The sequence below is a fragment of the Pholcus phalangioides genome, unplaced genomic scaffold, assembly GCF_987345545.1.
Source record: "Pholcus phalangioides strain wild (caught in Gottingen) unplaced genomic scaffold, Ppha-v1.0 ptg000017l_1, whole genome shotgun sequence".
Lineage (NCBI taxonomy): Eukaryota > Metazoa > Arthropoda > Arachnida > Araneae > Pholcidae > Pholcus > Pholcus phalangioides.
In genome coordinates this window covers 58,631,692-58,736,532 of record NW_028301610.1, presented here as the reverse complement: position 1 = coordinate 58,736,532, position 104,841 = coordinate 58,631,692, and the positions used below count along the sequence as shown (strand labels likewise).

The 104,841-nt window shown below is 35.1% G+C and overlaps 1 protein-coding gene and 1 non-coding gene across 4 annotated transcripts; one reads left to right on the top strand and one right to left on the bottom strand.

The window, feature by feature from the left end:
• Positions 1 to 17,547: 17,547 nt before the first annotated feature.
• On the bottom strand, positions 17,548 to 92,993 carry RhoGAP71E (Rho GTPase activating protein at 71E). Of its 3 annotated transcripts, none has more exons than XM_089246709.1 (11): positions 92,560 to 92,993; positions 83,874 to 84,004; positions 83,680 to 83,740; positions 80,744 to 80,905; positions 80,485 to 80,594; positions 66,163 to 66,364; positions 61,541 to 61,703; positions 41,946 to 42,023; positions 31,444 to 31,604; positions 21,603 to 21,824; positions 17,548 to 21,037 (listed from the first exon to the last, which is right to left on the bottom strand). In XM_089246709.1, the coding sequence occupies exons 2-11, from the start codon at positions 83,978 to 83,980 to the stop codon at positions 20,612 to 20,614; spliced, it is 1,692 nt and encodes a 563-aa protein (XP_089102835.1). In that variant the 5' UTR covers positions 83,981 to 84,004; positions 92,560 to 92,993; the 3' UTR covers positions 17,548 to 20,611. The 3 variants fall into 3 exon arrangements, with proteins under 3 accessions (XP_089102835.1, XP_089102834.1, XP_089102836.1); XM_089246708.1 differs by having other exon boundaries at positions 92,585 to 92,980; XM_089246710.1 differs by lacking the exon at positions 41,946 to 42,023 and having other exon boundaries at positions 92,560 to 92,980.
• On the top strand, positions 28,940 to 29,013 carry TRNAS-GGA (transfer RNA serine (anticodon GGA)). Its single transcript has one exon. It is a non-coding gene; the product is annotated as a tRNA-Ser (tRNA).
• Positions 92,994 to 104,841: the final 11,848 nt, after the last annotated feature.

Sequence of the window (104,841 nt, the reverse complement as noted above, 5' to 3'; positions counted from 1 at the left end):
CAAAGAAAATTGCAGTGAAAATAGAAGGTATATAGTTCAAGATATCCGTCCATAGGAGTACAAATTGATATGACTGATGTTAAAGAGTCCCGTCTATTTCCCTATGGGACAAATCTGAAAGGAAAAAAATCGAAATCGAAAAAACCTTCCCACGGGCCCCCATGTGGGGCTATGGATGCCGCCATCTATCCCTTAAAGTAGAATATGGTATTGAAAGAAAAGTATAAATTTTCACCATTTTCAATAAACGATTGCTGGTGACAACTGCTGAACCTTAGTTTCAACGTTGAAAAATATGTTGGGCTCACTGTGCAAATTATTCACGTCAATATTGCGCGTTTTGATAGAGAATTTTTATTTTCGTATGGCATAGATGTAACGATAATGTAAAACTAATTTGATTAACAAAAATTACCGGCATTCTAATGAAATGTAAAATGATTTTGTACTACCACAATATATTCTGCGACGAGCCGCCACTGTAGCATACCGGCCGTCCTTCATAGCAGTAAACACGTTAGATCAGTGGTTCTCAAAGTGTGCATCGTGAAGAGTTGGAGTATTGAAGTGTGTGCCCCTGTTCAGTGCTTTAAAATGATTCTTTTGAGCCCATTCTGGGGAACCACAGGAGAGAAAAGTTCGAGAACCACTACGTTAGATGGTATCAACTGCTTTCCTGACTAGGGGAGGACAGGAAAGTGGTGCCCCGGGCGCTGTATAAGGAAGGGCGCCGAGTTAACTGTTTTCCCTTTGAAAACTATGGAGAGGGGAGGCATCAAAATGGAACCCCGGGCAACAGAGCAAATTTTATAGTTGCGGCCCTCTTCCTGACAAGGGCGAGTTAAATCATAGTGAAAAGTCTGTTTGGAAGGATTGCATATAAACTTTCGTTGTTAGGAACCAATTTCTCAATCTGTTTCACAAGGCAATCGCTGATCATTTTAGAGTACCTTTGGTTTTTAGTCTTTTCACCATCCCCCTCCATTCCAGTGGATGTAGCAGCTTTTGTAACGACAAAACTTAGTTTCTGCGTCTACATTAAATACTCAGCGATTGTTCATTTCCCGTCTTATCGTTGTCCAATAGCTTAAACCGTTAGTTTTAGAGGAAACTTCCGATTACAAAAAATGTTTGCTTCGTTGTCACCCATCATCCTGAAAGCTGTTCAAAGTCAGGAATATTATTTCCGAGAAAGTTGAGAAATTTTATTTTGTATTACGGTCCCGGGTCCTATTAAAGTCATGCTTAGTGAAAAAATTATACATGCACTGACATATCAAACAAAAAACCTGTTCTACGACCCAAAAGCTGGGCAAGTTATAAAAATTTTAAGCATCTTTTTTGCTGAAAAATAGGGGTCGTACAAAAAAATTTCAGAGGAAAATAATTTAGCACTTTATTTATCATGAGCATACTATATCAACTCCCAATGTTATTCCATTAAATGGAATTTTCTAAGAAAGAAAATTATATTTGTCCTACTATATCTCCCATAAAAAAATAAAGTTGTAAACATCTCAGTGTTGCAAATGGTCCCCCTTATCTCAAGCATTTGAAGTAAGATGTAGTTCTAAAAAAACGAAACAGACACCCCTCCAAACTGATCACTCTGTAGGTCTGCATTTGAAGCCTTGGCCAATTAATTCAGTCGAATCCCGTTATAACGAACTCCAAGAGACCGGAGAAATCACTTCGTTATAACGCAATTTCGTTATAAAGGAATTCCAGGTTTTTGCATTGTACCTATGTAAACTAATCTGGGGGGATTAGAAAAGTGTTCGCTAAAACGAGATTTTCGCTATAACGAGATTCGACTGTATTTTCGTTTGGCAATTATCAAGTACATTTTCAAAATTTTCAATGTGTTTAGGATTGGCAGGATTTTAAACTCATAAGAATCTTCATAAAAAATAAAGAGAAAAATTCATCAATTACGATTTTATAAAAAAAACTCATATTTATCTTTTGGGTAACCCTAAAAATTATTAGTGTCACCTAGAGCTGCAATAACATAATCAGTCACGACCACAGCATTGTCTCAAGATGAGATTATAAGGACATAAACTCGCAAGGTTGGGCTATGCTGAAGGATCTGCAATAGAGATTTACAAACAACAAGTGGTAACATCTCCAACAATTAGGAAAAAGTTGAAGGATAAACGTGCTGTCTTTTACCCCCTCTCAACACTATGTATGGCCTAATTTGAAGATAACCAGCTACAGTATGAATTGCCATATGTGGCTAACATTTTGCAGAGCTATATCAAGAATTCTCTCTGTGCAAATATTTTTGAAAACATGTTGAACGCTGAAAATAACTGAAAAAGTTTTAATATGTTAGTCATTTTTATACATTTCGATTCCTCCTGCCACAATTTTTATGAAAAACTATTGAATTATGCAGAGTAGTTCACTATTTAAAGCAGAATTCTTCGAAATAAAATAAAGCAACCAATATGCAACTACAATTTTCAGTCACTTTACTAGCATTTCATTCCAAAAGATGTGTACACTCACAATAATTTATAACCAGATAGATTAAATAATTAACCCTGCAAAGGGATGAGTTTTAAAATCAGGTGGGATTGAGAGATCTAGAAGCAAACTTTTTACATTAATATACCATACACACAAAAAATATGCACATTACGAAATAAAGAATTTTGACTTGATGGAAAACTGGAAATGAAAGCCGCAGGTAAAGAAAAATTACACAAAATATTACACTTCATTGTGAAATATACAGGGTGCATAGCAAACAGGGGCAAAGCATTTCACTGGTGAACCGTTGATCCCACAGCATACTTCCAATTAGGAAAAGTTCCCAAATAACCTGTAGTACTCAGATATGTCATTTTATTGCAAGGGGTTGTATAGCTCTCCTATTAGAATAAAAAAATTAATTTTTTATACAGTCCCCCTGTATGCCTCAAAACTCAACTAGAAAGTTGTTCCCCTGTCTCTCCTGGCGCCACCAAAAAAATGCCATGTTTCTAGATGCAATATTCGCTAAGATATTCAAATTCAAAACATGGAGAAAATTTTTTGGGAAAGAACAGCATTAAATGCGAGGGAAAAATGGCTCTAAATGCGAAAAAGCCGATTTACCCAAATGAATCGGCTTTTTCGCATTTAGAGATATTTTTTTCCCAACTTTTCTCCATTTCTAGAATTCAAATATCTCAGTGAATATTGCACCTAGAAAGATGGAATTTTTTTAGTGGTGTCAAGAGAGACAGGGCAACCACTTTCTAATTGTGTTTTGGGGCACATGGGGGGGGGGAATACATAAAAAGTTAATTTTTTTTATTTTATTTACAACACCTTGCAACATGAATGACATATCTGAGTACATGTTATTTGGAAACTTTTTCTAATTGACAGTATACCTCTAGGATGACTGGTTCACCAGTGAAATGCCATTCCCCCTGTTTGTTATGCACCCTGTATATATATGTACAGTAGAAATAAAATACCTTTTGTGTGTGGGTTTGATAATACAATTGAATAATCGACGTTTTGCGTGTACCCAAAATTCCATACACGCAAAACGTCGATTATTCAATCGTATTAATATGTACAGTAATTCATTTTCTTTACATAAAAATACAATAAAGTATAAGTACAATTTTTAAGCTCTTCTACGAAATTAGCATAATTCAAAAATAAATAAACCTGGACACACACACATATATATATATAAGTAGTCTAGCATAAAAAATAACTAGAAACTTTGGCAGCTGGCTTGTTTATGCCAGTTTTAAGAATGACTGCAGAATTTGTGTAAAAAAATTGATAAAAATAATTAAAAAGCTGACACTGAAAACACATATGAATTCAAATAAAAATCAGATGAAGTGATATGAAAGATGAGTTGCAATGCTAAAAATCTTTTTGAAATAGACTCACCAACTTAGTTCACAGTAAAGTGATTTAAAGTACATTTACAGAAACTAGTGTCTCAATCTATTGACACTAGAACATATTCAATAAAGCTTTACACCCCAATAACATTCAGAACATTTAAGAATCTTCATGACACATCATTAAACTAAAATTAACCAATGTGACAAAAACATATTTCACAGGAGGGGGAGAAAAGACGTATGTAGAAATATTTTTATACACGTTGAGAGACTTGGAACTTTCTACAGATAAAACTTTATAAACTGAAAAAAAAGTATAACCTGAAAACACAATGTAATTACTTGATGACAAAATTAATAGCTATTGGGATTGAAATGTCTGGTAGGAACAAAATGAATGAACAAATACATGTTAAAAAACAGTATTGCATAGAATAACTCTATTTTAAGCATCTCTAACACATACTAGTGATTCAGCATGCCAGAACAGACTCAAAAAGCATTGCATTAAAATTGAACCATTTTTCTCCATCATACAAGCTGAGGAAAAGCAGCACAAACAACATCCAATTTCAAAACTAGTTTCGGGCTTGTAATAATTCACATATACACAGTAAGATTAAAAATAATTCTTACCATTATATAATTCACAGAATATCAGCTACCATGCAGTCTATCGATTAATCGTGAAAAAACAAGCAATTTATTTCTTTAAAACTGTCAATTTAAATTTAAGTTTCAATGCTAGAAGGTTAGACATTCACCACAACACTGAGTTGAATAACAGAGATCCAAAGTAATTTTCTCAATATCAAGAAACAAAACTGGAATGTTTATATGGCTGGCACATAGTTCCTGAGAAAAACTTCAAATATGGAATTTTTTGCTTTCAAATTCAAACACAATATTTTATATTTAAGGCAATTGAAATAAAGTGAAATGCTAGGCTTCAGCGAATTTATTATCATTTTTTCCATTTTAAAAATGGGTATTTATGGGGGGAGTTTAAAAAATCCAAAGTTACTAACCCTTCATGTTGGTATTTAAATGGCCCATGTACTAGCCTAAAAATGGTAATTCAAATACCCAAACTGAAAATTTGGGAGATTGCAATGGAAGTTCCTTGAAAGTGTAAATTACAAAAAGGTTGTGGCATTTTGATCTAGTGTCAAAAAAGTTTCTACACAGACACAGTTTACTCGCATTACCAGCTTGAAAGGCTAACATTAGTTTTCACTTCATCTTTCATCTTTAATCCTCCATCAGGCAGAATAGACCTGGTAGGTCCATCACATAGCAAGTTTTCATATATTGAGAAGCTTTAACTTCAAACCAGAGACTCAGTGTGTTCGTGTATCTTCTCCCCATAACCATTAACTATCATCTGTCATGTTTTTAGATTATTAGTATGAACAGGATTTTTTTCATAACAGCTAAATTTCTCTTCACAAAGTCATTGTACCCATTAGAGATATTTTTTGTGTTTCCCCAAGTAATTTTCAAAAATTAAATTATTTTCAAAATAATAAAGGTTTACCAAACACTTGAGTAAACTTCACAAAAAAATTGTGTGCTTGATTTAGACAAGTAACAATAAATCGTGAAAAACACTTGAACTCAAAACTTGATAGTATTGAAGCTGACATAGATCAATGTGATTAGTTTCTTATGGTGAATTTCATTTCTAGGTTTTCGCCTACATATATATGTTTTTTCATTAGTGACTGAATAAAGATATATTTTGAAGTAATAATAAGAATGTTTACACATAGTTTTCATTCATTTTTCTATCTAAACAGAAAGTTTTCATACATACACCTGGCACAGCATCCATTCTTATCATTTTTGTTTGTGCTCGACGGAGGGCTAAATAACTTTAATTGATCTGTCATGCGACAATGTGGATAGAGATTTACAGAATTGAGAAATTTTTACAGAGACTTGGTGATATTATAGAAAAAAAATTGAAATGGAAGACAAAAATAAACTTCTATTATGAATGCAAATGTTATATTAAGAACTGAATCTGGCAGCAACAATAAAATACAGCGAAACCTCCCTGTTAGTGGAAAGCTCCTGTTAACAGAAATCTTTTTGAATCCAGTAGAATACAACAGGGCTTGACAAAAAATCTAGATGTAAGAAATTTTTTAGGAACAATGCAAACATTTTTTTCCCAGAGAAAAACAGATCCAAAAATGTTATTTCTTTCAACTTTTCCAGGACATAGGACCCTTTCCATGTTAATAGATAAGCTGATATGAATTCCAAAAGTGTTGGCCTGAGACTAATTTAGCAACCACATATAGAGAATTTTAGGTGCAATTCCAAATTTTTAGTTGCCATGGTGACCAGGAATTTGTCAAGCCGTGGAATAGAGCTTCAATTTATTTACTATAAAATTACCTTCTACTTATTAATTTACATTCCCCTTTAGTGAAAATTTTTTAAGTTCCATGGATATCCATTACCAAGAGGTTTTACTACTGTAGAATCTATTCTAATATATATGGTGACAACCTATTTCTTTCAAAATTTCATGGAAGACCAAGTGGAAGATCAGTTTGGATGATGACTAAATGAATTGTATGCACTTAACATGCAACTCAACATATTAGGAAAAAGAAAGATGATTGATGTTATGATGTTCAAAATTAAAAAATTGACGAATGATGTTCAAAAAAGCAAACAGAATGCTAGGTTTCATTCTTAAGAATGTGTTTTTGCATTCTCCTAAAGTGATTGTTCCACTTTTCCAGGGCTTAGTTCATTCTGGACTGGAGTATGCCAAAAGTGTTTGGAGACCTTACCTGCAGAGGGATATAGACTTGGTTGAGGTGGTTGCACAGAAGAGCTACACATGCTCTCGTCGGTACACAAGGCTTGAGCTATGAAGAGAGACTTGATTTCTTGAATATGTTTACATTGGAAGAACACAGGTATTGGGGGGGGGGGCACATGATTGAAGTGTTTAAAATTTGCAATGGGATGTTTAGGATGGACCATGAATTGAAATCATTACTATGCTGTCAATCAACTGCTTATGACAAGGGTATCCAGTATTGATTGTGTGGTAAGAGACAATTCTAAATTGTGGTGTCACTGGGAATTTTTCTCTAATAGGGTTGTAAATAAATGGAGTAGCTTACTTCTTGGAGTAGTGAATTGAACTAACACAATTGAAACCTTTAAAAAAGAAATATTATAAACATATAAAGAAGCTATCCATTCTTAGATAAGATAACCATAAATATTTTTATGGGGTAGTGTATTACCTTTTATCATGCATTTATAGTTTTTATAATTGTACTTTCTTTGGGGGTTGCTGTATTTTAGAAATATATGACATCCATATTTGTTATGGACATTTTTTTTTTCAGCCACCTTGTAGGGCATTTTGCCTGTTGTGACTTTGTATTATAAGTAATACAGATTTGTGCATGGAATACTCCCTATTATTAAAAGTTTTTTCAGTGATATGGCTCTGACATCAATAAGTCTGAGAGTAAAATGTAAATATATTTGAAAAAATTATAGGCTGATAAAGCTGTGCATAATTTATAATAATTCTGCAGAAAACAATAGACTGTGAAAAAATTGTATTAAATTTTAAACATATTCTACATTTAAAATAATTGACGTTCTACAAAAGTGAAAACTGATGAAAATACAACTTGAACCAGATGGATTTAATAAGCTGTTTTCAAAAATTCATGGAATAGCATGCCTAGCTCTCACTGGAAATGCAAAAACCTGAAGTTCATAATATCAATATATACATATTCAAACATGAAAGAACTATTAGCATTCCTAAAGAAGACTAGGTATGCGAGTTCATTCTTCATGTGATGACTTTCTGAATTAAACAGCAATAATAAAAACTGCAAGGTCATCAAAATTATAAACTCCCCAATGCAGAGGATTGCAAATGAGGTTCTATTAGTCCAAATGACACCAAATTCAAATAGCAGGCACTTTAGATGATAAACACTTCATTTGTCAAATAAAAATTTGCTTAAAAGTTTGCCAATAGATGGCGCTAGCACTTATCAAGTAACTTTAAAGATGTTCTTTGTTTCTCTAGGTTTTCACAATGTTTTTCATTTGCAGGTCTACTGCAAACAACCAGTAGCTTGGTCACATCTAAAAGACGAGCATTTATTGGTATGTTCTAGGGATTGATATAAAAAATTGCTGCATTCAACTGTGAAAAAAATAGCTTACCAAGAGGAGCATATTAAACATTTGCAGAAGGATCTTTTGAGCAGCAATGCCACCTGCAAAAAATTTTTTGTATATTTTTGAATTGAATAAATTGTGAGCAGGGAATCTAGAGTGGCTGTTATCCAAATTTGGTATAATTTATACTAGAAGAATGCCCTCCACAATCCTATGAGTCGAGGAAGTTTGATAACTTTGTATTGTGATGAATATTTCTACAAGTGTTGAATAAATCTCTTTAACTTAAGAATACCATCGTGAGTATGGCATCACGTGTGTACTTAAGAACAATTGAAAAAAATGTTACATTATTCCCCATACTCGCCGGCATGCCCTAAAAATTTGAGGGACACCAACTTTTTTAATGTTGGAGTCTGGTCCATTCCCGAGATGCTGGGAAAAGTGAGGTTCAATATGGATCACATGATAAATTCAGAAGACTGATATAAATGTACTACTATTGAATAAATATGTGAGTCAGAATAAAATAATAATTTTCACTGTGGCAAACATATTTTGCCCAGGAATTTGGTAACAATAATAAGAAATGTTTACTTATAAAACTAATCTAATTATCTTCAGCCTTATAAAAGATACAGATACTGTATTTTGCATGTGTTTCTGCATGTTCAGAAATTAAAGAATTATGCTGTCACTTTTGAATTGTAATATTATGCTTTGCAGTGCAGTTCTTCAATTATTTGCTATGCTTATTAAAATCTTAAACACAATACAAAAAGAAACTTCACAGTCTATTTATTTTTCTGTTCAAATCATCTAATCTGCAAGAACAAATGTGCTTAGTATCCAGCATTTGCAACAAACCAAGATTTATGATAGCAAAAGCAAACATGAAATTCAAACTACTATAACAGTGTCTGCAAAACACAGGACTATAAACTGCAGAGAACAGACAAACTTCAAATCAGCCAATTAAATTGATTCCCAGAGTTTGGATATTTAGGAATTTTCTGGAATCTATAAAATTTCCTGGCATGCCAGAAAATATCGGCATTCTTGCCACGATGATGATCTCCCTTGACATTTCCCAGAAAGCCAGTTAATGCAGAGGAATACGGTAATTGGTAGTATAACCAACAACACCAAAATATATAAAACATGAGAACTTTGATTTTTTTCCCTCAAAATTTACTACAGGCTAGAAAATGCTCTTAAATATTTCAAACAACCTGTAAAGCTGAATGACCTCAAACACAATGTGTAATAAAAATAGTGAAATAGAACCTAGTTAATAAAACATAAGCACAATTAAACATTTAATTGCTATAACCATGATTTCATTTAACTGGGTGAGTATATAATATTTTATTTATTTGTATTATATAGTAATTTGTATTTGTATAAAAAAAAAATACTGGTTTAGCAAAGTCTAATTCTAGGCAAATACGACAAGGTTCTAATTTTAATTTTTAAATTCAGATTTCGAATTCCTTATTAAGGTCGCAGAGTTAGAATGAGGTATTCTGTTATTTGTGAGAAGAAAAGACAAAATGTGTAACCAAAGAGTATATAATTTGAATAAAAGATTTTTTTTTTTTGCATTTCACTTAGCTGCAAGGTGATATAAGTTTGATGTTTCATTAAGTCTTGTTTAATTTTGAAAATTCCTTGTCAAACGCCTGCGCAAAAGCAAAAGAACTATCGAAAAACTTAAACGTAAAGAGTAATCCATAATGCCCTCACTCTAAAAACTTTGCCGAGAATTTAAAAGAGGACATATGCGAACATAGAGATTAGCTGAAGGTGAGTATGTGGAGCACAACTATGAAGGCTAGAGCTTTGACATTGATTAGGGATATGAAATTAACTGTTTTGAATATTTCAAATGAGTTCAGTCATTTGGCAGTTTGGGACAAGAAGCAGGGGCAGTACTATCTGCTCATGCTTATTCTCATCCCATCCGAATTACAGCTCCAATTCAAAACATTAGAATAACGTGAAAAATTCATTACACGATTTATAAATTGATTTTATTTCACCGGAATGAAAATGTCCACAATTTCCAAACTATGACGACTGATTCTACATACTTTGCAGAAAAATGTAACATATACACACTTGTCAACTGCCACTGATTGTCCGTAAATACTATGGACAGCTGCAATGAACTACGGAGTTATGGGAGACACTCTCAATACTACAGAAATTAGTTTAAAAAAAATTAGGTCTTTGAGTTTCTTGTGGTGTTTTACTTATTTTTTTTAAATTCCACTGATCTTTACCATAACAATGAATGTGAGAGAGTTTGAGAGAAGACAAACTCGGATCTGATCTGTTTTGCCTGTGCGCGGAAGGCAATTTGTAAAGTCGCATCTAAACCCGCCACTCTACTTCAGCCCAAACATGCAAAAGGCTGTTTTCCGTCAAAACTGCCCACGTTATGGGCTAAAAACAGGTTATTGAATGGTTCAGCGTGGCCGGTCTGGACCCAGCTTCATTTGCATAGTGCATGGTTGAGCTCGTGCAACTTACGTCAGAAAGAATGCTTTGTCGTATGTGCCGTAGGAGCTCTGATACGAAGAAAACGAGGATGGGGAGGGGTCTAGGGTTGCTAGACGTTCCGTATATACGGCACACAAGGGCATATGCAAGTTGGGATTGTATTGAATATTCATGAATTACTAAAGGATTCTGCGACCTTGGAAAGTTGCTTCGGGGTGGGGGGGGGGGCTCATGTGGCCTGAGCTTTCTAGGTTCCAGTGCCAATGAGATGCAGTATTTAATGAACTTCCAATTAAAATTTTAAAAAAATTAAATTTTTGAGTGATTATTTTTTATTGTACAATGATTGTTGTCCTGGGGGGCCATGGCAAAGCTGAACATTCCTCACTACTGGCAAGCTTTAAGCCAATGTTGCCATGTCTGCATATAAACAAAAACTGAAACTTAACAAATTTAGAAAAAATCAGTATTTCGGAAAAATTAAAAAACAACAATATTTTTTAACTTCCTTCATTCCAAAATTATGATAATGTTACAAAACTTATGCGAAATCACTCAAAATGAATTCAAGTAATGTTGAATATTTTATGGCATCTCCCTAGCTTTAATAACCTCTTACAAACGATTTTGCAAAAAAAACCGATTGCGAAAATCTAGTGGATTTTTTTTGGAATAATTTTTACTGATACTTGACCACGTGGTCTTCAAACTCGTTAAATGTTCATTTTTGTCTTTTGGAGCAAACTTTTTAAAACGTTTCTTCATGACATCTTATAAATTCTCCATGGGACTCAAATCTGGTGAATTCGATGGCCAAGGAAGTAATTTAATTTGTTTTTTCTTGATCGATTTCAAAGTGTGAGAAAATGCAGTCTTGCTGGAAGATGAAATCAACATCCAGTAAATCTTCAGCCGATGGTATCATGCAGTATTCTAAAATTTCTCAATATACATTGGAATTTACTTTTCTGCTAAAAATACAAAGCCTCACTTTGGGCCCTCAGCGCTCATACAATCCCATATCATAACAGAAGTAGCAAATTTCACAGACCGCTTCATGCACTGCTCAGTGAATGTTTCATGGTTGAGACGCCAAACACGGATACCTTGATTACTGTGGGACACACAAAATGATGATTCATCACTGAAAAGAACCATATTCTAGTCACCCCCATAACTTTCTTTGTTTGCACCATTGTCATTTGTTTGCATGTAAAGAATAGATTCTCTTGGGCACATTGCATTTATATCCATAATGACCGAGTGATCTCAGTGTGGTAGAGGATGACAAATTGACACCAAGTACTTTCCACTTTTTATGTATGAACCTGACGTTAAAAAGGTGGTGAAATCACACTGTGTTTTTTAATCATTCGATCATTTTTATCGCACCACCGTCATTTGCTGCACACGAGGGCTAATTAGACCAGGACCTACAATTTAGTGCAGATTCCGAACCGCAGCCTTTTTTATATTCATCAAGAGGTTGGTAACCCCTTGATGTGGGACTCCCTGCGGTAGCAATCATTTTTCGTGGTCATCTCATGGTTTTTGTTGTACCCCTGTGTCGGGAAAGTTTTCTGACAAGGACAAACCGGGCATCAAACTCGCGACACCTCTGAACATCCTTTGGTACTTTAGGCGAGTATCTTATTGCCCCAATGTGTTTTACAAGAGTCTCTCCTGCCTCACAGTAGTAATTGGCTTACAGCCACTATTTGCATGTTTTCTCTGAAAAGTGCTATCATTTGAATGATGTCTGAAAAGTTTACTCACACTTGCTTGAGGGCACTTTGCTTTAGGCGATCATCTGCTGAGTAAATCCTTCTTTGCGGAGATTCACTACCACAGATTTTAGACCTGTTAAATCTTTCTTTCGACTCATTTTGAACACACAACTGAATAAAACCAGTTTGCAAGTCTGCCTCTTTATATGTCTAACGGCATGGCAATAGCATGATTTATGCAAATTCTGGCACTGATGCTTATCCAATCAGAAATTTCCCCCATTATTCTAATATTTTGAACCATCTCTTCTGATTATTCCAATTTTTTTAATATCTTAAATATTTTAAAAATATATATATGTTATTGGAAAATTTTGAACATGTAACAAACTTTACAGGTAAGTTCAATATATTCTAAATGACTTTTTAATTTTCTTCTCTCATTCACTTCCATTGTATATTTTTTCGGTGATCCTATGTTGAAGAAAATAAAAAAAAACTTTTTGCATTATTCTAATGTTTTGTATCAGAGTTGTATAAGCATGGGTTCATAAGCATGACTTTAAGAATAATCCAAAAAATGCTACCAAAGAATGATTCTTAAGCTCACTTCTTAAGGTCATGTGATGTGAAAGAGGGAAAAATAAAAGGAATCACTTTTCACTTGGGGAAAAGGTGATTTTTCCCTCCTGCCATACTACTACACATCTTCTAAATTTTTTTTTCAGTGAGGGTGGCAATGCAAATTCATTTTTTATGCACATGCAGAAAATTTGTTTTTTTCCCATTCTTTAATGTTAAAAATGGAAGCAGTTAGCAGGGTTATTCGCTACATTTTTTCCCCTTTTTTAATGGGAAGATGGAATACAGGGAGTACATGAAGAGTCATTTCAATAATTAAAGATATATTTCAGCATGTAAATTATTCAGGAGAATATTTAAGCAAATATAATTAATTTATCGAAGCTCTTTAAACTGCATTTCAGTTTGTAAGGAACTGACAAAATATCATTGTAATAAAAAATGTATTGTTTTCTCCCATTGACTCCGAGTATTTTAATGGGCTTGGGTGATTATTATTTTGCTTCATTTATTTTTTTATATATAACAAAATTTTAGGATAATATAATTATATCGAGTAATATACAGTGAAATCTCAATATAATGATACTCTGCGGATCAAGAAAAAAATGTAGTTGTAAAGGGATTTATCATTATATCGAGTATTGTTATAGCGAGGTTTCACTGTATACTACACGTGGTAATCAGTAGATTTCAAACTGAATCTAATCAATTGTAAAAGGCTGACGAAAATGCATAATTTTCTTTCAAGGAAAAACACTATTTAATTCACCGTAATAAATTTTCAAGTCAAATAAATAAAATTTTCACTAAACCGATGCCATCATGAGTAGAAAATACTATCATCCAATGCTGAAGGAGTGGGTCTCCCATAACTGTGTATCTTCCTCAGAATATTCAGAGAAAATTATGCTTGTTTTTGGAGGGGGAATGCTGATAGCACCAAAATTCCCCTTTTATCATTATATTGTGATAATCGGAGCAGATACCGATCAGATTCCTGATAAGCATGAGTCCCAGAATAAGCATACTGCCCCAGAATTCTTGTACTGCATGAACAAAAACTTAATTTTAAGTCTATGATCAGAAAATAATGGTTGGAGTTAGTAACTTAAAATATAAATAAAAATACAGGGTGATCAGTGAATAAGCCATTATTTCAAAATTAAATATCTCAACAACAAAGATCAATAGAATTATGCGGTAAACGGTACGTTTATTAGCAAAACTGTAAGAATGTTGCACAGAAATTTCGAAAATTTAGTTTTTTTTTTAATTTTTTAAAATTTAAAAAAAAAAAAAACTGGAGAGTTTGGGGTTCCGAAAATCCTAATTTGTGTGAAGAGAAACCACTGCATTCGCCTAAAGTTACTGCATGGGCTGCGGTATGCGCCAGAGGCATTATCGGCCCCTTCTTCGTGCGAGAAACGATTACTACTGAACGTTATGTTACAATTTTGGAACAATTTGTCAGCACACATGGCGCATACCGCAGCCCATGCAGTAACTTTAGGCGAATGCAGTGGTTTCTCTTCACACAAATGAGGATTTTCGGAACCCCAAAATCTCCAGTTTTTTTTTGGTTTTTTTTTTAAATTTTAAAAAATTAAAAAAAAACTAAATTTTCGAAATTTCTGTACAACATTCGTACAGTTTTGCTAATAAACGTACCGTTTACCGCATAATTCTATTGATCTTTGTTGTTGATATATTTAATTTTGAAATAAGGGCTTATTCGCTGATCACCCTGTACATATATGCATTAGGTATATGCAATAAATATTTCAAAATAAGTTATTTCCTTATTTGAATCAATATTAATGCAAACACAAATAAAAAAGTTTGTATATTATAATCTGAACGATAAAAAAATTGCTGAACCTAATCTAATAGAAGTTTTGTATGAAAATATATATATGTCAAAATTACATATGAATACCGATAGAAAATGTTGGTAAAGAAAAGTGAATTTAATGAACTATTAGGTTGGATTTTAGATGCATGTTTATCAATAGCTTCAACACATTAGACCACAAAATATACAAGTATGTTTTGAATCAATCATGAAAATTAGATGCAAAATTGAAATTTTACACCAAAAGCAGCATCAATTAAGATATTAAATTTGACTATTCAAAACTTGAGATATTGTTAAAAAGTTAAACATGTCCAAAAATATGCATAAATGAAAAAACTTAAAAATTCTTGATCTTCAGTCAATAAGTTCCTCTATGTTTGACTTTCAAATCAATAAGTAAAACTCATTTTGACAGATGTGGTAAATAAATCACTTCTCTTTTTTTATTTACATATTTGTTTTACTAATACTTTTTCAAAAACTTCTTAAAAAAGAATCTCATATGAACTCCTTTACACTTTTTGTGACTACTATAAAAACTTCAAAGTTGTAAGCAATAAATGTAGCCATGTACTGTACATCCATACACAGATGGGAATAAAATATTTTATATAAAAGATATGTAAATATATGCCAATACAATATATAGTATACAAATGAAATTTTAAAATATCAATTTTTTTCATGACATTTCAAAATCATCAATACCCATTTCATTTGGGCGAAAGTCAGATATTATAATTAATCATTTATGATACTTATATGATATTGGCTAAAGCTATCAATTATTTTGGCACAGAATTAAAAGGGAAAAACACCCACAAAAATTACACATTTTAAAATAGTTACCATTTTAACTAGAGTAACAATATTGGAAAAAGAGCTGCCTTTCCTGTTTAAACACAGTGAAATAGGTGCACATATGAAAAAAAAAGTTCATAGTGATAACAAGTGAAACTTGGCAGTAGTTACTCTGAAAACTCTAATGTAGTTATAATACTGATATTTTTTTCACAAAAAAAGAAAGAAAAACAGAATAACAAACAGAATTTTAAAGACACACATACATGAAAACATGAATGAAGCATTTGAAATCTGATGAAAAATATAAAGATCAAAATGTGATGAAAAGCATATAAGATTAATAACCTTTTTTTGCGGATATACCAATTGTTTTGTTAAATTTTGGACATTTTCTGCCTTAATTTTGATATTAATATATATATATATATATATATATATATATATATATATATATATATATTATTCTTATTATCATCTCCTTGTAGTACCAATGTAAAGTTACACAAATAAATGAATTCTCAAAATTCCAACTTGAAGTAGCAACCATACTAAGACACTAGAAATTGAGCTACAAACAAACCTGTATGAAATGGAATGTCAAGAAATAAAAAAAAAATTATCTTTTAGACAGATTTTCATTTTAAGGGTGCACATCAAAGCACTAATCATCAATGAGCAGTAATCATCTTTTGATTCCATTCAAAACAGGTTTCACTGTATATGATTAACCTGACTGCACACATGCACTTATTGAATGAAGTTATTCTTCCAAACCATGTGGCTTCAGGCTTAATTCTTCCAAGCTGAGAAAAGATTGCTACCTTTTTAGTGCAGTTGGAAAAAAATTATTTTACATTTGTGTATTTTTTCAAGATGGAAAATAATTTGAAATCTAGTAAAATCCATGCATATTTTCACATGATTTTCAAAATGTCTCACAAGTTTGCTTCAGAACCAATAATTGGTCCCTATGAGGACGAAATGCAAAGTTAGAGGTTATTTTTGCTGAAATAAATTGTTTAGATGTAGAAATTATCAAAGATGACAATGAAGGTATGAAATGAAACAATTTTCAGTGACCATGACACACTCAGTTTTATGGTTACAAAATCAGTGAAGAAAGTGATAAAAGAAGTTCAAATAAAGAAAATTCTGTATACAGTTATGTAGGTAAATAAGTTATGCAGGTTGGTTTTAAACGGGGGAGGGAATCATTTTCCCCTGTATTTCAATGTTATAATTAAACTGAATATTGGGATCTTACAAACCTCACACACATATTCCTTGAATCTGAATTTTAATGTGAGCAAACTGCTGGGTTAATAGCAATCAGATAATTTTAAAACATTGTTAAAAACACGAGTGTGTTTGAACAATGTACCAAATGGAAGTGTAAAGAAAATTTAAAAATTCTAGTGTACATTCCAACACACTATGGATATTGACCTGAGGCAAGTGAGATCATGTGGTTGATTTTTGAGTAACCATTCCTTTCTTTTAAAATGCACCCATTGTGTGTTAAAACATGAATCAAATCAGAATTATTTTATTTGCTCCTTCTATTGGGTTTATTATTGAAAAACTAAGTCTGGAGAAAATCTGGCATATCTTCAAATATTAAAATAATATTTGAAAGATCTTATAAAATCTGGCGTAGGATGGCTAGAGTTGTTATGTACAGTCAAACTTTGATATCTGGAATGTCTTCCAGCAACTGATACCATTTAGAGCTATCAAACTCTGATTTGTAGAAAATATGTTACACATGTAGGAGATTAAAATTACTTCAAGTTATCACAAAATGGAGTTATAGAAATTCAACAAGTATTATAGAAGAAAAGAAATTAATTGTGGTTTTCAATGTTTATAACATTTATCTATTGAAATTATCTACACAATTTAATGAAGAAAATTAAGTTCATAAGTGCCAGGAGTTGATATCACATGATTTAAATTCCGTCAATTGAAAATCTTAATCTAGTTGTTAAAAAGCAGAATAACAAAGATTTTTAGGTTTTAAATAATACTGAAATAAGTCAGAATGTAAAAGAATACTGTAGCAGCAATACACATATAAATCCTTAAGATTGAACCAAACTATCAAGTTGATGAAATAGTTTGCTTTATAAAACCTCTTTTATATACTTAAGGATCTGTTATATACCTATACACATTTTTATTTATGAAATCCAGAACTTTGAATAGTATATAATAAATAACAAGGTGGCACAATACATTTTTGAAAGTTCATTTAAATATTTTTATTAACTGACTTGTGGTCCTGCATGTGTATGAATATACAGCTTCAGCCGTCTTCTTCCTAATGGTTGTGTGTGTGTATATGGCCAAGTTTTGATTCCACATGGTCCTGAATAAAAATGCCTCAGCATTTTTATTTTCGGCAAATGAACTTCCTCAGAGTAACTTTTGTAACTTTAGCTGTTTTGTTTTGGTGCGCAAGCCTGCCATTTGAACATATGGTGATGCTGTTATCAAGCTATTTTGTTGAAGGTAGCCATAGAAATCATCTGTTCCTCTCTCTCAAACTTTCAAGTTAACCGAAATTAGCGACAAGTAAACGAGGGTTTAATAACATTGAAAGCCTAGACAGGTCCAAAGAAAAATTGACTTAACTGGAGTGACGACTTACAGAGGCTTTACTATATTTGTAGCTCTATTTTGATTTTTTTTAATATTTTTTTCATTTATTTGCAAAAATTTGATGACTTGTTTAAAGTTTTGTCTTAAGGATTAAGTATGGCTTTGTCTTTTGGAACTACAATCTTTTGCAATTTGAGACCTTATTCTGCTATACAGGGTAGAAAGATGTAAAAAAAATTTTTAGAAAATTTCAATAGACCAATCAAGTACTCTTTTATATTCTATACAGGGTGAATTTCACCTAATCTGCCAAATGAAATGGGAGGGAGAAGGGTTAATAGATGAGCTCAAGTGAAACATAAAACACTGCAGAAACTCTATCCTATCTCTTACCGTTTCCGAGTTAGAATGAATAAAAGGAAAATGCATCTAATGTGAAAAAACCTGAATTTGTGAAATTCTTGAAAGACCTACACACAAACTAACTACAAGAACAGACAAGAACAGAAACAATCTAATAAGGTGACATCATTTCCATAAGAATGTTTGGATTTACTGGTGAGCTGCAAGCACTGGGAGATTGGCAAAGTGCAAATTCGAATCGTTGCCAAAATCTGTTATCACCAATTCCTGAAACACCGATTAATAGCTACAATCAGTCAAAGTACCAGCTTTCGAAAGAGCCTATAATAAACCATATCAATGCTTTAGGTCAGGAGAAATTTAGCCTTTTGTTTGTAACACATCACTGATATCGACATTCAGTGTGAATAGCAGCCAAAAAATTATCATAGGCAAGTAAAAATGCCAATTACAGCCAAAAACATTGTGAAAGGCCAGAAAAGATGTAAATTACAGCCAAGGAAATTGTCAAAGGCAAGTAAAATTTGCCAATTACAGCAAATAGTTTGTGGCAAGTAAAAATGTCAGTTTTAGCACAAAAAAATGTCAAAGGCAAGTAAAGTTGCTGAAAGGCTAAATTTGCTCAAAAATCTCCAATGTCAGGAATAGAAGACTGCAGGTCACAGTGGGTAAAAATATAATTCACCCAAAAAATGAGTGTTTGACAAATACAGTATGTGAGATGAGCCGCTATGGTGGTCAAGTGGTCATAGTGAGGACTCTCATCATGAGGACCCGGGTTTGAACCCCACCATCACCACAGTGGTGGTCAGCTGAAAGGAATTTTGGAATTATGTCACAGGAATTTTTTTAAGACAGGAAAAAAAACTCATAAAACTGCCAATAGGTGGTGCTGATGTACACAAGTCAAAGAAAAGATATGCAAATAACGAACAGAATGCCTCCAAATCGTTTATTACAGCAGCATGTGTTCCACATGACCATCACCACAGGGGATAACACATTGCAGGCGAGTCACAAATCCAGCAACGGCAGAGTGCAGCAGGTCCACATATACGATTTACAATGATGAACTGATTGTGGATTAGGAGCACAAGTTCTTATGACCGTCTCATTTGCATATTTCCACTGAAGTCGCTCGTACCAGCACCACCTATCAGCTTTTTTTGAGTTATTTTTCCCATCCTAAAAAAATTCCTATGACCTAGCAATGCTAATCCTGCAAACCGTTTTTTATTTCAGTTATTTTTCTGGTTTTTATTAATTTTTAAAGTTTCTACGGACTTTTGCCCACCTTGTATATATTTGCTGAAATAGTTTTATTAGAAGATTATTCAGCTCTATTCAGTGATTTGTTTATGTGATCAAACTGAAAATTTAGATTGATTAATGTTGAATTAATCAACCTGAAGTTTTGGAGTATTTCCCCTAAAAATATTTTTACCTGTTATTTTTCTTATAAGTGCAGTTAATTTCCAGAATTTATGGTACATGTAAAAGAAAGTAAAATTGAATATTAAAATTTGAATTGAATATTAAAACATTTTAATTTAAATATTAAAACATTTTAATTCAAATATTAAAACATTTTAATTTAAATACTAAAACATTTTAATTTAAATATTAAAACAGTAATCTGATGAGCACATATATTTAAAACTAACATGAGATAGAATTATTTTATGAACAGGGCCTTTCAGAGATTTGAAGAAAAATATAAGCAACCTCACAGAATAATTTTTTTACAACTTCCACTACTTGTATTTACAAAAATAAAATATAAAATTTTTGGTTTAAACAGCTTTTGAAGGCAGGAATGAAACCATTTTATGCAGCAATTTATGCATGTAAATGACTATATTGCAATACATATGTAGGAAACTGCTGAACACATATACACCCACAAAATTTATACAAAAAAAAACTTTTTACTTTTTGTTAGAATTTGTATCAACAATAATCAATGCTTGTAGCATCTGCAAATGACATTAAATCTTGACTGAAAAATATCTAACCTATAAGACAAAAATTTCATAGGAAGATTTTATGGGACACATACAGATGTTACGTAATTCATTTTCACATATTCACAAATGGAAATGATACACAATAATTATCAAAGTTTATTATATGCGGGGTTTATATGTCAAGGTAACATGAAATTTTTTTACGTCAATCTCTGTGCAATCTTCATCCCTCAAGCCATGTGCGTTAGGGGTTACAGGAAGCTCTTCATTAGTATGCTCTAAAGAGCTCTTGGAAGGTACAGCAGCATTAGCAGCACAGAGTGACATTTTGCTCTCATGAAATGGTTCAAATGAAGTTGAACCAGTAAGATTGACACATCCAGAAGGTTTAACTATGCATGAGCTGCCATTTTCTTTGTCCCGTTTATTTTTGCTGGAGGAACGGCGGACCAGCCGCTTTTCCTTACTTAAGGTTCTTTTTAGTCCTTGCTTGTCTCCACTACCTGAAGAAGCAACTAACGTGGAACTAGATGATTTTGAAGAAGTAGCCGATGACGAACATGTTGAGTTTTCAAGTTTTGCAAGCTGTAATGAAACAAATAAAGCTAAATGACAAGAGCACTATCTAACAAATGTAATCACAAGTGGAACACACAAAATATATGTATAAACAAGAAAATAGGTGATTTAAAGGGCAAAAAATAGATTTTTATTTAAGAAGAAAAGAGAGAGAGAGAGAGAGAGTGAGTGTGTGTGTGTGTGTCTTACAAACAGTCATAGCTCAGAACAAGTAATCATAACTTTTAGACAATTTTATTTAAAAAATTCAATTTTCAATGTCTCCATACTTATAATTCGTCAAATTATTTCAAAACAAAATAATTTGGCGAGTCAAGTTGCACATGGCATATTTGTTTCTTACTGTCATAAAATAAAACGAATTGTAATTGTCAAACTAGAAAAAATTACCTTATTTACTTTCATGCGCCGAAGTTTTACTTATTGATGTTATTGGGAACAATTTTTTTGTTGTTGAACGTAACATAAAATTTCACACTTTTAAGATAAGGCGAATGTGAACGGTCTCAAATTTTGCAACCTATTTATAAGTATTCATGCTCAAACTAAATAAATTTTTGGCAAATCTTACTTTTGAAGCAGTTTCTTCTAATTCAGAAATACCTGGTGGAAAAGACATGCGTGATGGAGAAAAGCGTAGAGATGGATTCAAAAACCACTCTGACCTTGTCCGCATTCTAGCGGTCTGCCTCTCATGAACAAGTGGTAGAAAAGATAATGATTTTGTACTTTCAGCATAATGGTTAACAGCTTTCAAATCATCTGCTTGAAGACTAAAACTGGGAGATGAAGCCTGAAATATGACAAAAAAGTCTGATAATAAATTTAACCAATGCAACTGATGATACAATAATATAATAATAATAATAATAATACAATTCAATAATAAACAAACCAGACCAATTACTCTGGAAAAAAATGAAATTGCATACATCATGAAAATATGCAATTCCGAATGATTTTGACCTGCTGAACACGAATATCACCAAGAAAAATTTTTATTGCCTCTTGTTTTTGAATATTACCATGATAAATGTCAAAAAGTGCTTTACAAGCATTACCTCTGGACAACAATGAAAACTGCATCCGACATAAAAATATACGTTTTTGAATGATTTTGACCCACTGGAAATTAATGACCCATGAAAAGGTTTTATTGGCTCTTACAAGTGGTATTTCATGGTGAAAAATGAGACTGACCAAGACATATTATAGAAATAAGAAATATCAAGAAATAATTTCATCATTCTATAGTAAATCTAAAGTGTGAGTGGCATCTCATTTAAGTGAAGAAAGGAACAAAACAAATATTTCACGAGTGGAGATGTGTTTATATCTCAGGAACTCAAAGCGAATAACTACCAGAAATTGGTAGAGGACATGCTGATCCTATTATATCATTCTGGTTGCAATTCACCTTTAAAAATTTGTTTTATTGATTTCCATCTGGATTTCTTCCCAGAAAACTGTGGAAATGTTGGTGATGAACAAGAAGAGTGTTTCTATCAAGACATGGCTAGCATAGAACAACAGTACCAGGTCAAATGGTCAACCTTGATGCTGGCTGGTTACTGTTGGACAATTGTAAGAGGCGCTTCTTATGTCCAGAGTACAAGCATAATGCAAAATGAAGTAACGTGTCAGATGCTGATAAATAAGCTATTTGTGCTATGATACATGAGTTCCTATGTATTTGTATCGTGCTTTACGAGTATTAATGTTTTGTCTCTATTATATTGGCAAGGTTCCTATATATGAATTAAGTGGGTTTAAGTCAGAATGGTGACACTGTTGAATTCTGACTGAAGTCCAGAAATGCAATCTAGAGGTGCCAAACTGTTGAAAAAGAAGAAATGAACCAAGTCTCAGCTGTGATAGTTTGCGACTAGATTATGAAATCGCAAAATTTTTAGCATGGGAACTTATGACAACAATTCTATATATAGTTAAACCTTATTTTCCTCAAAATGTGTGTGTGAGGATCAATTAACTTTAATCCTCTCATATATGTGAACTTAATTTCCCACATAAAAATAATACAGTATGAGAGTGAAGTCCCCTTGGTTGTTTTGTTTTTATATGTTGAATGCATGTTTTTTTCTATCGTAATGAACTGCAAATTATTATTATCAAATGTTCATGTTTCTTAGCAACAAATACCCTATTTCATAAGTACCATCATATCTTGAATTACAAATACAGTAAAACCTGTCTTCAATGGAACTTGTATTAAGTGGAAACCGGTCATTAACAGAAAAAAAATAATTTTCCTGTGATTTCAACCTTAAAATACACATTAAAAAACTTAGATTAAATGGAACCTGTCTAAAGAGGAAACGAAAATTTTACCCTTTAACAGAAAATTTCGCACAAACACTTCGACTGTTTTGCGACCAATTTACCAAACGATCATACAAAATATCAGTTCTTCTATCGAAATTTTTAATGCAATAACTTCTTACCAATGCGAGTTCTATACACACACACTTTTCACCCACCCTCAGATTCATAAAAACCGTTACCGTACTTGATGCTGTTGTTTTTAAAAGCCACGTGTAGTGAAAAAGTTGCTTTCTGAAATTGTAACAAAATTTTTCAGCAAAGCAGGCTTTCCTACTGGAGAAATCAGTGTTATGGTTAAATTTCCAAATGATATAGAATGACTTACAAAATTGCATGCAAGCTGCTTTCTGTGGTCACAAGTGCTGAACAGGGCTGGAATTAGAGGAAAGCAGGGAGAAATTGCTCGGCCAGCAAAATTTAGGAGGTGGCAAACTTTACGTGGGAAAATCATCTAATTTTACAATAAGTCTGGGCAGCGAAATCATGTTGGCCCTACAAAAGTCCTGGTTATGACCCTGGTGCTGAATATTACATAAATATAGACGACAATATACAAACTGAACTTGACCCGACAGATGACAATTTCAAGACACCCTCATTGACAATTTCAGAGAAAATCAAAAAGAATGTAAATGTAGTCATTTCAGATGAAGAACCGTGGGTGAAAACCTAAATATTTAGTAATTATAGAGTAAATAATGTATATTATTTTATGTATATTTAAATTAATTAGTTTATTTTCAAGTGATTTATTTTTATTATACTGCACTTTTACAGTTAGTACAATTTCACATGAGATCGTTACATAATTTTCCACATTATACAAATACAAATACAACGCCACAACAGGCAAAATGCCCAATGAGGTGGCTGAGAAAAAGATGCCCATAACAAATATAGATGTCATATATTTCAAAAATGCAATTAACAAAAATTGTAAACAATATATACACACGATAAAATATTATACAATGTCCATAAAGAATACTTATGGTTGTCTTATTCTAAGTATGGATAGCTTCTCGATTTACCCCAACATGTTTATTGTATTGCTTTTTAAACGTGTCAATTGTGTTACAATTTAATACCTCCGGGGGTAAGCTATTCCATTTATTAACAAACCAATTAGAGAAAAATTCCCTACAACACCATAGCCTTGCATTGTCCCTCACTGGTGTTTTGCACTCACTGGTGTTGCATTGTCACCGATACTGGTGTCCCCTTGTAAAAGCAGTCGATTGGTCGTGTACTAAAAGTTCATGGTCCATCCTATCCATCCCATTGAAAATTTTGAACACTTCGATCATATCTCCTCGACACCTGCATTCATACAATGTAAACATATTCAAAAATGAACTCTCTTCATAACTCAAGCCCTGTGTGTCAATCAGGACATGCGTAGCTCTTCTCTGCACCCCTTCAACCAAGTCTATGTCCCTCTGTAGGTATGGTCACCAAAACCTTACAGCATACTCCAGTCCAGGACGAACTAAGCCTTGAAAAAGCGGAAGAATGACTTTAGGAGAAGGCGAAGAGACTTTTTTGAACAGGAAACCAAGCATTCTATTCGCTTTTTTGACCACCGCTGAACAATGTTCAGAAAACCTAAGCCGCTCGTCAATGAGAATTGGTGACCTAGTTGCATCCGAGATAGTGGCACCATTCAACTCGTAAGAGAACCGTGGGTTGTTTGAACCAAAATGAGCGACTATGCACTTATCAACGCTAAACGTCATGCTCCATTCATTTGCCCATGCTGCAATCCTGTTTAAGTTGGTCTGAAGCAACTCCCTATCATTTTCATTCCCGATTACCCCCATTAGCTTCAAATTTGCTAGTAATCCCATCGATACCCTGATCGAGTTCATCGATAAAAAGTGAAAAAAATATGGGGCCAAGGACACTTCCTTGAGGAACTCCATTTGTGACGCCTGTCCAACCAGAGAATTCCCCGTTAACCATAACTCGTTGTGACCTATCTCTTAACCACGATCCTATCAAATTCAGCAAGTTGCTCCCAATTCCAATCTCGTGTAAACGCTTCAAGAGTTTACCATGTTGGACACGATCGAATTCCTTCTGGAAATCAAGGTAAACAACATCTACATTTTTGCCCATACCAAAGCCTTTGTCACGTGATCATAGAAGCAAAGGAGGTTAGTTACACATGGCTTCCCTTTCCTGAACCCATGCTGGTGATCCGACAATACATTATTCTCGTCTATCCACTTCACAAACTGCCTTTTGATGATAATTTCTAAAATTTTTGAGAGGGAACTCGTCAAACTCAGTGGACGATAAAAAATGTGTCAATTGAACCTCTATTAAGCAGAAACCTGTGTTGAACGGAAAAACATCTTCGTCTCTTGTGATTCTATTGAAGACAGGTTTTACTGTATTTACTATATTCTAAAATTTAAATTTTTTACAAATTAAATGTCACATTTTTATCCACAAACCTGTAGTGAATAAATTACGTTCTCAATGCATGAATCACTGGTCTCTGATAAGATTGGTATGACATGAATGGCAAGAGACTGAGATAGATATTTTGCGTGAATGGCAAAATTCTAATAGCGCTACCTAATGCAGTAGGTGATTTGATGTGTGTATAATCTGAATTAAAGTGTTTTTCCTTAACCTTTTACCGGCCGAATTCAGATTCCAACTGATTTTCATTATTTTTTTTGTTAATTTCTCCTTCTGATTTTTTAGTTAAGAGATATCAATCGAGAAATTGAAGAAAAAAAATTTCCCTATGCGTTTTCTTGAATGTTCCCAATTGGGAACATTGGCCGGATCTGACTAAACATTATTTTCGCAGTGAAGCCATCTTACAGGATGATGCAAAATTCGTCATCATTTAATAAATTTATTTTAAAAATTAAAGAATATACATATAGAATTTTAAAAATGATGGAAATAAATTTCTCTCGAATACACTCAAAAGGCATGTATATCTGGATTATAATAAAGAGCTTATGATGAGCTGAAATGCTGGTCTAAAATTCACAAAAGAATACATACATACGGATTTAGGTTTTTGTATGGATCCCTTGGTAAGTTAAAAGATATTATTTAAAAATATAAAGAGAGAGAAAATATTATTTACAACTCTGGTACCTAAAAGCACAAGCTCCGATGACTGCTCACTAGCATATACTTCCATTTTATATGGGAAACCCCACTGTTTGAGCAAATCATCCAAATTTTAAATCCAAAGCGAATCGGTTTTCCCCATATAAGCATCTTACTTGAATGATGAGCGTAATACGGTACTATTGATTCATCGATGCTTAGTTTATCATGGAACAACCCAAACCGAATGTGTGTAAATTTTTCATTTAATTCATCATAGATAGCCAACTTATCACCGGGTTGTAAGAAAGAGTTATCCATCAAATGGAAGTTATTTTTTATGTCTCTAAAGTTATTTCTCGGCATAACAGTGGGGACAATCGGTACTGCCGTGTCTACTGAAAGTACCCCAGTAATAATTTTCACTTGGTATTCTGTGATACCCACTTAGCAAAACCAATCCAAAAAACTTTGCGATTTTTTTCCACTCAATTTTTAAATTCGATCCATGTTGTGCGACATAAATATTTGTCATCTCAGTCAAGTAACTGAGGTACTCTTGCGGTAAAAATTTGAAAAAAATATCAATCGAGTCGGCTTGCACTTAGCTCAGGAAACTTATGACTGATTGCTTCAGTAGGTTCACTTATATTTTTGTCGAATTTCCACTTCGGTTGCATGAATTTTAGTCTTTTGGCACTTGACACATGATGTTTTTTTATTTTTTGACTGGGTAATTATCTGATCTTTGAAAGGCAATTTTGATGTAGAAGGCATGTTGATAGGATCTACAAATTCACCCACAAATGAACTACGTGGTGATCTTAAAACACAGATATACACAAACATCTGCAGGAACGACCGGGCCAAGCATGTTGTCATCGATATCTTCCTCATCTGTAGCCCGCTCATTTTCATCAGGCAGTAGCTGGCACATTTCGAATTCTTCATCAGAGAGATGTGATATATCAGAATCTCTCAAACTCAGTCTAATAAGCTACTAGTATAACAAAAAAGATGGGAAAAAGAAGTGTAGAAAGTCACAAGACCAGATATCAACTGAGAACTGAAAGACCAGCGTACCAACAAAATTACTCAAAACGTAGAGGGAAGGTTGAAGGGGCGGGCGGGGGAGGGCAAAGTCAGTCACAGAAAAAAGGGGGTGCTGCATGTAAACATCGGAATGTGAAATTTGATACTTTTCCTTCCTTTTGAGACACACCAGAGAGAAGGAAAAAGCAATAAATTGTTTTTTCGGAATGCCACTCCTCTGCATTGCACTTTAGAATAGTCAGTAGTGGCCAATGTTCCCAATTGGGAACAATCGTAGGAAAAGTTCCCTGGAATTCAAACAAATTTTTTTTCTCTCTCATTGAGCATTTCTTATCATTCTTGGCAATATTCTACAATTAAAAAAAAATTCAGATGCATGTATGTTTACAAAAACTATTTTAATAATTAAAACATAAACTTACAGATAATTTCCCTTGAAAATGGGTGATTTTAGAATAATAAATTGATATGATAAAAGCTGAATCGAATAACTTTTGTCTTTTCTAAATTAAGTTCAGAACCTTATATGTTCAGGGAAAAAAAATCAGCTATTTTCGTTAAAGAGAAATATTTTTTTTGAATTAATCAAAAGTATGTTCCCAATTGGGAACATTGGCCGTTAAAAGGTTAAAGCTAAGAGCTTGTAAAATTTGATTGACAGTCTACATCAAGAGATACCAACGAATACAATAAACACATTAGAATCCACCTCATCCAGTTGTTATTGATCAGCCTAGTTAAAGGTGAATATTTGCAATATTATTCCTTATCAGATAAACACATTTGTATGAATGTAAACACATTGTATATTAAAATATCTCACAACACCATTTTGTTAGCACTTCGATCTCACAAATGTCATTGATACCAGTATTAATCATTTCTTTAAAATTTGGTCAGCCCATTACCACTGACCTGCATTCACTTGGAGATTTTATGTTTCTATAAATAGCCACTGTTGAGAATGAGCACCCATGACCCTCGGCTTCAAAGCAACTGATGAACATGAGCATTCGCGTACCCTGGCTTATTTGCTACTACCAGGGATGAGCATTCTAATGCCGAGGAGAGGAGCATCCATAACCTTCTGCTTCTTTGTCCCTGCTGAGGACTAGCATCCTGAGCTTCCAGGTCCTATGCCGCTGCTGAGGATGAACATGTACAGCTCCCAGGCTGCGGGTGCTCGAAAATGTGTCAGAAACTGCTACTTAAACATACATAAACTGCCTATAAACATTCCTCTGGAGAATTTATAACAAATTGTACATGTTGAAAAAAGTTGTGTGCGTGGTCATAATATATTTATGTTAGCAGAATTATGCAAGTTTTGCAGTGCTTCCATCCGTCTTCAATATTAGCAGGTAAAATATCAAATGCACACGAGTGCATATATTCAGTTCACATAAGCTCTAAGGAAAGATTGAGATATTCGTTGCTTCTGTAGTCTAGTGGTCTATGGCGTTCACCTGGAAAGTGAAAGGACGTGGGTTCAATTCCCTGCAGGAGCAGTTGAATTTTCTTTCTTTCCAAAATATATCTTCGCATCAGCCAGTTGTTAAAAACTTTTGTAGAAATATCAAATGCCTGAATTTTGGTTTTGAATATCTCCCTGCTTTCTCTGCAGAAACACTTTTTCAAATGAGAGAGTAATTTACATTCACATTACATCTGTAGAAGATAAGTGTAAATGATGATGGCTTATACGAATAAGTACTGTTTTGAGGATAAACTTACTTGGTATCATTAAGAATGATATACCGATTCTGGATTAAAAACAGAAAAAAATCATCTTCAAACGCGGCTGCATGGCCACACACATTCTGCTCGGTAAATAGTGGTGTGCAGCTTTTCTCTAAAAAAATCAAATTTATCTTAAGGTCTTCCTAGGAAAGAGCCCTGTAAACCTCCCATCAGTGTTGCCTTTTGGGGCAGTGCATGAGGCTTTGCACCCAGGCAAGCTCGAGCTGCTCCTGATGAATGGCTAGGTTTTCTGAACATTGTTCAGAGGTGGTCAAAAAATCAATTCGAATGCTCCGGGTGGGGGTTCATTCTTAAAAAGGCTGCTTCGTGTTCTCCAAAAGTCATTCTTAAGCTTTTCCAATACTTCGTTTGTCTTGGACTGGAGTATGTTGTGAGGTTTTGGAGACCATACCTACAGAGGAACACAGACTTGGTTGATGGGTTGCAGACAAGAGCTATGAATGCTCTTGTTGGCACACAGGGCTTGAGCTATGAAGATAGACTTGATTTTTTGAATATGTTCACAATTAAAGAACGCAGGTGTCGGGAGGGGGGAAGATATGATCAAAATTTTTCAATGGGGTGGATAGAGGATGAACCAAGAGTTATTAATACACCATCAATCAACTGTTTTGACAAAGGGACACTAGTATCATTTAGAAAAGGACAACTCCAAGTTGTGAGATGCCACAGGGAGTTTTTCTAATAGAGTTGTCACTAATGGAATAGCTTACCTACAGGGGGTCGTGAATTCTAACACAATTGACATGTTTAAAAAGAAGTATGATATACATAATAGCGGGATGAATCGAGAAGCTATTCATACTTAGAATAAGGCAACCAATAATCTTTTTATGGGCATTGTATTATATAATATCAATAATTATTTTTTTGTGATATATACTCTTTTTGGGTTACCGTATTTTAGTTCTATTTGACATCCATATGTTTTATAGGCATCTTTTTTCTGCCTCTGATGAACTTAGATTTTCTAAACATTGTTCAGTGGTTCACAAAAAATCAAATTGAATGCTGGTTTCATTTTCAAAAAGGTCTCTTTGTGTTCTCCAGAGGAAAGTCATTCTTCCCCCCCCCCCCCCCCCAGGCAGGTTCTGCATTGCCGCTGAGCAGAATATAATTCCCTGTCAGTCTTTCCATGCAAAGAACAGAGAACTCACATCTACATATACTGTTCATAAAACATAAGTGTTTCCTTTCGTGGATGCTATCAGTGATTGATAATCTTGGGTATATGAACTCTTAAAAGCTTTATATAGCTTAAAGTTTTGTATTTTCTTTCTGAAGACATATTTAATCAGAGAAAAAAATTTAAAAAACTTCAAAATACAAAGCTGCTGACAAAAAAACTTATGTTTACCGTACGGGTGTTAATGGATTACAATAACGATTATACAGGAATTTTGGCAACAAGGTCATGTCCCTGATAAATGATTGCTGATAAATACTACATAAACAGTCACATCTTCGCCAGTTGCTTAAATGCGGTCACCAACACTTTTTACGGCTGCTCGATGGAAATGACCACAGCTGTCCACTATGGCCGTTTTCCCTAACGATGACAGGACAGCAGTCATTGACGTCACAACAATGTAAAAGCTCGCATAAAATCTAATTTTCTGCCAAAATCCGGAAAAATTTTAACAAATCCAGAGAGCAGGAGGAAGGATGAAAAATCCGGAGTCTCCCACCTAAATCCGGAGAGTAGGCAGGTCTGCAAAAAGCTATACATACTTTGAGAATAAGACAACCATAATCTTTTTTATGGGCAATGTATTATATCATATTATAATTAGTTTTCACTTTCATGATACATGCTTTTATATAGGGTTGCTTTATTTTGGTTATATATCTGACATCCATATTTTTATGGGCATCTTTTTTCAGCAACCTCGGTAGGCATTCTGTCTGTTATGGTATTTGTATTTGTATAAGGGTAAAAAAATTAGATCGATGTTAAAGAATCCCATCTGTTTCCTAATATATAATTGAATTCTGTATTTGCTAGTCAAAGCTGAAAGTGATGAATTTCAAATAAAGTGGAACCCCACTTTATTTGAAACTATACTGTACACTATACTAATAGATGTCACAAGGGAGAACAGTTTACCTCAGTGTCATAACCTAACCATGGTATAAACAGGGTTTCACTGTAGAAGATCTGCAATAAAATGTTATACCTTGAACAAACCGTTTTCTTCTAGTGATACACTGAGCCGTGTATATGCATCACCAATACTTGATAAATTGCTGACACCAGCTGTGGGTTCTACTTGAATGATTGGGTCACCAGCATGGACCAGAATTGGTGTGCTTTGGCACTCTTCGTTTGACGATATCGCTAGAATTATAGTATTGAAATATAAAAATATATAAACACAATAATAATAAAAACTTAAGACAACAGTTATGTATCACAGCATTATATTTTATATGCTTTGCAACTGGTTCCTCGCAATAAGAAACTTCAAACTTTTATATAGTTTTGATTTTCACTTGGGAACAATCCCAACTGTTCACATTCAACATAGTTTCACTAACAGGAGATAAGAGAGTTAAAAAAAAATGATAATAAATTTATATACACAGTAAAACCTATCTAAGAATGGCACTGTATGAAATGGAAACCTGTCTTGAATGGAATCAAAAGATAGTCTGTTCAATTAATAGTGCTTTAATGTGCACTTTCATAAGACTGACATCTGTCTAAAACAATATTATTTCAGCCTCTTTGAAGTTCCATTTTATACAGTTACAACTATAATATAGCGTTTCCTTCATCTTGGGCAGTAGTTTTTAAAAATATATACATAAGATGTGTCTCAAAGCAAAAATGCAACGAGTTACTATAGCCAATGCTCCATCTAAGATGCAAATATGGGCGACTATGGGCACGTAAAACCTTAATTACAACATTGGTATATTGTATTATCACACACAGAAAAAAAACCGCCTCTCAGTACCTGTAAGAAAAATTAGAGGAAACATTGGCTATATGGTATAGCCAAGGAAAATTTATCATTTTGTCTGTGTTTAACCATCTTCATTAATTTAGAGACTGTATTGATTAGAGCTGTAAGTAGTGGCAGAGCCAGACAGTAAATTTTGAATCTGCGTATTGATAGCATTTATGGCATCTATTTTAAATTGAGTCAAAACTGATTACTTGCATAGTAAGTACATGTTTCTAAATATTAATTATTAATATTAGAAGAAAATTTATATCTTTCTAAAATGACAGCAACAGTTGAAATCAAATGAGAAAGATGATGGCCTAGGTTCAAAATTTGACACAAATAATTCTCTGTATGTTTTACAAAACTTTCTTAAAGCAGTATGTTTTGAAATACCACCAACGATGGAGTAGTTTAATGGATGTGTTTTTGTGAATGAATAGGATTTAGCAAAAAAAGCATAGCAGGTATGGTATTGCGAGTGGGTGCAGGTGCAGATCCAAAGGGGGGAGGTAATCACCCTTCCCAACAGTGGGATTAAATGGGAGAAAAAATCATTGTCCCATAAAATATGAAATGATACTATGAATCTACACAATCACCCAACACATCGCCCTGTATAGTTATACACACTTAAAACTTTTTTTCTCGATCAGTCTTTTTTTTAATTTAACCCCTCAAGGTCGATCGATGTACTCAGTATGTTGGGCCCGGGCTTCACATGTCGGTGGCCACATGCGTATGTTAATTTTTTAATCAATTTTATTAGTTCATGATCAAATTGCATGTTTGGTATCATTCAAAAGAGCAATAACGTGGCTTTGTACAATCATAACTATTATATTATTTTCAATTATCATATTTTATTGTGAGTGATGCACGTTTTCTGCTTAACATGTGGGAATCTGAGATGTAATTGTAAAGAGCATGTTTTAGCCCTTTCGAGCAAGAGAAAACCCTGTATAACTGAGTTAGCAGTTCTTTGTTACAGCCATGAGGCTGAGTTATAAATCTGATTTGTGAGCAGCGGTAGAAGAGAAAAAAGCAATTTGACAAAGAAAATACTATATAAATTTTTAGGTAATACAAATAATACTATAAAATATTATAGGCAAGATGTTATTTTATACAAAAACAAAAAATTTCAAATTAATCCAATCATTAGTTTAAAAGTTATAATTTTTTTACTAAACTATTCAGTGAGTTATGGTGCACAGGGAATTCTCTGGTTGGACAGACGTCACAAATGGAGTTCCTCAAGGAAGTGTCCTTGGCCCCATATTTTTTTCACTTTTTATCGATAAACTCGATCAGGGTATCGATGGGATTACTAGCAAATTCACAGATGATGTGAAGCTAATGGGGGTAATCGGGAATGAAAACGATAGGGAGTTGCTCCAGACAAACTTAAACAGGATTGCAGCATGGGAAAATGAATGGAGCATGACGTTTAGCGTTGATAAGTGCATGATCGCTCATTTTGGTTCGAACAACCCACGGTTCTCTTACGAGTTGAATGGTGTCACTATCCCGGATGCAAGTAGGGTCACCGATTCGGGAATTCTCATTGACGAGTGGCTTAGGTTTTCTGAACATTGTTCAGCGGTGGTCAAAAAAGCGAATAGAATGCTTGGTCTCATTTTCAAAAAGGTCTCTTCGTGTTCTCCTAAAGTCATTCTTCTGCTTTTTCGAGGCTTAGTTCGTCCTGGACTGGAGTATGCTGTAAGGTTTTGGTGACCATACCTACAGAGGGACATAGACTTGGTTGAAGGGGTGCAGAGAAGAGCCACGTGTGTCCTTATTGGCACACGGGGCTTGAGTTATGAAGAGAGTTCATTTTTTGAATATGTTTACATTGGATGAACGCAGGTGTCGATGAGATATGATCGAAGTGTTCAAAATTTTCAATGGGATGGATAGGATGGACCATGAACTTTTAGTACACCACCAATCGACCGCTTTTACAAGGGGACACCAGTATCGATTGGCGAGGGACAATGCAAGGTTATGGTGTCGCAGGGAATTTTTCTCTAATAGGGTTGTTAATAAATGGAATAGCTTACCCCCAGAGGTAGTAAATTGTAACACAATTGACACGTTTAAAAAGAAATATGATAAACATGTTGGAGTAAATCGAGAAGCTATCCATACTTAAAATAAGACAAGCATAAGTATTCTTTATGGGCATTGTATAATATTTTATCACGTGTATATATTGTTTATAATTTTTATTAATTGCATTTTTAATTGGGTTGCTGTATTTTTGAAATATATGACATCCATATTTTTATGGGCATCTTTTTTTCAGCCACCTCGTTGGGCATTTTGCCTGTTGTGGTGTTGTATTTTTATTTGTATAAACATCTCACGAAAACTGCAATTCCATTTAAATTTCCTCTGGGTTTGAGGGTCTAAACATGTAAGTTTTAAAAATACAACACAATCAAAAGTAATAACAAAACTAAGTTAACAATATGACTTTCATCTAGTAATGTCAATGCAATCCAAGAGGAGATCAAAGAAAGTTTATCTTTCAAAAAGTTCTGTCAACTAATCTAAATTGCTGTTAACAGCAATTGCAGGAGTGAGAAGGAATGAAGTCCATTTTGGAGCAGCAAAATGTAAGTTTTAGAGCAGGAATTAGAGCAAACAAAATTAATGTTGGAAAAAAACCAATGAATTAAAGCAAGAATATTTAGGATTGATAACAAAAATTGCAATTTAAAAAGAAAACACAAAAATTTGCAGGGCTCCTCATATAGTGGCATCCTCTGCAGAGCACGTCCTTGGAACCCTGTTCACAAGAAGTGAGTGTGTATGGTTTAGAAATAAAAAAAAACTTAAATGTTCTTTGGTAAACTAGGCAGTGTTATGTGCTCAGAAGGTGCTACCATTTACATTCCAAATCCAAGAGAAAAATTGATGATTGGATGAATATGAATTTTTTTTTAAATTTTATAGGCATAATTTGTGCTGGCTTTTTGTTAGTTATAGCGATTTGGTTACACAGAACGATAATTTTGCAAAATAGAAAATATTTCGGGAGAATTGACACTGTGTTTGGCAATTTAGCACTAGTTATTTGGCAAAGTTGGAAAATTAGCATTCGTAATTTGATGTACTAGCTCTTTTGCTTGCAGAATGAAAAATTTTGTCAAGATTTAATGCAGTGACGATAGACCATTGTTGTTTTTGTTGCTTGCAGTGGCAACTTTTTTTAAATGGAAATCATAAGAAATCAAGCCCAGCAGATGATAGTCACCTATTGGGCTGAGAAACATTATCTTATTCTCGCTACTGTCACCATCTGGGGGTCATTTGCTGAAGTTAAGGGAGGCTACTATGCCTCTACTTAACACTAGAAGTGCCAGGCCGGTCATTTTGACTGTTTTTGAAGTTTTTTCTCCTGTTTTCATAATGAACCTCTTTTTTTTTAGAATCTTAAAATTTTATGACTTCTCCATAAAGTAGTTAAGCATTATACTGTCCAAATGTTGTTTGTCAAAAATCAAAAGTGACCGAGGTATTTTTAATTCTATTTATAAGTGCCATGCCCGGTCAATTTGACTGGAAAGATTACTTAAAACGCCATTGGATGGATTCCATATTTTTTCTAACTTGTTTAATCAAATTAATAGAATTATTGATGCGGAAATTATGAAATCTCTTTTATATCTGATTTTGGGTTATTGTGGTAAAAGTTTGGAATTCAAATTTCCGACATTTTTCATAATACATTTGGCACATACAGAATATGATGACAGACATTGTGATGTTTGGTTGGCACTAAGTACAGGCACTATGGGGTTCGGTTGAGTACTGGATTTCGACTCTCTCCCTCCCTCCGAGCCACCCATATGGCCCTTTGGTTCCTGCGAAGGGGGAGACTCTTCAGGCGAACATCTCACGTTACAGTACATACATTATTTATGAAATAGAACAAGCTTCAGCCGTGTCATGATACAGCTGTGACCAACATTTTTCCATCCCCACATTAAGGACTTCGGGATTTGTCCTTTTTCTAAGTGGTGGATCCGTTTGTTTTCAAAAAAAAAGTCATACACTTGGTTTGGCTTCTTATGATTTTTTGTTCAGTTAGGCGTGATTGTTCTAAGCGTAAGGATGACTTCAAGGCATCAGAATCTCTGCCCAGAAGAATTTTTGAAAGTTTTACAGGAGCTATCAGAAAATGAGTCCGATATTGATGAATCAGATGGAAATATACATCCTATTGATAACAATGATTTCAATGATATGGATTACATGCCTTCACTGCGATATGACACATCAAGCGATTCTATTGAGTTAGATGAAGTTACTCAGAATAAGGCTTCAGTTCAACAATCAGAAATTCATACAGCCAATTCACTTCATCAAGCAGGTAGTTTTCGTATAATTATTTTTTTACTTCTTCCTATACAAATGCAAATACAACGCTGCAACAAGCAAATGCCCAACGAGGTGGATACTATATTACATTTATTTTACTCAAAATTTTGAATAGTCCAAAAATTACAAAAAAACAACAGAAATAGAAAGGAGGGCAATGCTTGATGAAGTCTAGAAGCAGGGCCGTAACTTGGGGTTTTGTGTCAGTTTGGTTGGGGGTTTTAGGAAGATGGATTCGACCAGTGCTGTTGTTTACATTCAAAAATGTGAAGGAAGCTGACATTACAATGCTGATAATAATTTATATACTTTTTTATTCCCATAACACTTTTTATTTACTGTATTTTAACATGTATGAAAAACCTTTTTGCCAAAAATTGGGTCCCAAAAATCGGAGGGGTGCCTTATTGCATGTATAGTATTAATTTTTTAAACTTTTTCCAAATTTTAAGCCTAAAAAGTCAGGGGTTCCTTATACACGTTAAAATATGTTAATTTCGTTTTTATGCCAAAATATACGTAGTGCACTCATCGCATACGAGTGAAACTGATAAGTGGCTGAATTCAAGTGAAAATTTTGTATGATTTCTTATATATTTATCATACTTCAGACTTACGAACCTCAATTGGGAATTAAGCATAATTACCGGTAAAAATGACAAATGTAGAAAAATGTATCAAACTTACCAAAGCGATTGATGGTTATACATAATTGAGCTTATTTAATGTTACCCTCCATTGGTTAATTTTTTCTCCTTCATAATTTCAGACCAGGCAGAAAGGGGGAGTAGGATGATTATGGCCTAAAAGCTATACAATAGTCATGTACTTGAAACATCTCGACATTTTGTCATATATGTCTAGCACAGACACTAAGAGTCGGAGCAAAAAAAGAAAAAATGATGATTTGTCTTCCCTCGCTTTTAATGAATTGTACCCACCTTCTGGTCAGTTTTATTGCTTTGCTTAGAACAGGGAGGGGCCTTCTTTCTATATCCTTAGAAGTTTTTCTCAAATTGTTTTTGGGAGTGTTTTTCTTGGTTTTTTTTGCCAGAGGAATAAGCATTGAGTGTTGTTTGCAGTCTATTTGATTTATTTCTGAATGGAATATGTAACCCCCCCCCCCCCCTTCAGCAAAATGGATATTGTGGTTTTCTTCTTCCAGAGCTGAATGAATGAATGTCAGAACTTTTCCACTGGACTTATCTCATTGCTGAGATCTCTTCCAGCCTAGCGTCGTGACAGAGTCTGGAACACTTTATTGTGTGTAAAAAAAACCTTCCAGAACTGTTTTCCTGACTGTCTTTTTCGTGTTACCTTGAGACAAACTGAGCCATGGTTAGAATAGTATCTATCCTGCTTGGATGCAACTTGGATTTGTCTGGGAATTTTAAGGACATTGGTCAAAATATGTAAAAATGTTTGGTGCTGTAGCTCAGGTCGATAAGATACTAAAGTACCAAAGGATGTTTAGAGGTGTCGGGAGTTTGATACCCGGTTCGTCCTTGTCAGAAAACTTTCCAGACACAGGGGTACAACAGAAATGGCGACATGACCGCAGAAAAAATTACTACCACAGGGAGTCCCCCATCGAGGGGTTAGCGCACATACCTCTCGATGAGTATAAAAAACAAGCCCGCTGTTTGGAATCGGCAATAAATCGTAGGTCCCAGTCTAGAATTAGCCCTCGTGTGCAGAAAATGACTGTGGTGCGACAAAAATGATCAAATGTAAAAATATTTGGGGGAAAAACACATGCAAATACTCATGCAAATGAAGAAATATATGTTTCAAAGTGAAAAAAAGAAGTGATTCCGGAAACCTGAAAAGTAAGACAAACTTTCTAAAGCATCTGAGGATGCTTGAAATGACACCAAAAAGGAGGATGGAGATATATATATATATATCAGTGCATGTATATATGTGTATATATATATCAGCACATCATAGGGCAATTTGCCTGATGCAGCCAGGTATTTTGTGTTTCCATGATCATATAACTAGGGCTTTTTACATGGGTCATCCAATAGATAGGGGAGACCACTGTACTTAATAACAGTTGTACTTACAGGCATTTTTCATTTAAAAATTCAAAAACAGATGGGAATGTAGGTTGGGGTTCCTAGTGGATGCAAACTAGTGATAGGCAGTAGCTAACAAAAAGCTGGCTCATGGAAGACTCAGGATAAGTAAATACAATATTTTTACTCTTCTTCTGAAGGTCAAAGTAAAAAAACTTGCAGTTTATTATCCAGGTTTTGATGATTTATTTTCGATTTTAAAGTCATTGAAATCTTAACCTAGCTGTTGCTATCTCCCTTCAAAAACAAAAAGACAAGAGTCCATACCTTTCGGGTTGTTATGCTGTGTTTGAGGCTTCTTTGAAACAGATGTTTCTTTGACTACTGCGGCAGCATCTTCAGTGCCATTTTTGACAAGCAAGGAGACAAAATGACCTCCTTGGATGGCTATTATCTACTGATGCTTGAAGCTATCTACTCAAGACACAGGAGAATCAACTTCATTGTTGTGGCATGCTGGTATTGGTGTGACGTGGCAGTTTCTGATTGGGTGGGTGGGATCAGAATCTTCAAATTTGAATGGGGGGGATCGGTATTAGGAAGAGTAAAAGACCAAGATCAGGACAGTTAGGAAACCAACTCTTCCGAATTCCACCCCCCCCCCCATTCAAATTTGAAGACTCATATCCCCACCCACTCAATCAGAAGCTGTCACGTGACTTGCTTGACATCACAACAATGAGGTGATTTTTCTTTTGCGTCTTCAACAAAAGCATCAGTAGATAAGAGCCATCCAAGGATGTTCTTTTGTCTTCTTGCTTATCAAAAACTGCACTGAAGAGGTCCATCGTAGTAGTGGACAAAATGTCTGCTTCAAAGAAGCCCTCGAACATGACATAACAGCCCGAAAGGAAATCTGGCCGTGAAAGCCTGCTTTATCTTTTCAAAATAACACTTACATTGTACCTTCGGACACTCAAAGGTGATGTACTTTTGAACACAATCGTTGGTGTCCGCAGGTGCATCGACCATCTTTTAAATTTATTTTTATTAATAATTCATTATTTTTGGTTTTTCTTCACATTTTCCTACAAAATAGTGTTTTATTTTTGCGTTTTCTGTAAAACCATATAATAATATGATTGTAAAGTTTTAAAGAAATTATAGGGTCCTGCAAGAGAGTGTTTAAATTGATTTTTTAGATACGAAATTGGTTGGAGACTATGTGCTTGTGGTTATTTGAGAGAAAAAATTCATTAAGCATTTCGTGGCATTATGTCCGCAGGTAAATCTGGATGTGTCAGTAGGTACAGTCAAACCTCATTAGTGCGTCACCCGGTTAACACGTCACTCCGCTTACTAGATCACTTTTTGGAAGTCCCAATTATCCTCAGGCAGGAATTGGCACAGCTATGGCTTACTCCGTTTAACGAGTCACTCCGCTTATCAAGTCATATTTTTGCTCTCCCAAGAGTGACTCATTAACGAGGTTTGACTGTACATCAGGTTGTTGTACCTATGGATCAAAATTACAGTTCCAAATTTTGAATTTTTAAAAATTCAGTATTCAAAATTTCAGATTTTAAAAAATATAACTTCATTCACAAAGGTTTAGGGCATAGTTTCCCAAACTTTTGGTTCCCCTCTCATTTCAGTAACAGTTTGCTCAAGGTGACCAAAAATTGTCATCCCGCTTCTTTTGAGGTTTATTTAGACCTTACTTGGAATTTGTGGTGCAGGTTATGAAGCCTTATCTACAGCATGACATTTACTTGATCAAAGGTGCACAAAGACAAATGACACGTTCATTGATGCACATGCAGAGTAAAATCTATAGAGACAGATGCAAGCATTTAAAATTTTGGAGAAAATCTTAAAATAGTTAGGGAAAAGAGGGGAAGTTTAGGTAATTCTTAAAACTTTGAGGAGAGAGGAAACTGGACATTTTTATACAGCCACCTAGCTGGATCAATGGCTTGTTGTGGCTGTTCAATATTATATTATTTTATTTGAATAGATATGGAGCATGAACCGTGGACCCTTATTTCATCGCTTGACTGAATGCATCCAGCAGCAAGTGTCCACATAAATATGAAACTTCTGATTATAACATTCAGAAATTATTAGGTAGATTTCTATTTCAATACTAAAGCTATTAATTATGACCATTGGTGATTACCATAGTATGAAATACAGATATAGAAATTAAATACATAAAAGTATCTGAATAGAAAGCCGGGTCATCCTACACAGCAATACTGTAACAACTCAGCTAAGTTGCATATGACCCAAGTTCCCATTCGGTCAATGGTGTGGCGATACTATTCCATAATACTAAGTTGGACCAATTCCACAAGGGTCCCAGTATTGTTGCAATACAAGCCCCCGATAGTAATTTTGAATACTGTTAATTAGGTTGTCAATGAGTTCAGCCAGTTGCCAGCAGTTCTCACTGCTCTTGTGAAACAGTTCTAAGCTCCTGCAAGGTCCTAGGAGGAGGCTGAAGTCCAACAATATGTTTTTTGAGAGCATCCTAGACATGCTCAATGATTCAGAGTAGGAGAGCATACTGGCTGTCTTGTGAGGACTATGGTTTCCTTTTGAAGATACTACTTCATTCAGTGAACTATTTGTGAGGCGGGCCATCTGTCTGCGATACAAATGTATTGCCAATTGCAGCATTGTGGTCTTGACAATTTATAGTGTGATTCCTAAGATCTGTATTACACACTTTTCAGACCATTGCTCTAAGTCAGTGTTTCCCAAAGTGGGCAATATCGCCCCCTGGTGGGCGATGGAAAGGTCCAAGGGGGCGATAGAAGCCACGGGTATAACATAGGATCCTATGGGTTCGCTTGAGTTGGGGGGCGATGAGAGAAAAATTTCTCTGAAGAAGGGGGCGATGGAACAAAAAGGTTGGGAAACTATGCTCTAAGTGATTGAAAAGTGTAACTTTTTTTTAGTTATTTTTACTCACTTTTACACAAGAGTGAAATGTGCCAGAGTAAAAATATGTTCATTTACATCCAAATGAAAAATAACAAAATAAAATTTCCTTTCAACGGTTTCAACAGAATTCAAGCAAAAGGAAATGATAAACACACACACAGATGACACTAATTATAACTATGCTGAAGGTTCTAATGTCCCACATGCCTGAAATGACATGAAATGAAATCTTCACTCACAAGTTTTACAAAGAACAACTAATGTGAGAACGTTGCATAATATTTTGATACCTAATATTTAAATAATTGCATTAAACTGATATCTCCTACAAGAATAAAAAAGAGCTTCTCTATTTATCTACATATTTACCTTCTAAATTTAAGTTAAGCCCCCATCTTTCTGCTTCCTGCTGGAGCCACAATTTTTCTGCCTCCAGAGATGCTTTTCCTACAACATAAAAGTGACCTACTTACACCAAAAAAAAAACTAGTTAATTTGGCCTTAAATGAATTAATTATGAATTTTAAAAAAAGGGTTAGTTTGAGATCGTACTCACAGTTTGACTTTTAAAAATGTTATGGAAGACTTTATCATGCTATCAGTTAATTTAAAAAACATTGTGAAGTATAATTATATCTTGATTTTAAAATCTATGGTTAGTTTTAATGCCCATATCCATATTTATTTTTCCTTTATTTTATTATTTAGGCTACACATTTTTAAAGAATACAGCTGTCATACAAAATCAAGATAACATAATGAGAAAATGTTGGGTTTTTGAGTAAGTAAAGAAAAGAGATTTTTGAGTAAAGTAAGAGGTCATAAGTAAAGCTGGAAGAAAATAAACATTCATTAATGGGGGAAAACTCCTTGAAAGAAAAATAATTCACTTAAGCTAGAATGAATAAATAATTATAATTATTTATTCGAGTATGTATTTCACCAGGGCTTGACAAATAAAAAAATATTTAGGCGTCAGCCAAATTACTCAGGAGCCAAGCATGGTTTTTGCTCACGAAAACACTGTCTTTTTTTTCTCGAGCAAAAGCCATGCTTGTGGCATCGGCTCATGATGCTTTGTATTTGCGCCTATCTCCCCTTTAAAAAGTCTCACCACAGAGAGCAACAGACTTACAAATAGTACAAATGTAATTCAATCATAACACATTACTCACTTCACTTCTGAAATATAGATGGCAGCACTGAAAAATCAAACACGACACTACATACACACTCAGACTGTTAGGTACATACACAGTTACACTTCCGGCACAACTCACTAGGTAGTAAATCATCCATAGATGGTGATAGACCTGAGTTGTGCTCGGATTGAAAGAAAAGAAAAGAAAAAAGTCAGAAGATGAAGCATAATTGAAACTTAAAAATTTATTAATGTATAATAAGTAAGGAGTACAATGAGGAAGAAGACATCAGAAGAATAAGGTTAAAACTGAACTTTTCTCAAGCAAATATGCACAAGAAGTGTGAGGGGTTGCACCATTTATACGTATTAGGACGTACTACAATGCTTTGTCATCTTGTAATGTAAAGTTAGTTGAATCCCAAAACCATTAATGGACACTCAGAATCAAAAAATTCCTATAATGTCCATATAGAACTTCTGAGATCACAGTACGCTAGGTTTTCTTGGGAAGGTTTAACAATTTCCCATTCCCAAAATCCCCATAAATTTTGCCGGGAACAGTACTGTTGCGATTACAGTAATACTTTCAAGGGAAAATAAATCAATGTTAAAACAAATTGAAGGAAAATATTTGTTAAAAATTTTATTGCTTGATTGGGAAAGAAAAAAATATGGGACTAGCAACCCTGCAAACTGCAAATCCTAATACCGTACTGAACTACGGCAACTATACAAAAAATCTTGAGGAAAAAAAGTTTGCTCCTTTTCATGAAGCTATTTTCATGACCATCTTTCAGACAGATGAACACAAGGTATGAAAAGAAACACAGTATTTTTAGGAGAAAGTTAGAAAGTCTTTTGCTTGCAGGAAAAGTAAATAGCAGTTGGAATTTGCAACTTGTTGGCTATTATACGATTGTAAAGGAGACAAAGAAGTATACAACACCCTGTTTTTTAAGTAATCCTAGACAGATAAAGATCAAGTGGGGATAACTATCCAAAGCTGGACACTCCTTAATTGGTCTATGATAATGTTCCCCAAATTAGGCAATATCAGGGGTCCATGGGATGGTAGAAGCTATGGGTATAGGATCCTATGGATTACCTTAAACTGGGAGTGGGGGATTCTGAAGAAGGGAATGAAGGAACAGAAAGTTTGGGAAACTGTGGTATATGAGGATCTGAAGACCAACTGATAGCGAGGGTTTTTTCTTACCTGCAAGTGGGGTGACCATGATCGACATTTCAAATGCTGAAAAATAATGTTGTTGTGCGAGTGTGTAATTTTATTTTGCAGTTGAAGTTTCAAATAAATGTTTGCAAAGAAGATACAACATATGGAGGGAAAGACACTGTCTGTTTTTTGAAGGGGATATTTTGGTGCAAACCAACTTTTGCAATTTAATTATTTTTTGCTTAACTCAATGGATTACTTTGTGTTTGAAAATTCTTTTAACTTTATTATTAATCATATAATACAAATACAAATACAACGCCGCAACAGGCAAAATGCCCAACGAGGTGGATGATAAAAAGATGGCCATAAAATGTTATATATAATATATATAATATAAAGATGTTTTCTCCAGTTACTTTCACATTTCTCTACAGAATTTCTTACGAATCGGCACATGCCGGAATGTGTGTTCTGAGTGTATGTGTGGCCCTAACGTATGCATGTTGTCGAGTTGCAATTGTTTCGTGTTCATGCTGCCATCTGGTTTCCATTTTCTGAAATAAAGATGGAAATGCTTGAATTTTTTTTTTTGTCAGTATTGTGTTGTAGGCCTGCCTGCTCTATGTGGAGATACTTTTTCAAATGGGAGACCGGCTCACATTCGTGCCTGGAAGCTGGAAAACTGCAGAAAACCACCTTCATCCGACCACTACTGTGCAGTCAATGGGGTTCGAACATGGATCCTCAGGACGAGAGTCCTGAGCGGCATGTAGCACATATAACAAATCTAAACCAAATATACAGTTGATCCTGCTTATAACGTTCCCAGTTAGAACGTTTTCCACTTGGTACAACTGATTTTCATGGTCCCAACGCTAAGCAATTCTTATTAAGATTTCCTGTTTGAAGTGTTTTCCTGCTTGTAATGAATGTTTTTTCATGAAAGTTTTTGAAAAACGTTATAAGCAGGATCCACTGTAATTAAAAGTTAGAGGCACACATTTATATATTTACTAATAAATCAATCTATATATAAATTCCTTTCTGATTGATTTTTCATTTCTTTAAAAAAAGTTTAGCTCTTCCAATAATATCTTCTTATTTAAATTTAAAGCAAATCAGATTCTCTATCAGTGTACTCTCTCAGACACTTATCTTCTGATTCCCTATTCATAGGAGCATCCTTGCGGATTTCATATAAATCCTTGCGAAGCGATTTCCTGGTAGAATGATTTTATTCTCTCTCTCTGATGGTCCACCATTTTTATCTGTTGCCATTTAACTGCAACATATTTTCACACCTGAATAGTGGAGCTATGTCAGACTTGCGTTGGCGAAAATTAAGAGTGTTTGTGTGTGTGTGCCCAGCATTTAGCATGTTTTGTGTTCAGTAGGTGGTGCCATCTATCTACAGCCGCAACTAGATACTTTTTCAAATGAGGAAAGCACACATTTTGGCACCCTGTGTAATGTAGAAGCAGTTATACAGGGTGAATTCGGCACCTCCTCTAGTTCCGAGCCCGGGGGACACTAGACCTGCCTACTTTCCCTCCCCCACCCAGTTGTGGCCCTGCATTTATCCTCCAAATTGGTAATGCATGGATTTGAAATTTAATGTATACATATTTGTGTTGTAGGTTTGTGTGATTGTCGTGGCAACCAGAGCTTTTTTAAAGGAAGAGCCAACTCAAAATTGGAAAACCTTAGAAAATTGTATTTTTAGCTGATTATCACTGCACAATCGCAGGTTCCAAACATGGATTTGCACCAAAGGCAAAATCTGGAGGGTATGGGTGCCTGAGCTCCCCCACCCAAAAAAAGGAAAAATAAAATATAGGAGAAAATACAGTCTTATGCCATGTTAATTTAAAACTCTTTTTGAGAGTGACCCACAATTTCCGTGGAAGAAATCCTTCTGCCCCTCCAAAAACCGATTCTGCGTACACACCAGTGATTTTTGGGATGAGATTCAGTGACTAGCACATAGCAGCTAGATGACAAAACTGTGGATATTCAAGGTAGAGTTTTTAGATTTGTTTTTTTTTCTGAACGATCTCGGAAAATGTTTTACACTTTGAACAAGCATTTTAAATCCTTTACAATTTTTTTAAAAATGTGCATTTGCAATCTTGTAAGAACAAGGTGAATTAATGCCGTATAGACTGCTGTCTTTGAATGCTGGCAAATAGCCACAAAAGAACCGTAATTTCCGATATCTAACCAGAGGAGGGAAAATATGCAAGGTAATAGAAATTCAGAAATTCTCTGAAAATTCTGCACACAGCCCCTCATTAAGGAAAACAACTAAATATCTTCAACAACCCGCATGTATATTAATACAGTACAGTATACAAAGTAGTAAAACCACTTTTTCAAGGTCACACGATCGTGATAGACTGAAAAGAAAAAAAAAGTTGGGGAAGTTTTTCCTTTCTACTTTTTTCATCTTGGAATAAGGAAAGAACGCATCTCTGAGGACATGTGAAATAAATTTTTATGTGTCTTTTTCCAAAATTTCGGGTATTTGACTTGGTAGACCAGTTAAACAAACCTGAAATTTCCTTTTGAGGAACTCCATCATCCAACATGGGAATTATCAGCTTTTGAGACTATTAGAAAGATATTTTTTGGGAGCCATCTTAGCGCTTCAGAAAAAGTTTATAATGATAAAAACCTCGTTGCATTCATTTTTTGTAAATTGTCTGGTTATCTGGAAACTGTCTAATGTGGAAACAGAAGGCATATTTAGTCTATTTGTAAGGGAAAAAGAACTCCTAAAACGGAAAGAATTTTTGGCCAAGTGCAAGTTGACCTTTGGATTTTAGCAGGCAAGGGCCATTCAATTATTACATCAGCATCGAGAGGAGGGAGGGGTTTTTGAATTTGCTTATTTGATGAAAAGGAGAAGGTTTTGAATGATGATAATGTCATCTATCATCCATTATGAAAATATGAAATATTCTTGATATCTTTCATTTGTGCATTTGTGTGTGTATTTATTTACTATTTCCCTGGAAAACTTGATCACGCATGGTGTGGGTCTATCTTACCTCATAGTCAAGACCAGACACATTGACAATGACTCTATCAAATTGAATTGATAGCTATATAGGAAGGAATTACCCCAAATTACTTAATCATCTCTGGAATTTAGGGAAATCATGAAGAAAAGAGCTCAATGTTCTGTAATTTGCACTAACTAGCAATGGCAGTCTATACCACTCCCTCAATTAATGCTCAAAACACAAGCTATAAATATAATGTGTTTGCAGAGCATTTTTTATCATGTGAAGAATTATCCCTGCGCATTCATAGCACAGTTCACTACAGAGTGTCAAATAGTAGTGCATGGACTCACTATGTAGATTCTCAAAGGGCAGGGTTGGTAAAAAAGCCGGGTTTTTTTGGTTTTAAACCAGTTTTTTTGTTTTTAATATATTATTAACATTAAAAACAATAAAATTTCTGAAAAATCATTCAAACTTCTAATAATTAATTAAAATAAAATGCTTATTGATGTAATTAACACTATTCCCATATTAATTAATCAATAAATATTTCTTTCATTTTAACAAAAACCAACTTTTGCAATTTAATTATTTTTTACTTAACTCAATAGATTACTTTGCGTTTGAAAATTCTTTTTAATGTTATTATTAATCATATAATATAAAGATATTTTCTCCAGTTACTTTCAGTATACTTAATTAAGAAGCTATTTTGCAAAAACTGATAAAAATTTGGTGAATATAATGTATTTAATGAATAGAGCCCGGAAGTTTAGGCACTAAAAATGGTCAGAATAGGCAGGCAAAAAGGCACTAAAAATGTCTGAAATAGGCACTAAAAAAAGGTATTTATAACTAATGAAAACAAGCAAAAGTAACTAAAAGCTACTATATTAAGGGTCCGAAAATTGGCTAAAACCTTGACTGTGCTCACTGAATCTTGTGTTTCAATGATATAATATAATAATTTCATTATGAGACAAAATAATTTGATATCATATCAAAGAAAAAGTGTTTGTGGTCCCTCAAAATTATGGAAATCAGGTCCGAATTCGGTTCAATCGAATACTTAAAATGCAATTAACTAACATGCAAAACTTGCAAAAGTGCTAGTTGAAATTGAAAATATCAAAATTATAACATTTTCATATGGAGTTATTTAAAAAATATTCTCATGATAACAATACATTTCTCAAAATTTTCAAATATTGAATTATATATTTGATTGCTTTGCATCGATTAAAAAAAAATCTCTCGAATTCGGGAGATGATTTCACCACATCTAAAATAACTGACCACGATTGTTTGCAGTGCATTTATTTTGTGTAAAAATGAAATCGAAATAACATAAGATCTTGGGCTAGAGCCATATCAGCTCCCCCCCCCCCCCATGGTGTAGCCATAAAGTCAACCAATGGGCTATTGGGACAGTCACTGGTCAGCTATTCAACTGCAATGCTGTGCAATTCATGAGCAAAACATGTGAAGCAAGTGGGAAAAACAAACTTCTATTCAAATTATTAAAGTACGAGTGAGTAGAGAAAAAATTGAAGTTTAATGCACACACAAAACAAGCCGTCCGAACTGAACGAACGCAAAACAACGAATGTAAACAAAACATGAGCTGCCACAAATAAAAAACTAGAGTATATCACGGTTAACGGTTAGCAGGTCATTTTCTAATATTCAATACTCCCCCTAAAACGAAAACACGATAACAAATTAACAAAAAAAAAAAATTACAATCAATACATGAGCACAGATGCAAGAATACTGAATGGATACAAAAGGAAAAAATATAAAGATACACAATGCAACACATCATTTTTCCTTCAATTCACACATCCCTATCATTTTTTTCAAATGATTAAACCTTCCACAAAGAAGTGAATAAGTCAGCAGCTTGCTCTTGAGTCAAACAGTTATGCATATCTAGCTGTTCTTTCTGGTACAGTTCTCGAATGAACTTGTATCTCACATCAATGTGCTTGGTTCTGCAGTGAAATTCTGGATTTTTTATGAATCTGATGGCACTTTGGTTGTCAACCTGTAGTAAAGGGATACCACTTGAAATCCCAAGTTCTTGAAACAAGCACTGAAGCCATACTATTTCTTTTGCAGCTTGACTCGCCGCCACAAACTCAGCCTCAGTTGTAGATAGAGCTAGACATTTCTGACGTTGACTTTTCCATGTTATTGGGCTACTGCTGCATAAAAACACCATGCCTGAGGTTGATCTCCTTGACACAGGATCTCCTGAATAATCTGAATTACTGAATGCTTCTAAAGCATGAGCTTTGGAATCAGATGAGTACAAAATACCCTAATTCACTGTACCCTTTAGGTATTTCAATGTCCTTTTCACAACATTCCAATGACAATCTTGAGGTTTGTACAATGCACGAGAGAGCATACCAAGTGTGTAAGCTATATCAGGTTGAGTGAACCACAGCTAGAAACATCAGGCTCCCAATAGCCTCTCTGTAAGGAACGTCAAGAGAGCAGTAGAAATCTTTGCTGTTAAACAACACTTTTCAATAAGCGTGCCTACCAGATTTGCATCTGTCATATTGAAACGGGCTAAAGTTTGTCTGCAATAAGATTCCTGATGGATGAAAATTGATCCATCATCAAAATAATTTGCATACCCAAAAAGTACTTGGCATTATCTATTACAACTGCAAATTTAGATCTAAGTTGGTCAAGAAATATATTAAGCATTTCCAAGTCCTTGGAAAATATGAGACCATCATCCACATAAAGGAAAAAAAAAAGGTTTTCTCTGCATTAGCAAACAAACATGGATCTGAACTTGAAGATTTTAAGCCATGATTTCCTAGAAATTTACTGAACTTTTCATTCCAGCAACTGGGGAACTGATATTTCTTCTTAGCAGCCATGCTTAACATTGTTCTCACAGTATCCCAGCGAACAACTGGGCTGAACGTTTCAGTGTAATCTACACCAGGTATCTGTCCAAATCCTTTAGCAACCATACATGCCTTATATATCTTGTCACTGCACCATCTGCATTTTTCTTCGCTTTGAAGACCCATCGACTTCCTATGGTTATTCTATCACTTGGCAAATCCACTAGCTTCCATGTCTTGCTTTCAATAAGAGTATCCATCTCTTCTTGTAAAGCAGCTTGCCAATGACTAGAATCCTTGAATGACATTGCTTCTGTGTAAGTGACTGGTTCATCACATTCTGCCAGCATGACATAATCATCAAACTTGGATGGCTTCTTCAGCTTTGACCTGTCTTGTAAATCATACGTATCAGTATCTGACTGTGATTCAACTTGCATGGAACCATCTGTGTCTTCAGCAACTTTTTCAGTAAACTCTGGATTGTTGATGAAAATCTGCTTGCTTGTGACTTCATTCTTGAACACAACGCGCGCGTCCCTTGAAAGCACTATTTCATCTTTACGGGGTATCCATACCCTATTTAGCCATTTTTATCGCCACAATACCCAATAAAATATCCTTTCTGAGCTTTCTTATCAAACTTTTTCCTTTTTTGTTTTGGCAAATGCACAAAACATTCAGCACCAACATAGGCGGAGATAGACTTGGAAGTCTGGGGGGGCACAAGATGATGATGCTGGCAATTCATATATACGTATATACATTAGATCAGTCGACTCCACCTTTGACGCTGGGGGGGGGGGCAATGCCCCCCGTATCTCCGCCCATGAGCACCAAACACATGTAAGTGACTGAATGGTGACTCCTTATCATACTACAGTTCATAAGGAGATTTTTCCTCAACACTACTCGGTCCAGTTCAGTTGATAACATAGGCTGCAGTGTTAACAGCTTCTGCCCATAGCTTTTCTGGCAATTCCTTGGCATGTAGCATAGTCCTGGCGGCTTCCACGAGAATCCAATTTTCCCTCTCAATTGCTCCATTTTGCTTTGGTTTGTATGGCATTGAGTTTCGGTGAATCAATCCAATTTCTTTTACAGTGGATTCAACTTCGGAATTCTTGAACTCTGAACCACCACCAGTAAATAGCTCTTTAACAGTATGACCTCGAGTTTGTACTTCAGCAAGAAAGTGTTTCACCTTTGAAGGAACTTCAGACTTTGCTTTCAAGAAGTATACTGATCTGCACTTTGAGAAGGCCCTAAGTATCTTTGAATACAACATAATATCTGCTTCCACCCAACGATTTTTTAGACATTGGCCCACAGACATCTGCATGGATCAGTTCACCAACTGTAGTTGGCCTCATTGTTCTGGTACCAAAACTGAGTTTATGCATTTTACCATATGCACATGCATCACAAAAATTTCGAGTAAACTAAATCTCCATACCTTTACTTTTGAGGAATTTCTGTACATGTTGATTGTTCTGATGACCTAATCCAGGGATGGGATTGCTGTTGACTCTTTCGGAGTAGTTTTGGAGCAGTAAATTTAGTGTTTTGGAGCAGTAAATTTAGTGTTTTGGAGCAGCAATCTGCGAATTTGGAGCAGTGCACAGAATCATTATTACTAAAGCCCGGATTATACAAATACAAATACAACGCCACAACAGGCAAAATGCCCAACGAGGTGGCTGAGAACCTCGAGGTGGCTGAATATGCAAATGCATATGTGCATATGCATATAATGGCTTTTTTTTAGCATTAATGCATATAAATGCATAAAATCAAAGAATTTTCAGCATATGTGCATATTTTTGAAGGTTTCTTTGAGCAAACTCAATTTTTTTTATAATTTTTCAAATAAATATTATTCATAATATTTTCCTAACATCGGTTTTTCCTCCGCAGGTGAAATTTAGTGAATTAATACATATTTATAAAGTATTTTACGAATATTAACCGTTTTATTGTAAGGCTATCTCTAGAGATATGTCAAAATATTAACGTTTTTTTAGAAATAATGTCAAAATTCATTTGTTACTGCTATTTTCGTTATTGAGCAGCTATAACAAAGTGAAAATTAAAAAATGCCTGAATAAAAAATATGTAGAAGTTATTTGCCTATGTGGTATATGTATATATATATTTATGAGGGGATATTTTTTTGTAAATGAAAAATACATATTCACTAAGAAATAGAAATTATGCATTTTATAAACACATTTGTTTTTTATTGCGTGGTGATTTTTTTAATTCATATTTTCTCACTTTTTATACATATTTTGGAATTTTTAACTTTTCATGATTTCAGGGATGGGATTGCTGTTGATTCTTTTCGGAGCAGTAAATTTAGTGTTTCGGAGCAGCAATCTGTGAATTTGGAGCAGTGCACAGAATCATTATTACCTTTGTGAAAAATGAAAACTTTTTGAACCGAGATAATCAGATTATTAAATTTTGAACATTTTAACCAGTTACAGAGTTCTGGCATCTAATATTAGTTTTATATGTTTGATAAAACTTGCATCCACTTGTAGGGATGTAAAAATTAGTCATAATTCAAGTTGGGCGTAAGAAAAAGTAAAAGTTTATAAATCAAACAAATAAGCATACATTAAAAAAAAACCTCATGACATTTTGTTGACTCTGTTTCTGTTGACTCATGACTGTCTTCCTCCAATTTCTCAAGACCACTACACATTTTTTCTTTCAGTGTTTTCAGACGAACTTGCCCACTTTCAATGTCTAAAAAGTTTTTCCTCTTTATCCCCACTTCTATCATTTTCTCTGCAGTGTTCATAGTTTTTATAACTGAATTTCCACAACTCCCTTTCTTTTGCTTTTAATCTTTGATTCTCATCTGGTCGTGGAACTTTCTTATGAAACGTTTTTTGGTGCTGAAGTCTGTCTTGGTACATCTGATGCAAGCTGCAAACAGCTTTCAGAAGATTGGCATCGACATCAATATTTTTAGCATTTTGAGAATGCTGTATAAAAGATTTTATTCACCTAATGCCATTGATACTTTCAATCGAAAGATTTGATTTATGTTGCAGGAAATGTTTGTTTACACTAAAGCCTCTCTCGCAGTCTGCTTTTTCATGTGGGCAAGACATAATAAGGCTTTGATGAACACAGGCAAAATTTTGAACTTTGCACTTCCATCCAAGTTTTTCAGATCAAATATAGATCCCAAATACTTATCTAACCTTTGATAACTCACCTGTATATCTTCCCACTGCAGAGAAATCCATTCATCCAAGAGAACAGGGGTATCTGAAGGACAAACTTACGGTAGCTTTGAAACAATGCACTTAATACATAATAATGAAGAGTTTTCCAGTCGGAAAAGGGGATGCGAACACTTCATTTTTTCCAGCATGGTGTTCTCAAAAGGTAAAACTTTGAGCAAGTGCTTGATAATCTAGCACCAGTGCAAGTGATCCAGCACCTCACAGAAATGTTTTCTTGTGAACATCCCCCAGCTCAGCAAGACTGGATTCTGTTTCAGCACCAACAACCAAATTTCTCCTTTAGCTCTCACTACTTTCTATAGCTACATTCTGGAGCTCAGCAATTCTAACATTCTGATATGCTCAGATTTCAGGAAACGCGCCATAATTTTTCTAACAAGAGCTCCTAGCTCATCATACAAAATGTGTATGAAGGGCTCCTCTTTTTGAAATAATGTCTCAGAAAGCCATTGAAATGTTCCGATGCTTCTTTCAGAAACAAAGCTTTCACCGAAACACTTTTATCTGAAAGGACTTCCTGGATTTGATTATGTCGAGATGAGTCTCACCTGGACTCCAGTCCTTACTTATGAATCAATGCTGAATTATCTTTCATAAATTGTGGAATTTTCCTTCATTAATTCTGGAATTATTTCCTTTATTAATTATTTCTTTCATTAATGCTGGAATTATCTTTCATTAATGCTGGAATTATCTTTCATTAATGCTGGAATTATCTTTCATTAACGTTGTAATTATCACTTTCATTTACTTTGGAACTGAAATTATCTATTTCATTAATTCTAGACTTTTTCTTTCATTAATTCTGGAATTGTGTTTTGTTAATGTCAAAATTAGCGCTTTCATTAATTTTTGGAATTTTATTAATGCTGTAGAATTATCTTCCATTAATATTGAAATCATCTCTTTCATTAATACTGAAATTATCTTTCATTAATACTGAAATTCTCTCTCATTAATACTGAAATTCTCTCTCATTAATACTGAAATTATTTCATTAATACTGAAATTATTTCATTAATACTGAAATTATTTCATTAATACTTAAATTATCTCTCATTAATACTTAAATTATCTCTCATTAATACTGAAAATATCTCTTTCATTAACTTTGGGATTATCTCATCTATGCTGAAATTATTTCTTTCATTTATTGTTTTAAACTCTGATTTATGCCATAAGAAAATAACGGGATTGTGCGTGTTTTCTCAGAGTCACGTGATCTTCAGACGAATGATGTTGCGGACGGCGTTCTCAGCATTGCCAAAGCGAAGACCGCTGACGTCATGCTCTCTCCAGCTCGATGGTGCAAACATAGTGCATCCGTTTATTTCAGATTCCGAAAACCCGCGTCGTCTCCGATTGGTTAAAAACCCGAACTTTTTTTAGCTTGAAATTTGGTTTTTTAATCAATCGGAGACGACGCAGGTTTTCGGAATCTGAAATACCGACGCACTACGTTCACAGCCAAATGCAGGAAACCTTGGCAGAACCGGTATCTTGATGAGAATTCTACAAAAAAAAACCGGATAGATAAAAAATAGCACAATTTCTATAAGTTACAGTAGCAACGTCGAGGTTGACGTCACAGCATGATTCAAATGATGTCATCGAAAGCAAAAGTTTGAAGAGGGAAATTTCAGAGAACCCCAATTGGGGCAGAAGTGCCGAATTTTCTCGGAAAATCAACGTTATGGTGCAGTGTGTAGCAGGAAATTGCTAATGGCGCAACTTGGCGCAGCAATCCCATCCCTGCCTAATCACTCATGCCACAGTTGAATGTCAGAATTTTTTACAGCAAGACAAGCTTTAGAAATTATGACACACATCAAAAGCATGTACACACAATTGAGTTGACGAATTCCAACAGCATTCTTTCGTTATGCGGAACTGACTTCCAAGTGTTTTGGAACTCCAGATACCCACTTGTAAGGGTATTGAGTATCCTATTCAGCAACATTGAAACAGGAAGACTTACATTTTCTTCTTTGAACTCCTCTTGCAAATCTTTCCAAATTCGTCACAGTTTTGACACATGGGAGGCTGTAGCATCTCCTATAGCAGTGTTTTCCCAACTAGGGTACCGTGAGTTATTATGGAGATAAATCAAAAAATATTACAGTCCACTTGAGGTCTTAAAATAAAGCAAGTCAAATAAATTACTCTCATGCATGACAGACTTATCGGATAAATCGCCATCTATGGTTGCAGTGTCAGCAATGTGAGCTTTTGCCTACGTCTGGCTGTCTCTGTACGGCTCTGTTCAGAGCACACAAGCTCTAAGGAAAGATGATTCTTTGGCTTTGCAGTCTAGTGCGCTCACCCGGCAAGTGAGAGGACGTAGGTTCAATTTCTTTCAAAGAGGCAGCTGAATTTCTTTCTTGGATTTATCTTAGTATCAGTCAGCTGTTGAAATCTTCGTAATAATAGCAGAGCATGACATCATCTTCAGATAAGCTGAAAGACACTGAGAATCTCGACTGGGTGGTCTCACCATTTGATTTCGCAGACAGTGCGGAGAAAATTGATTTCACTGCTTGCCGGACCAGATGAATTTATTGATCTTTACGCTGATTCCACACTCAAAGGTAAGTTCACCAGGAAAGAGGCGTCTATGGTGGTTTTTTGGCTTGGATTGAGAGAGGAGTATCTTAATCGAATGAAGAAAGCAATTAATACACTTTCACCCTTTTCAACATCATATCATTATATGCGAGCAAGCCTTTTCTGATTATGGAGACAATCGTTTTTACATTTCTCGTCATACAAAGCAATAAATACACTGCAAGCCCTTGAGGACGATATGGGTGTTTTGTTGCCAACTGTAAGGCCTGATATCAAGTGTCCGTGCTCTAAGCATCAATGAAAAGTTTCACATTAATGATTAATCAAACAAAACTCTATTGATACATTTTCACTCAGTGATTTTGTTGTAGTATTCATTCTTCTGTATTCAAGGAAAGGTGCCTCAAATTTTGACGTTATTCCGAAGGGTGCTGCGAACTCCAAAAGGTTGGGAAACACTGTCCTATAAGCTACGTCCCATCATTCGTACATCCATAATGAAAGTCATTGGCAAACTCAAAGAAAATATAGGCAATTTCCAAATTAAATTGTTTATTATTTCACATCTCTACATATTATGTTAAGTTCGTTAAATAAATCAATTAAAACATAGCTGAACACAATTGCCAAATTCTCGATATATAACATGTAAGACCTCACCCAATTATGTCAGCAACAATCTGCTCAGGCTAAGAGAATCCTGACGACCTCTCTGAGGAATCAGACGATAATGTCAGCAAGGTCGCGATTCACCAATCGACACATTGATGACACGGTACACAAGATTAGACGTTAGTTGACAGGAAGACGACACACCACTAGTGGTCTATCAACCACCTTATGACCTTGTGAACTTACTGTAGATATTTATTAACTATACCTGAGAATTCATCACCAACTACCCGGACCAGCCGGAGTAGCATGAAACACAACACTCGAAAATATTAGTCGAACATGGTTAGAGAACACTCATGTTATCAGATAATGTTAGTAGGTAAGGGTGAGAGCTTCCAGCTCTACACTCAGATCTGCTTGTTGATGAAGCTAGATGAATGGAAGAATGAATGCAACGCTGAAATTTCAGCCAGTATATATAGTGGTAGAGAACAGGTTTTTTGATGGTCCAGTCGGCATACTGTTGACCTTTGGTGCACTGAGAAATCTATGATGTCACTCGATGGATTTGCATATTGAGATGTGGCTTGTAATTATCAGAACAGTATTATTTTTCTATCAGTGGCAACAGGCTCAATAAGATGGAGGAAGTTGATCAGGCTTCTCTCATTGTTTACAAGGCTATGGCAGTTTGAGATTGTGGAATTGTGATGACGGAAGCCCGTGGGTAACTCCGCCCCGTGAGACAAGGTATAGAGAAATATTAAATACATTCCTTACAATATATATATCATTACAGTGAAAATATCACCAAATAAACATAAATAAACATTATATAAACAAAAATCCTGTGACTTGAACGGGTCTTCTCTTGGGGACCACTCTGTGTTAAGGTTAATGGAACATAAAGCCCTAGGGGATGATATGTTACATACCCCCTCGCAACAAAAAAATTCTCAGGAATTTTTTGGTACCATCCGGACTCATGTCCAAGTTGACAGCACTCCGTCCTGACTAGTTCCTTATAATATCACCTAATATATTGAAGTTTCCATTGAACGAAAATTTTTCTTTAGACAAACCTGTGTCTTTTCCTTCCAAAAATTATCCAATTTTTACATTACTCCTAAATTTATTGCCGTCAAGAGAATAATAATAAACGTCCACTCTGGGTTCTTTTTTCCTTTTTACCAGAACATAAATAAACATTATATAAACAAAAATCCAGTGACTTGAACGGGTCTTTTCCCGAGGGCCAATCTGTGTTAAGGTTAATAGAAAATAAAGTCTTAGGGGCGATATGTTACAAGGCGATCTGTTAGCTGGATCCTTCGTGTAGTTAAATAACTGCAAATACAATAAGTCCAAACGTCTTTCATTTTTCTGTTCGTATACAGTGTGCAATGCATTCCACACATCTCTGTCAGATTTGCAGGTAAGAATATGCTGCTTTGACTCACCACGAACACTTGACTCGATTATATATCGTGAATAGCATCAGCCTCCTCAAAAGCGTTGACATCAGTGGCAAACTTTGTCTGTTCAGGCTCTGTTGTGTTTTAATCCAACGAAGCAGGATACATGACTTCTCCTGAAACGACCGGCATCACTTTTTGGGTTCCACATCAAATTTGAAGCTTGTCCAGTTCTGTATATTTTCCAACTTATTGGTGGAATGAAGCTTCTCCATTTTCCCACTTGAATTGGAAACTTAAGCTCGAAAAGTAAACAGATACTAAACTTCGTTTCAGAAGTCAAAATTCCGCAACAGATGTGTGTGTACGACCATTCAACAATCAAACTCACTGCAAAGTGGAGGGTCACTGGGCACCATAACCTATTCAAATTATTAAAGTACGAGTGAGGAGAGAAACGAATTTAAGTTTAATGGACACACAAAACAAGCCGTCTGAACTGAACAAACCACAAAACAACAAATGTAAAGAAAATGTGTTGCCACAAATAAAAAACTAAAGTATATCATGGTTAACGGTTAGCAGGTAATTTTCTAATATTCAATAACTTCTAATTTATTTTTGTCTTTTCTTATACATGGGTTGATTTCATGTCTAAAACTCACAATCTTGATGCGAATTCGATGGTATGTTGATTTCTATCTGAAAGCTACATATGGCAGAGATGAAAAGTCTGTCACTTCTATGTACAACACTGATTTTTCTATCTTTCACGCATTTATGATTATTTGCATTTAAATGGAGCCAGGACAAGAAAGGCTTTCTGATAAAAATTAATACAGAGTGTTGAAGATTTTGGAATGAGAAATTTTTTTGAAGTTCTCAATGCTAAAAGTATCCAAGTTCTACAGAAAATGGTTGCTGAAATTCAAGAACAAACTTAAAATAAATTTAAAAAAGGCATTTATGGCAGGAAAAATTAAAGAAAAGCCATTTTTACAAAAAAAAACCCTCCTATTTATAACTATAAGTGAAAAACTTTGCAATTTGATGAAGAGGTAACTTCTGTAATCAAATAATAAACTTTATATTATATAAATTATATATTATTAAAATTAGATTAAATATAATAAAATTTTGAAATTCAAAAAAGTATGTGAAAAGGGTTTTACCAAAAAATTGAAAACTGAACTGTCTTGAGGTTAGTTAAATATTAGATTTATGGAAATATGAAAGATACAAGAATGGGATAGAAATTTGTCACATGAAAATGAGAAAAAAGCAATAGATATGACTACAGAATGAAATTAAACTTACGTAATAATCTAACACTAATAATCAAGCGCAGCTGCGCCTTTTAACATTTGATAACACAACTAATTCAGCTGTCTTATCTGTGCCAAGAGGATTTCTAAGATAACAAAATTTGAAAAAAATTCTTTCAATTGATGCATAATTTGGGGGACATGAAAATGCAATGTGTTCAAGACAGTCTTTTGATAAGCTTTCTTCCAGTGTTTTTCTTATTGCTGTTGCCCCCCATGTGATAGAATTGTAAATATAGCTTGAATTTATTCTGTGAAATATTAGCTTCTAGCCTCATAAGAGCAATAATTTAAATTTAACAAAAATTTTGGGTCTCAAAGTCTTTTATCATTATGTAGGTGTAATCAGTGTTTGTGAAATTGTGTTCTGTTAGTCATGTGTAAGTGCTACATAGTGGCCTCATTTTCTTCGGATATTTTCCTTTATTTATAATTAGTTTTTGAAAATTGAGAATGTAAAATAGAAAGTTCACTTGAAAATTTAAAGAAAAAAGTTTGAAAAGTCAAATTTGCATTAAATAAAGACTACACCATTGATATTTATTCTCATCATTATATTGGTATCTAATAAAAAATATTTATGTTTAGTTTCACAATAATGCAATGATTATTTAACTGTGACTATGCGTATTTGGTACCTTCAATATAATGTATTTTTTAAAGATAAATGTTTGGACAGATTCGGCAGGGTATTGGACAAGCACTGTCCTAAATACAGTACCTGCTTCATAATCATACATGAAAAATAAGATGTGAAGTAGAGATAACATTTACAACAAACTAAAAAATTGAAAACTGTTTACTTAAACAGTGATATTATATGAGTGATATTAATTTACTCTATCAGATTTCCAGCCTAAAACCATAAATTTGGTGAAACAATTAACTTAGAAAAACCAAATGACACCTTTTTGAAATATTTTTGATTTAGTTAGTTTTATTTTCTGCTAGTATTTTTTTTTTAATATGTTAGTATCATGGAAAAAAACAAAACAAAGGTTTCCACATAACATTTTGAAACTTGGAGGTTTTGGAGAGTTTCAGACAGTTTTTCACACATGCCCTGTCCAAAACCCCAACCCTGATTCATTCTATTGCTATTCAGGAGAACATTAAAAATTGAAGTTCAACTATTAGCACATTACATATGAAATTTCAAATTTATATTAATTTGAAGCAGCAAATATGAAAAAATTCAAAATAATAATATGCATGTCTCTGTTTAATACTTGTTGGTTTACAGGAGCTAGGGTGATGTTCTCAAAATTTAAGTTTTGTGTAACAATAGAAATAAATCACTGCATGTATTTTTATAAGTATCTTTATAAAATGAAAACCTGTCTAGAATAGAAAATAATTTCAGTCTCTTGAGGTTCCGTTTTATACAGGTTTCTCACTGTACATAATAACATGAATAAATATAAATAATACTATGTGTATATGTCATATGACTAGGCTGACCATATTTCTTCGAGAGAAATATGGGATTCCAAATACGGGAAAATACGAGACATCGCCAATTATCGCCAAAAATGATGCCAAAACTAAACAAAGTTGCCAAATATTGGTGAAATTACGGAAAGATCACAATGGTGGGAAATGAAGCATTACTGCAAATTACAATGGATAAAAATGAATTTCATGAAAAAAAACGTTCAAAAGACAAATGTGGAAGATTATATTCTTATTTATAGTTGTAATTATCATAATATAATTTGAGTTAAAAAATAATTTCAATCTTTGACTTCAATAAAGAATAAAAAGTAGGCTTCTTGTAAAAAACGGGAAAAACTGGGACACTTTTGTCGAAAAGTCGGGACGGCCAGAAAAACAAAGAATACAGAGACTGTCCCGGGAAATACGGGATGTATGGTCACCCTACACATGACCTATAATGTTCCTCATCGGCTTAATAGCTGATGAAGAACATTATGGGTCATGTGAAAATATGATAGGTCATGAAGAAAATGTCTGAACTGATGTACACTTTCCTGAAATTCAAACTATGTGTTAATATTGATTTTCATATTATCAAGTATTTTCTCAATAATTTTCATTTGCATCACTTATGGCTTTAGAATTATGTTGTGATGTGACACAATTCAATTAAAGAATATTTGTATATGATTTACTGAGGCATATATTGATTAAAAATTTTGAATTGATATGATTATCAATGAATTCATTGTCTTTTTCATTAATGCTCTCATTTGCAACCAAATTCCCTTATAACTTTCTATTATGGATGTATTTTTAACTGAATAAATAGATCAATACGATCTTGAAAAATATAAATAAAAATACAATTTGATGCCTGTAAGTTGTAAAATATATGTTTGAAAAATTCTGAGTTATTTCTATACCTTACTTTAGATAGCTTCATGAATTAATAAATGTTGAGCAACTTAAATTGAACATATTTTAGTCACTTCGAAAAGAGGGAAACATATGAAAAAAATCCATATCATATTTCTTTCTCAAAGGCAGTAATGTACAATATGAAATATGTACAGGGATTTATGTTCACGTAATCAGAGAAAATAACTATTCTAATTTTATCTAATTGAATTTCAGTAACTTACGTGAGATAACTGCATCTGGAGGGTAATGAAATGCAAAGATCCAATCTTCTTCAACCTTAAGAATTCTTCCAGTAACTCGAGCATAATATTCATAATTTTCACGACCAAAAAGATTGCTAACTCCAAAATCATCAATCAAGAACTTCATTATGCGAGTTGCGACCTGCAATCACAAAAGTTATAAATATATGAGGGGTAAAGACAAATCTTTAATATCTCCAGATATAAAATAAAATTTTGTTAAATCACATTGCAATAAGGCTGTGTTTTGCAAGTTCAGTAGTTTATAATTAGGCCTATTTTAAATTGAAGAGACTATGGCACCAGAAAAGAACAAAAATTGTTTTCTTATGTTATTACATTCTTCTCTGCTAGGCTGAAATACATATATATTAGGTTGTCACACAATCCCACATTCTATGTATATTAGCTGCTCAAGACAAGTGGTCTTTTTCTCCAGATAATTTTTTCCCCTTTTAACATTGTTATTTTTATTTTGAATAGAGTGCAGAAGTGAGTATGCTTTAATTTTGTGTGTGATTGGTTATTTATATTATTGTTCACAGCACCAAGTAGGTGAACCACTGTACTCAATCAATTGAAGTTATATTTGTTAAGTTTTGACGTTTATGAAGTCATGTTGTCTTTGTAAATAAAACTGGTTTTAATGCCAATAGTATTTTCAAGAGTTAGCTTGACTGGTAATTTATTGATTTTTAATGGCTAAATAACAAGAGACTTCATGTCAGATAAGTTTGAGGCAAATAACATTTTTTACCTGATGCAAATGTGTTTGAATACAGCTCGTCATGTTCTGAAATGTTCTAAATGTGTCTGCTAGTACAAAATGCATAGGTGTCTAAAATTTACTGACAAGGAAAGGATTCCAAGAAGTTTTGAAAAAATAACCAATTCTACTCATTTAAACATGCACAAAAATAAAATAAAATTATCCGGCAGAATTATTATGGGTCACTCAAAAAAAAACGTGTAAATATTTTGAATACCAATAGAGTCCAAGAAGGAATTTAAAAAATTCTGCAACCCTAAAATGTTAGTGACATCATTCAAACAACACATGATCAAGTACAGCACAAAGAAAGAAAGAGAAATAACTAGTTTCTACAACAGAGAAGCTGGAGGAAAGAAAGGAAAAGAAGTTTTTTATAGATATTGCCAAGAAAAGTGAGGGGTGATGAGTAGCTGGCTGTTATGGTTTCTAATAATTTTTTGCAGATTTCATAATTGCATTCTTGTGCTAATTTTTTGTGCTTTTTTTAATGATGCCAATATTATCACCATGGAAAAATTGAAACCACCAAAAGACATTAAGGAACTTCAAAGGTTTCTGTGCAGCATTAATGTCTATCATAGATTTATTCCTGACTATGCAAAGATAAGAGCTCCCCTTAATAAACTGTTAAGCAAGGATCGAATATGGAACTGGTGACCTGAGTGTCAGAACAGTTTCACAACATTAAAGGCAGCACTGATTTCCAAGCCTATACTGACCTTATACAGTCCGAAACTTCCATGCCACTTATTTGTTGATGTTTCTAAGGAAGCTGTAGGTGCCATGCTAAAACAGGAACTTCCTGGTGGTAATGTGTCCATCCCATTGCATTTCATTCTACATCCCTTAAAGATTATGAGCAAAACTATGCCATTACAGAACTAGGGTGTTTAGCTATCGTTGATGCATTGGATAAGTACCACCATTATTTACATGATCAGAACTTCACAATCCACACTGATCATGCTGCCTTAGCTTGGCTTAAAAAGGTTAAACACCTAACAGGAAGACTATTTCGATGGTCATTAAAGCTAAGCATGCATGACTACAATTAAATATAAACCAGGCACCACCAACATTGAGGCCAACATGTTGTCTTGTAATCCTATTTGTCACTTCGTAAATGAAGCAACACACCACCTGGATTTGGAAGTCACCAAGACCCATCAGAGGCTGGATAATGTTGATGTCATGAAGTACAATAACCTTAATGATGTCTTGATTTGTAAGAGAAAGGGTTTTAATAAAATTGTGGTCTCCCCTTTTCTTTAAGAAAAACCCTTCTTGAAACTGCACATGAACATTTTAGTCACCCAGGCATGCAGAAAATGCTCAATTTGATAAGCCGAATTTATTATTGGCCCAACATCACTAGTGACGTACACATGTTTGTGAAACATTGTAAAACCTCTCAACTTAATAAGTGCCACCAGAAAATATTTGGGTTGCTTGCATCTGTGCCTCCAACTGAGAACCCCTTCGATATAATATCTATTGACACAGTAGGTGGTTTTGGTCACTATAACCCCACAAAGAAATTTTTGCACATTGCTATAGATCATGCACAAGATACATTTGGACTTTAGCTTCCAAAAACGAAAATACAGAAACCTACATCAATTTTTTGAATCAAATATTTCAAGTACAAGCTCCAAAAAAGATCCTTAGTGATCGAAATGGTGCTTTTACATCACATCAAGATTCAAAAAAATTTCTACATCACAATATTAAACAATTATTAACATCTGCTTATCATTTCCAGATTAATAGTAAAACAGAACGACTTAACCAGTCCATAGTTACTCAATTGAAATGCAAGATAAATACTTCCTCTGACAATCAGTCTTGGACCAGGTATCTTGATCAAGTAATCACTAAGTACAACAATACACCACATTCAGTCACTCAATTTTCCCCAACTTATCTGTTACTTGGTGGAGCTCCCTACAACCCACCAATAGGCAATAGTGAGCTATATCAACATCTTCTGTAGCAAAAAACGTCTGCGCGAAACTTGTGATGTCACTGAAGTCATCTATTTTACCTAGTCATTGGATGTACTGCAAAAAAAGGTAAAGATTTTGTACGTATATGTCAGACTGCTATATCGAATGGCTACAGGTAAAATGGAGGACTTCGGTGACGTCAAAGCTTCATGCGGAGGCTTTCTGCTATAGAAAGTGTTGGCTATATCCACCTTTAGAGGAAGCGAGAAAATTGGTGAAAGCTAGGACCATAGCTTTTGCCATGACGCTCGGGTTCAACCTGCCCCAAACCAGGTGATTTCATTATATATGTGGAGTTTCAATATCCAAACACTAGGAAACTTTTGCCACTGTTTTCAAGTCCTTATACCATACTGAGAAAGATTTCTGAAAAGTCAACTTTGAGATAAACTGGCCCAATGCCCTTACCAAAAAAACTTCAGAAATAGTACACACAAGCAAGTTGAGATACTTCCACCCTTCAAATAGCCTTAAAGCTCTCGCAAATATATAATCTCTTGACTCATCAAATCCATTATGTACATAAAAAATCCATACAATATGTACTAAATAATCCACATTGTTGAGATTGTTTATGTGAAAAAAAAGATATAGGTAATCATATCATTAAATGTTTCATCCTAACTTTACACATATAAATTCTTATACCCACTAACACAATTTTAATCAAGATGCTACAGGCTGCATCAGTAGCATTGTAGTAGTTTCAGTAATGGCGCTAATGATATCTGTTTGATTTTTAAATGTGAATGCGTAACTTGTGTTGTATTGTTCCATATTTGCATACACCACATTTGAACCCACATGATGTCTGAATATGCTGTTTTGGTCTCTGATTGGAATCTTAAGTAAACTATCCACTTCACTTTCTTGGGCTAATTGTGGGGCCCATCCCCCAGCACTGATCTTGAGAGGAGAATGTGTAATAAGACAAGGAAATCTACCTCTTCTTTGTGTGGGCACTCCCCCCTCTCTCTCTCTTTTCCTTCCCAAGAGCTATCTCTCCCTTCGTCCAATCAGAGACTAACAACACTTGTTTGTACCTACCCCTCACCCCTACTACCTGTGCCCAATCTCCCAAGACACACTCCATCATGTCACTGTGATAAGAGCACACTGGAACATTTCCGTGTATAATATGTAAAAATCTACTGCAACTTAATCTAATTATGTAAAAATAACCTTCCCCCACAGTTCCTACCAGCTATCAATAATCGTGGTATTACATATATATATATTATGTTTTATATGTATAAGTTTTAGTTTTATTAGCTAGATTTTTATTTTTACTGTAATCTTGTACCTTTTTAATTAAATTAATTTTGTATCTGTATCCTCCACATAAAGCAATGTGTCATCAGCAAAGGTTATCAATTTCCCATTTAATTGCAATTTAGGCTGGGATTACACTATAAAAGTTTAATAAAAGATCTTTTACAAACTTGAAGAAAACAACCAATAAGCCTATAGGTTACACTCGCTCAAATGTAACCAATATGCTTATTAGTTGCATTTTTCAAGTTTTATAAAAGAACTTTTACTAAACTTTTACAGTGTAATCTCAGTCTTACACATAAATCATTTATATATATTAAAAATAATATTGGGCCCAGTACAGATATTTGAGCAACACCTTTCCTCACCTCATGAAAAGTAATAATTTCTTTTTGAATCACAACTGCTTTTTGCCTTTCATAACAGTATTACTCTAACCATTTAAACATGTTTCCTCTGACTCCTATTGAGAACAGTTCACTTGTTAAAATTTCCAAGTAAACATCATTTGAAGTTATTCAATATTTTCATGTACAATGAATACTCACCTTAAAGCGTGCAACATCTTCCATTTTAGCAAGTTTACCATCACTCACACATGACTGAAAAAAACTTGGTGCAACACTGACACCTAAAGCTTCAGAAGACATTCCAGTATGAGCTCTTTGACAGGAACTGGATATGGTGCGAAAAGTTCCAAACAAAAGCACCAACAGATGTTGAGCAACAACAGGGAGGGACAGAAGCAATCTGTTTTGTGACGAAATAAAAATTATCAATTTATCTAATTTTTCTAAAATCCGAACATTGGAAATGTGATTTTTGATGCACACAAATGCACATAGCTGAAAATAAGATAATCCACTGATCTTTCGAAATGTGGCATCAGTTGTTATAATCATTTATATACCATAGCTGCCAACTTTTGAAAATGAAAATTAGGGAGATTTTTGTGCGGACCCGTATTTTATACTAAAACTACTCCCTAATAAATACAAAAGGGATTTTTCTAAATAAAATAGGGATTTTCCACACGTAAAAGTTAAAGCATAGGGAATAAAATCCCTATTCAAAAATTGAAGTCAAATAAAATAGGGATTTTACACACATGGAAGTTAAACAGTGCTGGTTAAACCTATGGGAAGAAAATACCTATGCAAAAAACAAGTGAAATTGGGGGCCAAAACTTCAATGGTGATCTAAACAAAAACAAATATTGTGTTTAATCAGAAACATTCTGCGCGAATGACCCTAAAATCATCAGAAGATGAAGAAAAAAGCGTCCATTTTTGAAGAACACTGACTTTTTGTGACACTTGGCTTGATGTTTTTTTTATTTCACATGGGTGATGAATTCCCCACTATTCCCCTATTTACGACGTATGCATAGCTGCCAACTTTTGAAAATGAAAATTCGGGAGATTTTCGCGCAAACCCGTATTTTATGCTAAAACCACTCCCTAATAAATACAATAGGGATTTTTCCAAATAAAATAGGGATTTTCCAAACATAAAAGTTAAAGCGTAGGGATTAAAATCCCTACTGAAGTAAAATTAAAATAGGGATTTTACACACATGGAAGTTAAACCTTTGGGAATAAAATTCCTACGCAAAAAACAAGTGAAATTGGAGGCCAAAACTTCAATGATGTAAAAATAAATATTGTGTTCAATCAGAAACGCTGTGAACAAACATCCTGCGCGAATGACCCCAAAATCATCGGAAGATGAAGGAAAACACCGTCAATTTTTGAAGAACACTGACTTTTTGTGACACTTGGCATGATGGCAGTCTTTCCACCATTACCGATGTTTGTGTCCGTAACACAACTTGTACAAAAAGGAAAAGTCGGCCCTCTTCTCAAACGTTTGATGAAAGGAAATTCATCGGAATAAGTATCTTTAAAATTGATTAAATATGTTTTTGCTTTCATGCTTTGTTATATCACACGTACATAACTTCAACAAAAGAAATTTTGACCATATGCGCGTCACTAGAATCTTCAATTATTATCCAGGACTATTGGCTGCTAAGCCATTTTCCTGCACGATAAGACAAACAACTTTCTTGTTACCATCAGAGGGTTTGTAAAACTTCCTTAAAAAGGGAATTTCCCCATCTACGACGTGTGACGTCATTTCGAAAGGGAAAAAAAAGATGCTTCATGCCCCACAAGAAATTCCTTAGAGATCGTTTTCATACGCGGGGATTTTTTTTAATGAAGTAGGGAATTTTTAGGGACAATTAGGGATTTTTGTGATTTTCGTAAAAATTCGGGAGATTTAAGAACTTTTCGGGAGGTCGAGCGATGAAGCTAAAATTCGGGAGATTCCCAAAAAATGCGGGAGACTTGGCAGCTATGCGTATGACATCATTTCGAAAGGGGAAAAAACAGACACAAAAGACTTTTTGCCACCCTTAGGGATTGTTTTCAGAAATGGGGATTCTTTTTAAATGAAGTAGGGAATGTTTGGGACAATTAGGGATTTTTGTGATTTTGGTAAAAATTCGGTAGATGTAAGAACTTTTCGGGAGGTCGAGAGATGAAGCTAAAATTCGGAAGACTTGGCAGCTATGATATACCTACAATCATGTATGTAATACTAAAGAACATTCCACAAATGAATAATCAAATGTTAAATAAAAAACATTGTCATAGCAAAACAGAGCAAAAATTTAACACCAAAATTTCTCAAATTAGAATTCATTCATTCATTTTCTCTTGGTTTGCGAAATTCCTTGAACACTAATTTACAGGGTTCATTGATATATACCACCAATATATGTCCAATATTTAATTTCAAGATAGCATATGATATGATATTTTTGATACTTCCAGTCAAAAATGATTTGATATTTTCATGGGTAAATTAATTTTTTAAACATAAATTAGTTCATCAGTAAATAAACAGATTTGTTCAAAATTAAAATATTCAGTTGAGAATGGACTACCTGTATATATCTTCAGTCAAGAATTGTGGGCGGGCAGAGTGTGGAAAGGGAAAGAGACGACGACGAGAGAGAAACGAAACACACGTCTAGTCAGACGAACGACATTTTTATACAAGCAAAAAAGAAATAACTATACTACAGCAGCGGTGAAGTGAAGGGAAAAAGAAAGTCCCCAAAAGAGGGAAACGCTGCGTATATGGGGAAAGAACATGAATACATACACACAGTAAAAGGGGGAAAATGATATTATTCCAACACCCCCACTTCATTTTAGCCCGTAAATAAACATAACATTTCTTAATTTTACAATATCAAGTGCTTTTGTAAATCCGTCGGCTGGGTTGACTTTAGAGTCTATATGTTGAATGTCCAGACTACCTTCACTGATCTTCTCGCGAACAAAATGATGCCTGATGTCGATGTGTTTCACGCGACTGGACACAACATGATTACCGGCGAGTGATATGGCACTTGTGCTGTCACAGTACAAAGTCATGCGTTTGCTGACACAACCCTGCAATTCGGTCTTGAGTTGCTGTAGCCAGAGAAGTTCTTGAACGGCTGAGCTTATTGCCATGTACTCAGCTTCTGCTGTGGAAAGAGCGACCGTTTGTTGTTTCTTCGAATTCCAGCTGACGGCTCCGGCGGCATTGCAGAAGACATAGCCCGTAGTTGACTTCCTGTCATCTTTATCTCCAGCCCAGTTGGAGTCGGTGTAACCAATCAACTCCCCTTCGTTTTTCTGGAACACGAGCTTCTTGGTGAGAGTTCCCTTCAGATAGCGCATGATACGCTTCACGGCAGACCAATGAGCTTGACCAGGGTCGTTGGCGAATCTGCTCACCACTCCTACAGCGTAGCTGATGTCTGGACGAGTTCCTTGTGAAGCATATAGTAAGGATCCTACTGCTTCTCTGTATGGAACCTTTTTCATCTGGCTGCGATCTTTTTCATTCTTCGGCGACATGTCTCTAGTGAGATCTTGATCGGAGGCTATAGGTGTATTGACCGGCTTGCTTTCTTCCATAGAAAATCGTTTCAAGACGTCTTCGATGTATCTCTGTTGGTCCAGAGTTATCACTCCGTTTTTGCGATCTCTGATTATCCTTATTCCGAGTATATAGTGGGCTTCACCTAGATCTTTCATCTGGAACGCCTGTTTCAGCTCCCTTGTGATTCTGTTCTTTTCGTTTTTGTCATTGGAAAGAATAAGAAGATCGTCGACATAAACGGCTACGATGATGATTTTCCCGTTGTAGTTCTCAAAAAATATGCACGGATCTGCTTTTGACCTTTTTAAACCTGACTGCAACAATGCCTGACTTAAGTTGTCATACCATAGTCTACTGGCTTGTTTTAACCCATAAATGGCTTTCTTCAGTCGACAGTGTCGTTTTGGAAAATGTTCCGTGTCTGGAAGTTCCATATATATCTCTTCTCCAAGTTCCGGATGGAGAAATGCTGTGACCACATCCATCTGATCTATGTCCAGATCATGCTGAGCTGCTAGAGAGATCAGGAATCTAATGGAGCTGTGCTTCACTGTTGGCGAAAACGTTTCTTCATAGTCCAGACCATATTTCTGTGAACATCCCTTGGCAACGAGACGAACTTTGTATTTTTCTATGTCACCATTGGCCTTTCTCTTTGTTTTGAAAGTCCAACGACTTTTGATAGGTTTTCTTCCTGCTGGAAGATCACAAAGTTCCCACGAATTGTTATGAAGATGAGCTTTTACTTCAATATCTAAAGCCTCTCGCCATCTCTCTGCTTCGGGGCTGGCCATAGCTTCCTCTAATGTTTCTGGATCTTCACCACGACACAAACTGGCTTGATGCACAATGAAGCCGTCGTTGAAGTGCCTTCTGTCAGGAATACGACTGCATGTTGGACGTTCCTCATCATCGCTGTCTTCATCCGTCAATTTCTCGGAGAAATTTCCCGTGCGATGGTCGTCACCTGCTCTCATCACTTCGAATCTCTTGGGCGGGATGCCTTTAGTTGGCCTTTGTGAAACACGAATTCGGGATCCGTCACCTCTGGGATCGTCCTCTGATGGGTTTCTGGATCGCTCCTCCTGAGTTTTTATTTCCACGGAGCCAGTAAGTTCGGTTTCACGAACATCATCTTTACTCGCGTCGAAATTGTCGCTTACTTGATGTTCTACACAGAACCTAACATCTCGACTGATTACGACCTTTTTCGATGATTGGTTGTAGCAGCGATAGGCTTTCGACTCCTCGTCGTACCCAAGGAAAATCATTTGTACCCCTGTGTTATCGAGTTTTTGACGCCTCTCTGTTGGTACATGAACGAAACACTTCGATCCAAAAACTTGTAGGTTCTTGATGGTAGGCTTCCTGTTCGTCCACAGTTCGTAAGGAGTTTTCTCCTTTACTCGAGTTAGAACTCGATTCAAAATGTAGTTGGCAGTCATCACAGCTTCACCCCAAAAGTTCTTCTGTAAGCCTGCATCGATCAGCATGCAACGTGCCATCTCGACCAAAGTCCTGTTCCTCCTTTCCGCTACCCCATTCTGCTGTGGAGAATAAGCCGCAGTTAGCTGTGTTTGCACACCTTTATCAGCTAAGAATTTCCTCAAGTTTCGGTTTAGGTATTCACCTCCTCGATCGGATCGAATCACCTTTACTTTTCGACCGAATTCATTTTCAACAAGATTCAGGTACCGTTTAAGAGCATCGGATACGTCCGATTTTTGTGCCAACAAATGTACTTGAGTGTACCTCGAATAATCGTCGATGAACGTGACAACATACCGCTTTCCACTTGGTGTGATCGTTTGCATCGGGCCGCACACATCGGTATGAATTAGATCTAGCGGTGCGCTCGACTCACTCGTGGATTTCTTGGGAAATGGTAGTCTCGAAAGTTTCCCTTTCATGCACGTATCGCAGGACATGTTGATACCACAGTCAATGAGTTTCAAATCATGAACAAGTCCTTCAGCATGCATCTTCTTGATGGTTTCTACATCTCTATGACCCATTTTTCGATGCCATGTGTGTACGCAATTTTCTTTATGTCCAGTCACTGTATTTACTTTATGTAACTGACAAACCCGTAATCTGTACAGATTTCCGACAGAGTCAGCGATACCGATCTGCTTTCCATCTTTATGAATTTCACAATAATCACTATGAAAGTTCACGGAAGCATAATGCAATGTTAGCTGACGAACGGATATTAGATTACTGACGACATCGGGAGCATACAACACATTCGAAAGTAACACTTTTGTCACCGAACCGTCTAAATTTTTCAATAGCATATTCCCGGAACCTATGCCTAGCACATGAACTGTTTCGCCGTTTGCGACTTCAATATTATCTTTGTACGAGTTATCTAACGACGTGAAAAAATTGATATCGTTACTCACGTGGCGCGTGGCACCAGAATCCACAATCCAGTTTTCCGACCGTATGCCTAGTGACAGCAAGGTATCCTTTTGCTGAGCGGCGCTCACTTTATTTTCACTTGAGCTCCTGGACGTTTTCTCCGGATGATTCCTTTTCCACTCTGCGTATTTTCTGCATCTGTTCTTGACGTGGCCGGGCTTCTTGCAAAAATAGCACTTTATGGAGTTTTTCCTCTCGATGTGGCTTGATCCGAGTTTCATCATTCTTTCGGTGAGGATACTGCCTGGATCCGCGTGTTGCTGCCTTCTTTCGTATTCGGCGATGACCTTTTGCTGGACAACAGCGAACGTCAACTCGGTTTCGGCACGTGTTTCCAATGCGGTGATCATCGGGTCGAAGCTCCTTGGCAGGCTGCTGAGTAGCATGGCGGTACTCCATTTATCCGATAAGGATTCCTCGCCGAGGTCCCTCAGCTTCAGAAAAAGTTCTTGCATGCGGACGACGTGCTCGGGAACATTTCCGCCTTCTTCTAGTTTCAGGGAACAGATTGTCCTCATCAGGTGAACCTTGTTGGTGAGGGTGCTCTTCTCGTGATACTCCTTCAGGGCGATCCACATGTCCTTCGCGGATTTACTATCACGGATGTGAATGAGCTGATCATCTTCGACAGTTAGTCCAATGTACGCTTGTGCTTGGCTGTCGGCTTCCTCCCATAGATCGAGGGTCCTTCGATTCGCTTCACCTGGATCCGGCCTGTCGTTCTCGATGACTTTCTTGAAAAGTTTCTCTTTCATTAGCAGAAGTTTAACCTTATATTTCCAGTTCGAATAGTTGTGATTGTTCAGCTTGACAATATTGTCCTTGATGCTGGCCATTATCGTTGCGAAGGTTCCTGATGCACACGATAAAAACGAATGGAAACTAAACTTCTAACGAGATACGACTACTGCGTATCGGCGCGCGGAAAAAAAAAATTGAAAACGCTACCGTCTCCAAAGATACGTCTCTGGGTGATGCTCTGGGCCCATAACCTGTGGGCGGGCAGAGTGTGGAAAGGGAAAGAGACGACGACGAGAGAGAAACGAAACACACGTCTAGTCAGACGAACGACATTTTTATACAAGCAAAAAAGAAATAACTATACTACAGCAGCGGTGAAGTGAAGGGAAAAAGAAAGTCCCCAAAAGAGGGAAACGCTGCGTATATGGGGAAAGAACATGAATACATACACACAGTAAAAGGGGGAAAATGATATTATTCCAACAAGAATGAGGTGATATTTTCAGTGGAGAAGAGAGTCTGATACTTTCAGTTCAGCATGGGCTGATACTTTTAGCCTCACGTTTTCAATTAAGAATGGGCTGATATTTTCAGCCTCACGTTTTCAGTCAAGAATGGGTTGAAATTTTCAGCCATGAATGAGTTGATATTTCCAGTCTCATGTTTTCAGTTGTAAATAGCTAATATTTTCAGTCTCATGTTTTCAGTTGTAAATACCTGATATTTTCATTCAAAAATGTGCTGCTATTTTCAGTCAAGAAATATTTTTTTTATTTTCAGTCAAGAAAAAGTATAGGATATTTTCAAAAATATCATATTTACCCAAACTGCTTTTCCAGTTAAATGTGGAAATGAATTTAAAATATCTTATTAATAATTGTCAAATGTAAATCTTGATGTCAAAGAAATGTGACATCTTCTAAATTTTATAGATTACAATATTTTTGTGAAAACATTTATAACCTACAATAGCTTGACAATTCTATCGAAAATATCGGATCACAATTTTTATGTTGAATGTGAAAAGTTATGTTACTTTAATTAAAAAAACATTATATATATTATAAAAAAAATATCAGATGAATGTTTTTTGGGTTAAGGGATATATTCATCAAGCCTGAAAATGTTTATAAAATACAAATACAATGGTCACAACAGGCAAATCGCCTAATGAGGGGGAAAAAATTTGCCCATAAAAAAAATATGGGTGTCAAATATAACCAATATAAATAGCATATGGAACAAAAAAATATATATATATACCCTTTTGCAAAAAAAAAAAAATGAAGCACCATGGAGAAATTGACTGTTTTTATTGAAGTTAAACATGTGTAAAGCTCATGCACAGATAATGAAATTATTAAAAATTCAAAGCCATAGGACCCATCAATGACTAGCAATCACACATCAATCAGTAATTGGTGAACCCCCCCCCCCCCCGCCCGGTGGCGATGCATGCTTGTATACCTCGATGTAAGGAGTGATAAAGATTCCTAACCTCATCTTTCGATAAATTCTGCCAGGCATTCATCAGGGGCGGTATATCTGTCAAAGGGTAGCGCAGGTGTCCTAAGGTGGGCTCAGTGAAGATGGAAACCTCACGCAGAGTATAAAGGCATTCATCAATTGTTGCTCCAGATTGCACATTCTGGGATGTCCAAATCTGGCAGCCTACCATGTCCCATATATGTTTGATTGGTGAAAGGTTTGGTGACCTTGATGGCCAAGGAAGAGTATCAACAGCACAAATACAGTCCAGAGATATGGGAGCCACATGGGGCCTGGCATTATCTTGTTGGAAAATGGCCCCAGGATGATGTGCCATGAAGGGTAAAGCAACTGGCCGCAGGATGTCATCAACATATTATTGAGCTGTTAAAGTTGTGCTCAGGACGACTAGAGGCGACCTGCTGTCATAAGAGATAGCACCCCACACCATCACAACAGGGGTAATGGCTGTATGCTTCTCTAAAACAAAGACTGATTGCAACCACTGGCCCTGGTCACTTCACACATGGGTCCGATGGTCATCTGCTCCAAGACCGAAGTGGGATTCATCGCTGAATGCTATGTGATGCCAGTCTGCTGGCAGCCATGACGATCGACTGTGACACCGCGCTAGATGACTCTGCCGATGTTGTGGGCTTAAAGACGGATATCTTAAAGGCAGCTGTGAGCATATCCCCACCTCAGCCAAGTGCTATGAGATGGTGGAAGGCACCACAGGTGGTATGGAAGAGTCTGTAGCACATTGGATAGCGGACAATGATGTCGTTGGGGCAGTTTGGACTTGCCTCACATTCGTGCACCTTGACCTTCCAGAGCCTTCATTCTGCTGATGAGTTCCTTGTAGCAACCATTGCTGAGAGCACCTTTGCACAGCCGTGTCTGTATGGTGCAGGTGGCAGCCTATTGCTCAGTATGACCAGCCAGCTTCATGCATATCAACTATGCAAACACATTCGAAGTCGTCCAATTGGCTATAAGGTCTTTGAGAACGTCGTAGCAGCTTATTGATTGTGTCTCCAAGAAACTGCAACACCAACACCGAGAAAAAAAAACCCATCTGCAATTGTTACCTGTTTTATACAATGCTAGTTGCGCACTAAAGACGTGCCCTATGACTGACATTAACATAAAATAACTAGTGGGTATAAGTGGTGCCACGTTAGATCCGAAGACAATCCAGTAGATCTGGTGTCACGTTGCTTGTCTCCTGACAAATTAATTCACAATGAATTGTGGTGGAGCTGTCCTGATTATTTGAGATCAGAACTTAATTTTGATTTTGATCCACCTACGTTGGCAGCTGAGGATGAGACATTTGCTAGTGAATTCAAGAAATCCGTTGAACATTCATTGGTAGCAAGTGTTGATGATGTTATAAATAACATCCATAATAACAAGGGCCAGCAGATACACAACCACCATTAAAATAGTTGCTTACGTTCTTAGATTTTGTTCTAATGTGAGATCTATGACAGATAAAAAAATCAGGTCCACTCACTGCCCAAGAACTTGACGTGGCAAGAATAAAAATAATCCAGATAGTTCAAAGAGAATTCGGTGAGGAATTGAGGAACTTGAAGCAAGGGGCTCAAGTCTCCACTAAAAGCAAATTGAAAAATCTTAATCCCTTCATCGATCAGAAAGGATTGCTTTGCGTTGGTGGTCGCATAAATGAAGCAGACATTTTGTACAATCAAAAACACCAGATAATTCTACCAGCCAAACACCGACTAACGAGACTGATTTTTGAATACTATCACTGTAAACACCTGCATGTAGGTTCTCAAACCTTACTGCATCTCGTTCGCCAAACTTTTTGGGTTGTTGGTGCAAGAAACCTTGCAAGAAAAATAGTTCATGAGTGTGTAACATACTTCCGTGCACAACCGACCACTCTTGAGCAAATAATGGGCAACTTGCCTAAGGAAAGAGTAAACAGAATCTTTCCATTCTACTTTTGTGGGGTAGATTTTTGTGGCCCATTCAACGTAAAATTTAAGGGTAAAAGAAGGGCCCAATTGCATAAAATATGTGTTGCTTTATTTGTGTCTAAAGCAATCCACCTAGAATGTGTGTCAGATTTGACAGCAGACACATTTATTGCATGTCTAAAGAGGTTTTTTGCTAGACGTGGGAGATGCTCATCAATATTCAGCGACAATGGCACTAATTTTGTCGGTGCCAACACAGAGTTGAAACGTCTCATCAGATGGTTGTGAAACCTGATGAATCTGTGACTTATTTTTTCGCCTTCGAGGAAATCACATGGAATTTCCTACCTCCAGGAGCTCCAAATTTTGGGGGCTTGTGGGAAACTGGTGTCAAGTCCTTCAAGCACCATTTCAAAAGAACTGTTGGGTCTTCCAAACTCACGTTGGAAGATTTTCAGACTGTTATGACCCAAATTGAAGGAATTTTGAACTCCAGACCACTCACACCTCTATCGCCAGACATCAATGACTTTGAGGTCCTAACACCAGCTCACTTTTTGATTAGACGATCGCTTAACACCGTTGTTGAGCCTGACCTGTGCCACCTTGGTGATAACCAACTATCTCGATGGCAGCTCACAACACAATTCGTTCAGACCATTTGGAAGCGTTGGCAGATGGACTGCGTAAGTTCGCTCCAGCAACGAAATAAGTGGCACTTCTCAAAATCTAATGTGCAACCAGGTGCCACGGTGATTGTCAGGGAAGATAACGTGCCGCTGTGTAACTGGTTACTTGGAAGAATCGAAATCATTCCAGGTCCAGATCACAAGGTTCGCGTAGTGACTGTGCGAACTAAAAATGGACTAATCAAACGATCGATAGCAAAAATTTGTTTGCTCCCCCTTCAAGAGAAATGAAGGGACTTGGTCTTCATGTACTTTATCATCTAGTGTTTGTGTTTATCATATTTTAGCGGATATATTTTAGTATTTTCATTTGTGCATTTTAGCTGCATAATTTCATTGCATATGATAATGATGTTTTTTTTTAAGCTTTTCAGAATGGATATTAATTTGAATTGACTGTACATATGTTTTTGTATTTTGAATCAATTGCAACACATGTTTGATTACAGCAGTTATGTGTTTAGATGTTTTTCAGATCCTTTCGATGCCTAAGATAGGATATGCCTACACAAATAAGATGCATTTATCTTGCAAATGTGTTATTACCATTATAGTTATATACTCATGATTCTTCATAATTACTTTTGCAATATGTCCTGCATACACGAGTTTTCATTTCAAGCATTTTTTAATTTCTTTTGTATTTGTGTTAAATTGATATTGGTTGTAAGTAATAAGCATTACAACGCCGGGCGGGATGGAAACGCCTAACTTTTTATCTCTTGCTCCCAACACAAGATGGAGTTGATGTCAACTTTTGCTTTTCTTTTCTTGTGTATTTCTTCTTATTATTATGTCTCTCTCCCTCTCTATGGGGAGAAATGCGTAAGAGTGTATGTCACAACCCTCCAGTGGGAGGTTGTCTTATGTAATTCCCCTGCGTGTTTAAAAACACAGGTATGTGTTTGAATACATGGTATTGACCACTGAGGTGCTACAAAATTCTGTCAAACAACTCAGTTCATGGCGTAACACCAATAAGTTAAATCTAAATATTGCCAAGTGCCAATGTTTATATTTCAGTAAGAAGCATAGTCCCATCCTGTACAATTACAATATTGATGGTCAAACGCTCGAAAGAGTAGAGTACATGAAGGACTTAGGTGTCACTTTTGATAAGACACTGAATTTCAACCAGCATATTAATAACATTGTTTCAAAAGCATCAAGGAATGTCGGTTTCATAATCCGCAACAGAAAATTTTTTCAAAATACAGAAACTTTGCTACGACTTTACAATTCTTACGTAAGATCAGTTCTAGAATATTGTACACAAAATAGGCTTTTGCGCTTTGTTTACTTCAAGAAGTTTCAAATTTTTGATATTCGAATTCCTACTGACATACTCAGATCTACTTTTCACTATAAATACCTCGAAGTCCGCCGTCAGAATGCATTGATCACCTTTTTTGTGAAAATTCTGCACTTCAACTTGGATGTACCAGACATTTTAGCACAAATCAGTTTTCACTGTAACAGCATAAATCTTTGTAACCGAAATCTCTTGTATGTCCCATCATACCGAACAAACGTGTTGAAAAATTCTCTTTTCTGCTTCCTCAGGTGTGGAAGTTCTCATGTGCTTTTTTTACTTTTTTTTCTTTTTTTGTACACACAGATGGTATTATTTGTATATTTATTTGCGTTATTATTATTGTGCCGTTATTATCTGTATCATTATTTGCCTTTCTGTATTGCAATGTGCTGTTTATGTTTATTTTTTACTCTTTTCTTCACTCCACTGTAATTGGGCATATGCCTGTTGTGGGAGTTATATATAAATAAAGAAATAAAAGTTTAACCCATTTTCACTCACTGTACTCATTTGAGTACAGCTTAAGAAGAAGACATATCACTGTTGCAAATTTTTTCAGAAAAAAATACTTGTGGGCACAAATGGGTTAATATATGTTATAAAATGAACAGTTTCACAAATGAATTTATGACAAAATCAACATATGTGCAATCATTCTACTTAAATTAGTTACAGTAAGTAATAAGTCAGCTACCATTAATACAGGGTGTCCATTCTTACTATCCAATATGGGAGACTTACATTACAAAAATGTTTCAAGTGTGGTTACATCATCTAAGCAGCTAAGTAAATCAAAAAATCATTTTTGAAAAAGTTATAAAATTAAATTTTCTATGTGATTTTTATGTGTCATAAGTTACGCTGTATTTAGTGAATAACAATCTTGATGCCCTGACACATATATGAAACCAAAAAAAAACCATTCTTCTTAGACCCAAACTGACCAAGTAGATTAAATTTGAAAATTGTTTAAATAAGAAATGGGAGTCATACACAAAATTATTTCAGAGACAATTTTGACAAAATTTAATTTAATTACTAGGGGTATATGAACTACTGTAGCATTATAAATAATCAAATTTAAATTGTATAATTGTTTATATCAGGTATAAATTGAGCCAGCCTCTTAGCCCCTTAAAACATGAGAGTCTCACCACAGAAAGACCGGTATTACACTATAAAAGTTTGATGAAATCCTTTTATAAAACTAGGAAAATCCAACTAATAAAGCTCATAGGTTACATTCAAGCAAATGCAACCAATAAAATAAGCTTATTGGTTGTATTTTTCAAGTTTTATGAAAGCACTTTCACAACACTTTTACAGTGTAATCCCAGTGTAACACATTTTTCAGAATGGCATGATGTGTAAAGTTGAAGAGAAAACTTCTTCAAATGAAATAGCGTCTTATCACCAAATGCTCAGTTGGTTGGATTACTTTTTTTTTATTTAAAGCCAATTCTTTTTTTGAGTTAGTATCTGTGCAGCTGAATATCCAATGCTTTCATAATCAAAGTTCCTTTGGCAGTGCTCTTAACATGTTAATCCACCACCTCACACAGCAAGAGCATCATGGCTCCGCAAACCTTGATGTCGGGATGCTGACATCTTTGAGTAGAAGTGAACCTAAACTTAGCTAGCTTAAGAAGCAGCATCAAGTGTACCACATTATATGAATATGTAAAATAGTAATATATATATTACAGAGATAGTCAGAAAATAAAAATGAAATTAAAAAAAAAGGAAATTCAAGAGCTAGATTCGAGGCAGCAACTCTTGAGTTTCAATTGCCACTCCCTACCACCTGAGCTAACTACAGATGCCGTTTTTGGTTCTAATAAATTAGAGATATTAGCTCTATTAATTATACACAAATTTTCACACATCTGCTAGTCGCCGCAAGAAATGATGATCAGTTTTTGTGATACAAGAATTTTTTTTTGTTTCACATATCAGTGCATGAAGGGTTTTTTCCTGAATATAACTTATAGGACTAAGAGATTGTTTTAAAATTCAAATTCAACAACATTTTCCGAAATAGCATTCATTACTTGAGATTCATTCATTAATTATGTATGGCAACATTTAAAACTTATTGGAAGTCTCACTTCTAGAACTTACGAATCAAGAATTAATGATTGAATAGTGATAAAAGTGTACACCTGTGTATTTTTCTTGTATGTTTATTCCACACATAAAAAAAGAAAAAAAAATTGAGTCTATATTTTTTAAAACTTTCTTAAAAACTGTGAAAAAGAAATCCAAAGTAATATTTTTAATTTTGTTATTTGTCTACTTCATTTAGCTCTTCCTTACCGGTGTATCCTGTCACGCTTTTCCTCAACATTTTCGAGTTCAATAACTTGGAACAATTCATCCTCATTTTCAGGGCCAAAAATACCACCAGGAAGCTTTCTTAAAAATTTCTAAAAGCACAAAAAAAGAACTGATAAGTGTACACATATTAAAAAAGAGACACGAGGAGAAAATTCATGAAAGCATAAGAAATATTGCATTCAAGTCTGGCATGTGATTCATAAATTACTTCTGAAAACCTGCATTTTTTCATAATTACCTTCAGTACTGATGCTATTGTATGAACTGAAAAATTGTCTATATTAATAAGACGGCCATTCTGCAGGAAATGAATAAGTTTCTTCATGTTCCCTTGATGACCAGGAGCTCGAAATACATCCTTTTTAAAGGGTGCTTCTTTGTTTAATTTCAGTATTAAAACCTGTAAATGAGAAGAAAAACTATAACTAAAACACTAAATTATTGAAAATAATCATGGAATTGTAATTATGTAAGAAAGGCTTGAAATATACTCAAGTAAACATATACCATAGCCATATTCTATAATCATAACATCACAGTAAAGAACACAATCAGTGTTTTATAAAATGACTCAAGAGACAAAGCATAATAAAATAATGCTGGCTTCCATTGCCAGTTTCATTAGAAAAAAATTTCTGGGCTAAAGAGCCATGGTACAGGTGAAATTACACAGAACATTTAATCTACACTTATGGCAAAGATTTCTAATGGCGAAGAGGTGATCTCCTTGGCTTACCAGATACCAGTGAAGCAGAAGTTGTACTAGTAATTGTTTTCAAGTTGCATAGGACTTGTGTAGAACCAAGAACCGACGCGCTTGGGTCACATTTTCCGGATAGCTGAAAGCCAAGCTCGCTCTTCTCACTCACACACACACACACACATCAAGACAACGAAACAACAGGAAACGATGGTAACATGGCAAAATTTGTGGTGTATAACCTCCAAGGGGAAAACAACCAAACTGTTCTTCCCAAATGTGCAACTTCAATCATTCCTACAAACTTACCCAAATTCTCTCAAGACATGCCAGAATCAATGAATATCTTTTCAGGTTCAAGAAAAGCATGCCTCTTCTCCTCTGTGTACCTGTGACTTTACACAAATACAAACTGTGGAGCATATTATTTTCTTCTGCTCTAATTTGGACTCAAACAGATAAAAAGTTTACAAACATATCATTACTAAAGGCGATCAGTTGGCAGCCAGATCTAAGAACTCACATTTCAGATGAATATTTTACTATATTCAATCGTTTTATTGACAGCATATCGTACCTGTGTATATATATGAGCAACTTTTTCTCCCTCAATATATGTATTTTAATTTTTTTTTTTGTGTCTACTTAAGGTTTTCTTTTTTTGAGGAAAAAGAAACCATTTTTATTTTTCGCATCTTTTTTTATTTTTTTCTTCTGTTCTTTTAATTTTTTTACCTTCCTAAATGTTAAATTTCTTTTGTTTCTAATTTTTGTATATTAATTTGCTTTTCATTTTGTTTCATTTTCTTTGTTTAAATTTTTTTCCTTCATCTTTTTATTCTTTCTCTGTATCTTCTCAGCTTTCTTTTTCATACCATAGAATTTTTGATAGCACTTTTCTCACACTTCAACTGATTGCCCGCACATGCAATTTTTATTTATTTATTTTTTTATTGTAAATATTGTATATGTTTTTATTAATGTCTCATGTTACATAACCACTATTAATTTGTGTTCACATATTATATTCAATATATATGTATACTCATATTTTATAAACTCTATTTGTCGAAGAAAAATATTGATTTCAGTCCGCACAATACATGTAATACTTCTTGTCATGGAGCATGTAGAAATAAAATTTTGTAAAAAAAATACACACACACACACAAAAGGGGTTTCTTTTTTTTCTATGAAAATGACTATGATTTCAATGACTTTGATATTTATCCAGGCATGGCAATAAGTTACACTTAACTGAATATCGCTTTTTTTTTTTCTTCCAAAAAGATCTTCAGCAACAACCAATTTTTCAGGTTGCACTGAACTGCAATTTCTTTCATGTTTTGAGAGTCTGGTTTTGATGTTTGATTGAGTCGTGCCGATATATATATACAGTGCTACATGTACACAGATTTTATACATGCCAGTGGAACAATGAGGGTTTCTGAGATCTTTCACAGACTGCAGCATGTATCTTAATTATGTTATTGATATGTATTTGTGATAGTTTTCATTTCTTCAAAGCAATTATTTAATTGTGCACAAAGGGTATGTAATATTGGAAATTATATTGTGTCTTTGAAAAAATTTCTTGGATCCTTAAGCTTTTTGTTTTAACACAGTCCAAACATGGTTTTACTTTTTTGCCCTGGAATTTGTAAGTTTCCACTTCATATTCATTTTAGATGCTTCAATCTGTCAAATTTTTCTCCTGCCCTTGACCTATACTTCTTATATATATATATATAACAGATTCTGTTCCTTATAAACCTTAAAAAAATGAAATTAGTTTTGAAATTAAACTTATCCTTCTGGACACTCTCTTGTGGCACTTGAGCATTGCCGCAACATAGGTTTGGCCCTGGGAAGATCCTTACGTTAAATACAGAGGAAACAAAGGAGATGCCATAGTAGAATTTAGAGGGAAAATACAGTGAGTAGTTGTGTTCTCAATCACATCCCACAAACCCCTTGGAGAGGGATCCACAAATTATTTTTTGATAAACAGCCTGACTTTTTCATAAATTAAGGTAGTGCCAGAAAAAAAAATCTTATTACTGCATGGTTTGAACTACTCAGTGGTTTTTAAAGTTTAGTGCTCTCCTGGGGAACTTCCCAAGGAAAGTGCATCTCACAGTTTGACTAACCACTCACCAAACCATAGTATAACACAGTATTACATAAAAGTGGATTTCCTTAAAATCTAATCAAATAACTGCAATATATCTAATTTTGCAGTATAATGAGGCATGCTATAACGGGAGGGGATCAACTTTATTCCATTTTTTTTCAAGATAAAGCTACAATCATGGACCGCATATCTTGGAGCAGGGCCGATAGGCTGGGATCTTTTGCAGGTCCCCTGGTCAGATTTTCCCGGATAATTGCCCTGGGCCTTGTCAGCCCTGCTCTTGTGGGGGAAATGGGTACAACACAGCCAAAAGACATGATAAAAATAAGTGAAATCTTACCAAAAGTGGTCCAGGTATATCATGCTTACACACTTCATCGAGCGAAACACCAAATTTTACCCTTCAGAAAAAAAGAAAAGAAACATTTATAATGCTCATTCTATCAATTTTTAATTCGACAGCACAACAAATCAATTTTGTGTTTTAATGTACCTTCACAGAAAAAATGACTTGATTACTTTTAATTAGCTTACTTTTCCATTCGAGTTGGATATGGTACATTTTGGTGCCCACAAGACGTGACAACACTACTTAGAGTAGCTGCTCCACGATGCATTCTCTGGGCCCACCCGGACATCATGTATTCCAAGTTACCAGGTATAACCTGAAAAATAAGAACTGATAACAGCGTTGTACCAAATGATTTTATGCAGCATTATTTGAGTTCTCTATTGATTTCTGGCTTTCAATCAACAGAATTATGAAGAAAAAGCACAAAAAAATTCAACACAGGATGTAATTTTTTTTTTCGTCCTTCAAAAAAATACCATATTGTAAAAAATTACTTGAATAGGTCCCTAGGCCAGGATTTTTCACAAAGCCGCCCCCCCCCCCCACCACCAAATAGTGATTTTATGTTACATATAGTGAAAAATTGAGAAAATATGCGAGGTTCATCCCAAACTAGAGTCATGTCAACCTCAACTTCCCACTCATGTAGGAGCCTTTAATTACATAGGTTACTCTCTAATCTACATAGATGATATGAGTCATTCAAATAAAAGTTTCATCCAGAACCTCGAACTTTCAAGACTGATTACACTGAACAAATTTTCTGTGTCTGAAACAAAAATAGTAATTTCTTATATAATTTGGTGGGCAAAACATGAATTCGACCATAAAAAAGCAGGAATGGCTACAGTTTTCTCTGAAATTTGACATTTAATACACATATAATCACACAATACATTTAAACACAACATAAGTATATAGAAAACAAAATAAATGTATGGAAAAAAACAACACAAATTTATAAAAACTTCACCAATATATAGAAGCAAAACATTAATACGCACAATGCAAATACATAGAAACACAAATTTATTACAGCATGGCTGGACAAGGCGCCACGTCACCATGGCAACTAAAAAATTGGTATTGGCACCTAGAAAATTTTCTTGGTGTAGTTACTAAATTGCAGGCTGAGAGCAGCACAAAATGTTTGGAATTTATAGCATGTCTGCCAACATATGAAAGAGGGTCACTATGCCTGAAAGAGTCAAAAAAGAATTATTTTGAACCTTTTTCTTCAGGTAAAAATTTTTTTGGAGCCTAAAAAATTGTTCTCGTGCCTAGATTTTTTTCGCGATTTGTCTAGCCTTGTATTAAAGCATAATAGTCTATTTATCAGCATCTAACATGCACTTTGTTTTGCAGTGCCTTTGTACTGCACATAACCTTTCAGATCCTAGCATTCATTTTTTGGAATTTTCAAAAATTTTTTTAAATTTGATACTTAAAAAAATGCATTAAAAACATAAATGTCAGAAAATCTTTATTTTTTCAAATTTTCAATTTGTTATTATTTTTAAAGAAATAATTCACTTTGTTCAAATTTTTTCAACCAAGATGATGCATGGTATATGGGTCATTCCCAAAAAAAGTGTACATTCTACATTTTTGAACTGAAAAATTCAAATATGAATTTCCAAAATAAAATTGATCTCAAATTATAGCCAATGACTTGAAGTTTAATATTTCATAAATAGTTTTCCTTTTTATTTTGTAATAATATTTTACTTCTTGGGTTTTATGACTGAAAATCATAAATTCTGCCTACTCTGTTTCGAACACAAATATCGCTGAAAAAATATTGTTATGTCTGATGTTTTTATCTCTTAAAATGATTAAACCAGCTCATTTATTACACATATGCTGAAAAAAAGCAGTTTTAAATTTTTTTTTTTTACTTTTTTTGTGTTATTTTGATGATTTTTTGTGATTTTTTAGAAATAGCTCATGGAAAAGTTTATTTTTTATATGTATTTAGCTACTTAAAATCAAAACTATTTATTTCTGACAGACAATTGGTTGGTAATTTATAATTTAACATCTTATTTTGAAGTGTTCTTAAAATTTTTGCCTGTGAACTGCAAAAATGCTTCCCATAGCAGAGTGGACACCATTTTAAAAGAGTGCACAGAAATGTTTAACTGAGCAAAAGATATCTAAAATATTCTAAACAGGCTATGCAAATACACTTTCATTTTCTCAAAAATTGTATACAAAATGTGATATATGATCCAGACTCCTCCTCTATAACCTTTGAAAAATGTCCACTCCATGAGTAAATTTAAAAAAACACATTCCTCCCCCCCCCCCCCGTATGAATTTTGGTCTGGTAAAATTTTTAAAATATGGTCAAAGTGGACACTGGACTTGCTCAGCTGTAAATTATATCATTGGAATGATTTCTCTTTTACTTCAAAATTTTTTATTGAAATTGAATAGTAATTTGATGTTGGTATAAATCTCATGTTTATGTTTATGCCTCTCACATTAGTGATCTAGAGTTGACTGCGCAAGGGGGGGGGGGAGTAGAGCCTGGAAACAAAAATAATATAAGAAAATAATGGTTCTGTTCTATAAAATGCAGAATGTGTATTGCCAAATAACGACCGTTACTCATACTAAAATGTCCCTTATGACACATATCCCTGGATCTGTGACCCTGGCAGTGATTTTGACGATGATCTGTATTATGCCACTTTAGTATTGAACTGAAAAAATAACATGACGGAGAAAGTTGTGAAGGGTTTAAATTGAATAGATAACTTATTAAATTTAACTTGAAGCTTCAAAACCTCGAACTAAGAAAACTTTACTTTAAATCATAGCTTCAATTCTGTTGCATTGCTTGAGTTTGTGGAAGACGTAACAGAGTGGACAAATTAGCCTAAATTATTTTTAAATTATTGATAGCCTAAATTATTGATGAAAACTTTTATTATATTTTGAAGTATATCTCCATGTACTATCACTTGATGTTGATATAGATGAAAAAAAATTCATTATTTATGATAATGACATAACAGAGTGGACATCCGACAAAGAAAAAAATGTGACATAACGTGAATATTAAGTCATTTTGAAAAAGTCAAATCCAAAATTTCTGATCAAGCATTTAAAGTAAACCTTTTAATAAGCTCAAAAGTGTTATCAGCTTTTATCTGGTATAAAAATATATTTCCCAAATGACCCTAACAAAATGGACATTTTAAAATGGGAAAAATTTCGGGACACAAACAAAAAAATAGTTTTTTATAAGAAAAAAAATTTTTCCTCAAAATTTTATTATCAGTTTTGCTCATCTATGGCACATTTATAAAACGTGATTCCAAGTTTTTTGAAAAAAATTCCAAATTTGCACCGTCTGTTTTTCAAGCTGGGACAGCAAGATTTTGGGTTTTTGCTACTCAAATGATTATTTTAAAAAAAATTAGATATCATCTGAACAAATGAAGGAATGCCATATGGCAGATAATTAAATAAAGAACTAGAAAAAAATCAAAATTACTACCAGAGTACTCTGAAATTTTGTAAAAAAAATTATAGTCTTGGAAATGGTTTGTACTTTTTTTGGGAGAATGATCCGTACATTCATCTTCACATAAAATTTAGCAATAAAATTTTGGAAGAAATTGTATGTAATAAATCACACTTTTCCCAGAGGCACTTCTCCTAGAAGCCATCTTAAAAACACCCTGAAAGTTCAACTTTAAGTGCTGCCATCTAATAAAAAAGCCCCCACAGTTCATATTCACCACATACTTTAACTCAAAACTTACACAATCCTTCAAGTCAGGGCTCAACTCATTGAGGTCAAAAGAAAAATTCTACAGTGAGAAAAAGCAACCCACACATTTGTGGCACGATATGGAGCATCTCTTACAACTGTCCAATAGTAGTCAGCCAGCATTGATGTTGACCATTTTCCCTAGAAAAGTTGTTCTATGATCATAACTACTTTTTCACCATATAACAATGCTCACAAAGCAATTTTCAAATACAAATACAAACAAACACACAGACCATAACAGGCAAATTGCCCAATGAGATGGCTGAAAAAAGATGCCCATAAAAAATATGGATGTCAAATACAACCAAAATACTGCAACCCAAAATAAAGCATATACGCCTATCATGAAAGGAAAAAAACTAATAATTAATATTATATGTAACACTTAACTGTTAACATGGTGATATCTCAAAAATGAGAGCCAAAAGGAACTTTTTCATGGTGATATTCGTGTTCAGCAGGTCAAAACCATTAGGAGTGGTATATTTTCATGTCAGACGCAATTTCATTGTTGTCCAGTGTTATCGAGGCTCTACAGTACAAAATTTTTTAACAGTAAATTTACTTGAAAATCAACATAAGAGGCCCATTTCAAGTTTTGAGGGTTGCATGGGAAGTGACATAAGTTCAATTAAAAAAAAATAAAAACTGACTATTTACAATATACAAAGTTCCACAAATTACTCTAATTTTCATTGTTCAGCAAGACAGCGCTCCACCACATTTTCATGGAGAAATTCTAAGAAAACTCAGTTATGTCACTGAGTTTTTTTAGAATATGACTTTTCACAATAAGTTGAATTAGAAGAACAGCTATAATATAATCTTTTTTTCAGATTCCTCCTTGCATCTTGTAGGTTTGCTACATGGGCGGAGATACGGGGGCATTGCCCCCCCCCCCCCAGCGTCAAAGGGGGAGTCGACTGTGTGATCTAATGTATATATGTATATATCAATTGACATCATCATTGTGCCCCCCAGCAATAATGACCGTGCTCCCCCCAGACTTCCAAGTCCATCTCTGCCTATGGTTTGCTATTTCCTTCCTGCTGGTCATGGGTTTGAACCACACCATTCCAAAAAGCTACAAATGGCACCGTTGTCAATAAAGGTTTCCTTAAATGGGTGGTTTGGATAGTTATTATTATCATCCTTTTTTTGCCTTTGGTGAACCTAGGTTCATTTAGAGATGTAAAATTCTCGAGAATAATGTTTAAGAGAATATTCTCATCAAGGAGAATATTTGAGAATTGTCTCTGGAAGGACTGCTATTATAAATAACTTGAGAATATTCTCCTGTTATTTATAATATATAGTTATATACTGTATAATACCCTTAAGAATATTCTCTAGAAGGACTTTCATAAATTACTGGGAATATTCTTATAAAAAATAATAAGAATTATTCTCAAGTTATTAATAATAGTCCTTCCAGAGAATATTCTTGAATGTTCTCCTCGATGAGAATATTATTCAGAGATGTGAGGTGAGAATATTCTCCGAGAACGAGAATATTCTGAGAACATTCTCCTGGATGTAAAAATTGGAGAATAATCAAGAATTTTCATTTTTCTTTTAAATAATTTAAATTTTTTTTACTAATTTTGTTTATATTATGAAATATAAATCAGTTTCCATTGCCTGAAACATTTACAACGAAACAATTTTTTGGTATAATCACCCCTCAATGACAACTTTTAGTTCGAGAATATTCTTAGAATATGGTCATGATGAGAGGTTTTAAAAGTTTGGTTCTAAAGATTTTAGAAACCTTTAAATTAACACCTTAAAAAATTATTTTAAAATAGATAAATTTTCAGAAATAAGTTTAAAGCAAAGCACAAAAGTCCGTTGATTGACAAAGGAAGCTATTCTTATGCAATCACTTTCATTCTCAGAAGATACAGAACTGTTTTTTTCTTCAATGTACATACACTTAAATTCTGTATCACACATTTCTTTGCAAGTTATGCAATTCAGCCATGTTGGTTCCATTTTCTTGCTTTTAAACTTTAATATTGTGGGCTACAAATTTCAATATTTCTTGTCTTCTTGACAGGAAGACAGAGATGGGAGACAGAGAATATTCTCTCGAAGGACTATTATAAATTATCACAGAAGATTCTTATCGTAAAATAATAAGAATTATTCTCAAGTTATTTGTAGAGATTATTTATTACAATGTATGTTATTACAAATATTCTTGAGAATAATCTCTGGAAGGACTATTATTAATAACTTGAGAATAATTCTTATTATTTTTTATAAGAATATTCCGCAGTAATTTGTAAAAGTACTCCTTCCAGAGAATATTTTCAAGGATATATATATATATATAAGTTAATATATTATATACGTTAAATATATTATAAATAACAAATAACGGGAGAATATTCTCATCAAGAATAAGAATATTCTCATCAAGGGAATAATTCTTGTTATTTTCGATAAGAATATTCCTTAGTAATTTATAATAGTAGTCCTTTGGGAGAATATTCTCAAGAATAGACTTGGTCCCTCTCTCTCTTCCTGTCAAGAAGAGTATTAAAGTTTGAAAGCAAGAAAATTAAACCACATGATTGAATTGCACAACTTTTAAAGAAATATGAATGATTTAGAATTTAAGTGCATATACATTGAAGAAAATAACAGTTCTGTATCTTCTTAGAATGATGGTGTTTATATAAGAATAGCTTCCTTTATCAATCAACTTTTGTTTAATTTTTTGTGCTTTGAAGTTATTTCTGAAAATTTATCTAATTTTAAAACAATTTTTTAATGTTTTAATCTTAAGGTTTCTAAAATATTCATAACCAAACTTTTAAAACTTCTCATCATGACCAAGAGAATATTCTTTAACTAAAGGTTGTCATATTGGGGGAATTATGACACAAATTGCTGTTGTAAATGTTTGAGGCAATGAAAACTGATTTATATTTTATAATATAAACAAAATTAGTAAAAAAAATGATTCATTATTTAAAAGAAAAATGAAAATATTTTTGATTATTCTCCAATTTTTACATCCAGGAGTAAAAACTGAAACTCAAAAAACTAAAAAATTCTCAACTCTTACATCTCTAGGTTCATTCAACGTTGCTTGCAAGGGTCTGTCCAGACTTTTTTGTAGGGTCCTATGAAAATTGTCCTTAATTTGTGAAGAGGGTCATTAATCTTGTGGGAAGCGAAATGATCTAGTTGATCTATCACAAAAGAAATGAAATGTAAAATTTATAATTAATATCTTCATTGTTTTATTCTGTGAAGGGTCTGTTTTTCAGATCCGGAAAACAGACCCAAATTTTTACTGGACAGGCCCCTGGCTTGGCTCAAGCCTATACAAGAGAATGCGAGGGTAAAATAGGATACAAATGTTGTTTGACAGGATAAATATAGCAGATAATTGCCAGACTTTCTGTAATAGAGATAATGGTTTAGTTGAGAAAAATATTTCAATATTTGATTTCTTTCAACCTAAATGATTCTGCATTGTCTAGAAATATCCTTTTTTTGCACTCATTATTTTCCTCTTAAAAACAAAACACTACCAAAAAAAGGACTATAGTATAGTCCTTTTTTGGCTACAGCTGTTGTGGATTGGAAAAACACATCCCACTGCCTGGCCTCCCAGATGTATAGACATAACACCATTGAATTTTTTTTGCTTAGAGCTTCATTAAAGTGATTGTGTACTAACAAAATGTTTGCGACTTGAATTTGAAACAGTGCATCTCTGCAGCGCAGTTGATTTAATGACACTTGAAATGCAACTAAATACTTGGCAAGAGATTAAATACCATTTAGACATCTGCAAATAACTAAAAGTAGTCATATTGAACTTAGTTTTCCTGTTGCATAAACTTTGCCCTCTTTAATGTAACTAAAATTTATAACTAATCATATGGATCTCCCTATATGCTGTTGGATACTGTATTTTTTCATTAAAACCTTATTAGTTACTTTTTCCAAAATTGTGTAAAGCAGTGTTTCCTCAAGTGTCCAATATTACCCCTTGGAAGAAGGTCAATGGGCAATAGAAGAGCTGTGGGTATGACATAGGGTCCTATGGGTTTGCTGGGGGCAATGGAACAAAAAGTTTGGAAAGCTGTTGTGTAAAGCAGAGCTGAATAAATCAAAAAAATATCCAGGTGCAAAAAAATTTTACCTGAATAAAAAGGTCCAAAATAATGCTTCTTTTGACTTTTTCAGGGCATAGCTACCCATTTTCATTTTGGCAGATATGGTGCTATAAATTCCAACCATTTTGTGCTGCTTTTATTGTGCAATTTAATATATATAACTACACAAAGAAAAATTTAGGCGCCAATACCAATTCTTAGTCACCATGGCGACCTGTCAACTGGGATTTGCCCAGCCCTGGTGTAAAGCAATCATGTTCAACATTCAGAGGAGTGTGGATCACTTCACTGGTGTAAAAACGTGTCGCAGATCCTTCAAGTGATCCGTAAATCTGCCACAGGCCACTCGAATGATCTGGAACTACTCAGAAACAGCACCATCTTAAGGCACGGCCCGGGGACCTAAAAAAATGAGTAGTTAAATTTATTGAAAATTTACCAGAAAGGACCTCAGAAAAATCACTTGGCCCGGGGCCCATGATGCTGTTAAGACAGCCCTGCACAGAAGACCCCTTAAAGTGCTCTGAAACTGTGCTACAAGTCAATTACGTGATCTGTAAATGTGTGATAGGCTTCTTGAACGATCTGGAACAAGCGGTTACCGCTGGTAACTTGAGTGATACAGAACTGCATCAAGGGCTACTTAAAACCTCTGAAACTGCACAATATGCAGGTCACTTAAGTGATCTATAAATATGCTGTAGATCACTTCAGCTATCTTTAAATGTGTCAAGACTCGCTTCAGGGATCTGGAACTGCCCTACGGGATATTTAAGTGCTTTGGAATTGTGCTGTTGTTCCTCAAGTTAAGTCTATAACTAGGATTTTTGGGAAGAGGTGCAACCATGATTTCACGGGCCACATTTGACCACAGGACATGGGTTGAGCATATGTGATGTAAAGCTTGATATTTTTATTACATTCATAAACATAATTACTCACCACCAAATATAAAGGCCTTTCTCACCAATATGCGTGCATTGTTTCATATCTTCGTTGGGGCCATGTTGATCATTGATCATACAATCGATTAAGTTTCAGTGTTTTAATGGAAAATGTTCGAACATCGGGACTGATTAAACTTAATATTAACAAGCATTCGGAACCAGCGATGCTGGATCTTTGTACACATATGATACACAGACTCTACATGGAAAGTACAATGTGCATGTCACCCATGTTTAGTCCGGTTTCGTCACTTTCTTTAGTAAAAGTTCGAACATTTTTCCACGTGGATTCAATGGAAGTAAAGGGAAATATGTGATAACGATAAAAATGAGGATCCATGGTTAGTATTATTCATCCTCCTTGTCAGTTTGCAGCAGCAGCAGCGCGCTTAGTGGCCTAATCAAGTCTACCAACATGCGCTAAAAAACGACAACAATCGCAGTGCGCTAGTTAAGCGCTTGAATTTTTGACTTTATTATACAGAGCTTTTAGCTTCTACGGCTATTCCCTGCAAGTGAAGTGCCTTATTTTATTGCTTTTTTGGATAGATTAGAAGCTGAAGTTTTACCGCCCGGTCTAATTTTCGAAATTTCCAATGAGGCAATCAATAGACTTTCTGGATATTATGTCAAGGTGAACTTGAGAAAAAAAAAAGCTTCGTTCTCTCTACCGGAAATCGAACCCGGGATATATTGCGAACTGCGAAAGCACACTGACCATTGTACCACAAAGAAGAGATTTTTTTCCCCTTAAAACACGCACACAGTAGTGTGACCTGAGTAGAAATATTGCAGCCGCTCAATTGCAGAGAATGGCCTCTTGGTGGCGGCAGTAGAGATGGACAATGATTTTTCCTGTGCGTGATTTGAGAAGAAAAAGATCTGGTCAGTGTGCTTGCCCAGTTTGAAAGAGATCCCGGAGAGACAACGGAACTTTTTCCCAAATTCCACTCTGCATATTATCCAGAAAGTCTATTGATTTGATGTGTCGTGGGCCGAGAAAAATCATTATCCATCTCCGCAAGATATCCCGAGTTAGATTCCCGGTAGAGCCAATGGAACTTTTTCTCAAGTTCGCTTCGATAGCATAATATCCAGAGATAATAATATCCATTGTGTGCGTGATTTGATCTATCGTGTTTTTTTTTTTTTTTTTTTTTTTTGCCGAGAAAAAAACGTTATTCACATTGAAAATGAGGCTTTTCGTATGGACGTTCATAATCACCATCAGCATCACTTTGAGATGTAGGCACAGGATGATCCCCGTAGAAATCAATCTTAAAATTGCTGATTTTACTGTAAGAATGCGAAAATTTAGTGGGGTTTTCCGCCACATCAATAATTTTACAAATTGAATTGAATTCTTAATTTTTGAAATATTGCGTTTACTTAGCGATATATGAAGCCCAGAAAATTAAATATAAAATAATTACTCGGACCTACTTTTGAGTTCGATATCCATGCAATTACATTGATTTCAACTTTTTATCTTCTCAAGTATGAAAAGGAAAATTAACGTCTCCGTATTGTCTTTATACATCCAACTGCATCAATTCATGTAGTTTAAGTTTTTTTGAAATTAATAATGACCCATAAATTACATTGAAGAAATTCCGTATCTTTAATTGGAAAATTTTTTGAAACAAAAACAGGCAGATGCGTTGGCGTAGGCTTTCACGGCTGGTGTCTAATTCGAAACAGAGACTTACCGGGCTGTTAGGCCGTGACAAAGCGTATTAAGAATCTCTTTAATATGTTTTGGGCCGTGGTCTTCTCTTTCGTTCTTCCGCCAGCAGCGGTGGCGGGCATCATAAGAGGTGCAATAATAAAGAAACTTCAACAAAATAGAAGAAATTTTAAAGAGAAACTCAGCCTGGTTCCCAATCTCTTCACATGCGCTAATTCTCCTCGAAAATAACCCGACATTAGATCTCCACATATCACAAAATAGTAATCGTTCTCAGCCAATTCTGAATGAGCATGAGGATCCAACGAACGATCCTATAGCAAGTGAGGCTGGAAAAGTAGATAAGAAGGGCAGGGACGCGGAACATATCTGCTCCGCGAGCAATACCAATCACTTGAATGGTATTGCTGAGCAACACCAATCAAATTAAGCCAATAGATAATTTCTAATTTAAAGTGCCCTTCCAAAAATATGACTAAATTTTTTTTAAATCACTCAAACGGACGTTCCTCACTGGCCGTATTAGATTAGATCAGTTAGCTCCGTCTTTGACGGGGGGGAGAGGGGGGCAAACTCCTAGCATGGGTGGAGATAACTGGCGAAACTAACTGGGAAAAATATCGAGAAGTCCTTTCCTTCTTCAGTTTCAGTGCTTTCCCCCCTTCAGCACAAAATCTGCCATTGCTGATGTCGTTCACGAGGCTGTCATGCAGCTGACGGAGAAAATCTAAAATGCCATCCAAAACTCTACAATAGAAATATTGAAACCAGAAAACCAGTATGGACTCCCAAGGGATATCATGCAAAATATTAGACATGAAAATAGAATTGGCAATAATTAGCAACGGTTCCGACGGCGCTCGGATAAGATCACTCTTAATCGTCTGAATAAATAAATCACAATCGAAGGACAATATTAACGGCCGATTTACTGAATTTATTGAAAATGCTACAACAGAAAATAAAAACATCTGGAAAGACCGGAGACTCTGCAAATCAGGAGGAATAAATAAGATCATCAAAAACAAGGGACCGAACTCTGTGATTTATACAGAACCTGAAATTGCAGAGGCCTTTGCAGAAGACTTTGAAAGACAATTTTCACCCGATCGTGTTCAGCCTACTACTCAACTTGAACTGAGACTAGTTTCCGCTTATATCCGGCACCATAAAACTAATCACAGACAAAGTATTGAACCCACGGACGTTGTTGAGGTTACTGATGTATGTAATATCAAAACTTAACTCTAAAAAAGCTTCTGTCTACCAGTGCCATCTTAACGCATGGGCCCACCCGGCCTCAAGAAGAGAGGGGGCTCACAAAAATGAGAACCGGTTCAAATTTTCGAGAAATTTCCAGGTAGGGCCTTAGAAAAATCACTTGGCCCGGGGACCCTGATGCGTTTACGACGGCCCTGCTGGCTACGATGAAATTAATAACCTTGCCTTGAAAAATCTGCCCAACTTTAAAATCTGCTTCTCTTGAAATTCATCACTTCCCTAACCCATGGAAATATTCAAGCATCAAAGCAATCCATAAATTTGAAACTGATCTTCTGCTTCCTATATCGCACAGGCCTATAAGCCCTTTGACGAATGAAAGCAAGGTTTTCGAAAGAATTCCAGTTTTTAGACTTGAAAGATTCATCTCTGATAACAATATTTTACGCCCTCAGCAGTACGGGTTCAGAGGTGAACATTTATGCGTCACTCAACTACTTCATGTCACCGGATATATTACTGATTCTTTTAACAACACGGATTATGTTGCTGCAATTTTCTGTGACATCAGTAAAGCTTTTGACAAAAAAGTGTGACCATCCAACTCTTTTTTCCTAAAATGATCGACATCAATTTCCCTCCCCCTTTTGTCATCTTTTTTAATTATAAGTACTTAATGCGCAGAACCTTTTCAGTTAAGATTGGGGATACGCTATCTTAACCATGCAGGTCCAGGCGTCGGTCCCTCAGGGAAGCGTTCCAAGTTCCCAACAATTCCTGATGACTTCCCTGCTCCACAGGCTGGCATTTTCGCTCTGTTTGAGGATGACGTCGCCACTCTCTGTTGAGGAAGAAACCCCCTTCAAGCAGTTGACAAAATCCAAGGAACTGTGGACGACATATACAAATACAAATACAACGCCACAACAGGCAAAATGCCCAACGAGGTGGCTGAGAAAAAGATGCCCATAAAAATATGGATGTCATATATTTCAAAAATTCAGCAACCCAATTAAAAATGCAATTAACAAAAATTACAAACAATATATACACGTGATAAATATACAATGCCCATAAAGAATACTTATGGTTGTCTTATTCTAAGTATGGATAGCTTCTCAATTTACCCCAACATGTTTATCGTATTTCTTTTTAAACGTGTCAGAGAAAAATTCCCTGCGACACCATAACCTAGAATTATCCCTTACCAAATGATACTGGTATCCCCTTGTAAAAGCAGTTGATTGACGGCAAATTAGTAAATCAGGGTCTATCCTATCCATACAGTTGAAAATTTTGAACACTTCGATCATATCTCATGATATCTCCGACATCTGCGTTCATCCAATGTAAACATATTCAAAAAATGAAGTCTCTCTTCATAACTCAAGCCGCATGTGCCAACGAGGACACGCGTAGCTCTTCTCTGCACCGCTTCAAGTAATCATAGTCCCGGCAAAATCGAAGCAGTTATCAATTAAGTATGTACTGCCAAAGCTACTAAATGTATCTAGGAGGCTTTGGTACACAGCACAGACACAATGACAGTCCCTTACCCGTAACGGTCGCACTGCACTTGCGAAAAATGTATGCGACCGCTCAAACTTGAAATGACTACGTGGTATCAGAATAAAAATAATATTTTCCCCTTTAGCTCAGATTTAATTACAGTAGGGAGTATGTAAGCAGGATTAGTTTTTCACCGTTTTAAGGACGTGCATAACTGAAAAATGCAATTGTCTGAATTGTTATATATTTTTTTTTTGGACTGGGTCGACGATATAAAATACAGATATTTTGCATGCTTTTCTGGATGCTCAGAGATTGTAGAAGTATGCTGTCGCTATTGTATAACAATATCATGTTCTGCAGTGTCATTCTCTTTATTTTTTTCACACTAGTTATTTCACTTTCAGGCGCATGATAAAGGAATAAAGAAATACTTCTTAATTTATTTATGTGTTCATTTAACTCATATAATCTACACGAATAAAAGATGCTTAACATATGCGACATTTTTGATGAATCAAGATTTGTGGTATAAAAGCAAACATAAAGCTAGAACAATTTGAACGTGTTTCGTAAAACAATAAGGATCCTAAAATTCAGGAGACAGACAAGGTTCAAATCAGCCAATTCAATCGGTTCCCCAAGTCCAGATATTTAAGAATTATCTAGAATCTATGACCCAAATTTATCGGCACGCTGATCGACCTCGCTGTTTCCTGGCATGCCGGCTAATACAGGGGAATATGGTATATTTCACTACGTTATGGCTGCATACGATTTGTTCAATAGAAATAATTAGCATTTTCATAGTATTTATTTTCTTTAATTTATGCTCAGAAGGCTTAACACAAGCGATTGAGGTTAACACAGGTGTACTTCAGGGAGAGGTTTTGAGCCCTGTACTTTTTTCACTTTTTTTGAACACTCTTATTACCCGTTTGAATTCAGCTGGAATCTCGGACTTGGCATTTCATAACGGCACGCCTCTTAACATTCTACTTTACGCGGATGACGCAGTAATTTTGGCGGATTCACCAGTAAATTTAAGAAAAATTCAGCAATGACTTCAAACTCACAGTCAATGTCAATAAAACAAAAGTTATGGTTTTCCGTAAAGGCGGTAAACGCTCTAAGCATGATGTTTTCTTTTATCAAAATAAAAAACTGGATACAGTTGGTTCTTACACCTATCTTGGAATCCCCTTTTCCTCTTCTGGTTCTTTTTATGTAGCAAAAAATCACTTCATTGCCAAGGGTACATCTGTAATGAACGCAATGTGGCCCTTACTTTCAGGTGCTAAAATTAACTCCCCATTTGGTTGGTTTAAACTGTTTAATAGTATGGTAACCTCAGTTTTTTCTTATGGTTCTCGCATCTGGTCAATCCATTATCTCAACCCTCTAGAGCAATTTTTCTGCATTTTTGTAAAAAAATTATTCAACCTCTCCAAATATACACCAGGTTACACGATTAGATTAGAACTCGGTTATCTGTGACGTTCATAAAATTGATAATTAAATACTGGATACGCATTCTTAAAATGCCTGAATCTAGATTTTGTAAGATCTCTTATCTGCATTTTTTTAGTAACTCAATTACTGAAAATAATATTAACTGGGCCTCGGATCTCAAACTTCTCTTGGAAAGCTCTGGATTTGCCTTCGTCTGGTTTTCGCAGGACCCTACCATAGCTGCAAAATATCTACCCCAGATTTTGCAGGTTTATATTGACCAAAATATTCAAAAGGATATGACCGCAATGGAAAATAGCACGAGAAATTCACACTACAGGTTTATTAAAACTCATATCTTTGCGGAAGAATATGTACTCTCGAAAATTGATTTGTCGATCAAAAGGGTCCTCTTTCAATTAAGAACGTTGCAAAATTCTATATTTATACAGGGCAAAACTTTCAAAATATCTCCTGACCAAGATTGTAGTTTTTGCAATTTGAAAAAATTGGAAACATGGTCTCATGTAATTTTGGAATGTCCGACTTATAAGTACTACAGGAAAAAATATTTTTCTAATATCCTGATCGATAATAATATACATTCCTTTCTAACATACAGACATAAAAAATACCACCAAATCGTAAACTTTCTCCAGTCTATCCTAAAACTAAGAAATTTCATTTTAGCTGAGAGCGAGGGCATATAGATGTTCTGCAAAAATAATCGGGTAAAGGGAAGGCAAAGGGAAGGCACTATCTGCTATTTTATTTCACCCCATCCCGCATTCTATTGTTAATTTTTCCCCCTTGAATAAATTTGTTTGGTTTTTGTACTTTTTTTTCATTCTTTTTGTATTTTCCTGTTCGACTCTATCTTGCATCTCAATTTTTAAACATGTTTAATATATATGTCTGTATATGTGTATACGTATGTGTAGTGGGGCCGTAGCTGGATGCTTGGTCACCCGGGGCAGGTGCTCATTTTGGCGCCCCCTTGGGTTGAAGAGAGATCTGAGAATAAATTCTGCGCCCCCTCCGGTCCAGGGCATGAGGCCCGCCTGCTCCCTCCTGATTGCGGCCCTGTGTCTATGTATATTTATGTGTGTGTGTATTAATTTGTGCACAACTTTCCAGTTCTGACTTGTGTATTTTTTTTTCCCTTTTAATCTTTATGTACATATTTCTTTTAATTTACTCGAATGTATAACCATGCATGCTTCTCACATGTTTATTACTTTATTTATTCATTTATTTATTTTTTTTTTTTTTCGTTTTTACTCCCTCTTTTTGTTTGCATATATTTATGTGTATATATATTTTTTTCCTTCCCATGCATGTATTTCATATAAAACAAAAATTTAACTGTTCACCTTGTTTCCTTGTAACGGAGCAATTGGCCCTAAACAATAAAGATTATTATTATTATTATTATTATATTTTCTTTAATTTTCAAATTTTAACATTACAAGGGGCGTAAAAATGTGTGCTTGTCTCGTCTGACTACGAATCTACTTGCAACCCTGGTTTTTTCTTCTTCCTCGCTCTCTTCTTTCCTTTCGCCCCTCTCTTCTCTTACCTTGACCCCCTCCCCCGAGGTGGGGAGAGTCTCTCGGCAGCGCCCATAGGAGATGCGACGCACACTTTGAGAAAACACTATTTTAGAAAATTAATTTGTCTTTCCGTGAACGATTTTAGAAATTCAAAGAAAACTTTATGACAAACCAAACTTACATCCTCTTTTAAAATGAAAACAAACACTTAGCCTTTACCCATTGAGATGAACTGTCTGTATTTCCAAAAACAATACCTTTAACTTCCTCATTTACCTCTTATAATTTTCAAACGAGGTGATAAGGTCTGGAAAATTCATTAAAAATTTCCAACTGTGTGCACCCGATTTATGAAAACTTTTTTGCGTCCGAAACCCATATTCTTTGTCTTCCAATAAAGTATGCCATACCCGTCTTAATGCATGGGCCCATGCAGGCACTGCTCGGAGGCCTAAAGTGCAGAGGGGCCTCATGAAAATTTGATCTGATTCAAATAATCAAGAGTAAGCATGTAAATTGATAGTTAGGCATTTTTAACCAGGTGGAGGACCTCAGAAAAATCATTTTGCCCGGTGGCTCACGATGCTCTTAAGACGGTTCTGCCCGTACTACTGCAGTAGACTCTGGATAACCCGGCCCGTCGAGTAATCCAGCGTTTTTAGGCCAGTTTTCTCCGAGCCCCATAGAAGAGAAAAAAATGTTACTGCATATTGTCTATGCGCAGAAGTTTATATTACAGCGGCTGAAGTTGGTTTTTCTGTGGTTCTCAACTTAGAGGCGCAAATGCGAGACGATCTCCCTGTTAAAAAGTCTCACCACAGAGAGCAACAGGCTTATAACGTACTAATTATTAAATTATTACACTTCACTCATAGTTAAAAAAACTGATTTCAGATGGCAGCACTCCACATATACCAAGAATTACACAGAAATAAACTACTTCACGTTAGGTTCACAACACGTACATGCACGTTCCGATGTGTACCGATTCGTTAGAAATTTCGTAGAGGATTGTGTACGAGGTGCATGTACGGTTAAGTAGTAGTAATCCAGCACACCCTGGTCGTATATGCACCAGATTAACGAGTCTACTGTACTAGTATATAATTCATATCTCTATTGATTCCAGAAATATTCAACTCGATCTGCGTTTTTTTTTGTTTTTTTTTTGCTGCAATTTTTTGTAGTTTTTCTTAAACTTTTTTTTTTTTGCACCACCCAGATTTGAAACCCGCAGACCCCGCCACTGAAAAACACATCAAAATCACCCAAACTTCGAACCTAAACTTCTCGTTGGGTTTTAAATGAACACTATAAAGGATAACAATTTGAATTTGGAACCACCTTAGCATGAGTTCGTAATTACTAATCAGGAAATACAAATATGTTGTATCTATTGTTCTATCACTTTGGTTCCCCCCCCCCCCCCACGAAATGAAAGTGGTCCTCTCCCGAACGAAATTTCTGGCTACGCCCCTGACAGAATACACTATAGAATAATTTTTTTGATAAGAAATAATTAGCGTATATTTCAATAAAATATGTGGGTTCTAACTAGTGTGCATAATTAAGCAAAATTTAAGAACAAAAAAATTTCATAATGAAATTTTACTTGCACAATTTAAAAGAATAAATTTCTCTTCCTATTTTGGGCAGACTAGGGTTGTCAAAAACCTATTCAAATGTTTTTATTCCGCCAAAGACGAAGCTTAAATCTGAAACACACTACACTGACGTGACGCGATTATCATGTCTCGTCAGAGACGTTGTGAATTCTGATTCGTGGAAATTCTGTGACGTTGAAATTATATGACGTGAAATTCCCACGTCACAGAATTTCCACGAATCAGAATTTATAACGTCTCTGACACGACGTGAAAACACATCACGTCAGTGCAGTGTGTTTCAGCCTTTACTTTCATGCGAAATGGAATGATTTGGATTTTTAAATATAATTTATTATGATTATCAAGTGCACCATATTAAAAATTTACGATTTTTTTTTTGTCTGAAAAGATTCTTCTCACCTTTAGATTTAATTCCCACAGAACATCCGATACTACATTATCAATCTCATATAGTGGATTTCGCTTATAACGTTTATCAGGGCCGAAACTAGGGGGGGGGGAGGCTAGTCTGGCGCCCCGGGCGCTTTACCAGAGGGGCACAAATTTCACCCTTTTATCTCCCCCTTCAACATTACAAGAGGGCTCTAAAATGCATGCATTTCCGGCTGACCAAGCAGCTAGTTGCGGTCCTGCTCTTAGAACTTTTTCTTGGGATCATCTTTCCCTAATACTCATTAATATTTTCCGTTTAAAGCATTTTTCCCGCTTACAACTTTTTTAAAAAAAACGTTATAAGCGGTATAAACTGTACTCATTTAATACGATTAAATAATCGACGTTTGGGTTTCCCCAAAATTCCAAACGTTTGGGTTTCCCCAAAATTATCAAACCCAAAAGGTAATCCATTTCTATTTCTGTACTCATTTATTCGCACCTCAAAGATTTCAAATGATAAAGGCTTCAAATTATTGGATATGGCCGAAGCCTATATTTTCATAGATAGAGGCTATGTTCAAACGCCCAACTTCTGCAGCAGAGCTCCTCAGCTAGGATTTTTTGTGGTGTCTGGTCAGTTTTTTCCCGGGTTCCACTACAGTGAATTTATAGACTGAAAAAACACAAAAAAATTATAAGAGAGAGAATCGTCCCAAGCCCTGTTAGCCTCACCATGTGGAGGTCATGTCAATGTGTCAATACCAGTGAATCCGCAAAAGAATGCATTTTCATTCCCTGGGAAAACCCAGATGTGCTACTAAAGTTGTAGAAATTATTTTCTTCAACCCAATTAATTTAAAACGTTAAAATTTTCACTTACCGAAAATATAGCTTTTTTTCTCGAAGATGCTGTCATTTTTTGGGCCAACTCAAGCGTGCATGTTTAAGGACTGTGAATCTCGCCCCCCCCCCAAAAAAAAGAAAGACTGGCTGAATGAACTGCCCATTGCCTATTGTTTTAAGGCTCTTGAGGGGGGAGGGGGTGCGATCGCCCCTAACGGGATCCGCCACTGATTGAAAGCCCCTGTTCCAGGCAGCAAGTGTGCAAAGACAACGTTCAATACTTCCGAAACGAATGGGGAAACAATGGTTCGACCATTTTTTGATGCTTTCAAAGATTTAAAAAAGAATTTAAGGTAAGCTGTCGCTTTTAAGTGGTGTCCTGTTTTCTATACATGCAAAATTTCTGAAGATTGGTTGAAAATTGAAGATTCGTATACAGAACACACATAGAGACAATCAACATAACACAGAGTGCATAGGAAAGTCCCTTTCTCTTAGAGTAACTCGCGCACCGTGGATCCTAGAAGCATACTTCCAATTGGAAAAAGCATCCAATAATGTATAGACCTCAAATATTTCATTTATATTGCAAGGGGTTGTCTTGTTATTAAAGTTAAAAAATTAACTTTCCATTTGGTCACTCTGTACTAAAAACCAATCAGAGAAAGTTGTTGTCCTCTCTCTCTCCTGAGTTAAACAGAAAAATTCCTTGTTTTTAAGTACAATATTCAGTCAGATATTTGAATTTGAAAATGGCTGAAAATGAAGGAGAGAACCATATAAATTAACGGACAAGCCTATTCAACGCTTCATATGTCGTTCTTTCCCTCATTTTTTCGTTGATTTTTCGGATTCAAATATCGCAGACAAAATTGTACTTAGAAACGTGGATTTTTTTTTTTTGGGCTCAAGGGAGAGTGGTAGCAAAAACTTTCTGATTGGGTTTTTTAGTACAGGGTGACCAAATGAGACTATAAAACCCCTTGCAATATAAATGTCATATCTGAGGTCTAAACGTTGTTTGGATGCTTTACCAATTGGAAGTATGCTTCTAGAATCCATGGTTAGTGAGTTATTCCAGAATAAAGGGTCTCCTATGCAGTGGCGTCAGAGCCGGAGGTGCTCGAGCAGCCACGAAAATTTGTAGAACGTGTCCGAGCACCCGGAATCTATTCAGAAATCAAAATTTCAAAAAAGATCAAGACACGCACCCACAGGTTCGAAACACTTCCGACACATCGTTCCTTGTTAAGTACCCTGCATATGCAAATACATGTACGTGCAGATTTTATTCAAATAAAATTACGCATTAACTACTACATACACTTACCATAAAATCCTTTATTGTTTGAACCTTTGGTGAACATCCTTTTTTTACGAACATTTTCTTCTATAGTTTTCTTTTGTTTGGTGTGTAGCGTGAAGCACATTTGAGAATTGTCACTGAAAGGTTAAAAAAACTGAAAAAAAGGAAGTTAACTCTTGAATTCTCGCTGCACCTCTGCAGGGGCGGCTCGAGCTTACCTGCCGCCCGGGTGCGAAGCCTCATATGCCACCCCTAATGGCGACCCTAGCAGGAGGTTGACAGGGCTTCAGTGAAGGGGACCTCGAGGTAAACTTGATTTTTTTCCAGAAGAAAGCCGCACATCATATTGTTTACCATGTAAAATTTGCGTGACTATACGTCCCGCTTTTGAAGGAGATTTTTTTCCAGAATTATCTTACCATTCTTAATAATGCCGCCAGATAACTTAATCCTTGAAACAGCACTTATTTTTGTGAGCCATCATCACTTATCCTGTAAAGATGATATGTAACGAGATTATTTCTACTAAGAAATTTTTTCAAAGGTGTTTCTGGTACTCCAGGGACCGGCCAATTGAGAAGCCCAATTTTTCCTTTGCTTTTATTTGACTATTCTGGAACAAATTCTGGGCGAGGCGTGAGGGCATGGCACCCCCCTCCCACTAGAGGGGCCTCTAAGCAGGGATCTTTTGTGAGCCTCCCAG

Bases quoted from the DNA above. Each gene is read 5' to 3' on its own strand.
- RhoGAP71E (XM_089246709.1), bottom strand. From the start codon at position 83,980: ATGATGTCCGGGTGGGCCCAGAGAATGCATCGTGGAGCAGCTACTCTA. The intron at 83,741-83,873 runs GTAAGCTAATTA...TTTTTTCTGAAG, and splicing joins TATCCAACTCGAATGGAAAA to GGTAAAATTTGGTGTTTCGC. The intron at 80,906-83,679 runs GTAAGATTTCAC...TCTCATTTACAG, and splicing joins ATATACCTGGACCACTTTTG to GTTTTAATACTGAAATTAAA.